The sequence below is a fragment of the Perca fluviatilis genome, chromosome 15 (assembly GCF_010015445.1).
Source record: "Perca fluviatilis chromosome 15, GENO_Pfluv_1.0, whole genome shotgun sequence".
Taxonomy (NCBI): domain Eukaryota; kingdom Metazoa; phylum Chordata; class Actinopteri; order Perciformes; family Percidae; genus Perca; species Perca fluviatilis.
Window position 1 is genome coordinate 16,576,903 of NC_053126.1, and position 131,949 is coordinate 16,708,851.

Here is a 131,949-nt window from a genome sequence, read left to right on the forward strand (position 1 = left end):
CATCTCTGTCCTCTGAGGCATACATTTTAAATGGCTCAGTGTCCCCACTGTAGCTGCCCACACTGGCAGATGTGAGGGGTGCCGAGCTGGCCACGACACGGCCAAGCTGAGTCTGGGGCTCGTCTGATAAGAGTGAGGTGGAGGAGGTCACTGAGCTCACTGTATTGAGACATAACCGCCGGTCAATTCAATTTCCTTAAGGACACAGGAGTCCAAAACGCAATCAGAACATTTCATATCACAGCCGGGCTCCTATTGCCCTTTTCCCAATCTCGTTGGATGAGAAAGGTGGAGGAATGAGTGAGAGACGGAGAGTGTCAGGCGATAGATGTCTGTGGGGGTGGGAACTGTGGAGGTTACTGCAATGGCCCAGAAAATCTTAATTTCCTGACAGTGTTGTGTTTGTAACCAGTGATTAAGCTCCAGCTGATCTCGAGAGGGAACGAGGGGAGGAACATACACAGACAAACAGATTCGGTAAAGCTTTAGCGCTCAGACACACAGGCTACTAACGCTGTCGGGATGTCAGATTCTGTAAAAGAGAAGAATCAGCCTCTCCCCAGCACTTTAATTATTCATATAAGTGTGTGCTTGACTTTCAAAAGAGAGCAGGAGCAGGATGGATCAAACACTATGCCGACTGCAACAGAGAAACCAGCGACTAAGACGCCAAACCACCCTCTGACGCAGAGAAAGAAAGAGTGGAGATGACGTGGAAAAGCTAAGAGATGGATGAGGTATACAAAGTAGAAATCTAAAATTGACTGGAGACTTTAGAATGCCTGTGGACACCCACGGACCTGGAAAAAAAAGATTTAAAGTTTGCATTCTCTGCCTACTTACGACCAAACATAGCCAAGATGTGGCCTTGTTTTGTAACTCCTAATTTTAGACCAACTTGCCTTGAATTCTTAATGCAGGCAAATGGGAACACAGAGTTCAAACCTTTTGAAGCTCGTTGGATCAAACTGATTAAAAACCTGTGTTCAGATCGTGGTTATACACTGAACAAACAATGGAGGGCCATGCCAAATGGGCCCACGGAGAGAATTAAAATGTGGTAAATGGTAATTTACCACATTTAAGAAGGTAGATTTACTGTCAACAAAGAGAGTTCGAGGCCATTCTCTGCCTGATCCCTGACGTTTCACCGAAGGAGTAAAGAAACTGGTCCAGCCTTTAAATGTCTCCTTTGGATGACATTGAAATTATGTGATTGGCACATAGTCATTATTTTGGACTAGGAATATGAGTTTGTGTGCAAATATGAGCATATTTCATGTGCATACGAGAGGCCCACTGTGTATGTGTATGTGTATGTGTGTGTGTGTGTGTGTGTGTGTGTGTGTGTGTGTGTGTGTGTGTGTGTGTGTGTGTGTGTGTGTGTGTGTGTGTGTGTGTGTGTGTGTGTGTGTGTGTGTGTGTGTGTGTGTGTGTGTGTGTGTGTGTTTGCTTGTTTTCTTATTCGTGGTGCTAAATATGTGTGTCTGTGTTTATTTTTGTAATGGGTAGGAGAAGAAGTGTGAGGCACAGATGGATCAAAATTAATCCTTGCAGACTAAATATTAAAATAAAAAAACGTTTTAATATCAATCCACCTGGTAAGTATTCCAATGACAGTTATCAACTTTACTGGTCATAGAACAGACGAATTTCAGTGGAAATACAAATAAACTGAGACCCCTGAATGGATGCTCCCCATCATTTGTCATTTTATAAACCATGCAGTTTAAGGCTCATTTTATGTTTGGCAAATCAATAGTTTGTGGGACTTTATCCGAAAGCACAGACAAGCAGTTCACACAAATGGGTGGCTGAAATGAAAGTTGCGTTAGAGAAACCAGGTGCTGCTCAGAGACTCTAAACAACTCCTTTGTTGCAACCGCAAATTCATCAGCACTGAAAAGGCAGAGCCATTGAGGGGATGAAGAGGTTGTGATAAGCAGCTGAGCAAAGAAGAGCGGCTGATGAAATGATTAGAGTGTTTTACAGTAGAGACAGGCAAGATGTGGGCTCATAATCAAAGGCCATGGAACTAAGTGTAATCATATAGCTGCTTATTTACATTGATTCAAAAACTCACTCTCTAGCGGTGGACATTCATTTGAAGGAGCTGGTTTCTCAAACACACATTTTTATCTGGTTAAATGTTTATGCAAAATCTAACACTGATGTCAGGGAAATAGCGGCTTCTATAGAGATGCTACATAGATAATGTGACAAAGATGACAGGTGCAGACACACCAGGGTCAAAGTTTGACGTATGTTATATTCCCTTTGGCCTACAGATCATCACACTCACTAATAAAACTACTTTGAAGTCTGTAGGACACCAATGGTTATGATTATGCAGTGCAGTGTTTTCCTAGTTCTTGCTAGAGAAAAAAAGAAAACAGAGAGAGAGAGAGGAGGAAGATGCAAGACCAGCCAACAAACAGCATCACTCTGAAGAGAATCTCTGGAGCTTTATTACCAGACTTCAACAGCAACAACTCAACCATGTGAAAGCAAACAAGCTGCACAGGTTTTTCTCATCTGCCTCCCTTTCACCCTCTATCCACATCCTCCCTGCTCCCCTTGTCATCTTCTTCTCTCCCATATGTGTGACTCCCAACACCTTACCTCACCTCTGCTTTGCTGGCCCTCTGACTGCCTTATTTGCTCTCTAATGTTGTCGGGAATGCAGCAAACCTTCTGTGGGTCACTGCTTTGATGCTGAACTTGTATCTCACTGCCTGACAGAAGGAGAAAACAGGGCCAAAATCGGAAGTGGAGAAAGAAATGCGTCTCTTTCATGCCCAACAGGAGAGAAGGAGAGAGACAGATAGGAACGTGGGGGCAGAGGAGGAGAGAAGTCACAGAAGACCTGCCATTCTGAGGTCTTCACAAAAAGAAAAGAAAGACAGCCAGTTGAAGAATACACATACACAACCACAAACTTATAATTAAAATGCTGCTGTCATTAAGTCATTTAAGTTAAGTTTGTCTTGACGTCATTTCAAACTGACACGCCAGTTCATCTGCTTGTTTGTGTGTTTGTGTGTGCGTTTGTGTGTGCGCAAGAAAATGCTGTGAAAACTATCAAACTTTTAAACATGCCCTTTATGTATATAAACGGATTTACCACGTCCACATGGGAGAGGAAATACAAGCATACATCTAAGGGATGGGGAAAGGGAAATGAATGGGGAGCTCTTGTAATGAGTGAGAGATTGAGGTCATCCTGCATCCTGATCTTTGTTACAGATGGAGGAGGTCTTTCCAAAGGCTGCCACTTCATGAAGTGAAGCTAGTGATTTAATCACCAATCTATGTTCCGCACATATTTAAAAAGAGATGACATTATTGGGGCAGACATGATTGAAAACAAAGAGCTTCTTGAATAATCCCATAAAGCACAATGGGGTGAAAAAAAATCTGGTTTCTGTCAATCATCATTCATTAATGGAGAGTTGCTTACTGATTGCATTCTGTTACAATTTAAATTCTATTTCCATAACTCAGACAACTGGACAGCATATGGACCAGAAGGTGGGTGTGGCTGTGAATTATTTCTTCCAAACATTCAGAGTCACAGCTAAGAACACATTTCATGCCACCACTCACGTAACAGAAACCCACCACACCATCCAACCGACACTACACGAGTGCACTTCTGCAAACTCAGATCTGTAAATATAGACGGTGATTTTGATTAACGTGGCCTCTTTAAATAGATTTTGTCCCACTTTCTGTACATATAGTGTTTCTTATAGTATGCAGGAACACACACATTCAGATTATGCAGGGTCCAGAGTAACAGAGAAATAGATAGCAGGTGCTACTGTGGATGTGATCGGTGCATCTGTGCCTCATAGGACTCCTCAGATTTAATTAACCTCCCAGCTGTTCTGTTTCCCTCATCAAGTCAGTTCAAACATTGTGCATTCATGCATGCCAATAAAAACCTTTTTTTAAGAGACATAACATGACATTGGTCTGATAATGTCACTTTTAATGTTCATACAATTTGTTTTTCTGTCATTAATCTTAACTGAATGAATAGAAGAAGAACAGATCAAAAAGAAAAAGGGGAAATTTAATTAAATATAGACATGAATTATAGATTAAGTGCATCTTTGAAATTCTGCTTTTGTGCTATTGAAATAAATACAAAGGGTCTTCTCTTACATGACTGTTCCTCACTTTAGCCATAAAACCAGACCATGCACAGATGAAATGGAAATATGAGCTGCCCTGTCTGTGCAAGTGCAAATTAAGAACCATACAGGATATCCTTGGCAATGAAGCAGAGCAAAGACCACTTGTCCACTTTTCAAGGTATATTGTTAAAAATAAAACCAGACATCTATATATATATATATATAATTGGGGCTCTGTATTCATTTCTCTCTCAGTTCTACAGCAGTAGACTGCCAGAGTCTCACTGAAGCAATTTGTGCCGACATCACCTGTGATGTCAAGAGGGAATAAGGAGATAATAAAGCAGAGATACACCTGAAACAAACACTCAAGGCACCTAATATGGACATGTGATGGTAAACTTTCATTTTATCTCATCTTAACTTTTATATTGTTTTTTCCAAAGGGTCGACAAGATGATTTGGCAGACGCTTACGGTTTGTTGTCGAGCCACTGAGGCTCAGTTGAATTTTAATTTGCCATGGTGGAGGAAGGCAATATGAAGAAAGGAGAGAGGGGGAAATGTAAGGTAGTGAACGGCAAGGCAGCAACAAGTCCAATCACTCATAGATCAGAGTCATTTGTCTTAGTCTGAGAGGCACTCGTTCAATTATTCTTTAACTGTTTGCTTTAAAGCAGAGCAAGTATTGATTCATTTTTCTTTACGCCAAATCAAGAGAACAGTCCCCCCAAAACACTCAAGAAAGCAAGAAAATAATGTCTATACTGTAGCAGTCCTTATAATACAAGATTTATGGTGTAGAATCTCACATACACTCTGTCACAGCTGCTAAATTATATTGCTGAAGGCCTAAGCTAATTTATTCTTTTCTCATATGTTGGGAAAATCCAACTGGTTTAATACAAAAGTAAGCAACCAAGAAAGACACACTGCCAAAGCCCAAATACAGTTTAGATTGTGTCAAGGGAGCCAAAATGGCATCAGTGGCTCTGTCATATTTAAATGGTTAGGGGGTTAGGCTTCTGTCCTTTTAGTTTGTAGTGAGCATGACGTCAGTTTGTAGTGAGCATAACAAATACCAGGTAAACACGGGATGAAAAAGCAACAAAAAGGATTAAAGGCTCCCCAGAGCTGGTAAAGCTCTGCTGCTATAAGGTCCATCCTCGAGGATGACTAGAAAGAGAAAGTTTTTTTTCATTTCTCTACAGAAATGATTCATGCCATTATGGATGCCAGCGACATAAAGAACAATGAAAATATGCAGTTTCTTGTGGGTAAAGCAAGTGTGTGCAAGGTGAGTTTGTATATGTGTGCATGAATTACACGTGTGTCGGTGCGCATTTGTTAGCAAGGTGTGCATTTATGTGCATGAGTGAGAAGGAAGAGAGAGAGAAGAGGGGAAGAAAGTGAGAGCCAGCAGAAAATAATTGCTGTAAATTGTTAACGGTGAGAGACAGCTAAATTGCTGACTCGCAACACAATTACACCCCAGGACTGCCTGGCAACCCCATTGTGATTGAGCTGCTGTTTTAGGCTTTTCACAGCAATTCGTTATTTTGAGGATTTTGAATATTTTCATTCCTAAAGCAGCTATCGCATGTACATAGGGGAAATCAAAATGTTGCCCTGTAAAGTCTGTAAAGGTTGTTCATCGTGACTTGTTATGTTCCTCTGGATGTTTTCTTGAGTTTGTGCCTTTGCCTTTTTTTCCCGAAATGTTTCCACCAGATCCCATCTGTAGAAAATACAGCAAGTCTCTCAAAGACCTCCTTGTCTCTCATAAAAAGCCATTCATTTAGAGACCAGTGCTGAAATGTCACAGAAATATTATTGTTTTTCTTTTTTTGTTTTGCAAGAAAAGAAGGGTTGATATATTCTCTACAGAAAAATCCGAACAGCAGACGAAAACATTATTTGGATCTGGAGGGAATGCATGCAGTTCAGGCTTCCTTCCATAATGGTACTGCAGAGGAAAGAAGACTATGCATGCATGTACAGTAAATAAATATATAAATTGCTGCCATGTTTGAAATAGCACTTAATTAAAAAATCTCAATAAGCAACAGCTCCAAGCAACACATAAATAGCTTTTGGAAGAGAACGTGAAGTAAAAAATAGTGGGATTTGGGAAGTATTATCAAAATATTAGATTGTATTTTGAGGCATAGCAATGCTATTTAAAATTTTAGGGTTGACTGGATAAAAATATAGGTATAATATGGAGCCATTTTGGTCCATGCAATATAACCGCAAGCACAAATTCTGAGTTGGAGTAAATTGTCACCGCAACAACACTGCATTATACATCAGGCTGTAAAATTGTGTGACAGTCTCCACATGTTGTCAGTGCGGCTAGATAACCGAGCTACGTGCAGTCACCTAAGATGGAGAGGAATGTAATCTGTTGAATGAGACAAATCTTTAAAATAAAACTCATTTCTTCCCCCTTGGCATTGTGCTTTGTCTGCAAAAATGAGGATTTGCAGTGACTTCTCAGACACTCAGGGCCACTGGTGAACAAAAAGAGTTATTATTCACATCACAGTAGTCCACACACACACACACACAGGAAAACAGAGACATGTACACACACTGGCTCAGACGTCCCACTTTTTTTATCCATTGCTATTCAGGGTCTCCTCCCGCTTGGTCCTTTATGACTCCCCGAGCAACTCTTGGGCTGTGTGTGCGGTTACAAGAGGTACAAGTCTGCTTAACAGCCCCTGCATATTCAGGCGACCTATAATAAAGGAGGGGCGAGAGCAGTCAGACAAGATCTAAATTAGGTCTTACAGTTGAAAGCCTGTGATCAGAGAGAGAAATAAGAACTGCTGTTCAGAGTACACTGTTATCCCAAAATAGTTGACTATCTCGAGAAAAACTCTCTCTGTATTTCTCAGTATGGCTATGTTCAGAAACTGGTTTCATCCAGCGACTTTCGCACGCAAAAAAAATCAAGTGAAGATAATTACCTCTTCTGAAGAGTCCATCGTGTTATTTTAATCCTCCGTGTCCTCCTTGGCTACTCTCAACTGCGTGGAGGAGGGGTGGGGGTGTTGCACGATCACGGAAGGCTTGTATCATGTGGACGCGCTGACAGTTTTGTTGTCATTCGTTACAATTCCTCATAGGAGAAACAGAAATTATGCACTATAGCTTTAAACATGCAAAAACACATAAACATAGGGCTAGATATCAACACTAAAAATTATTTGATCATATTAATGTTTATTTTCCTTTTGTCTTTCAGAGTAATGTATTCAACACATTCTCTCCATGACAACAGAATGATAACAGTACACATTAAGTGCTGTAATTTCCATCACATCTTGAGACAGATGCTAATTTCAATGTTGTAAGTCTGCAGTATAATCTCACTGCCCAGATGCCATCAGTCCCCACCCGGATCTCGGTCATGGTAAAACAATAAATGCAAATTAAACATGAACACTTTATCAACTATACAAAACTAAAACCCAGTTAACATAAATGCACACCCAAAACATTACCAGAACATTATTAAAATAACCTTTAACTAGGACATAAACAGTTCAGAACATGTATTTTTTCCCATGAGCCTTTGCATCACTTCAGCAGAACAGTTCAATGACAGCGCCCCTCCCATACAGAAACTTAACATCTTTAGTTATCTCTGATTAATATGATCTGTGCATTGCATAGTTAAACTGATTATTACAAACAACTAATGTGATTGAGTAATGAATATGTATTTTAATAAAACTTGAAATAATAAGTACTGACCACTAAAAAGTTGAATTACAACTAACTGGGTTTACAGTGTAGCTATCTGTTAACTGAGTCACTTTATGAAAGATAAAAAGACCCCCAGCATTTATACATGTTTTTGCCTATTTACTACACATATTGTACATTTCTGCTGGCCATTCTTTAAGACACATTTTGTTGGTATTTTTTATCTTCCTTCTAGGCAGCCATTGGTTTTCCTTCATTTAATTGTGTTGTCAATGTGAAGTGATTTGACTGAATTACAATAAGTCAAGAGAATTGTGCACAAAAACTGCTTCCAATAAACTTCCGAAGCAAAATATAACAGAACAAACCAGAATGTTTGCAATAATATTTAAAATGAATGCAGTTCATTTTTACGTTACAATTACAAACAGCGGCAACCATTCGATTTTCAGTAATCAGTAATAATTAGTAATAATAATGAGTTTATGTTCAGAAAATTGTTATAACAACCTTGATTCCTTTAAAAAAAAATTCTTCTATGGTTTTGTATTTGAACTATGAAATTATGCTTTTTCTTGCATGCATATCCCATTTGGCCCACAATTGGCACAACAAAAGTATTAAAAGGGCAAGCATATTCACAAAATTGCTAATAACTTCCTGAAGTTAAAAACAAACAAAATGCTAGGTTATATTTAATCTGTCCTAAGAAAAGGTACGTTCGCTCACACATGTGTAATAGAAGAAAATATGGACTTTGAAAAAGAGAGCAGAAAAAATAGGATTTTTTATCACCAACCGATACGACTTGGCTCATGCATTATGAATGATGTAGAGGAGTGCGATTGGCTCTCTAAACCATCTGCAAAAGCAGTTAAGAAACTGAAGGCATGAAAAGATGAGTTTGCATATGGGTTTATGGATTAATTTATGGGATAATCACGAGTTACTTTCAGCAGAAGGTTGTTTAATTAATGTCAAGAGTTTTTTTAAGATGAGCTACAATAATTCACATACTTTCAGTTGGACCGTTTAGACAGCAGTCCCATTCCCCGGGGCTTCAGGGCCCCCCTTCTAACTAAACTCAACATTAGCTTGTATATTTCTGAGTGACCGTAGACAAGAGCAGCATCACCACGGAAACCACAGTCAGCCAAGTATAACCATGGGAGCTGAAAGCTACATAATCAAGCAAAACAGCCGTCTACTAAATATATAAGAAATTGCAGAAAGTAAAACTTTAATGAGGCGATAGTTTCAGGCGATAGGCATGTTTTTTGAGTATTTGAGTATTATTATTATTATTATTATCCCTTCTCGACATCCATAAGGTACGAGTAATAGTCCAGGGGAAAATGATGTATGTAGTGAGGGAGACAAATAATAACTGCAGCAAGGCAGAAATTGGAATGTGTAAATGTGTGTGTGCATGACTGTGTGTGTTTGTGAGATAAACACAGAGCATGGGAGAGAAAAATGTCCCACACGTTTGTCATAACATGATGGACCTCATTGCAAAAACAAACTGACAGCCGTGTTTAATTTCCTTGCAATAACTGAAAATTGAACATTGTGGATAAACACTGACAAGGCTTTTTATCAACAGTAAGTGCTTATGATGAACCATCAGATACAGTACTGCAAAAACCAGCTATATGCATGCAGGAGAGAAATTGCATTTTCACTTGAAAAATGCCAGCTCTAAACTTCCATAAAGCATAACCTGGGAAATGGCATTGAAGGATGTTAATTTCTAATGTCATAAAGCAAAGACATCTCTATAAAATGACCAAAATCTATAAAACTTGTCATCTATTTTGCATACATCCCTGGATTGTCTTTCAATTAATAGTGGAATGTGTTAAAAGCACTCGATTAATCTTAACGAAGGTAACCCTTCTGCTTACACTGTTAATGCTGCTCACAACCCAGGAGTTATCTATTTTCTGAAACTGCAAATGTAGATAGATGAAAGCGTTTCAGCTGTTGATGCAGAACACTGAGGAAGATGAATATTTATATAGAGGCACACATGGGAGCACTTCACTATGCAGCTGAAAGCCAAAAATGTAACCAACTCATTCTCCTCCCTTCTTCTGTCAGCCCAAACAGCGCCTCAATCAATTCTCTGCTAAAAACCCCAAACACCAGACACCCTCCGCTGTGTCTGTGTATGTTGGGCGTCCTGTTCACACATCAGAAGTAAGGAATCCGCTCATATTCACTCTTTTGAAGAGGCCAAAAAGCTCCATCCACTTGTATGTGTGTGTGTGTGTGTGTGTGTGTGTGTGTGTGTGTGTGTGTGTGTGTGTGTGTGTGTGTGTGTGTGTGTGTGTGTGTGTGTGTGTGTGTGTGTGTGCAACAGAGAGTCCATGTGATGACTGGAAATTCTCTGCTTGCCGTTTATCCTCAGACAAAAGCGCCTGGCAGAATGAAAGGGAAATTGGAGTGCTTACTGAAGCTGCTGAGAGGGCCCCTAGCCGAGCCACAAATTGCTTTCCTATTCTCCACTACACAGCCCTAACATGGCTGAAGCCATACATCAATTACCAGCCACCTCAATGGAACATCTCTGCCACTGCAGTACCTTTTGTGGTTTACTGCCAAATGAGTGCTGCGTATACTTCACATCGTCGAAGTCTAGCAAGCAATACTGAGAAGGCAGGTGTATTATAAATCTGCTGCCCATCCAAAGGAACTAAGTAGCGGTTGACAGGTGCCGTTGGCATCTCAAGTAGTGGGAGAGAGAAAGCTGACAAAAGGTCTGAGAACTAGAGTGTGACACAACTCACTGATTTCACATTCTGCCTTCTAACAGTAATGATTAGGTTTTGAGGCCGTTTCAGCACCCAGCTTGCCAAGCAGTTTGTGTTATATGATTGCTCTCTGTGTTCATTAGAGAGAGAAAAAAATAGCCTCGCTTTGAACCAGCGTTGTGCTCTTGCTCCAATCCCCCCATTCCCAGAAACAACTTAGTTCTGGGCTGTCGTCCATCAGATTACAAGGACGGAGAGAGAGAGAGAGAGGGGGATCAAACCAGCCAATCCCAAGACGTGCTGGTCTGTCCTCTTCAGCGATTTAAAAAGTCTGGTTGCACCCTGTTTTCGATTTTATCGCAACTGCAATCGACAATGTTGTCACTGCCACAATCTTTGATAAAGCTGGGCAAAAAAGAGAGGTTGAAGTTATAAAAGATCTGTAATGTATGAGGCAGTTGGAACCGTGTAGGGAGGTAAATGATTGATGGCTCACCGCTCACACATTTACGCCTAAGTTGGTTTCAATGTTTTTTTCAAACAGAACCGTAATGGCTCTTTGGGCCTCTGGGCAAGCAATCCTCTTGTGCTTTCTGTATGTATCATGCGTCCCTTCATACCCATGCAAGTGCATGATTATGGAACAGCAGCATGTCTGGGGGTCTGACTAGAGCTGGGAGAGCATGGTACATTCTAACAGAGAAGCCAATTAGCAATTTCAGCAGTTGTTTGTTGAACCGGCACAGTGCTGAGGTCTCTGTTAAATTAAAATACAAATGTGAACTTGCCAAAAGGGGGCCAGAGTATTTGTAAATCACATCACAGCCACTTTAAGCAATCAGACAGAAGACAAGGTGCAAAGAAACTTTAAACAAGTTTTATAAAAGGAAAGGGAAGACCAACTCAAGAGACACCTGCAATGCTAGCCTAAGGTTATAAAAACATGGAATGATTTAGGTTCTCACTTCGTGGAGCTTGATCTTATTCCTTCACTAGAGACTTTTGTTTAATTGCCGTTCACATGGGAAATCACGAAGCCCTTTGGCAAACGAGCAGGAACAGTGCTCTCAGAATTCTGCAGACTCACACACACACACACACACACAAATTCTCACCCTCATGCTCTCATACTGGTGCACACTCAACTCTTTGATTTGGTGAAACATAGCCCGAGAGGAAATGAATTCCTGTAATCCAAACAGTGTTTAGTCTAATTGTCCTTTATTTTCTGATTGCCACTACTGCACTGCAGTACCTGCTAGTGTGAGGACATGATTGTGATATTGTGAGACTGGAGAAAGATGGTTATGTTGGTCACCTTGAGAGAAAAACATTCAATCAAAAGCTAAGACCTAAACCACTGAATCTGCAGTTTGAAGTCCAAGAGCAGGACTAGATTAAGTGAAAACAGGGGGCTGACAGCAGTGGCCTTAATTGTATTTATCACACTGTTGTGCTTGAATGCAGACTGTTGTTATACTCTCTGGAGCGTCTCTTTGTGCTGCAACAGGCAAATTCCCAAATGCGATTGTGATAGTAAACGGCAAGTTTAATACCATTTTAAAGATAGTGATGCATCTATTATAAGCATTCCACCAGGCATATCCCATATTGGCATATTTTGCCAATATGGGAACCCACTGAAGCAGCATGAGATGGTGTAAAACCTCAACAAATAGACCTAATGCCTCAAGCCAGTCCCTGCTTGTGTCCATCTATGTACCATCATATCTGACTTGTGGCTCTGTCAATCTGTCTGTTTAACTGAATACCCACACATAAAGATCATGTGCTGAGGATGGACCCTGCACTAATTTGTGTCTGGCCTATTCTCATATGAAGAGATTCACTGTAGCTCCAGTGAGAGTGAATCTGCTCCAGAGTTGACATTTAATCCATGCCAATTTATCACCACTGCAGCCCACCCCAGTGGATACTACTGTGTGGCATGATGCCTCAGAGTGGACCTCTGGCACAGACAAAGAGCAAATGGCAGGTGTTTTTCTTTTTATTTCATTTTGTGTGTGTGCATGGGGGGCTGCATGAGTTGCACAGGGGTGTGAGATGTGCTTATTCATATTTGAATAAAGAAAATAGAGGATAGCTATAGGGAAGCCATTGTTTGCACCTTTTATGGCTGCATGGAAGTTGGCCAACTTTGCTGTTGTGCGGAGATATAGTCATGAATCTCTTTCATAGCCTAGGGAGGAAAAGAACATTACAAAGTTTTTTGAGAAATTCATTACCATATTTGCTGCATTGAAAGAATAGTTGATGATCACTTTTGCTTTAAGTGCATAAGGCCACTGTGGAAGTATTCATTACTTGTTCATAAAATAAGTTTGCATCTAGAAGCCAAGCCTAATAAGAGCTGTCTATGTTCACAGGGCTAAACCTGTCAGACATGATATTTTCCCCAAAATCATCGGCAGCCCTCAGGAGCGTCTCCTGCATCTCCTGTGATAATAAAAACACAGATTATATTATTTTCTGTCAGTTTCTCCACGCTCCCTGTGCATCATCATGATTGGTTTTCAGTTAATTCACTGCAGGAGAATGATCAAATATGTGTCCTAGAAAGGTGGTACACCAACAGATTATAAGAGCATGCATTCTTTTCCCCATACAAAACCTTGTTTAAGGTGATGTTGACATTCAAGCTGTCACCCTCTGAAAAAGCACATTGACTTTATTTTCAATGATGTGATGAGGACACCTGGGGAGAATGCAAAACGATTAGGAGGTTCAAGAGTGGAAGCCAATTTATCTGCCAGCATTTACGCAGCATTCATCTTCAGTTCGCCATGACAACATTCTGACATGTCACTTGATTATCTTTTTTAGTCCACGTGAAAGAGAGCATCTTTCAAGTTATATTGTAACACTTTATTATACATATTTCAAGTAATATTTGTATACTGAGTTGAGCCTCTCATGTGAATGTGTTGCTACTCTATGTGGAGCAAACCATAGATCTGATAAATTCATAGTGATTCTCATACAGCTCATCTTGAGGAGAGGAAAAAAAATGTTTATTGCACTGTCCTCATGGAAAAAAATACAAAAACTGTGTCATACATTTTGTCTTTTCCCGTACTCCCACCTCTGTCTCATCCTCATCCTTGCCCCCCTTGATCTGTCTTCTTACTCCTAGCTCTGGGCTCTCTGAGGCCCATGACCCATCAGTTCTGCAAAGACCTCTAAGGAGCCATCCATCACCAGGGCCATGCTGTAACCTGGGGATAGATTTCTTCTCCCCTAGCCCACTCATCAATCACCGGGGGGCTACTGTGCATACCCAAGCAGGCTGCAAAATGTGGAAAAGGCCAAGCAATGTCACTCACTAGGCCAAGTAGGCACTTGCAGTTTACTTTAAACAAGTCAGTGACATGACAATATAACTTCTGCATTTGTACTTCAGTTGAGAAATATACATGTGGATCTTGGAATGAGTAAAAAAACACAATCACATCCTCTTTGAGGAGAGAGCAGAATCCAGCATCTATAAACACAAAGATTTAAATTAGTGAGACATTCATTGAGATTGTATATTGTGTTTGCATGTAAAGAAAATAATTGTTAATGATGCCATGTTTATGATTAATCTTATCCAATTATACCAGTAATGAGCGGGAGCAGCAAGACAGCAACCCTGACTAACTACACAAGTAGGGTTGTGATTGAAAGTGCATGCTGGCTCAGACAGCGATGCACAGCTGTGTGTTTGCCTGCAAGCCTTGGCTGAAACAAGGCCAGCAATCTCACCAAATCTCAGCAAATGACTCACAGTTCACCAGAAAGTCATTCAGACGTAGAAGCAGTTTGTGAATCGCACATCACAAACTTGATATTATTAAGGGGGAAACAAGAAATCTGTTGACAAATTGTGTGAATGGAGGGACTGTAAGAGGGGCCCACGGTGACGCAAAACAATGCAAGGAACAGTGAAAGAGACTCAAGAGAGGTGAGAATATAGGGAGTGTTAATCACTCACACTACAGAGAGAGGAAGTGGTGATGCAACGGAGTTGAAAGAGCAAAGGGTTGGGGGGAACAGGGAAGAAAAGCTCATGTTTGCGAGACAGAGTGCAGGCACCTACAGCAAACAGTGTTGTGTGTCCCTGACACCTACACAAAGAGGATGCAGTGGTAGTTAAAGCGTTTGTCATGTCAAGACCGCAGAGGCTGAGCACAGTCGCTGATGGCGTTGAGTCAGCCAGTGCCAGGTGTCCTTTTGACATGGGCACCACTCCCCTAAATGACTGGTTAGAGGAGCGAGAGAGAGCGGCTGCCACCAACACCCTTCCAATTAAAACCTCTAATTAATCAGAGCTATTTAAAGAAGCCCATTCATCCCCGACGGCGGGAAGCACGCCAACGAGAAAAAAGATAAACTGCACATCTTTGCCCTGATTTACCTTTTCTCTAAGCTGCCCTCTGGCATTGCTGCTTTCTTCCCACAGCAATGGTAACAGCTGTCACAGTTATGACATACAGAATAAGACTGACCCTAATAACATGCATTTTCTTTTTAATGTAATCATTATGGGCTGGTGTTTTAATGAGACAAATAAATAAATAATAGCTTATCTACCCTTCACATTAACTCTCTGAGCTCACTGGCGTCGACCTCACCTTATGTCATATATATAAAATATACTTTTATATATATATATATATGCATCTTGGCTGCTGACTGTCTTGACTGAAGGCTGTGTCAACCAATTACATGAAGTCATGTCAGGAGACAGGGAGCTTGCTCAGCCAATAGATAACCTTAACCTGATCCAAGCAGGAGGGCCGTGTATGCAGTGTGTGTGTGTGTATGTAGGCAGAGCTGCAGGTCATTTAGGCAGCACTGGATGTGTAAATGAGTGTGATTTGGCCTCCTAATGTCTAATAGCAGACAGAAAATGCATTGGAGATGACACAACTAACTTTTTTTTAAATAGTTTTATATTTGTGTTAGTTACAGTGTTAATTTTTGTTTCCCATGATTGCCAAGACTTGGGATAACTAATTTTCAAAAGCCAAAATCCTCTGTGTGATTTCAATATATACATTCATATGACATACCTGCAGCATACATACATGTCCTGAAAAAAATGATGTCTATAACTTGCTTGTGCATAACAGGGTTGAGGTTATACAAGCAATATTACAAAAGGAAACCAGGCGACCCAAAGATTGGAAAAAATGGCTTGGACCTCAGAGGGATCAAACAATACAACTAAGTAAAGTAAATGGTATGTATTTCACCTGAAGCATAGTACCATATCATACCATATAGTTTACCATTCTGCATTTGACCTTATATTTATTCACAACATTGCGTCGTAGCAGGGTTTAAATAATAGTCTGTGTGTTCACGCCTGTGCAGTATAGTATATACATTCTAGCATAAGAGTCCATGGGGTCCAGCAGTGGGGGGGGGACTCTCTCTATACCAAGGTAAATGGATGGGTCAACAAAAATTCAGTCAAATTCAGTTTTTAGATATGACTTATGGTCTTCCATAACGTTAACTACGTGTTTATTATTGTAACCATGACGACAAAGGTCCCCTAACCTTAATGAAGTTGTCATTTTAACCCAAACTCATAACCTTAACATTATTAACAGTACTTATCTTTCCCTAAATCTAACCAAACCTAAATCATTGTGTTATTACATTATAAAATATATTTGGAGCCCTTGAAATGGCTTCAGATCAGATAACGCTGCTTTGGGCCGCCTGGGTAGCTCACCTGGTAGAGCATGTGCCCATATATAGAGGTTTACTCCTCGATGCAGCGGCCGTGGATTCGACTCTGACCTGCGGACCTTTGCTGCATGTCATTCACCCTCTCTCTCCCATTTTATGTCTCCATCTGCCCTACAAAAATAAATGCCCAAAAATATTTCTGGTGTCCTTCTAGAGGCCAAACAACATATTTTATCCTCTAAATTGGCATGTTCAGCTCGCTGTAAGAAAGAAAGGAAAGGTAAAATATAAATTCCCAAAGTAAAGCAACAAGGAAAATAAGATCACATGAGATGTAGTCTCATATTGCCAGACCTATATCCAGAGTGCTGTGGAGAATGAGATTTGATGATGACCCCATCACGTACAGAACTGACTGTAGTCATCTACTGTTAGATCTTGTATCTCTGTCAGAATTTCCCAGAGCCAACAAAAGCATTTTATCATAGTCCAAACTTTGTGGAATACAGAGCGGAGAACACATTTTGGCAGCCTGTGTTTTCTCCCTGTGAAAAGAGCTCATTAGCTTCGCTTGCCCTCAATTGAGCTTCCCAGACAGAACTTCCTCTCATTCTGAATACAAATCCACCTCCTTTACCCGGATTGGGACACTCAAACACTAACCATAGTCATAACCCTGACCAAACCTAAATCATATATAGCCACTTTATTATTTGAACTTTTAGGGAGCACTGCAGTGCCTGGACGCATGCTACCCAAGGGGAATAATTCAGGACAGAAACATTGTCTCTAATGTTTCCTCCCTTTATCTTGGGCTACAAAGATGATTATTACTAAAATACACTACAATATGTGCATATACAATGTTTGTACAATATCCCAAGGGTCAGAAATGCCTGCTGCTCCAGACTTTGATTTAGTCTGCTTTACAAACTACAGGAGGCAAGCTCAGAGACAGTTATATTTACCATCATACTGAGAGTGTTAATATGTTAGTTGTTGTAAGGATTAAAGTTGCATTGGTCTTGTGATATTTACAGACCAATACTCAGAGAAAACTGATGCCAAAAGTTTTCATGACAAAAATTACAAAACAAGACCAAATTAAAAATTATCATAATTGTTCTTTTAAACTTGTCTGTCCCCTTACTTTTCTATCGTTGGTCCAGTCAGTTTAGAAATAATACACATGTTTTAGTCTTCATTCAAATGTCTTGGCAGCCAAATTGCCTCCCTCAGCTAATTACTCCAATTTGCATGAAAAATCTGATCTCTGTACACTTATCCATTAAGTGCCTGGCAATTTGACTGAGGAGCTATTAAACTGAATTGCCACCATTACACAAATATGTAAAATAAGATGACCATTTCTGTGTGTCCTGCAAGTAAAATCTTAAAATCTTAAAATCTTTACTTTTCTGATGTTGAATATTATGTAGTGCTCCGGAAGAAGATTATGTCTGAATTATGTCTGTTTTGAGTTCTGCTCATTTGGTTAACAAGGCATCTGGTCTTATCAACTATAAATTAAATGTTGTATTCTTCGATGCTTCAATGTGAAAAGTCATATTTTTAACACAGAGTGGCTAATTTCTAACAAGTTACAGAACATCTGAACTTAAAGCAGAACACATTCCTTATATAGATCATCTGTCATCATGAGACCACATTTGTGTACACCTCTATCAACATTTAAGGGGGCTTTATTAATCTACTATAAAAAAAATCTAAAATCAATAACAAATATATTCCAGGTTCCAAATATTAACTCTGAATACAATGATTTGAAAATGAAAACTGGTGCATTTCCATTTGTTTGCAAGTTTGACAAAAGTCATCAGAAGGCATTTATCAAATTTCACATCTGCCTGTTTTTTTCCTGTGAAACCAAATATCAACCAAGCAGGGGCTTGTTGCTGTAAAGGCCTGCATCCCACTGATGAAAATGTAATTGTCAAAATGAGATCAAATCACCTTTGTTGGGAGTTTTATGTAGTTTCAGTTTGAGAATCGGATGACTCAATATTACTTGACTTAATATTGATCATTATAAAGTGGTTTTACAGGATTTACTCTGAGTGATGAAGCTGACAGTGTTGCATTACTCCCGGCTCCATTAGAGATCAACACAGGCTTGATGGTGGTATCAAAACATGTTTGATTGGTGGAGCTTATCACAGACTCTTTGGATTCACATTATGCAGAATGCCACCAATGTGGCAGGAACACGCTAGAGCCGAATGGCTGTGGGAAGACAGAAGTAGTAAACAGACTCAAAATTGGCCTCAAGCTGTGCCACAGGAAAGAACATGAGGCAGTGATTATCTGAGGGACTTTTATTTATAAATTTACAATAAAGTTACATTAAAATTCTTCACAAAGCAGTCGCAAAAGTGGGTTGTTTATTCTTCACTTTCTTTCTACGTATCATAAAGCAGTTGACTAACTCTGAAACTGAAATATTCCACATTAAGTGATTGTCCTATCTTGTAAATTGTCTTTTTGAATAGCTTAATGGTATGGTGAGATTTTATTAGACCACACAGAGCTGCTGAAACCTTTACAGGTTTCGTTCCATCACTGTCTTTTTTCCTGCAGCAACCGCTGGAAGATCAAGCTCTTTAATCTTTAATCGCCTGTGGTGCAGTAGGCAGAGAAATAATCACTTATTTTGTAACAGCAGCACCCACCATAATAAAAGAGGTATAATGCATCACTTACACTCTTATGGAAACTGACACAGAATACAGATTCTGAAGTCTTGCCAGAAGACAATTGTTTACAGTACAGCTTGTATGCCAATATTACCATAATATTCAACTAACCTAAAAGGAATGCTAATGATCATCAGGTTGTTGCTTATTAGTAGATCAGTCATAACAACTTGAAGAGCCTTGAAATTAGGTCAGTGAAGTGGAAGGTGAGCACGGTTAGCTTTATACGATCTTTGGTTCCACAAAAATAAACACAAATACTTAACCACCACATGCACAACAACAACCTCTGACATCCAAAATCAAGGTTTGGTGCTGGAGGCATTTCAAAGGCACAGTTAATACTCCAGCAACCACATAACATTACCACATCCTCTCATGTTAGAGTCAGATATTTCAGCCTCGTATTTCGATAGTGAAATCATGCTCAACCTCTCAGCAGTTGTACGTTATGTAGCATTTTTATACAAGGTTAGAGAAAATGTTTTAATTGTTAATTGTTTTATTTAAAAAAAATAAAAACACGCCATTACTGTTTGAGATGGTTATTCATTTTGACTCTTTTTGATTAAAAAGTAAAGTGGATTATTTCATCCCACTGGCATAATAAATCATATAGAGTATACATGCTAATTCACACAAAGTGCACATGTTAATGTGCAGTCTATCTTTTTCGTACACATTAGAAGAAAGCAAAATGCTTACATTGACTAGTCAAAAAGATTCGTGAAACAAAGATTATATAGAGAGACACTATACACCATAATAAACATCATAATCCCATGTAAGAGGTGGAGAAAAGATATGAGATACAGTAATAGATTTTATGTCATCTTGTACAAATGAAGCTCAGCGTAAGTTCGGGAAGATGCTTTACATTTCTCTCTCTCCCAACCTAATCAGCTGCATTGTCATTAGCTGAATGTGGGCGTTTACTCTTTCAGTTAAACCAACCAGATTTTGCCACAATCTCTGTGAGTGCGTTGTTGCGTTGCTGCATTCAAACTTAAAATCCATTCTACTCTTTGCTGCTGTCAGTTGTCATTTCAGGCAACATCGATGCAACCCTCCTCCATCCCATTCACCTCAAGTTCTCATGATTCCCAGCACCCAGGGTTCCTCCATCAGAAGCCGCTTCACATCACATCCATCCAGATCGTTAGGCTTCCTTTATCCCTTCATCACCTCCACCACTGTTTAGACTCCATCGGGGAGATATTCCTATATATACCCCTTAGAATTTAACATTGCGATGGAGTCTAATTGCCAAAGACTCTAACATATCAACCTATTATGCACCATGTTTATAAAAACTTATTTCACTCTTAAATGAAGTCTCTCCTGATTGAACTACAGTATGGTACCTACATCCTCTTGCCAATGCATCTTCCCAGACCTTTCTGCAAGGTGTATGTCCCAAACCCCAGGAGCAGCTCCAGTCTAATTCCTGCCGTCAGGTGAGAGACAATAGACGTTGCTAACAGGTATGGTAAACTGTGTTGCATCTCTGTTTTCAAAGGGTAAATCTTTAATGACTCACAAAGGGCAGAAAACTGCTGTTGAACAGCATGTTGCTTTTCTGTCCACACCCCAGTCATGATGCCGAAGCGGGTATTGTTGCAGCTGATTGGGGTGTGGCCAATAGTGCAACATGATTAAAGTATACCCAACACAGGCACTACAGCAGCTGTTTTATTCTCTATTATATGCTTTTCAGTGTGGATTTCTCCTTTAATGCACCCTCCCCCAGTCTGAGGTGCCAGGATGCAGTGTTGTCTCCCAGCTGTAGGCAGGCGCAGGATGTTGGCTGGGTCCAGTGGTCTTATAGAAACGCTGACCTTTAACTCATCTTAAGACTAAAGGCTTTGCATACAAATGATGACCAATGCCACAGCATGCCACCGCAGGATGCTCCCTTAGAGCAGAGCTCCATCATTTCTCCCCAGTGACTTTTCATTTCCATTGGAAGTAAGACAGAATAATTCAGTTTAAACCTTGTGTTTGATGACCAAGTTCACTTTCATTGTCTTTCACTTCACTTGTCTGCTGTTGTGAATAAGGTGACTAGGAAAGTGGGGCACATGCCAATTTGGGGTTATTAAATTAATCATTATAAACAGTATGGTTTTTGAAGACAGTGCAATTAAATCAGGTATGCAAATGCATGGCCTATATTGAAAACATAATTATGCAGAGAGGAGAGTGGCTCTATGCCACTTCACTAAGAGTTGATGCAACAGTGCCACCTACTGAGAATGACCTGCATCTACTCTGATCAGTTGATGGTCACAGGCGTAGCAATTATTTTTTTTTATTATTAAATAAAGGTACTGGAATTATGTCTTTAGCTATTGGAGGCAATATAATCACTTCCTTTCTCCCCTGAAACAATGGCAGGCTTAAGAAAAGGAAGCGACGCACTCATTACTGCAATGCCTTTTAAACCTTATGGACAAATACACTGATTGATTAAAAGAGTTATTACGTGTGCAGATTATTTTGAGGGCATTTCAGGCCTTTATTTGTATAGGACAGCTGAGATATTAACGGGGAGAGAGAGGGGAACGATATCTAGCAAAGGGCTACGGCCGCTGCGTCGAGTAGTAAACCGCTATATATGGCCATGCGCTCTACCTGCAGGTGAACTACCCAGGCACCCAGCTTCCTCTTCTTATGGTGCCCAGTAGCACCCAGCTCACTGGTGATATTTCAAAATTCAGCTGCAACATGTGCTGAGCTGTGAGAAAAGTTTGGTATATTGGCTGGTCCTATAAACTGTCAAAATCATCGCCATTCTTGCCATTAAACAGCAAGTGTAAATAAAATGTTACTGTATATTGTAGAAGGATGGGTGGGTGTGGATGGATGGTCTTGTGATAAGAGCTACAACATTGTGCTTTCCTGAGTGTTTACATCTAAAACTGTATCCAAGTCATTGAGGAAAAGCCTTTTAGAATTCAAGCTATTTCTGAGACACAACAGCTCAGTCAGAGTTTGTGAACTTGCACAATTGTGTAACAAAACTAGAAATAACTCCATCATACAACTGATGTCAGAGAGAGATGATTTGGAAAATAAAGATTTGGAATATGAAATTCATGCTTTATCACACTCAAATCTTCCATCCACCCACTTCCTCATTCATTTCATACTATATGGATCCACAAGTTAAAAGCGTTGTATGTTCACAAGTATTGACTAAACTGTCCTGGGGAGCAGAAAATGTATTGATTGAGTTGTTCTCGGGGACAAACTCTAAAAATGGGTGTCAGTACTTTAAAGGTCGAAAAAAATCAATCAAGAAATTGTACACATTTTACAGGACCGATTGGCACCATATTTTTTTCAAAAATTTATTTTCCAAGTCCAGAAATGACATAACCACTTCTAACTTTGAAATGTGCTTTACATTTCTTAAGAAAACAAAATGCCTGATATGCAAAAATGGTATATACACAAGGCTTTTAACCAGAGAGGCACCAAAGACACATGAGCAGTTGCTGCTACTTGCTGGCTTTGTAACAACGTAAAAACAGGACGTGGATCGACTTGAGAAGATGTGAAGTAAATCCAAACAAAACATTATTAGCAACATAATTAGAGACTTTTTAGTTTTGTCTCACAATGTAACAAATCTGTATTTTAATGGTTACAAAATGCTAATAAGACAATAGTGGTGTTGTGATAGCTAAAATATATATTATTTATTACATAAATACAATAGTCTTAATGTGGCACATTTTATGTTTCCATTATTTACTCCCTTTTGTGGCTACAGACTGACCACTATGTGTGCAAGGGGGGAAAGAACAATGTGAGAACATCCTTAATACAAAGTACAGCTTCTTTCAAACTTAAACATTTTATTCATAGAACATACACATTTGTAATAAATTATGTTTAGTAACAAATTGTAGGTTGTAACTGTTAGAATCAGCTATGACCTTGTTAGTTATATATATTGGAAATGGACTTAAATGATGCTATGGCTGTGTGATTGTCTGAACATTAAAGTGTTTGTACTGTTGTGTGCATGTGATTTACCGTGATGGGAGAGCTGTCTACACGTTTTGGTCTCACAAATTGCTGAAAACTGAAAGTGAAGCATTCTCCCCCAAAGCTCACTCATCCTCTGGGGACACTCAAGATGTTAAGTCCAACCGTGAGCAAAGTGACGGTGCCATACATCTTCGCAAGTGCTAGTAAAGCTAGAAAGTGACACGCGTGAGACAAATGAGAACCGAAGGTCATTTTTGAACTGAAAAAGGTAAACTGGTAAAGTAACTTCCTCCTAGGTTTTACTGGTATTAACACTCAGTGTAAAGATGGCAGCAGCACTCATCTTACTCCTTTTTCTCTACTTCTTCCTCTCACATTCAAAAGCTAATGCCTTATTAGGCTGTGGAACGAGGCGAGCGCTCGTACCGCGATTGTGCCTAAGGTCCATGCATTATTTTTTAACCAAAATAATATTGTGACATGATATCAAAACGTGATCACCTTGCGGTTTAGGTGGCCTAGGTAACTGGGATTACAATAATGTAATGTTAGCCGTGAGGAACATACTGTCAACAGCATTCCTCTGCCCATTTGGGGCGCCTCTCTCAAGAAATCAAAGCACCTTATTTGGATCCCCTTCTGCATACACCAGGGGTCCCGCCCATAGTGCTGTGGCTTCTTTATGATTGGTCCCATGGGAAGAACTGCATACAGTGTGGTGAAGTAACCATTTCTTCTTCTCTTGTTCCTCATATGTCTGTCATTTGTTTATGCTGATGGTGACATAAGATGTAGGTATGTAGCCTTCATCCCCATTGTTCCTACGGACACGGGTCCAGCCGTCCCCTTTGTCCTCCTCTACCACAGCCAGCACCTCCCCCTCCTGCATAGAGATGGTCCCTTCACTGGCCCCTGAAAGAGACAAACTAGATGGTAGCAAATATCCCTGAAGCAGTTTATGCATACAAGACTACACAAGACCATAGAAAGAAAAAAAACTTTGACTGATGCTATGGTTGTGACCTCACTCCTTTTGTCGATTCCAGAAATATTTTCCTCCCTGTTTGCTAAATTTTTATAATATTGCCAGAACAACATGTAGTATTTGCTGATCAGAAGGCAACATGCTATAATTTTGCTAAAAATATGTGCATCCACAAATGACAAAAATGTGTACAATAATTTGTAACTGCCATATAATACCCCCCTGATCTGCAAATGTACATGTAGCTCAGTAATAGTCACAGAAATAGTGAACACTTGGATAACAACCATCAATTCACAAATAGTAGTAAATAATACAGCCTGCAACATACCAGGGAAGCTGTACATGGCTGTGCATTTCCCAATAGGAGCAGTTAGTTCCTCGTCCTCAAAGTCATCATCAAACTCAGCGTAGATGGCCTGAGAGGGATCAGGAGTGCTTTCATCGGAGTGAGCGCCATCAGGGCTGTAGAGAAAAACAGGTTTCACTGTGCAGAGCAGACAACACACCATTGTGCCAAACACACTGTCTATTAGCAGAATTTAGTATTACCTGAGTACATCGTGAGCTCCGTTGTTGTTGAATGTGTGACTTTTATAGCGCAGCGTGTCCCCCCGTCCTCCTGCCTCAGCCAGCCAAGTCTAAACAAGAGAGTCAAAGTTATTGTGATGCATTTAAATGGTAAATATATTAAGTCGGGGTTCATTTGTAAAGCCCAATTTCACACAAAATGCCTCAATGGGCTCACCTTATAATAATAAATGATGACCTCATAATATGAATAAACAACAGAGATCCGGATTACCTCATACTTGTTGAGCTCTCCTCTGAGCCGCTCTATACTCTGGGACGTCTGGCTGATTTGGGATGCCAGACTAGCAGGGTCTCCCATTTGAGGATTTTTCTCATAAACATCTTTCATTTTCCCCAAGGCCTCACTGAAGAGAGGAGAGAGAGAGAAACAAAGGAGGAATGGGGGGGGATGACTTTCAGTAGAGACTGGTTCCCTGCAGAGCTCAGGGCTGAGTAAACAATTCAAACTGATGTGCCCTGCATGAATATAATATTCACACTCCCACCTAGAGGAGTTCCAACTGTGATGGTTATTAATACGCAGAAGGATACCCACATACACACACACAAGCGCACACACCTCTGATCTACTTCCTTTTGCAGCTCTTTGCAAATTTCCTCTAGTTTCTGTTGTAACCTCTTCCTGCGCTGCTCTGGAGGAAGATGGGTGAAGTCCTCTGTCACCGTAGGCTGCAAGAATTCACAGGAAGGGGCGTGTTAACACTGAACTTCGGAACTCGGAACTCTAATTTAACATCAACAGTACCCAGTAACCACAAGACAACTCAGGAGGAACTCGAAGCCTGTGGTTTGAGTCCAGCTCAAGGTGCAACGTTTAACTGAAATAACAGTTTAAAATCTCCTAGTTACACATGCGCTTATTAATGTAAAGCCAACTCATGTACAACAGTGAGCTGAACCCAAAACCAACAAATATGATGTAGCACACTACACCTTCATAACTTTATATTGGCAGATGTTTTTAAACTACAAGTTCAAGAAATAAAAACAATCTTGGATGGAAAAGGTGACCCAAGAAAGTGCAGAGACAATTTAGGCTATTTAGAAATTGGTTTCCTCTTGTGCTACCAAGCATCCCTCCCTTACACCACCAGGTGGCCACCTCTTCAACACAATCTCATGAGGACTAGCCTTTTGCCACATAACATGATCACGAGTGCTGCATGTTCAGTCTTTTAAACAAAGAAACGTATTTCTTTATTATAATGAGATGAGCTCTTGTAATGGAAAGGTGGCCATTTGTATGCTTCACACAACCGAGACCCCCACACCAGCTTTGTTGTCTATATTACCGTGATCCTCTCTGGAGTAAACTTCTGAGGGAAAAAGAAACAGTATGTGTATCGACAAATCTTAAAATATCTTTAAAAATGGTTCTTGCTTTCCACACTGAAAATATGTTTTTACATCTTTATAACATGTATAACTATTAAGAAAAGCAAAAGAGCCATTGTGAGATGTAAGATATGTCATATGTTTAAGTCTTGAAAATGTAAATAGTCTTATTCATCTAAGGATTTCAGTCTTTCTTCCAAACGCAGGAACACAGGTTGATGTGCGAGCCCTGATGAGTGGAGGTCTCCTGGCACCCAAACCTTCTCCTCTGGTGACTCACCGATCTCCTGAGTGTCCGGAAGGAAGAGATTCTGGGTTTGACTGTCTTATTGATCTCCTTCAAACAGTACGACAGGGGGTCCCGGCCAAACTTGGGGGAAGGGGGTCCGTTAGCGGGCGAGGGGGCGGGGGGTGTGGAAAAAGGTGGAAGCGTGGAGGGAGAGAGCTGGGGTGAGGCGAGACCAAAGTACCAGTACCCGAGCATGAGGTATGCAGGCAGCATACAGGATGGGGGAGGAGGGGAGGGGGATAGAAAAAGTGGAAAGACAAAAACAACAATGTGACAAGGGAAAGAAAAAGACAACATCAACACCTTAAAGCACACCACAAAGCCAGGGAGACAACACTGGAGCAAACCGAGCACACAAGCCCAGAGAGCATGAGAGCACAAACACACATTTGTCTCTTTGGCTCACATCATCACAAACATAAAACACAAACCAAATCCAAAATTTGGACAGCGAGCGACCAACCACAGCGCCTACACCAGAGCCACAGCAGCCCGACACCTGCAGTCAAACTCAAGCCAGGTTGAAGGGTATGGTGAGCCTCAGTGAAGAACTGGGGCAGGTCAACTAGACTAAACCAAGTTAGAATTGCTAAATGTTATCTTTGACAGCCTGGCTCTTATTTTCATAGTTTTACCCATGATAGGCTATTATAATTTACTCCCCAGCCTCATTGTACAGATAAGGGTACACGGCAAACACACAACTTTACAACTAAGTTAATAAGGCCTCACATCACACCCCAATTATATAAACTAGTGAAAAAGTCAAAATGAAGATGAAAATTTTAAGTATTACCCAAATTGTTTGTGTACATTTTCATTACTGGGATTTTTACTCCCCAAATGGGTAAACTGGGCTTATCTAAATACCGACTGCTTATTATTTCAAGTGTTTGCTATGCTCTAATGTGCTAGTATATAATAAGAATTTGAATTGATTTTCTTTAGAACAGTTTTCAGAGTTTACCAATCTGTTTAGTTTGGTCGCAGCCTTCCTGTGCAGTCAATGGAACATTTTTCATGAATAATCAGGTATAATGACCAAAACTAAGACCCATTTTAAAAGAAAAAACATTCTTTAATTATCAACAATCGGATTCAATGCAAAAGTGCAAGTTCAACCTGTGCTATCCTTTGAGTCTGACCTATGAAATATAGAAAATATCAATTCATATATCAGTGCAGTTGTTAAAAACAGCCTGCTTGATTACCACAGTGTCATTTGTGCATATATATTTTTGGGGGCTTGATGAATGCACTGTATGAACTCTCAGAAAGAGGTTAACTTGAAAACATGCTGGAGTAAACCACAGCAAAACCTCTCAGTGTCAGCTGTTGGTCTCAGCGGAAAGGGGGGGTAGGATCTATTAGCTAAATTACACAGGAGACTGATGTCTTCTAGTCTTCAATAGTGAATGTCTAAAACAGCCCTTCAACAGGTCCCTCGTGTAAATACTGAGAGCTGGAAGTACAGCACTATCATTATGTGAACATCTACTGGGTATGTGCTACTTTTCTTGAAAGTTATGGGAATCTAAGTAGAGGAGAGCAGCTAAGAGTGGTAATGTTTAGGAGCCAAAAGCTCACTCGAGCCAATATAGTCAGCCTCCTATTCATACTGCTCTACAGGCCTAATCGGGAGAGCATGACTGATGACACAGAGCAGTGTGCCACACACATACACAGAACAGGAAGAGTGCACAGCAGAGCACAGCCAGTAAGACATGCAGAGAGGAGTGAGACGCTGAACAAGCAAACACTGCGGGGAAGAAAGAAGGGATCATTTAGTGCTGAGGCAGGAGGAGGGGTGGCCGTGAGCTGGTTAGTGGTCAGCTACTCATATCACCAGTTCAATTTTGGACCTCAGCAAGAGTGCTCCTTTGAGATAAAATCCTTGGTTGGCAATGGTAGTGAGGCCCTCTTGATCCAAATAGATTCTAAAGACCAAATACTAAAACGTCAACGTTGACATCTATCCTAATGTGTGGTTGGACCTGATCTGACCCGGCAAACCTGGTGTCATCCCAATTGTTGGTACACAGATTTTATTGTGATGAGAGACATAATGCTAGGTTCTGGGCAGTATAATAGAAGCAGTGTGTTTGTGGATGCCTGTAGAGGAAAATTCAATGTTGTTTGGGCCCCGTGCTGATGAAAGCACAAGCACAGCAGAATGCTCACTGCCAGTTGTCCTATTGGAAACCACAGTGCAGAAGGAGGGAGGGTGTGTGTGTGTGTGTGTGTGTGTGTGTGTGTGTGTGTGTGTGTGTGTGTGTGTGTGTGTGTGTGTGTGTGTGTGTGTGTGTGTGTGTGTGTGTGTGTGTGTGTGTGTGTGTGTGTGTAGGAGGGGGTTATTCACTCACAGTCAGGGACAGAGTCATGCAAAGGACCTGTTCTAGAAGTGTTGGGGTGTGTAGGAGTTCATGTATAATATAATGAAAGAGGTTCATGCATTATTATACTGAGCTTCAGAGATGAGAAGGTTGTGTAAACGTGTATGTGTGCTTGTAGCCACAACCGCAGGTCCATCATGAGGGCCTTCTGCAGAGGGGATTTCCTGGCTCCTTCCTGCTGGCTCTGTGGCGCTAACACAAGGAGTCGCCCACTAATCTGACTGACTGCCCACCTCTGCTGTCGTTGATCACTGATGAAGGAGGTTGCCAGTGCATTCATTTCACAATTACCACAATGCAAAAAAACACATCTCTTCTAGTGAGAGGCCATGCCATTAGGCTAAATTAGCCTAATGTGGAATGTCCTACCTTACTCTTTTTGCTGAAAAGCCAAAAGTTTTTGCTCCTGTTCTTTCCCAGAAGTTCCATGGGGCCTTTAGGCGTGCCCAGGCTACTGTCAGATGAGGCCCTGTTGATGCCCTGACTGTAGTCCTCAAACTCCACATCTCCAGGACGTTCAAAGCCTGACTTGTTCTGCTCTATTACAACCATGGAGTCCTACATCAGATGCAATTATGGATAAGAGTAAACAAGAGTTATTTTCAAATAGATGCACAGTTAAACACATGGGCTGCATAAAGCTATGCTGCATATTCAAATCCATACAGCATTTTTTGAGACCAACTCACATTCCTCTCATTAACATTAGTGCCGGCTTTAGTCATGCCTTCCAGGCACTTGCCAATGATAGGCATCACATGCTTCTCTGTGTCTGAGAACAAGATGTAGCCTTGCGCCAACTTCCGTACTCTCCTCTCATCCAGATCCTGCACTTTCTAGTGAACACACAAACAACATCTGCTCAGACACTGCCATTATTAGGGTTGAGACAATACATAATACACAACCCATAATATACAACAACACAAAACTTTAGCATGTGAAAAAGTGAAAGAAAATCAACTGTTTAAACTGAGGAGTTCATCTCTAGTTTTGAATCAACATACTGTAAGTGCAACTTTTACTTTTGTTGTTCAGAAATCAAAAAATTGTAATGTCCGCGTAAATTGGCTACAAGCAAATTTGCCATTGTGCATGTTAAATGAAAATAACTAAACAGGATCACAGTTCAGTCTCACAATGTTAGTAACGTGGTTATTTAATGCAATTGCATTATACCATTCAATTCATTTAGCACATAAAAAAATCTTTTTTGGAAAACTAATACCAGTTATTACTGTACCATATGTTAACTCAAACAAACCTTGAGGGCAGTAATTATGTTGCCATATGTAATTCACTTACATTGAAAATGAGTGGCATATCATTAAAATAGAACTGGTTCTGCTCCTTGTTGTACTTCTGAAGCTGAGCAGCGTAGTCGTTCTTACACTCCTCCGCTACGTGTGCTCTCATATGAGCCTGCTGTTTGGCCTGGAACCACACAGACAGCGCAGGTTCAAGTGAATCTGATTCTAATTATGATCATGGTAAATAGTCCTTAAAATGAAGCATTCCCCCCCATTTTTTTACTTTTTCAACATCCGCCTTTGTAGCATTGATGTCTTGATCAGTCTTCTCTGCGTACTGTGCTGCACGCTCTGCTTCTCTCCATTCCCTCTCAAAGCGCTTTTTACTCTGGTGTGCAGAAAGAAAAAGACAGAGAGAGAAAAAAAGAGAAAAACCATGTTCAGTTCAATCAGCTAAGTAAAATCATTGCCTGAAATATTAGGAGGTTTTACTATTTCCAGCAAAGCATTATTCACTGTCTTTCTAAAAAGACAGATAGGGGAGGTAACATCTCCAATCATAACTTAATATGTCTTGGATTGGAGTATAAAATGGGGAACTGATTACCACTCTGTCCATCTGCTTTTACTATAGACAAATACAGCCACCTGACCAGCCACACTAAACGTGCAGCCATTTGCTTACAGATCTTTTTTTCTTATCTTTTATCATGAACAAAGACGAAAGGGACTTTAAAGAATATATCTAACAGCTCTGCTTATCACAATAAAAAAATGTAATCACGAAAGATGAAGAATGATAGACACCTCTTCGGGGAAAATGTATTTTAGAAAATCTTTTTAAGTCTGGACTTACACTGTCGAGCTGCTTGTAGGTGCTCTCCAAACTCTGCTGGGCCTTCTTGGCCTCCATCAGATACTGCAGACATTCATAAAAATAGACCGTGTGAGAGGACGGGAGGCGGGTCAGATAACAGAAAGAGAGACAGCCATGTGCAGGGGCAGATACTGAATAAACAATGACCTCCAAAAAGCAAAACAACATAACAGATAAGAAAAATACCAGTGTGTGTCTTTTTGAGACACCTCTGCAGGGGGAGCCTGTCCACGGCTGCAGTGTTCTGCAATCCAATGGGACAGAGCAAATGCATTCCTCATAGAGAAATGGCACACCACCACTCGGACCCTACCTCCCCGCCGGAGACATTAAGTAAGGCTTCCTTCCTGCCACAACAGTGAGATCTCCACATCTCCTATCCTCCTTTAAATCTCCCTCTATTCTCCTCCCACCCTGTACACTTCTCCTCAGCAGTGTGTGCTGTGGACTCCAATTAAAGAAAAAAAAAAAGACTAATTTGGCATGTTCTCAGGCTGCTGTTGAATATAGTGCTGCAGGCACACATAGTAGTAAATGCACTTTACAGTAGAGCTGCTGAACTATTAGTCAATCGATCGATCGATAGAAACTTCATCCGCAACTATTGTGATAACGGACTAGTCAATTGAGCCTTTTTTAAAGCAAAAATGCAAAACTTTGATTGTTATTGCTATATATATATATATATATATATATATATATATATATATATATATATATATATATATATATATATATATATATATATATAAATATAATAGTTGGTAGTTTAAACAATAACAAAAATAATTGTTATTAGCAACCCTAATAAACTCAATGGGACTCAATCACTGTATCAAAAATGACCCAAAACCCCCACTACAACACAGTTGAAAAGCTACAGAAGTTGTATTAGAGGGTGGACAACAAGGCTGTGGGAAAATGTCAACAGGTTGCCTTAAAAAGGAGCTTGAATGCAGTGTGTTTAAAGCTAAAGGTTTAGTCTTAAACACACATTATTTTACCTGTGATAATATGCCTAACTCGCGGCTGCAAAGATAGACTTCAACCAGCCTAACACAATGCACTCCTGGTCCACTCACCATCTTTCGCTCCTGCTTGAGCTCTTGCAGGTACTTGGTGAGATCGATGCAAATGTTCATCATCATGTTCTCTGCAATTAGCTCTCTCTGCCCCGCATAGTCGTTCATCTCATTCAGGATTTCCAAAAAGGACTGGTAACTGGACAACCTACCATTTAAGAGGATTTTTTTTTTTTTTTTTTTTTTTTTTTTTTTTTTTTTTTTTTTTTTTTTTTTTTTTTTTTTTTTTTTTTTTTTTTAAGTAGAATTTAATTGATAGAAAGGAATTTATTACACCCGAGTTTCTTTGATGAACTTATCTGAATGCAATTTCTGTCTTTTTTTATTATAAAGTCAATCCACATTAATAAAGCCGATTCAGTTTCAGAAACTGTGCCTTTAAACGAGGCATCAGGACTTCCGTATGATGTCACAAATATACATATTTATATAGTTAAAGTGCAGCTACAGTACAATTACAGCCATTCCCCGGCTGCAATGACAGAGACAGCAGAGACTCCAAGAGCGCAGATGCCGTAGACCAGGAAACGCTGACCAATCAGAGGAGACTGGGCTTTTTCGGGAGGGGCTTAAAGAGACCGTCACTAAAACGGAACGTTTCAGGCAGAACCTGAATGCAGGTATATTCAGACAGACATTATGAGAAAATGTGTATTTTGAACAAATTACAAGTATGAACCTGAAAATAAGCATAATATGGGACCTTTAAAGAAAAAGTAAAAACTGAATCTCAAAAATCTTCAATCATCTATAAGTTTTCTTTGAAGATATGCTTTGCAATGGCTCACCTGCACTCCGGTTCATCTTTGCCGATTCGTTTCAGGTTATATTTCTTTGAAAGGTTCCTGTGGACAGTTAAAGGGCATCAAATAAATTGGTAGACAAATACTTAGCACATTATCAATGGGAAAAGATGGATAAGAAGAAAGCTCACTAAATTAAACTATTCTTATAACCACAGGTTTTATACAATAGTATTAAAAACAGCAGTCTTCTATGAACACATTAAAAAAGCTTTTCTTCCTTCTTTCACTCTCTCTTTCTCTCTGACCACATCGGGTCTGTCATGTGCCAGTCTGCTCCCACTTCCTCTCCTCTCCGGCAAAGCTCAGCACTACAACAGATGTGGGCCTGGCAGACTGGGATACAATTGGGAGAGGGAGCACCGTGGATGAAGAGAGAAAGAAGGAGAGAGAGAGCACACACTGCAGCTGGAGAATGAGGCCTGTGTTTTAGAGACAAGTTAGATTCTGTCCCAAAGTAGTCATAAGACCCCACAAACATTTTATAAACAGCCTTTTGACATGCACCCATGCAAACACACGCTAACCCATCTGCTTTGAGCAACACACTCGCGCACAAAAGCATTTCAGGCAGGCAGCACGGGAGAACAACGACAAAAGCAAGGCCTACCTCAGTTGTTTGGCATAGTTTTGCTCAATCTCTGTCCTCTCCTTCACAAATTTCACATACTTCTCCACCAGCTCCAGGCCAGACTGTGTGTGCTTCTCAATGATGTCATATTGGTCCTGGAGAAAGATGCACAAGAGACAAATAAGGAAAAGATATTAAGCAAATACAGGATATGGAACGTGTTAACTTCTGGGTAATAACTGATACGTTCCTCTGGTTGAGTCTGAGGTCATCCAAACAAATCTTGGAGGGTAATAAACTAAACATATTGTTCCTGCATGTTGGATTCCACGAATGCTCTCCATATGTGCTTAAAAAGCTTGGCCATGATCTCTAAACTTCCGCCTAGCTTTAAATCACAGGGCACCCATGTTGTTAAATAAATAGAGGCCAGTCGAAGGACACAGGGTCACAGGCCGGAAAAAGGAGATGCTCTTCTTCTGAGCAATGAGACATACTATGAAATACATCAAATGAGATTTACAGAGTCCTTCTTAATGTAGCTATTTTACATATTGCATGACTACTTTCAAAATCATAACTCCCGTTGGCACAATTGAATTTGCTGACTTTTCCTTTTCATATGAATATGACACTGCGTTTCTTTTCCTCTTTTGTTCCCTTATTTGGAAGAGCACTTTATGACACATTGAAGCTCAGGCAACTCTGTTCAGAAAGAGAGATAATATATAAGATAATGTTCTGTCACGCTACACTCAAAACAATTCCCCCACGCTTTCTGTGCTGCTGACTTTAGTACTGAGGAGGGGGCATGTTAAAAGGGGATTCTTGACAAGCTGGGTCATGTTCTTCTGTACCCTTCCTGTCTTAAAGGTAAAACAAAAGAGACAAACCCCAAATGAATGACACAACGTTTAGCTTAATCACAGAACACAGTTAAAGGTAAGACAGAAGCCTGCAATCCATCATCCCAATAACATCTAACCAATAGGCAGCGTTAGGGGTTTAATTAAGAGTCATTAATTACGGAGCAGAAGTAAGGATGGTCAATACAGCCAATTTACAACTGCAGTTTCCAATTTCCTGAGGTGCTTGTGTTAACAGCAATTTTCTTCTCAGATGTGGAAAATATATTTGACTTATGAGTTAGAAGAAGAATAGTAGCAAAATAACCAAATGTCAGGGTTTTAGGACACTGCTTTGTTCAAATGTAGCCCTCATAAAGTGTGAAAAGTGACTATTTATTTGTTTATGAATGATTTTAAATGAAAGCTCACCACATCAACAGAACAGAAGACTAAGGCTGCAATTATGTCACTGACCATAAAACACACTGAATCTAGGATTAGATTCCTAATTGGTGAAAAGTTAGGGTGCTGCCCCTAACCCCAAAACTATTCAGTTTTACCTAGTAACCTCAAACACATAAAATAACCAAGCAGCAAAAGCAGAAAGGAATCAAAATACAATTGAAATGCATTTTTGGTAAACGATAAGGAGCAAGTAAGAATAACAAACTGTGGAAACAAATGATTTTTTTGAGTTCTTGATTACAGATTGTTAATTGCATGACTAAGACATATTTTCGAAAGGCTATGATAGCGGAAATGGAAAGTTATATACTGCACTCATCTCTTGATACAGGCCTTTTGCATAGATAAATCTATTATTTGCATATTCCGTTTCAGGACTACTGATCAGTCTGTGGCAGTGTGCAAATAAGGTGAACTACTATGGAGATTGATGGAGAGGTCTGAAATTGTTTAGCAAGCTGTTGTAGGTGTAGAGTCTGTGTAGGTTGGACAGCGGGGAGATCCCCAAACCAGTATTCGGTTTCCCACTCTAATATCTGCCAATGCTGAGTTCCATTCCAATATTTGCATTTACATATACAACACAACTGCACAATATGCTAGCAAATATGCTAGACAACTGAACACTTCTAGGATAAAACACCCTGCATCACAGCTGTCCATAAACGGTATTTATGAGGTATACCTGGCATAATGTTGAATCATTGTAGCCGTCATCAATAGATATTTTTGGGAGTGTCAGTCAATGTCCTGATGCCTTTCTCTATAACTATAATAGTCTGTCATGATTACTGTGAGGATGTTGTGTCCCAGTTTGGTGCCAAAAAAACGTTTTTTATCCATTGTTGAGTCTACAGTTATCACACCAGGGCAGAAACAACACATTTTACTGGATTGTTTTCTTATTCTTTTTGTTCCAATGGTAAACTTGCACTTTAAAAACATCTCACAGGATTATCAATGATGGAAGTAGCTGAGTGAATGGAGCCTACCTATTAGCGCAGTCAATAAAAGATTTTGTTTTGTTTGTGTGTGATCAAACTATCAGGGAACATTGATTTTACAAGGATGTTGTCAAGCTACACATTAGTGTATCTGTCACTTATAAATAACCCCTAAAGTGTGGCCAGGTTGTCTCAGTGGGTAAAGCAGGCGCACATATACTGAGAGGTTTATGCCTCGACGCAGAGGTCCAGGGTTTGAGTCCGACATGTGACAATTTCCTGCATGTCTTCCCCCTCTCTCTCCCCTTTCTCACCTAGCTGTCCTATCAAAATAAAGGCGGAAAAAGCCCAAAAAAATAATCTTTAAAAAAAAAAAAACTAAAGTAATAATAAGGGGACACTAATTATCCAATTACTTACACAAACTAATTTCATCTCATATATGAAACTCAAATTGAAAAATATAAATAAATATATCCTGGGTTATATATTTCTTATTGTGACATAATAGTTGTATGCATGTTGACTGTTTCCTCTATGTACGTACATACATATGTACATACGTTTCTCAGGTTGAAAAAATAAGCCTTGGATGAACTCCTAACTATGTTCTCTTTTATAAATGGCAGAAAAAGTAGCATCTGAGAATCTCTGTAAATGAACTGTGACTGCTTGATTCAAAACAAGATAGCTCCAATTAGAGAAAAGCCAACCTCATTAAACTGTCTTAAAAAAAAACACATCGAGATAGCTTTCAAGGACATAATCATTGTCTCGTCAAACACGAGTGGCTGTCACACTCCTGCAATTTATAACCACCCAAAGCCACAGTCAGAATTAGCTTTATAGCTCCCCATAGATTGGGTTTGTACTGAACTGATTTTCATAAATCACAAACATAGTTTGTATGAATCTGCTCCTGACAACTTTCAAATGGTCATGCTTTTGATTAAACGGCAAATGTCATGTTTCTGGTAAACCATCCTGGCTATTCCATTATTACTTCAGCCCTACTTCCATGCCTGTACATGTAATTTAGACATTTTGTGTAGCTTCTACATATTATAATGCATTCCAAAGGAACATTTAGTGGCATCTTTCTCGCCTCCACTCACTTCACCATGTTTGATGGGTAAGCTAAATGTTGTAGTTCTGCCATAGTAATTATAGAAGTTCCAAACCAGGAAAACAATAACCTATTTTGTTGGCACAGATTTAGTAAAATAATGCTACATCATGTTTTAAAATTGAGGTCTAAAAGTTCTTATCTAAACCTAGCAAGCATCCTACGTGTCCTTTACACTCCATCTTCCAATACTTTGAGTAATACCAGAGAAAAACTGGCATCAAGTGAATGCCACATAACTTCAAAAGGAGTCACCCTGAAAGTCACCAACCTAAAAGGCTTGGGTGGATGTTTCAGCCCTGAGTCACCCTGTATTCTACAAACTTAGGGGCCCTGCCTATCCAGACCTGCCACACTGTAGTTCAGATCACTCAGGATTGGCCTGTTAGCACTCACGATCACAGCTAATGCTTGGACACTGATCTGCACTCAGCAAACGTGTCTTAAAATAGCCATTGGATTAACAATGGCAATCAGGGGACAGATGCCATTGAGCTGATTTGGCCCAAGGGACGACTCTTCAACCCAACATTAACAGAATTATGCCTGCAGGGTTTTGTCTAACAGGACAGGAGAGGCTATAGCCAAATAAACCTGCTGTACAAACACTTTGTTTGAAATTGTTTGTATTTCACATTGACTGAAGAAAGAATACTGGCTTTTGTGTGGAGAGTTTCCAATGAAACAACTGCATGCGATGAACAGGAACGATAGAGCGTCTGATTAATACTGGGGTACGGATGTTTCTCTGATTTAATCAAAGTAGGGCAAAACTAATTAGGCTGTTGTACCAGCATGTAGGATGAAAAAGGGACAGGGGAAGAGGCCTAGGGGGAGACTGTAATGAGGTCACAACATCCCTATCCTCATCTTTGCAATGCTCCATTTACAGGTTCCCTGAGAATGTGCCTGTGTGAGTGTTTGGCTTTATCACCATGGTACAGTGCTGCTGGCACACAGTCATCAAGGTAATACGTTATATGGTGAGATTTCTTTCAACAGGGTGTGTTTAGATTCTGGATAGTGTCACTACTGTTCCCAGGAAATGGCTCACAGTCTACTAGACTGCAGCACCCCAATTTGTTTTGACCTACAAAACAGCCCCACATCTTTTAAAATTACCAGCTGAAGCAGTTTTTTTCATTTTAATTGTTATAATCAGTCAGTCCAATAAAAATCATGTCCTAATGAATCTATTTATATAAGCATTCAATCCAACAAATCACACATTATTGTAAAATCAAGATGTCTTGATCAGTTGAATAAATAATCTTGGCACTCAGGTGGACACATGGGGCACTTCATCAGTGGCGAAGCTTGTTGTCAAGGCAAATTATAGCATCCGATTTTATCTCTATGGAAGCAGTGCCAGACTGTAAACACTGAGACTGGGTACAACCCACCTCAGCACACTTAAAACGCTTGTGTTTGTGTAGAATAGTATTCCGACACCATTTTCAGCCTGTTTTCAAATTAATAGGCGTACTTGTTGTCAGTCATGCAGGACATAACGTGGAATTTGTACTTGTTGTCCAAGTTACTTTTGATTTAGTATCTCTAGATATCACTAACAGTAGGTGATTTATGTCTGAAATTAGGCTTACCGGACTATTTTCTTTACAATGCAATAATAAGTTTTGATTTTATGTAACAGCCGTTTGCCTCGTGCAATGCAGACATCCCACTAGAAAAACACTGTGGAGTAACACAGTAAAAAACAAAGATCCACACAAAAGCCAGACATCCGATCGATGTGCAAACGTGGATCCAAGATTAACTGCTCCACTTTCCACAAGAGCAACATGTTGGTAGTGGGCTTCAGCCAACCCACTATATGTTTCATCTCAAAACGCTAAAAAAAAAGAAAGAAAAAAAAAAACTGTCCGAAAATGGAACTGTGTTCATGAATGCGAAGTTGCACAGCTTCTCAGCGCTTCTTCAGACACTTATTTCTCACCAACAGCATGTCTCGCGACTTTCTCAACGATTTCCACTTAAGAAATTGCATTATTTTCATCCTGACAACTATTACTACCAAAGCAAGCCGGATGATGGACTCACCCAAAGCTCTGTGCCCCAGTCCATGTTCAGCCTGTCGGCCAAGCTGTCTGACTATCCCGAATACAAAGAACTTCTCCAAAGTTATCCCAGCAACTCGGAGGACGGCCCTCTGGCAAGTAATCCCGAGGTGATAAATCAGTCGTAACCACTACACACTCCGGTTTTGATTCCTTCAACAAATTATGTTAACCTGCATCATAGGCAGTTAACTAGGGCTGGCAATCGTTTGTCTAGTTTGTCCAAATATTTTTCATAGCGAAGGAAAGAGGGATAAACTAGCTTTCATATCCGCGTCACTCCCAAATCCTAAATCTTAAAGGGCCAGTGTACTGAACCACAAGCGACACTGGCCAGATGACTGCATCCTTTAGCCTGGTTTTAACCTGGTTTTTAAGTGTCATTGAGCAAGGCATTGAGCTCCAGCAGCTTTCTGCTGCCCTGACAGAGCATCCTAAAATTCATCATCAATCATCACATCCTGAAAAAACTGTTGCTCCAAGTCTAACACACTGATGCTGGTGGAGTTATGTAGAATGTCTTAAGATCTGAAGAATTGTTTCTGTAGCCTACTAACAATACATTTGAACTGACTACTTAAATTATTCATCTGAAATTAAGCAACTTGAACAGTACTCGTTCCAAAGTCAGTCACAGCAGTCATCCCTGTCCTTTTTCATGTTTATTATGTAGCTGCAATAAAAGGCCTGTATACTTAGGATTCAACTGTAAACTCTGGCATTGACAATAATCAAAGTTACATTGTGAAAGCATAAAAATGTGAAATCATGATCATTGTGAAGTATATACATAGAGCAATGAAGTTTCCAAATACACACACAACACATAATAGGCTATTGTGTAACTTTATTAAGAATTAAAAAAAAAACATAGGTTAGAATGTAATGCCCCACAAAGACAAATTCATGTTATAATACACCTGCTTTGTCAGTAGCACTTCTTGGAAAACAAGACTTGTCATTATTATTCATTGTAGTAGAATCGTACCATACCAAAGTAAAAATGTAAATACAATATTTACAGGTCATTCTTGTCATGCAAGAAAACAAATGACATATTAATCTTACCCATAGAGCAAGTTATATGTACCCTAAGCTTGCACCCCGTTAGACAGAGGAGTCATTGGGAGTTCTGAACCGTCATTGGCTTTGTCAGGGACAAAACTATATTGTCCATGTTTTTTGCAGCGGTTGTGGACAATGACCAGGATGATGAAGATGAGAGTGCCGATCAATATAATTAGCAACCACCAAATGGCTGTTGACAAGACTGCACTGGTTTTACCTGTAAGTCAAACAAGATATAACAACAATAATTTTAAGTTTACTGGTCACTTCTTCATTCCATAAATGTTTTTTTCTGCAACCTACGTATAGCACAACATCAGCATCAGTTACCACTTCACTGTATACATTTCCATAAATGTTCTGCACATTGTCAATAATGATACCTTTAATCGTCAGCGTGACAGATAGTGTCCCGTTCCCAACTTCATTGATGGCAACACAGCTGTAAACACCAGCATTGGTTGACGTGGCTCCTGTGATGCTGATTCTCTTCTGGCGCCCCCAGGTGGTGTTTTTCACATTCAGTGCAGGGCTGTATTTGAAATGGATCTCAGGGACAGGGTTGCCCTCAGCACTGCAGTCAATAGTTACATTTTCACCCCGGTTCACCTCCATATTGTTAGTTCCCTTCTTGAACACAGGGGCGTCTGTGGAGAGAAGGGTGAGAATTGAGAAGAAGAATATATAATCCCAGATCACTTATTCACTGTCAACAAAACAATATACAAAGACAAATAAGCTACATGTTTGTGATACCAAACAATAACACTTACACAAAACTTCAAGATGTAGAACGTGATTGGCTGTCCCATGTTTGTTGGTTGCAGTAAGTGAATAATTTCCACTATCGTGCTTTGTCCAGCGCTGTGGGGAAACAATCTCTTTTCCATCTTTACTCCAGGTGATGGTAGGCTTAGGTATTCCCTCTGGTACACACGGGAGCTTACCATTCTCATTCTCTTTAACCTTGTAGCGATCTTCACAAGTAAATGAAGCACCATCTGTAAACATTGTATTTAAAATATTTTTCAGAATAGGCCTGTAATGGAAAAAGAAATATTAACTTATCAAGCAGGTCTGATATAGCCTACTCACATTCGATTGTGATAACGACAGGGGTGGTGCTATTGCCAAGGTCATTTCCAATTTCAGCTGTGTACGTCCCTGATTGAGCCCTGGTGAGGTTCTCAGATGCATCGATCAGATTTCCCTCAAACCTCCACTTAAGAATGGAGGGTGGAGGGTTCCCATCAGCTAGACAGGACAACTTGTCCATACTGAACTCATGCTCCAAACCAGCGTAACTGCCTGGACAAGCTTTGAACACTGGTTTATCTACAATTAAACATTAGCATACATTAATCAAAACTTTATATTAGTGGGATGTGTTTAGCTAGTAAAAAAACAAAAATAAATATATAAGTGGACAACTCACAGTGCACAACAGCCACGTAAGGAGATGAGGTTACAGTAGGGTCGGTCTCTGGTCCATTTGGTCCAAGCTGTAGATCAGCCTTGCATATGAAATGTGCTCCGTTGTAATCTCCCACCGGAGTCACTCTTAAGGTAGAGGACACATTTACTGGGACCTTACTGGTCCCGCTAAACACTTCTGTGTGCACAGTTTCATTGTCGCGGTACCACGTCACTTTGAGCTTCTGCACAGGAGCCACATTGATGATGTCACATTTCAAGTGGTACTCTGTGCCCTCCACCATCGGCCCATCACCCAACGCAGAGACTGACACAATGTCTGGAGTCTCTGCAAATAAAGCAGGGGGAAATAATTAGTCGAAAGAAAATAAATGCCAGTATAGCTTTCATAATTACTTAACTTTTGAAGTGGCCCTCTTTAAAGAGTTTCTGTAGGCTACAGACATTCATTAACTTTACATTATTGTGTCAAACATTTTGTAAGACAATCCCATCGAGATGAAGACAGAAGATAACATATACTGTAGTATAGTCTTTAGATTTGTACTCACTATAAAGAGTGATGGTTAGCTTCTTAGAACACTTGTTATTATCTTTCATCTTAATGTAACACAAAGGGGTTATCTGCCAGTCTTCCAGTTTTTCAACTTTCCAGATGACAGCAGGACCTGGAGTTGATGTGGCTCCAACTGGTGTCTCCCAGCCCATTTGTTGAACATCTTCATCTGTGCTGCAGTTAACTGAAGCTGGATCTCCAAATCTCACCACCATTTCAGCAGGCGTCACTACTAAGGGGCAACCTGCCATTCAAAAGTATGCATATTCAATCAGAACTTCATTTTGCGGCACAATAAATACATATTCCATATCTAAGCTAATAATTAAGGACACAAGGATGTATACCTCTAGGTATCACATGAACATGGATTTGCTTATTTATGCTTCCCAGATAGTTGGTAGCTGTGCAGTTGCAGGTTGTGTTTGTGATTACTCTACGGATGTTGAGATTATTTGTGTTCTCCAAGATATTTAACCCATCACATGTCCAATGAAAGTTGGGAGGAGGCTGCCCCTCAGCGTCACAGTTCAGGGTGATATCATTATACCCATACATATAGACATCTTCCGTTTTGTTCTTGAGCTCAGGAGCATCTGAAGAGGCAAAGAAAAGCTTGTTATTTATACGAATATTTACATGGTAGAGAACCATATTGAGGAAATGTATAACATTTCTGCTTATCTGGAAACAACAGCGTTCACTTACAGCGCACAGTAACTGTGTATGTGTCAGAAGTAACAGGTTGTGATCCATGAGGCCCAAAGTCCAGCTGAGCCTCACATCTAAACTCAGCTCCGTTATCTTCTCTGCTGATGTTGATTGCAAGCGTAGAAGACTCACTTACTGGTGTTTTGGTCGTGTTGGTGAAAGAGTCGTTCCTGATGGCTTGATTGTTTTTGTACCACCTCACAGTGAGGTTTTGAATAGGAGCAACATCGACGATATCACACTGCAGTTCGAACGGTGTCCCTTCCCCTTCCACTGTAGGTAGATGCCCTGTAGAAAAAACGCTGACCATTTCTGGATTCTCTATCAAAACAAAATGAATTATAGATTATTGTTCTGGCTGGTTTTTTTCATTACATAATATTCATTTGAAATTACACTTACTGTATACAGTGATTTTAAGGTCTTTGCTGCATTCATGAGTGTCATTAAGCTTTATTTTGCACTCTGCCGTTACAGTCCAGTTTGAGAGTAGCGCTTGGATATAACTATTGTCACGTTCCGTTGTAGAGGCTGTGTTTCCAACAGTCCAGGACATCCCGTCATGATCCTCCTCTGTGCTGGTGCAGTTTACCAACACTGACTCTTTATATTCTTTTATAACCTCAGGGGGATCCAGGGTGAGAGGGTTGAGATCAGTGGGGCATAAACTGTCTGCATCTGTTGATTAACAAAATGGTAATGCTTTTATTGGACTTTAAAAGTGGACTTTGCTGCACTCTGTTGGCTCAGATTGCCAATGCATGCCAATTACACTTAGAACTGTGTGTAAGGCTGAATTCTAGCTCACATTACTCATGTTTCCAGTGATAACAGTCACAGATCTGTCATACAGACTTCACCACTGTTCGATCAGCACTGACACATGTAGGTCCTTATATAACTGAGCGATAAACTGCACCTGGTCTTAATTTTAAAACATTAAAAAAGAATGATCTTCCTATATACAGTAATAGTCATGCTAAACATTATGATACAGGTTTGTAATGTAATGTAGTGGGATAGTCTCTTGAGATAGACATATTGTTTTAGGATTTTAAAAAGTACAACTATCCAGCACCTTTCATATGTTTATTTATTATTATATTATGCTATACCATATAAGAGCCTATTATATAAATACAATACTTGACTATACTGTACCATACTATACCATATTACACTTGATATTCTATGTTATACTGCTGTAATATACTATATTATATTATTACTGTTACTACTATTACATTGGATATTATACTATGTCTTATACTGTATATCATACATTAATATGTCAAATGTCTTTCTTACTACATAATATACTATTTTGGATTTCGATTTTGCAATTTAATAAAGACCACACTAACTACTTTTACTTTTCTATTTATCTGTAGTTATGTCTGTCTTTGTGCTGCTGAAACACCTAAATTTCCCCTCTAGGTATCAATAAAGGCTCATCTTATGTAGAAAATCAGTTCAAGTACTTTACAGACAGTATTCATATACCATATTACAGTAGTATTTATATACAGTATATATATATATATATATATATATATAAGTCTGTGCTAAGACTATAGTTGATTTTGTTACCAATACTTTTTATTTCAAAATGGACTCCATTCACCACACCCACTGTGGTTAATATGGTTTACACAAGTCAACTGTCAGTATAGCGGAAGTTTTTATCCCAAACATTGTACCTTTGCCGTTTAAAATCTCAAAGTTTTAATTATATCTAAAGAAGGCACACTTTTTTTTATCTGTTTCCTTTATTGTTCAAAAAAGTCAGACTACATACATGATATCTTCTTGAGATTATCTTCACTAAAAGGAAATTAAAGTGGTAACACTCAAAATAATAAAGTTAACAAGTTAGATTAAAAATATAATTGAGATTGAGTTAAAAAAAAGTGTATCTAGTAAACCTTTTTTCCTTCTCTTGTCACCATCACTGGTAACACGTGGAGCCATTGAAACTATAAGCAAGCAGGAAACTACCTTAGTATTTTTATGTTTTATCCCTAGCCCCAGTCAGACATAATAACACAATAACATTTAAGACCCACATAGAGCTCCTGTTGAGCATCACTCACCACACAGGGAAAACATGAGCGTGAGGAAGCCCAACATCTTGAGAGGAAGCATGCTGGATGAGCATGCAGGAGGAAGGAGGTGGAAGGAAGAGATGAGGTGTGTTTCAGGATGGACCCGTTGATGCCCAGCTTCAGTACCTGGTTAAGATTAATCCTGGCTCAGAACTGGCCCTGATGGTAATGACCTGTTGCTGATAGTTACATGAGTTTAGGGCGATAAAAAGAAAGTAGCCTAAACCAGGGGAAATTATACGCCCAGAACAGGAAAGGCCTGCTAAACGGAAATGTGACACCAAAACCACAGTTTGCTTTTCGTGGAACAACACTCCTCTTCTTCAATATTCTGTGTATCATTTTTTTATATTTTTTAAAACAGTCATGCAGGAGCCACTTTGGCATCATTTTATTTTTTTATTTTAAACATTTGTACATTGCAAATTGGAAAACATCTCATTTTGACAGGAAATTGCACAACAGAGGAATGACATGTCAACGCAGTACATGTTAGTCATTATCCAATGATTCACAGTCTATACTCACGTTACTGACTGGCCTCTAGTCAACATGTAGAAACCCTTTTTACTGGCTCAACACTGTACAGGGATAACACTGAAACATATTCTTTAAGTCTGCATCAGTTCATCATTACGTTTCTTTCTTACATGTCCATAATGCAACTATGTTATGTGGGTTTGATCATCATGGAAACTCGTTTGAGAGAGTAGGACCCTCCATGGAACTCTGCCCAGTAGACCCCATCCTGGTAGCGGCTGCGATAGTGTCCACCCCGATACCACACACCGTTTAGATTGGAGTGTGCACACATGTGGTACCACCAGCCTCCTTTTTGAAAATGAGCGCAGTTGCCTGGTGACACAACAGAGGAACAGGCTTATTAACAGAAAAAAAGGTCAAAATACCAATAGAGAGCTAACAAACAGATCCAGGGTGAGAGCAGACCTGTATAGCCATCTTTGTCTCGATCCAGAGTGGTGAAGGCCTTGTTGTTGTGCCATGAGAGGGAGTCCCCTGCGTTGCCGTGGTATTGTCCTAACCGCAGTCGGTACCAATCGCTCTCCGGTTCCAGGTGAAAGCTGTCATACTCAGCAAACACCTGCCGGCCCTGCCAGTCCTCCAGAGCCACCCGTAGCTTATATTGGGCCTGTTTAGTCAGCCAGTAGAGGTGTTCCAGGCCAAGCCAGTACTCTCCATCTAGGTTCCCAAAGCCTTGCTGTAACACAGCAACACACCGGTTTAATCTTGTTCTTTTTCCTCTGACTCTAGTGCAGCAGGTCAACGTTTTCACTTTCCCCGCAAAATATTTCAACCTCTACTGGATGGATTGGAACAAAAATTGTAATTTGGTGATCCTCTGACTATATGGCTTTTAGTGAAATTTTTTGATGGATTGCCAAGAAATTTGGTAAACAGATTAACTTCCCCCACAGGATCATTTGTAATAACATTGGTGATCCGCTAGTCTGGCTTTTCATCTAGCACCATCCTCAGGTCAAAATTTCAATATGTCCAAATACTTTGATTTATGACAAATACCTGCAAAACTAATGACATTCCCATCAGCATCTGCTGTGGTTTGCGTTCAGTGCTATTATTAAATGTCAGCATGCTAACACGCTAAACTAAGAATCACCTTATACTGCTCCCAAGTCCTGAAGAAGTTGACCGAGCCATCCTGTCTCCTCTGGATGACCGTCCACCCTCCCTGAGCCTGACTCTGCTCGCACCAGGCCTGCAGGAGGCGGTTGGCACTCTGGGGACGAAGCAGGTAGATCCCGCTGGTGGTCTCACCTGATTCCAGCACATGCTGACAGTCCCGCCAAGGCCCTGAGATGGGAGAAAAGTATATGCAACCAGGTGAGGCTGGAGGAGCCATAATAAGAAAAGCATTATGCAGATACAGTATATGATGTAATATGGCCAATTATTGGCCATATTATTATTATATTATTATTATTATTATATATATTATATATATATATATTATTATTATATATATTATTATTATTATTATTATATATATTATTATTATATTATTATTATATATTATTATTATTATATTATTATATTATTATTATTATTATCATATTATTATTATACTGAGAGCTATTATAGCTCTCAGTTGGAGTTGATTAGTCGGGGGAGCAAGACAGAGTCGAATCAAGACATAATGGATTTTATCAATCTGTAATATTTTTTGTTTTTATAGTGAACCTTTGAGATAACCTCTCAAAGGTTAATAAAGGCTTACTAAGAAAGAAGAAAAAATTAAAGCTAGCAAAATTAAAGATGAAATCAAAGCACGTGGATCACATAATAAACATTTCAAACGTTCTGGAAAGTAAATGCAACTAGCCTAAAGTGTGTGTATTATTTTTAATATTAGTCATAGTTCTCTTCTCTTTACTATTACTATAATTGCCACTGTTTATCGTGTCATTGCATTATACCTACTGCTATAATTATTATTAGTCATACTTCTTCTCTTACCCTGATTAATTCAACTGGGTTTGCTCAAAACCTACAGTTGACAAAACAGGATACAAATGGTGAAACCTTTCCTGTGTCATGGAAACACAGATCAACATGAGATTACTAACAGCAGTGTTAGAGGAGAGCGGTTGTAATGCTGTTTCAATAACTCAATCAACGAGCTGCATTACATAAACTGCTTCAGAATCTAAAGTGCACAATGACATGCACTTCTAAATGACACAAATGTGAACTAGATCACTTCCTTTGTGAGTGAAGTGGCTTCTGGGGATTTATTTTGTGCAAAAGTCTTTGCCTTTTCACAGACTTTAACTCAGCAGTGTCAATTTTGGAAAACACCGAATTGGTTTTAGCATCAGGGTCAGGAAGATCACAGACACATAGCAACTCCAGCTTATCTTTTTAGAGCTGTGGAATTTTTCCCCCCCGACACATGTTCAGTGTCTCGTGTCACAGTGATAAGATGAACATAGGAATCTGCACGGAGAAATTGTATACATGGAGGAAGATCTCCCACACTAAGGGATAATGCCGACATCCCTGATAAGCATTTGTAGTCCATGCTGAGTCACGTTTATACGGATAAGATTTGGCAATGCACAGTCTTTCAGCAGACCTTTTAGCAAGAGTTGAGGCACACACCCATGGTGGAGTCACTTTGGTTCTGCTTACTTGTTGAAAAGGCCGCTCAATTTTCAAACATTCCAGTTGCGCAAGTATACAATAGCCGTGTCATTTAAAACTCCAACAAATGCTGTGGTTCATGAGTGTGTCTTCATTATGAAGTCCTCTCCATTTTGATAAGAGCTGCTGGCTGCTTTTGACATTGTTTAGGCATTCCCAGAGAGATAGGGCTCCCACCAGCAGGTCACTGACTCCTTCAGCTTCTGCTTATCGAAGCAGCTAAATAACTCTGACAGAAGATTCACACAGAGGTTTAAGTCTAATCGAGTACTTCTACTGTAAGACATGCTTTATGTTGATGTACCTGGAGTCTTTGTGACAGGGAAACTACTGAAAGGAGGGTCTGTGGTGTTGGCTGGAGTGGTGGGGAGGGAAGGAATAGTTTTTCCCTGCTGTGGTGGAAGAGCACTTTGGTCTCTTTGAACATCATTGGTCATTTCGGTGGCTTCAGAGCTGTAATTAGGATGCACATTAGGCTGGCTTTTGGGTGGTTCAGTCGTCACCTGTCCAGACCAACACAAAAACAACACACCATTCTCAGTTCCAGTTTAAAAACCTAATATAAATGTGCAACATGCAGACCACAATTTGTTCCTATACCAGAGAGGCCTGTGTGGAGTCCCTGCACTGGCACTGCTTCTCCAGACGAGCAATAAACTGGTTCTGGGAGCTCATCATGGAGGTGAGGGCTCCATATTTCTTCTCCAGCTCCCTGTAGTTACTGGACACCTGCAGCGCCTGACATGTTGCCCCACCCACAGAAGACATAGGGATGAGTTTGATTACAATTAAGATGTAGCTTTGATGTGACAGTTCTCTGCTCACCTGTGTTGTAGCGTTTAGCAGGAGGTTCTCCACCCTTTGCTGCTCCAAAGCCTGGTCTTTCTTGTGTATGACTTCATGTAGCAGCTGGGCATAGAGCTGGGCAATGCGAGAATTCATGCTGCTACTCTCTTTGCGCAGGGCTCTTACCTCGGTGGCAAGTGACCCCTCCCGCTCCAGTAGGCCCCGGAGCTTCTCCAGCTGCTCCTGCTGCCGTCTGAGCTCCGCCCGCAGCGCCGCCACCTCCGACTGGTTGGTAGAAGCAGACTGCGTGTTCAAACACAGCGCACCTGTCAGTTTTTGCTGTGGAACAATGAAAGTGTAGGAGCAACGGCCTCCTTTTGTATCTGAAGATCGTGATGAACGTTTCTGAGTGTTCTCGCCATGAGCCCCCTCCTTCCGTCCTACAGCTCCTGGTACGTCCACACAGAGTGTTAAGAAAAGAGTCAGACCTATTGTCAGTGTCTTCTCCATGAATGTGTTAAACTTCTGATGACACCCTGGTAGCAGAGAAGGAGAGGACATGATTAGAATGACCACAGCAATACCAACACATAATAACAACTGATGCAAAGACATGAACTTTGTATTCAAGGAAACAGCGTGTTGTGGGTCTTGACAACATCTGGTCAACAGTCAATCCTCTTGACTGTTGACCAGATGTTTCCTTGCAAAGTGAGAGTACACACATTTACACCCCTGGCTGGAATTTATTATTAGCAGGTCAACACTGAAGGGACAACAGTACACATCAACCAGCCAGAATAAACACACCTCCATCTCACGGTCAACAGAAGAGTTATTTACACTTCAAACAAATAATTTTTTTCTGCATTAAACAACAATTTTCTGGTACGATTAAACAAGCGATCAAGTGCAACTTGATGTCATAACCAGTACATTTCAGTCTACATTAAAGTGGATTATACTGACTTGCCGTAGCAGCTGAAAAGTGTTCAGGACGTCTTTGTTCTCCTCCAGTGTGTATAACTGCAGCTCCCAGGGTGCACACATGTAAAATAGACTTTTCAAAATTCACATGTTCAAGGATCAGGAAGAGTCACATAAACAAGCCGCTTCTTCCCAAATCAAAGTTGTCTGTGGCCCTCTGTAAAATGTTGAAGTGAAGATGAAGGCAGAGAAATATGGGTCACGAATGAATCTTAAGAAGAAAAAAAACGTATGACACCCAAGTTTTGTCAGCAGCTAGACTACCTCTTCTTGTCCGGAGGTTCTGTCTCAGGATCTCTGAAGAGGGAGCTAATTACAAACTATCTGATGGCGCTGCCTCCCAGTACCTGCTCTTTAGCTGGATGTCTCCTCCCTCTTCCATCAACCATGCCACACACCACACACTCTGTCCCATTAGGAGCTGGGACAGTGTGATATTCAAATGCAGGGGTTTACACTTGGGCTGCACCAATGATTCTTTTTATTGGTTGTGTTAATACTTGTGTCTATAAAATGTCAGAAAATAATGACAAAAAGCATATTTAAATGTCTTTTGTTTTCGTCATTTTGTCAACAGTCCATAAATCAACATAGCCTACATGACAAAGAAAAGCATACAATTCTCACATTTGAAGAGCTAGAAACAATAAATGCTTGTTGTATTTGCAAAACAAAAAACAAAAAAACAATCAAAATAGTATCTTCAAATTATCGTTTCAGCTAGTTTATACTTTCACCCGCTAACAGAAACATGCATGTTCTTCGTCTTCTGACGTGCAGCATCAGCTTTAGATTTATAGGGACTAATATCTTGGCAACACAACACATTAACATGGCTTCATCTTTCATCTGACTAAAGTTTGCTGTAGGCAGTAGTAGGAAAAGTACTCTTTACTTGAGTAAAAGTGGCAAAAACGTCCTGCATTCAAAGGTTTACAGACGTTAAAATATAAAAATATACTTAAAGCATCTCTTTGGGCCCCTTTCAGAGTTTTGTGTTATAAAAAATGTCAGAATATCGAAATATTATTACTCATATTACATAAGCAGCATTTTAATGCCACAGCTGGTTGAGGTGATGCTGACTTTAGTTATTTTCTATGCTGCTGGTTTTTACAACTTTAATCCATAACAATGCTTGGTTTTTACAACTTTAATACATAACAATGCTTGGTTTTTACAACTTTAATACATAACAATGCTTGGTTTTTACAACTTTAATCCATAACAATGCTTCATATTTTTTTGAACTGATCATATTTTTCACATGAAAAATCTTAATTTGCAAAGTAACTGTTGCTTTCAAATACTTGCAATCCATCAAATCCTTTTTGATGCATTACATGTTGTGAGTTGGGATATTCTATTTTGTTGCACTGATGGCCACACCCAATTTATGGAAGGGTTAGTAACTGTGTAGGGTGGGGACAGATCATGCAATAAGTTATCAAACAAAACCTTCAGCTTTTTGACCTTTAAAATGCTATCCCAGCTGTTTGGTGTTTGCATGTAAAGCTGGTGTTACACCATATTCTTTGACCATCAATGTTGTCAGTAAACACTTTGAAATAACATCTTTGATATTGCAGAAGTTGCCATCCTGTAATATCTGCTACTGACTGAGCTACAGACCTGTCAAAGAGCCTAAAATGATGGGGTGTTTAGTGTGACACGTATACTTATATTATTGTTTGGTGGTGTTGCCTACCTGCAGTTCCTGGAACTAATTGCATATTGTGCTTTCAATTCCTCATCTTCTCTTGAATAAAACAGTTTCAGTTGTTTTTGTTTTGTTACAGGTCTCTCCCTGCTCTCTGTTGCCACTCTTGAATAAAGTTTCTACTGACAACTCTTTTCCCTCTCATTAACTGGATCTTTGTATGTATTAGCTAAAGTGACTTTGCTAAATTTAACACATTGATCCTATTTATGTGAGCCAATGAAAGGTAATAATACATACAGTATATATATATTTTTATATATACAAATATAGAAAAAGTCAGAATAAATAAATGCCTTTATATTATGCCAAAAAGTATACCTACTATGACCGAACAAATAAATACACAATATTAGGTTTTTGTGTATTTTTGGTTTTCTTTCTCTGCTCATTTCTTTCTATATTCATCTCCTTATTTATTTAGTTGTCTATTTCTGTTCTTTTTTATTATTATATTACGGTAATCCTTATGCATTCAATACAGACATGTTCAGTTAAAGTTTAGAAGTGTAAAAGCAGGGAAACAGGTAGCTCCCTAGCAATTATCTTACACACTGTAACTACAGGTAGCTCCCTAGCAATTAGTTTACACTGTAACTAAGTGGGCTATTTATTGACCAACAACGGGTGGGAAGTGTGACTGTATGCAGCATTACTTAAGTCTTTCCCCCATTGTGATGTTACAATATTCACTGTTATTGGGAATACTATTAGTAAGTTTAAATTTGTTTAACTATCAGTAAGTTTTACCCATAGACTGTTTTGGTTTTACCTGAAGTGTCAGTATTGTGTTTTGTCTTCCTCGATGCTCTCCTGTGATGAACCATTATGAACATAGGGTACTAGCTGAAGTTAGTGCCCTATATTTATAATAATTTATATATCTAAATAAAGGGTACTAGCTGAAGTTAGTGCCCTATATTTATAATAATGTATATATCTAAATAAAGGGTACTAGCTGAAGTTAGTGCCCTATATTTAAAATCATTTATATATCTAAATAAAGGGTACTAGCTGAAGTTAGTGCCCTTGCTGAAGTAGTACCAGGGCCCCCCGCCCCCTAGTGGTCACATTAAGGAACTGCAACAATAAAATCGTGCAGACATTAATCATGGATGTATTAAGAGAACATTAATGCATAATCATTTCCGTAACATTTTTTTTTATATATATATATATATATAAGTAGCCACGCTGAAGTAATCACAATTTAACATAAATAGATATTTAATGAAAATAGTCGTTGTTCTGTGGTGGTGGTAAAATATGGTGGTATAGATAACACTCATTATCAATGGTCTTCATTTGTTTTTCATTATATTATGTAATACTATTTTGTATTATTATGCAATACTGTACTTCATTATTGTCAGGCCAATAAATCAAAATTCAATGTTGAATTTCAATGTAATAAGATATGTGTAGAGTGCATAGGTTAGAATAATCTACTATACATTACGCCGATGAGTGAGTAGTGCAGTAACTATGCACCGCTATCGACTATGGAACGCTATGCAAGCGGATCACTTTTGCTAGGAACTATTTCGAGACATTTGAGCAACCCGGAGATGTTAGTATGTGACACACAGTCGCCGCGCCATGTGGAAGATGTCGCGTTGAGTTCGTGGTTGAAACTTCTTCATAATCGCGGTCATAATGAACGTATTTTTTCGTTTTAGCATTAGTATAGTGTAGCAACACTTCATGTTACGCTGTTGACTAAATTCACCTGCTCTACATCTCGCTGAATAATGGGGAAATCAAAGGTAAGGAACGGCCTAGGCTAAGTTAGCAGGTTAGCCTTAACTGAAGAGAGTGTGAACTGAAGTTTTATTTAAAAGGCCATCTAATCATTGTTATTTTGTGAAAATGTAGCATTAATGAGAAACCTAGTTGAACTGTTGTGTGATAAGGTTTGTAGAGCTGGTTGATCGTGTACGTTAGATTGCATTTTAGTTTACTTTGAGTTGGAATTTAAAAGTTGAATTTTAAAGCAAATTCACGCAGGAGGCTGTCGAAGGTCATTTAATTATTATTTTTTTAATGATAATTAATAACGTTACGTGGATATTGTGCTATCAGACCAAGAACCAGAAGAAATCCCGAGCAACAGCCAACCATGTGGCCGAGGAGACTTTCGGAGCTATCCCCCACTCCTTCGTGTTTCATCGGGGTCAGATTGGGAAAAACGTGGGTCAGCTCATCCTTGACGTGCGGAGAGTCATGGAGCCATACACTGCAGAGTCTCTGAAGGTCTGTCTGGAAAACTACAAGTTGGGCAGCTGTCTTCAGAAAAAATGTCACACTGACCACTGGATGAGGCCATGTTGCTTCATTTAAAGTGCTTTGTGAACTCCTTTTAGTTGCGTTGTATGGCATCAAACGTGTAGATGTGTGGTCAATATGGGCTTTATTTGATTTTTCTTTTTTGGAGTAAAATATCAAGTTTGCCAGAGACTTTTTAATATAAAAGCATCTTAGCCATATCATGCCGTTTCACATGGACTTTCCCTGACCTGTTTGTGCTTTTGTTTTGTACCAGGTCAGGAAAAAGAATGTGCTGAAAGACTTTGTGGCTATTGCAGGACCACTGGGAGTGACCCACTTCATGATCTTCAGAAAAACTGCTGGCTTTATCAACATGGTAATTTCACAGCCTTTCAGGTCTTGGCTACTGTAAGACTTTCCAGTTTTGCCGTGTTACTACCATCCTCCTTTCTTGTGCTTTCAGAGACTTGCACGACTACCCAAAGGTCCCATGCTTCATTTCAGAGTGCTCAAGGTAAATGTTTAAACTCACGATTAAAACTCAAGTGCAATAGATAGCTGGGCTCAGATGATGAAATTGCAATATTTGACTGTTAGTGATGTTTTCAAAGTAAACGCACTGATGTGCCCACACTGCCAAAGTCATTTTTTAACTCTTAGTTCATTTCCCACTCGATAAGGACTCTTTTTGAACTTTTATTTTTCTCTCCAGTACTCTCTTGTCAAAGATGTGGTTTCATCTCTGAAGAAGCACAGGATGCACGAGGAGCAGTTCACACATCATCCACTACTCATCTTAAATAACTTTGGATCTGATGGCATGCATGTTAAACTCATGGCCACAATGTTTCAGAACATGTTTCCTTCCATTAATGTGCACAAGGTATGTGGTTTTTTTTTTATAGCAAAAATAATGCGTTGCCTTCACTTTGGTTGACTCGAGATTTAAAGCCTTGTTGGCATGATGAACGTATAGTCTTCTGAGATTTCCATTGAAGATTTATTAAAAGTAAACGCTTTCTGATTTCTGGATCTTTGAGTCATTCGGCATTGTAAACATTTAACCCAGAATTCTTGCAAAAAAATTAAGGTATTGTTGTTTTCCAGGTAAGCCTCAACAATATAAAGAGATGTGTGCTGCTGAATTACAACCCAGAGACCCAGGAAATTGAATTTCGTCATTAGTAAGTAATATTTTGCATGAACCTTAACATAGTCAGTTTTCTCAGTATTGTAGTTGGTTAGCAGAGAGCTTGACCGCTGCATACCTGCACTCTTTGATGACAAAGTACAGAGATGTTGGGCTCAGATGATGACAGCTTTTGACTTGACTGTTCAGTGATGTATGTTCAAAGTAAACGCACTGATGGGCCTCCACACTAGACCCAGATTTCTTGTATTTATTAAGCAAATGTCACACTGACCCACGTGATCATGTTCCCAACCTGCAGCAGCCTGAAGGTGGTCCCTGTCGGCATGAGCCGCGGAGTCAAGAAGCTGATGCAGGAGAAGTTTCCCAACATGAGCAAGTTTGAGGATATCAGCGAGCTGATGATGAAGTAAGGTTCTAGTGAAGGTACAATCATTTTAGTCGTGGGGTCAAAGAAAACTTAGTTTGATGACAATATGTAGCCGTTGTTCTAACATCTGCAGAATTGATGATATTTGTGCTCTCAAAAAACTCTCAGGGGGGCTAACCTTTCAGAAAGTGAAGCCGAGCAAGATGGGGAGCACAACATAACTGAGCTACCCCAGGTCTACTCTGGCCGAGGCAACATGGCGTCCCAGCAGAGTGCTGTCCGTTTGACCGAGGTGAGGATGCTGAGGGAGTAGAACGGTTGAAAACATGACGATGATGCTTGGATGGCACCTGAATTGTTGCACTGTGTTGTCCTCAGATTGGTCCGCGCATGACTCTGCAGCTGATTAAGATACAAGAAGGCATGGGAGAGGGGGATGTCCTTTATCACACCATGAGTGAGTGCACTCCTGTCCTTATTCTTTTGTCTTTCTGCTTGATATTTTCTGATGTACATGATGAAAAAATCATTATGAATTCCATGATTTCTCTCTAAAAGTAAACGCTTACTGATGCATCGGAAGATTACATAGTTTCATGGATACCTGGTATAAATAGTCTTCTAACGGGAAGTTATGTACTGTGTTTGCAAGTTTCCAAGACAGAGGAGGAAATACAGGAGATCCTGATCAGGAAGGAGGCCCAGCTGAAAGAGAAGGAGGGTCGCCGTAAAAAGCAGGAGCAGGATGTTGCTCAGAAGAAAGAGAAACGAGAAGAGAACAAGTAATACGGCCTTGCAAATAATTGGATCCATCTGCCGTATCCCTTTTTTTTTTTTTTTTAGATTTGGTCAAAGTGTAAAAACTGGTTTGTTTCTCTACTAACAGAAAAAAGAGCCTGGAAGGCATTAAGAGGAAACACGCTGAAGCTGAGGCAGAAGAGGACAGTGAGGTGGAGGATCCCGGGATGCAGGATGGCCAGACAGCTGCAGTTGAATCTGATGATGAGGTGGAGTACTACAGACAGGCTGTCGGCCAGGAGCCCGACGAAGGTGAATATAACTTGTGTGCTATAAACCAGCCCTTAGGTCTTGTTTTGAATTTGTTTATTGACAAAGACTTATTTTCTGTTCAGACATGTTCCCCACTACCAAGAAGAGGCATGGCTCAGAGAGGACTCATGGACCTGCCAAGAAGAGGAAGTTCACCATCGCTAAATTTAGAAGGAACAGAGAATATCCACCGGAAGAAAGGTCGAGGAGAAAGACATTACGAACAAAAAAAAAAAAAAAAAAAGGGGGGGGGGGGGGGGGGGTTTTGGAGAAAAAGCTGGAAAAAGGATTTGGAGCAAAGAAACCTGGCGCTAGCAAGAGTAGAAGAAAAAAAAAAAGTTTTGGTGGGAAGAAATTTGAAGGGAACAAAACATTCGGTGGACAGAAAAATAAGGACAAATCTTTCCAGTCTAAAGGTCCAAAAGGCAAGCCGTCCTTCAAGAAAGGTGCAGGAGCAAAGCAAGGCTTTAAACATAGGAAGGGAAAAGGCTGAACCTCTTCCTCTTCTCTCTGGACTTGGACGTTGAATGTGTTATTATGCTCGACCACCAGATGGCAGCAAGCATCCATTTGCCATCAATGCCTCCAGCCCTAAGTGATGGCTGTTTGTAAGACTTTTAATTCTTAAAATCAGCAGGAGAGAAGAGAACAAAAGTGCTATATTTTCCACACTGTTTTGAAATTGTACATGTTCAATATATTGTTAAAACATATCTTGCCAACTTGGTGAATGGTTTTATTGTCACGGAGTTGGTGCAGTCATTTTCTTGAGATTCTTATAATATAATTTTAGGGTGTCTTTTATCCTTATCTTTTTCTAAGACATCTATTTGTAATTTAATGACAAGCACCACAAATGGGCCTGAACTCGAGTTCATTGTAGAAACACATTGTGACCTTTCTTTGGAATTTTAGGAACGTGCCCGACAGGTATGACTAATCACTTTAATTGCACTTCCGGGTCAATTGATTTTAGTTGGGACCTTTCTCTTAATACATCCATGGCTGGGACCCTCTAAACTCTGAAAGACCGCACCCAAAGGATTTAACTTTAACTTGCCGATGATGATCCTACGCTGTTCTTTATGTCTTCATGGAAGGATTGAGTTGTAAATTGCGATAAATAATTTTCTCAGATTAGTGAGTAGGTTACAGAATATACAAACACCGGCTGTCTTTTTTTATATATTAAACAAACGCTCCGGTACAATGCGTTTCTACCGACATGATTTGTCAAAATAAAATGAGAGTTGAGGAAGTGGTCATCAAATTCTATAAAAGAAACCTGGAATGTAACGTTTCGGTTTTGGAGAACTATTAAATGTACGTTAGTATACTTCTTTTATTTGTTCTCACCCTAACAATATGTTTACTGATGCATCATGAATGCCAGAGACCTACCGTATACACTAGAAAGAAATACGGTTTGAGGGGAAATAGCCCGAAGCCGGAACTTCACAGGATGTGTCTGAGGAGCAAAAATAAAAACTTGTCTTTTTATTTTTTCAAACAACTTAAAATGTAACTTAAAATGTAAGTGTACCTTTTACATAAATACAACAACAAAACAACTTCGTTGAAACAAGACAATGCCTAGCCTGCAATATGCTACATTCCTACAAGTGAATGCAAGTTTGTAATTTTAGGCTTGTCATCATACTCATAAGATTATGTGTAATCTGGAGTAGAATCTCAGGCAATCAGGGTGTTACTGACACTTTTCCCCAACGAGATAAAGATGCTTGCACTGGTGCTCTGCTTGCTTTAAAGTGTCTAATACTTGCGGATAGTACTTTCTGATCGATCTGTAAGATATGAACACGCATGATAAAGAAGCACTTAGTCAGTTCTGACACTAAAACTGTTTATTGGCATTTTCTTTTGCAAATGCATGGCATTAGTGTCATCATTGTGTTGCTTCTTCAAATTGCGCAAATCCACAGAGCGAGAGAGAGGGGAAGTTCTAGTGACTTTGAGGTTTATAAAAGCCCTCCTCTCTCACATTTCCAGCCAAAAATAGAAATGATGGTAGAGGAGCTTGGCACACTTGCTTTACAGATAGCTTACCACACAGAAAATGTACTTTTAGGTTATAAGACACTCCACAGCACGGTGCACTGCAAATCTGCCTTTCGGTAAGTGGAAGTTAACATTTAAGTTGCTGAGTATCTGTAAATCTAGTAAAAAATGCAAGATTTTCCAACATTTGATATATAGTAGGCCTATACTGTATTGATAATTTCAAATTAATGTCTGATTACCTAACTTCCCATACTTAACTACAGAAATCAAACATGAACTGTAGGCTACTCAAACGTGAACAAAATGAATATAATTATCATTCAAATGTAATGATTTAACTTCAATTTACAGATATTGGACAGTACAAACTGTGTGAAAGCAGCTTGACAACAAAATAACCTTCAGCTGAAAGCAAAATGACGCAGAATTTCTCTCGCTGTGAGAGTTTTCAATTGGCCCTGCTGCCCTCAATGTATGGGGTTGAGTTCATCGTGGCCCTGGCAGGAAACCTGTTTGCCCTGTGGCTGCTGGTGGTCAGAGAGAAAAGGAACTGGCACACGGGGGTTGTCCTGTCTTGCAACCTGGCGATCAGTGACCTGCTGTACGTTCTGACCCTGCCTTTGCTGATTGTCTACTACTCACTGGATAAACACTGGATGTTTGGTGATGCTGTGTGTAAAATCGAGAGGTTTCTTTTCACCTGCAACCTGTATGTGAGCATCTTCTTCATCATGGCGATAAGTGTGAACCGATGTGTGGCCCTTGCGTGTCCCTTCTTCACCAGATCCTACGTAGAGCCTGCCCACGCGAAGGCCATCAGTGTCATCATCTGGATCGTTGTAGGAATCATTTCCTGCCCTGTGTTGAAATTTGCCTCAGTCTGTGAGCACAATAACAACACTCAGTGTGTGGCCTTCTGTAAAGGTTTTGGGAATGAAACCCCTCACTTCACTTACAAAATGTTTCTTGCTGTGTTTGGGTGTTTTGTTCCCTTTCTTGTTACTTTCAGTTCTTACTGTGTGGTGATTTCGGTGGTGTGGAAAAATGTCAGTATAACCACACTGGAGAAACGCAAGGTAGCTCTGTTGGTCGCCTTAGTTATCGTGCTGTATGCCATTTCCTTTGTGCCTTACCACGTCTTCCAGATCTATCACTTGTATCAAAAAATCTATAATATTAACGACTGTTTGGTCTACGACATGTACCAGGTGTCCAAGGGACTGGCAACTCTGAACATGTGTATCCATCCAATCCTTTACATGGCTTTGTTTGACAGTATAAGATTAGCTTGTTGCGGGAAGGGCCCCGAGGACAACAATGGGGTGGTGATGAAGTATAGCAGAGCTGCTGCTTGACAGCTTTTCTGTGAAATTCATCTTTATTAGCGGGTATAAGTTAGCAGCAGGTTTGATTCGCAGGATATTCGTTTTCGACCTACCCCCATTCAGTTTCTTCAGTAAAATGCCACTACATTACGAGTGTAGTATGTTGAGGACAGTTTAGGACACTGTATAAAAAAAATCACAATGGTATTTGTTGTCGCTACCGATTTACGAGCGAAAACAGCACTTCAATCTACGTTCCGGCTGTTGGCTGAGTTAGGGACCGTCTACAAATTACATTACTCAGGCTGGTGACATAGGCTACTGGGATTCTTTCAGGAAACAAATCACCAAAAATCTATAAAAAGACATTTTCTCATTCTGATTGCTGTAGTACTTGCCAATGGCAGGCTATTACTTACTACAGGTCATATTTTTGTCATATGTCACATTATAGTGAAACAGTATGCAATTAAAAGATTAAAAGGATCACCAAAAATCAACCAAAAGACATTTTCTCATTCTGATTGCTGTAGTAGCTGCCAATGGTAAGCCTTTACTTACTACAGGTCATATTTTTGTCATATGTCACATTATAGTGAAACAGGATGGAATTAAAAGTTTAAAATATTTACCAAAACTCTACAAAAAGACATTTTCTCATTCTGATTGCTGTAGTACTTGCCAATGGTGGACTGCTAGTTAGGCCTACTACAGGTCATATTTGTGTCATATGTCACATTATAGTGAAACAGTATGCAATTAACTTTAAAATATTCACCAAAAATCAACAGAAATACATTTTCTCATTCTGATTGCTGTAGTAGTTGCCAATGGTGGACTGCTAGTTACTACAGGTCATATTTGTGTCATATGTCACATTATAGTGAAACAGTATGCAATTAACTTTAAAATATTCACCAAAAATCAACAGAAATACATTTTCTCATTCTGATTGCTGTAGTAGCTGCCAATGGTGGACTGCTAGTTACTACAGGTCATATTTGTGTCATATGTCACATTATAGTGAAACAGGATGGAATTAAAAGTTTAAAATCTTCACCAAAAATCAACAAAAATACATTTTCTCATTCTGATTCCTGTAGTAGCTGCCAATGATAAGCCTTTACTTACTACAGGTCATATTTTTCTCATGTCACATGATAGTGAAACAGTATGCAATTAAAAGTTTAAAATATTTTTGAGAGAAAATTGAGTCCTGATATATAAGTTGTTGTTTCAGGAAACCATGGCCTGTAGTAAGTAGCAGTGAGAGTTTGGTAAGGACTACAGCAATCTGAATGAGAAAAAATTATTTCATTGAATTTTGGTGAATATTTTTTAGAAAAAATTGAGTCCTGCTTCCATATAACTTGTTGTTTTAGGAAACCATGGTCTGTAATAAGTAGCAGGAAGTGACTGGGAAATATTAGGGCAATCAGAATGAGAAAAACTAATTAGGGCCCGAGCACCGACTGCGGCGAAGGCCCTTTTGAAACTGAAGGAATTATTCTTTTTCCTTCGTCCGGCTAATTAATCGCCTTTTTGAGGGGCAATCAGAATGAGAAAATGTATTTTTGTTGAGTTTTGGTGAATATTTTAAACTTTTAATTGCATACTGTTTCACTATAATGTGACATATGACAAAAATATGACCTGTAGTAAGTAGTAGCCTGCCATTGGCAAGTACTACAGCAATCAGAATGAGAAAATGTCTTTTGGTTGATTTTTGGTGATCCTTTTAATTGCATACTGTTTCACTAGAATGTGAAATATGACAAAAATATGACCTGTAGTAAGTAGTAGCCTGCCATTGGCAAGTACTACAGCAATCAGAATGAGAGTGATTTCTTTCCTGAAAGAATCCCAGTAGTCTATGTCACCAGCCTGAGTAATGTAATTTGTAGACGGTCCCTAACTCAGTCAACAGCCGGAACGTAGGTTGAAGTGCTGTTTTCGCTCGTAAATCGGTAGCGACAACAAATACCATTGTGATTTTTTTTTATACAGTGTCCTAAACTGTCCTCAACATACTACACTCGTAATGTAGTGGCATTTTATTGAAGAAACTGAATGGGGGTAGGTCAAAAACGAATATTCTGCGAATATCAAACCTGCTGCTAACTTATACCCGCTATCATTATTTAATGCTGTAAAACTTGCTCTAATTTCCTGACTTGTTGATGTTATTGATGAAAGTAACTGTTCTACTAACTTTAAAACATAATCATCTGTAATAAAGATTTATTTGTTTCTGTAATCTGCCTAATTTTTGATTAACTTCCTGTCTGACCCAGTCTGAACCATACCAAAAGAAAAGTTAGACTGGATAATTGTTGTTCTATAATATCCACTGACCGAGTTTTGATTATGATCCGAAATCCACGCCAGCAGTTGGTGTCCTATTTCATGCCCATTGCAGAGGTATAGACAAAATCTTCACAGTTATGACTTCTCTGAGGAAGTGGTTTTCAACATTTTAACGAAACAATGTTGACTTGTATGTTTCTTTAGTTTTATTTGAAAATATGAATGGTGAAAGTAGGTTATTCAGCAGACAACAACAAAAGCATAAATTACAGAAAGGTATATAAAAAAAAAGTTTTTCTTTATCTTCCTGAAAAGTTAAGCCTTGCCTGAAACCTACAAACTTTTTCTCAGTTTGTTTTTCTCAGAAATTGAAAAGAAGAACTGTACGTGCTTTGTCTGATGTATGGACACTACAATGGCAACTTTGTCACACTCTGTCATCAAACATCGAAGCTCTACAATGGCGACATTTTCATCATAATATAAGGCGAACACACCTCCTAGGATTACATATTATTTTCACCCTCTCACCATTCAAATTTAATTTCAAACAATTAAAAAAGAAGAAAGGAGGACTCTTATTGCGAAGCGAAATTAAATTACCGGAAGTGTGTGTATTGGCGGCTCGACTCGGCTCGCACTGCTCCGCTCTTTACGGTCCTGACGCTAAGCTAGCTGAGAGGATGCCGTCGACTGAATACGACGAGTGAGTGTTGTTAAACACATGTAATAATTTCTGCTTGTATTAGAGGTCTTATATCGATCTAATATTGCTTATCAATCTTCCCCTCCAGCTCCAAGCCCAGCTGGGCAGACCAAGTCGAAGAGGAAGTAGATGAAGGTAAAGAGCCAACGTTAGTTAGCTAGCTAATGCTAGCACATCTCTTGTAGTCTGGTGTCCGGAGGAGGAGGCCGACTAGGCGGCTTCCACTTCCACGTGGTTGTCGGGCGTAATAATCGACATAAAATATATACTAACCTGTGATGTTTTGGATATATATTGTTTAAAATGCTTCATTAATAAGTTTGAGTGACTGACTTCAATTAACGATTCATTGATGAAATATGTAATCGACATATGCTGTGGCCTGAGGACAGTTAACGTTACGTAGGCAGTGTCATTCACTGGTAAGAAAGCTAGAAGTTAGCAAGCTAGCTAGCTATGTTAATGGCTTTAGTTAAGGCGAACTGTGCAATCAACCATTGTGTCAACAATTGAAATGTGTTTCTGTCCAAACAAATGTAAAGTGAGTCCTGGATTAATTCAGAACTGGGGATGCGATCAAGAGATGCGAAGTTCTGGGGCTGCATTGACATTGTTGACAGCATAGAATAGTACAGCGTTGATGGCCAAATGAAGTTGTCTGTTCATTTAATGTTAAAGTAGAGTCGACCAACACAATCAAAAGCCTCTAACAAGAGGGCAGGAAAAACAGTTTGTCTTTTTTCCTCTTTAAGTCTTGACTGAATATTCTTTTGACAGGCACACTACCACCCCCCAAGGAAACCATCAAAGGAAATATAAAAACTATCACGGAATATAAAATAGATGATGATGGGAAGAAGTTCAAGGTAAGTTTGAGTTTTACTAAGGTATGTATTCCATTTGTAAAAATTGTTTACAATGTTGGTCTGTATATGGCTGCATTTCATGGGAGCAGCTCTTTCACACATGTTGAGAAATTATCTTGCATTTTAGTGTACTTTTACCTGTACCATGAGACCAACATTATGGCACTAGCACTCACAAGTGCTTATAATAGACGGTATGCTTCAGGGCATGTTTAAATGCTACAGGAGTAAAACATTTTGCTTCAGTGAAATAAAAATTCTTTCTTTTTTGTCCTCTAGATTGTGCGGACCTTCAAGATTGAGACAAGAAAAGCCTCAAAAGCTGTTGCCAGGAGAAAGGTCTGCTTTCACATTGAAGTTGCATTCACTTTGAAATGAACAAGACTTTGGGTAAAGTCAGGTGTCATGTTTTATTTTGTTCTCATTTTAGAACTGGAAGAAATTTGGAAACTCAGAGTTTGATGCACCAGGTCCTAATGTTGCCACCACCACAGTCAGTGACGATGTCTACATGACTTTCATCTCCAGTAAAGAGGTGAGGATCCATTGGGACCTTTTCAAGATTTTGTGCTGCTGCTCACTGATGTGTAGCAGTCAACGTAATACACGCAAAAAACTGTGGTATTGATCTGTAATTTCCTCGTTTAGCTTGTGACCGAGTACTTACTCTTACCTCTTGCAGGACTTGAACGCCCAAGACCAGGATGAGGATCCCATGAACAAACTGAAAGGACAGAAGATTGTGTCTTGCCGTATTTGTAAAGGCGACCATTGGACCACCCGCTGTCCATACAAGGACACCCTGGGCCCCATGCAGAAGGAGCTGGCCGAACAGCTTGGCCTTTCCACCGGAGACAAGGACAAGCCTGCTGGCTCTGGTACTATCAGCACACCATTCACATAATCAGATTCTGATTTGTTTTTGTGATCCACTGTTGGACTTGGTGGTTGGCCATGACTAACGTTATGACTGAGGCCTGCTTTTCTTCTCTTTTCACCAGCGGAGCCAGAGCCTGCGCAGCCTGCGCAGAGCAAGACTGGGAAGTATGTGCCCCCAAGCCTGAGGGATGGGGGAACGCGAAGAGGGGAGTCCATGCAGCCCAACCGGAGAGGTGGGTGTAAGTGAATTTCATTTTCTTTTTCTTTACACCCAATCTTCACTTGACTCATTGTACAGCAGCAAGAGCAATGCTCAGTGCTAACCGTGTATGTTTGCGCCCCACAGCTGATGACAATGCCACTATCCGTGTGACCAATCTGTCTGAGGACACCCGTGAGACAGACTTGCAGGAGCTCTTCAGACCATTTGGGTCCATCTCGAGGATCTATCTGGCCAAGGACAAGAATACTGGGCAGTCAAAGGTCAGTACTCACCTTAAGAATACAAAGACCTGCACATTTAATGTTTAAGGCATTAATAAAAAAAACTTAAGCCAAGAAGAGAGGAAATATTTTAGCAGGTGTTTGACTGTAGACATCGCGCAACAAGGTGTAGATAATGTTGACACATTTTTATATCTATTAAACAAAGTATGTACTTTTGAGTTAATGCCTAGTTGGCCCTACCAACCATTGTGGTATAATTGATAATGACTAGAAACACAGCATGGCCCAGTTGTCTCACCTATCAACTACTTTGTTTCCTGCAGGGATTTGCCTTCATCAGTTTCCACCGTCGGGAGGACGCAGCCAGAGCCATCGCAGGAGTGTCAGGATTTGGATACGATCATCTTATTCTCAATGTTGAATGGGCCAAGTAAGTAATTGTCAGTTTGGGCAATTAAGTGTTAAGTATATTTATTCTTGCTGCCAACCTTATTTAATTCTCTCTGCAGACCGTCGAACAACTGAGGAATCCATCAGAATATACGTGAGGATGACGCCAGATTTTATTGTTGTGGTAAAACATGGCCGTTGCCTAAATAAAGAGAATCTGTTATCACAATTTCCTTTTGTTTTTATTTGCATGGCTTTTACATTTCCAGTCAGTTTTTATTCTGACTGAACCTTCCCTTAAAATTGCATTGAGGCTGTACAGCCATTGGCTTGAAACTAGACCTTTTAAGCAGGGGCGGTTCTACATTGAATTACACCCAGGGTGAGACCCCTTTCGGTTCTCCTGTGCCGAAAACAGAAGAACAGATTCAAAGTAGAGTGCTTCATATTCAGATAATTTGATGTAAATGCAGGAAGGGCACATTGAATTCTGATCACTCAAGCCATACTTCTGAAAGTCATGGATGTGCTATAGTCCAGAGGTCACCAACACAGTGCCCGCAGGCACCAGGTAGCCCAAGGACCACATGAGTAGCCCTCAGGCCAGTTTTAAAAATGAAATTTGAATATTGATGTTTCCCACCTTGTTATGTCAGTTGATAATTGTGAAATCATTAATCATAAAGGCAAACTGAGCAAATTTATTTCAGAAGTGTATCAAACTGGTAGCCCTTCGTATGACTAGATACCCATGAAGTAGCGCTGTTTCAGAAACGTTTGACCCCTGTGCTATACTTTTAGAACATTCTTAGTTTACTGCATTGAAGGACCACCTAGACACCATGTACTAAACCTCAAACTTTGTGTGAGCCATTAAGAACAAAATCCATATTAGTGCATTTATGAACACAATTTAGAAACTGGATTAAAAACATGTTTAGCTCAAAGTGATACCTGACAAATCATGGATACAATAAACAGATTTGCAACGTAATACAGTCTAAAGCAGCACCGGTATGTTGGAGACTGCAAGTTACATCCCCAGTTTAATTTTCTCCACCCGCTCCAGATGCAATTTGTCATAACTGATTTAAGCAAGCTGGAAGGTGTGAACAAGCTGCAATAAACACATTTTTTTAAACTACCATGGTGTAGTTCAGTTCCTCATGACATTTGCTGAATTTGACAGTGTTGAGTAGAACACCGACTCCACCTTTATTATAATACCTGTTATTAACATATCTTCCTTAACTGCTCAGTGTTAATTTCAATACATGAAATTCACAAGTTATCAATTTCATAAGTTTTATTTGAAATATTACACATATAAAAACTACATACAATTTATCCCACATGAGGTGAACATTTCAACAACATGATTAAAAAGCACATTGAAACAAAAACATTGAATGGCACTGCACACAATGTCCATGGTGGCCACTTCGTGACCGTTAAAAGCAAGCGTATTTAAAAGAAATGATAGCGACATGTAGGCATCAGGAACTGTGGAACTGATTCTTGCTGGGAAGGGTCTAATCAGAGACCTCCATCTCTTGTTTGACAGTCTCTGGAGGGGAAAAACATTTTTTTTTAAAATAAGAATTCTACATATTCAAGTGATTGTCACAATCAAAAGTAGAATGATGAGTCACCTGATGCCTGTTCTTCCTTCATTCTCTCTATGACACACTTCTTAAGCTCCAGGCCTATGGCCCTGGAGAGTGGAGGGGGCACTGCATTTCCAACCTGGCAGAAATAGGAAGAATCACCTTCAAATTTCATAAAGAATCCCTGTTGAAAATTGCTTATATTTTCAGATACATAAAAGACACTTTACAAAAGTTAATAGTAATAAAACCACATTCACACATTAAAAGAAGTTCTAAAAAAGGTGCATTTTGATTCAACATGGACCGATTGGTGCAGCAGTCTCAGCATTTGGAGAGCTTCAGAGGGACACCTATAATCCTATATAATCTGCAATATATAAAACATTTTTGGCCACTTGATGACAGCAGAAACAATACAGACATAATCACCCTTAAATTGATTTTGCATGATATGATGCAAGTTTACTTAGCCTGATGTCATACTCCGATTCTAAATAAGAATATGAGTTAGATAGGGTTGGGCAATACATCAATATTATGATAGTGATACAAGACTAGATACAGTCTTAGATTTTGGATATCATTATATCGTAAATGGCTTAAGTGTTTACTTTTCCTGGTTTTAAAGGCTGCATTACAGTAAAGTGATGTCATTTTCTGTTACCAGACTGTTCTAGCTTTATTATTTTTACCTTTCCCCACTTAGTCATTATATCTACATTACTGAAGATTATTTCTTAAAATCTCATTGTGAAGATATTGTTAAAGCACCAATTGTCAACCCTGTAATAGTTTCTCCCAGTGACCACTTTCACATTACTTTGTCATTTGATCAATAATTGCTAAGACTATCAATGATAGCCACTTTCATAAAAGCAGGACAGATCCAAAATATTTTGTGATCCTTTAACCAGCCAACCAACAGCAGTGCATCCCGTAATCAGCTGCCAGTGTCACCCAGTGCAATTTGGAGCCAAATGATAAGGACGCTCCCCACTGCTCGCTTTTCAAGTAAGCTTTGAAGGGTGTATGGATTTTACCTGTCTGTGTTTGTCCAGGACGTTTCCAAAGAAGCGGTAGGTGTCGGGGAATCCCTGAGAGCGTGCACACTCCCTCACACTGACCACTCTGTGCTGCTCAGGATGCAGAACACGGCCCTGAAATCAATATGATCAGGTTAAGGTTCAAAGCTGGAAATCCGTTACAGGCCTTGTAAAGCATCAATTCAATCCATTTTACTATACATTTTTGTAACTAAACATCAATTGACGTTTAGTTACTGTAGAGGAGGGTCTGGCTAGTCCACACAGCCTTCCGGGATGAGAGAAAGACGTGCTCTGGTTTATTGGCATTTCTTTAAACCAATCACAATTGTCATTGGCGGCACTAAACCTCTGCAAAATAGCCTCGTCAGGAACTTGTTTTGGTGGAACATGTGTGTTAAAAAGAAGTTTGTCGTTTGTGAGAAAACTCAAGATTGGACAGATAGTCTAGCTAGCTGGCTCAATTTACCATGCAGAGATCTGAGGAGCAGTTAACCATAGTCCTCATAAATCCATAGATTAAAATAAAAAAAAAATAAATAAAAAAAAAGTAGGAAACCTATCTGCGAAAATGCATGCATCTGGCGGAATTTCCTGCAGCACCGGAGCAATCCCAGAAGTGGAACATCGGGGATATAGACTAATTCTAACTCAATTTGAAAAGTTGATGTACCTGCTTGCCCATGGGTTCAGGGTTGGTGACAGTTGTGCTGAAGAAGCCGTCCCATTCCAATCTGCCGTAGAGTCCAGCCCAGTGATTATGGCGGTTCCCAGTGTGGGGCAGACACCAGGGGATCAGGGTGTTAAACTGCCTGTCTGCAGGGTCGCATGGATTCCCTAAAATGAAAAACAAAATCAGAGATGCCCCGAGTAGAAATATAAACCCTTATTATGAAAGTAGAAACCTAGCCCTACATACCTCCTGCACAAGTGCAAACACCTCTGAGTGCACCGGTGCCACTGCGACCACTCTTTTTATCAGGGTGTGAGTAACGCAGCTTCTTTGTCATGGTGCCATCTTTCAGCCGAACTTCAATGTTGGGCAGATCCCTCCAGTCGGAGCCTGGAGCCAAGGGGATGTGACGCATCCGACCTTCAACCAGAGCACTCATGTCCTGAGGACACGATATTTCTTAAACTTTGCTTTAACCCTCAATTACAGGAGAAGTGATCTTAGCAATCCTACATTAACACAGTACATCATGTTAATATTACTTCCGAGAGGAAAAAAGTGAGCCTGCTCACCTTGCATATATGATCTCTGAGGATTGGCTGATACTGTGTGCCTCTGATCTGCCTCTGGAACCAAGACTGAGGCTCCCCGTTGTAGGAAATCTCCAACGCAGCTGCACCATTGCGAATCTCTGGCAGGTCAGACATTGTGTCCCTGACAGTGATGGTTCTGTAGATTCCTCCATTACCTCTGTTGAAGACAGAAAATTGAGTCAAGTGTGAAGTCACAGATATCGTTATGATCCATTTGAGGGGCTGTACAAGTTGTAGAATTACAGATCATAGAAACAGTAGGGGGCGTTTCATTACCGTGTGACATTACTGACGTATTTCTTTTCGTCAACCACCACGTTCAGAGAACAAGCTCTGGGAGCAAACACATGCAGAGGCTCCGGGTAGCGAGGCAGCTTCTCTCCAGGAGCAGCAGCCAGGATGATTGCCCTGCGGCGGGTCTGGGCAACACCATACTGACCAGCCTGATGAGGGCAGCATTGAGCAGGTTAGTGATCTAGTAACGCCAACTTCAATCATAAAAACATTGGCCTGTATGACGTTTTACCGTTTTTCGTAAACTGGGTAGGCAATAAGAGTCACTGGTTTAACATAAGAAGGGGGTTATGGGGTTTAAGGGGTTATGGGGGACATTCATTTGTTGTAGGGCCTCAAATCTGAATATTTTCAGCTGGCATCCTCATATTTTTAAAAAAAGGGAGAAGTGTCATTTAATAACTTGTGCAACAATAAAAAAAAAAAAAGTTTTGCAGTTTTTTGTATCCCCCTCAAAAATTTGCAATAGCCATGAGTCTCCTCCAATACAGAGTTCCCAGACACTTTGCTCATAAGCTTTACAAAGAGAGTCCAAGCCAGAAGCACAACTTGGATCATCACTATAATATGACCCACCTGAAGGACACCAAAGGTACACTGGTAGCCCATGCGCACAAGACAGCGTAGAGTCAGCTTCAGAACCATGGAGCTTTTGAATGAAACAAAGTTCCTCACATTCTCAAGCAGGAAAAACTTGGGTCTGTAGTAGTCACAGTAACTGCAAGAGAGGAAAGCATATTTTAAATGTGCACTGACAGACTGGGTGGTCTATCCTGCAACATCATTTTTACAATAAATCTCCTCTGACCGACACTGACCTGAGATAGGAGACCACGAGTGAGTTCTTGAATTTGGAATAAGTGCGAGAGTTGAAGCGGTTCATCCCACTGAACCCTTGGCAAGGAGGTCCTCCACACAGCATCTCTACATCACCCTTCTGAGGAAGCCTCTGGCCCAGAGAATTTGTCTTCTCTCCAGACATGACCAACTTCAGCAAGACGTTGCAGTCCTCCGTGAACACTGTGGTGCCAGGGTTGTTGAGCCTAAAGGCCTGTGCTGCAGGCTCCCACATCTCTATGGCCCACAGAGTCTCAGATATACCTAAAGGAAACCAGCAGTCATGTTTTCAGTATAAAACTGCATTTGCAGTACTCCTTTGTATGTTGACATTTGAGGATCTGAAAACATTTTATGAGTGGCATGGAACAAGCATTTACCAGCCTGGTGGAAGCCTTCAGAAAGCCCACCGCAGCCAGAGAACACATCCAGTGTGCGATATTTGGGCACTTTAAGTGTCTGTGGTTCATTCTGAGAGTCCTGTGGTTCCTGTGCAGCCTTCCCTTTGCCTTTACCTTGTAGAAGATAATTGAATTAGCATTTCAGTGAGCCTAAAACCAATTTTAGATTAAGAAAATATATGTCTGCATTTTCACCTTTCCCTTTGCCCTTTCCTTTGCCTTTATGAACAGCAGAGCGAGCATGATTAGGAGGGTCTTCAAAGCTTTTGGATTTTGCATTATAGGCCTGTAAGAGAGGATAATGTGTAAGAATAAACATGCACACTGAAGACATGTTTAAGTATGGGCTTGGTTTTCTAATTTAGCTCAACCTTTGATCTTTTGATACTCCCGTTTTCATAATAGATAATTAGCATGAGACATGTCAATTTTGTCTAGCATACACAGTGAATGCACTTGTGCTTTGTGGCGATATTTTACTCCCTATGCAGTGATAACACAATACCAACATGCTAGCAGTGGGGTAGCTAATTAAACGTGCCATTTTGCTGATCAACTGCACAGCCATTTCCATCAGGATAAGTTGCATCTAATAATAACCGAAATAACTGCAGATAAAGTATTTACAAGTGTACCTCCAGGAAATAGAAGCGGTCAGGTCCACCACTGGAATAGTCCTGGACTGATTCATTTAGGTCTTCTGCATATTCTACTTGACAGCGGCCAAGCACCTCAGTCATGCTGACAGTCACTTCTTCATCACTCCAGTATAGCTGATTGATGTCTGTGTGGTAACTGGCTTTGACACCTTTGTGAGTGTTCTCAGGCCTGGGAGATGAGACAACCAGTTAATTCTGAACAATTATTTGCTGGACTAAAACCTCAATAACCAATTGAATTGTAATGGGTTTTACCTGTAGAACTTGCAGAGTCGCAGTTTGACCTCTGACACGTCGGGTTTTCCGTTGCTACGTCTGTGACAGAAGATCTCCTTGATGCGCCCGATGCGGAAGGGTTCTGGAGCATGCAGGTTAGACCCCTTGATATAGTCTGAAGACTTCCTGTAATATTCTGGATACAAGTCTTCATCCACATCCTCTTTCCGATGAGAGCGCTTCACTGGACTAGCTGGCTTCACACTGAGAGCCAAGAATAGAGACAATGAGTCCCAAACATTTTCCACATTGTACAAGTTTGAGTAAATCAAACTTTTTGAATCACTTTACTCACCTGAAATTAAAAGTGTCAGGATGCAGGTAGACACTGTCTCCCACCTTGAACTGCTCCCCCTTAAAACGGGCCAGCGCATACAGAACCTTGGAGTCATGGTCTTTGTCCAATAGAGGTTCAAATGCACGAGGCATTTCCTGTTCCTCTCTCGCTTTGGTCCTAGCACAGCTGCAACAGAACCTGAAAGCAAAGGGGAGCATATCCACCACAAGGTAAAAAAACAAAATCACAAGACAAAGAAAAGGTCACATGTGCAGAACAAATGCATGTGTGGATGGTGCTTACTTAAACTTGCTCTCTTCTAATGGAGTGGTCTTGGGAGGTGTCTCAAAGCGGGCATATTCTGTGTCGTACCAGAACTGATAGAAAAAACTCTTCCCGTCATCCTCAATCACCTTGATTTCTGAATCCATGCCCCCCTAAAATACAAAAGTAACCATGAGATTACGAAAAATGTATACCATTAAAATGAGCCAGCTGTCAACTTAACTTACCTCCATAAACCAGTTGTCAGATGGGGCCTTATACATGACGTCAACTTTGCCTTGCACATAATTGAGCTGCATGTCTTCACACTCATCCACAAGGACGAGCTCCAGCGGATCAGAAGACTCGCCCAGCACTGTGTAAGCACCACGAAGGAACCAGTGGGCATGGAACATCTTTCCATTGTTGTCTTCCCACAGTGATGTGATCCTGAGAATGAATAAGTCATTAGATTTATACAAGCCACAGTGACAAAATGCCATCAGAATGTAATAAGGTCCTACCTCGCCAGAAACAGAGGCATGGTTGGATCCTCTGAGGAAACCGATACACAGTCGCCCACCTCTAGCACTTCATCATTCACACGGACCTTGCCGTAGTACTGCTTCTTCCCCTCAGTCTGAAGGGAGTAAGACACATACATATCAAAATATACACATCCATCCCATCTATCCATATATATAGTAACAACCAAAGAGGAGGGAAACAAACACCTGAACAGGCTCTCCGATCCATGTCAGTTTGCACTGTGCCTGCTTCTTCCTCTTAGCATGAGAAAGCTTTTTGGGCTTCTCCACTGGAACATCTTCCTCTTCAACAATCTCATCATCTTCAGCCTCCTTTACAGCAAGGTTTGGGCATCTAAACAAACAGATGTGTGTTGACATAGAGGACTATAGACAAACATTTGTCTACATCTTTGTTTCAACATTGAAGGCATTAGGTTTGCAAGGTTCACTTGTTAAGACATCAAGCGACTATATGACCAAAAAAAAAAAAAAAAAAAAAAAGCATACATTCAAAAAGGTTGCTGATTAAACCATCCAAGTCTAAACTGCTCAGAAGACAACTTACCTTCTCTGCTTGCAAGCCTGCTTGCTTTTGCCACTTCCCCCAAATTTGATCATGTCCTTGCAAGCTGCACACTTGCCACAATCAGGTGATTGGCAAACCTGAAAACAAAAAAGAAACATCACCTGTAGTATTTCAGAGGACACACACCAAAAGCATGTCACTGTTGAATTAGTGACTCACCTCACAGACACCACAGCGCTGCCTTTTGGCCGCACCACTCTCTTTATCATTCTGCTCTATCTGATCAGAGAAAAAGGTATCAAAGATCTGGTAGACCAGTGTGGTAGTGGTCGCTTTAGTTGGTCCCTTGTCCTTCTCAATCTTTGTTGGGTGACGAATGGCCTGTCTTCTGGCAGCTCTCCTGTCAATACAATTAAGTTTGTGTTTAGAGGAGGTCCATTTGACTTGACACAAATGCCCGATATGTGGAGCGATGGCATTATGAAGCCCCTGGCTGTCGACACACCCCAGCATCAGGCCATGCAACATTAGAAACAAGCAAACGAAACCAAACAGACATTAAAAAAAAAAGTGTACAGTACAGAGTTCCCGTTAGATACAACTGGCCAATAAAGTTCTAAAAAAAACACCATGGCTTGCACAGAAAACGTACACGCTGCGTAACAACTAAAGAGTGTGCTTTGATCTCATCTGGAAACCAACATGTTGTTTGTTTTTTTAGACACATGTTTTAAGCTTTGCTATAAAGACTTAGCTTAAGATGATTTCCCCCAGTTATTTACAACGAAAGTCTAAACTTTTTGGTCTAAATAGTTTGTCTCACTGACACAGAGGAGAACCCAAATCTACAAAAAGCCCATGAGCAACCTTTGTTTTATATTTTGTATTACTGCACTAATCCAGGGCATAATCAGGCCAAAGGTTAACACCAGTGACAAAATTGTCAGCCCAGGGTTCATTGTAGCATGGATTAAGTGCAGTGAGAAACTCCTTTAAGACATGGTTAAAGTTCAAGGCTTTAATTTTCCTATACCATTTACCTTTTGGGGTAACTACAGCCAATTGGACAATGCAAACTAATGTATACATAAAATAGGGACTTAAATAATTTGTAATTACAAAATAATATAATTGTAAAATTCTACCAGATATTTTTATAATCAATTACAGTTGTGATTGAGTCAAGATAACTCCTGGACCACACACAGTTATTAGTGTTATGTGGTCGGAATTCCAATATGCCAGATACACTAAAACGAACCACAATGTACAGCCAAAAAATAAAATTCTACCGTGAACTCTGGTATAATAACGGTTTTTGTCCATGTAGCTTCTAAATGCGTCACACTAACACACAACCATACAAGCTAAGGATGCATTCAGAAGGCCTACCTACCAGTACAGCAGCATGCTGCATGTCAAAGGAATGTTAGACATTAGGGATAACAAGGAGCGAGGAGCAGAAACGCAAGAAAATAAGCAAAAAGATAGTGGATAACTTCTAAATCCTGAAGCATTTGTGTTGCAAGGAGCTCCTGCTAGAAACTAAGGGAAGCTTAGAATGGTAGGTTTAAGTTACATATGTACACTGCTCATGCTGGTTTTCACTTTGACCTAAAGTAGCTATGGAAGCTTACTTGTGGGTCTAGTACAATAAACAAGGTAAGGAATCAAACCATAATTATCTTTGAGCCGTACCTTTTCCCTAGTGTGACGCCTGCAAGCTTGATCAGGTCTCTCATGCAGGGAGTAACAATGATGGGCTGCTCATCTGAGTCACCGGCCTCATCGTAGCTCTCCACCTGCTCCACCACAAACTGGGCATGGCGCAGCAGTGTGTCCTCGGTGAAGCAGTTGAAGTTTAGCCCTGCAGGAGGCACGGTTGTCTGAGGGCATGAGGAACAGAAGAAATGTCACTCAAAAAACACTTTGCCCTGATAAGGTAAAGTGTTTCTGAATATTTGATTAATCCCTCATTTAGTCAGTATATTGTAAAAGATACCTCACAATAGCAAAGCCTCTGCAAATTTTGTCTAAATTGTTCACTCACATGCCAGAGGTTCTAACCAGCAAATGTTAGACATTTAAAAAATTGGTTAAAATGGTAGACTCCGTCACTAATTGACATGCGTGATAACTTGTCTCGTCTACACTGACAAGACTGATGGCAGAAATGACAAACTAAATATATACTGCAACAAAGAAAAAAAAAAGCACACTATTTTTGCAATGAAGGCACTGTAGCAGGGATCACAGATGGCCACTAGAAAAAAATTGAACCAAGTCAAATATGGCAGATTTTTCAATCCCCAAATACCCAACTTGACAGGAAACCATTATAAAGCAGACATGTCTTCACCTCAATCTTGTTGAGAAGGTCCTCATAACTAGAATCAGGATTCTTCTGGAGATACTCCACCACAATCTTGCTCATATAGATCTTCTCCTGCATTACTGCAAAAATGGGTGCATATTCCTCGCTGGACTGCATCAGGATGTAATCGGCAAAAGCTGAATAATGAAGATAGATAACCATTGGTATGTCATACGGGGTAAGATAAATTAAAATTTGGGAGCAGGAAACTTTGCTACCTGTAGTGAAACCAATTAAAGCCTTTTCTCCACCATCAAAACCAGTGATCCACCAGGCATTAATGGGCCCAAGCTTCTTGGCAGGAACACCACCTGAAAAGAAAAACAGGTCAAAATCTGTTTGGTTGTAATTGGCTAAGAGAAAGACATTTTCAGGATAAAGCTTCCATTCTTGAAATGTAGGATTTCATACCATCCAAGCAAGGGTTGTCATCATAGATTGGTTTCACAACACAGCTGAAATAGAGCTCCACGTTCTTCTCAATCAGTCCAGAGTCAAATGGACAAAGGTGGCCACGCTTGTCATACACGCTGCAAGACATAAGAGGTAATGCTATAACCGACTCAAGTGCTGCAATACCACAAGCTTGTTGACACTATGAAATAAGTAGGGACATGTTTGTTCCTCTGAACAAGGCCAACGAGCTAAGTATCACCTAAATAGTAACACTAACCTGAAGTTTGTAATCTTGTGCTGAGGCAGATCCTCATAGCTCTCAAATCCATCCTCATTCGAGTCAAACAGGGAGAGACGCTCATCGGTTAACATTTCTGGTTCATCCAGCTGAAGGTGAAAAGAGCAGAATTGTTTCAGGCTTCACATTCGTGTCAGTTAAAGAGAATACCTTTTTATTGTCATTATATGTTTTTTTTTTTTTTTTACAGATAATAGTAATTACTTGCATGATAAATCCGCATTATCAGGATCCCCTTGAAAGAATTTGAGATCAGAGTCATCCAAGTATTGTCTGCAGTCTGTACATTTGAGGGGTGGTGTCTGACAAAGAAATAAAGATTACACAGCTGTAAAGACTTTTGTAGTGACAACCTATGACAATGAGCCAAAAAAAACAATTCATTACCTTTACAGCAGAAACCGGTTTAGTGATCTCACTCGATTTCTCTGGAGTTGTACTGTATGAAGAAACGTACAAGTATGCTCATGCCATCACCATGATTACTGTCCAGAGTGCAAAAAATAAAATAAACAAACTTACCTTTCATCTGATTCCACTTTAAGACGCTTTTCCTCCCGAGACTACAACAGATTGGAGTAAGGGCAGCGTTATATAACATTTAGAATGCTGACATTTAGAACTGCAAAATCTTTCAAACATCACTGGTACATAAAATGTTTCACCTCCTCAACATCATCTTCCTTCACTTCATTTTGTCCATTAGTAGCTTCTCCATTCAAGTCTTCAGACTTGCGCTTTTGACTGCAAGACATGTTTACTTTTAAAAGCAGAATACAGACCTGTACATGAAGAACTAATTTTTATTTTTTCCTTCCTGAAAAATATGACCAAAGTATAATGCACAACATAAAATCCATATACGCACACTTTAGAGAACATTGACATGATGGTTGGCTGTTTTCCAGCATTTCTTGTAACCCTGGTACTGGCTGGAGACTCTAAAGAAGAAAAACAAGATTGTTTATTTCTATAGTATCGTTTTAAATCATTTAATTTGAGAGTCATTTCCATCTTGGAATGAAACGTTTACACGGAAAATATTAATAAGAATCCTCAAACTTACTTTTAGGGTCAGAATTTGCCTTGCTCTTGCGTCCACCCTTCCCTTTGGAAGCAGTTGGTGACTTGACAGCCTCCTCTTCCTCCTGTACATCCATGGTTACATCTTCACTGTTCTTATCTTTGTGGGAACCATTTATGAAGCCAGTCTTTCCATTCTGCTCCACACCATCAACATGTGAACCATTTTCAAGATGAAGCTCTTTTCCAAGCAAAGTCTTTACTTTAGAGATGTAGACCTCCTGAGGAAAGTACATGGCATACATCACATATCAAAGAAATAAGCAGTGAAATTCCAGGATAAGTAATGATTTGGATATCTTTTTTTTGAAGGGGGGGGGGCATTTCTGCCTTTATTGGATAGGAAAACTGAGATATGAAAGGGGAGAGAGGGGGAATACATGCAGGAAAACAGTCACAGGTCAGATTCAAACCCTGGACCTTCTGCATCAAGGAATAAACCTCTGCATATGTGCGCCCGTTCTACCAACTGAGCTAATCAGCCACAATGATTCAGTTATCTTTAAGAGTCACTAACCATTGAGATCTCTGAATTTTTCTTCTTTTCTTCCAGGCTGGACAGCTGGTCCTGAGCATCTACATGCAGAAAGTCCTGCACCAACTTCAGCTTCTCTTTCACATTATCCTGGAATGGCATTTAAGAAAAAAAGATCTAGTCAGAAAAGCTAAACTTTATAAAAAAAAAAAATTAAAAAAAAAAATACATTGTCAACTTTAAAAGACGGTTTAACTTAGGCAGACGAGAAATAAAACAAAGTACAGTACATTCATGATGCTACCATACAATACATAGCTTAATTTGTGTTGGACACAACTGCTCAGAGAATCAGAGAGGCTACTTGCAGCTGGAAAATAGTATTAACAAAATAAATAAGTTACTTTTGTTAGTTCACCTAATAAATCCATGAGAACGCAGCTCTAAAGTCTCAGCACATGCTTTGCATAAAAACTCATCAACTTGAAGAGGACACATCTTTGCCATTAAGTGCATGAAAAGCCCAATTCAAATTTATACATCACTGAATGAGAGAATACTGCAGATTTTAGAAAGAGGGTATACATTCCATTTAAAAAAGGTGACAGGATATTGTGAACCTACAATAATTTTGAATGGTCTTTGGAGCCCCAGACTGAACAGTCATTAGCAAAAACAATTACTGGCAGCTAGAGAAACCCTTAAAGAGGCTACTTGCAGGCTTTCAAGAGCAGTAACGTGAAGTAGACAGAACTCACCTCGTCTGAAATCCCATCCTCATCCAGCACCTGCAGCCTGTAACAAACGACCATGTCAAAACAGCGCTACGGTAAGTTCGTCTAGTAGTACATTCTCTGACAAGGTTGTAGCAATGAAATCAGTGTGATCAGTCTATTTTATACAGCGTAAGGTGACAAATTTTGAGTGGCGCCAAATCTCACACGCTGCTCCGTCCATCATTGTCAGGCTAAGATGCTAACTGGCTAACGTTAACTATGTATGCGGCATCAGCCCTGGCTGTCAAGTGACAACAAGCTAACGCTAGCTGCAGCTGCTAGCAAAAGGTAAACGGACAGCCCCGCTGCCGACAGCCAGGGCAAGTCCAGAGCAGCTAGCTAGTTACACGGGTTCCATTGTTCTTGTGTGGCTTTTGAACCAAGACAACTAACTGCACATAATCTAACATTAGCTAGCTAACGTTACATCATCAGGACATTATTAGCATTCAGGTAACAAACGTTAACGTGCCTTTTCCTGACATCCTCTGGCAGAGACATGGAAGTCCTGGATGGCATGGTAAACAGCTAGCTAAAAGCGTGAGATAAAATAGATAAAACTGCTTTAAAATCTGTTAAAACAATGTTTAAACCGTCCGCTGGTAACTACAACGCTGCTCCACTGTGAGTGCCTGTTGCGTGCTGTTCCTTGCAATGGATGCTATAAGCAATTCGGGCGCGCGGGCCGTCTTTTCGCGCGGAAACCCGGGTGTTGTGGACTGTACCACTACATCGATCTCTGGGTAAAACACTTTCAATGTGCGACGTAATATTTCCCTGCTGAATGTATCGTTTGAACGGTAAACACATGTCGTATAACATATAACTTAAAAACACAATTATGACTGTGACGTTGTTGTATTTATGAAAAATATAAGTTTCTTGAAATTAACAACTAACTCGTTTGCCCCCTACTGTTTGCCAGATGTTGTGGACAGTTGACCAGGCGGAAGCAATCTGAACGTTGTTTGCTTTCTAATTAGTTAAATTAGCAATACATGTCTGCACTTGAGATGAGTATGTATCAACACAGTAGTAATTATGACAAGGCTGAGACTAGGACACTGACAGGCAAGTATGATGATGGACTCTGTAGAAACTGCAAACACTACAGCAACAAACTGTTAAACATGTAACGTTACTTATGGAATATCACCAATACAAAAAGCAAAGAGAACCGCGTTATCGTACACTATAACGTTACCACAGAACATGACATGACACAACAAGACCTAGTATTTCCCCCAGAGGTAGTGGAAGCAGTCATGGACTTTGTATCTACAACAGGATTAATCTACCCCTCTGAGAATGGCGATACCCAAGACTGACCTGTAAGAGGCAGCAATGTGCCCCAAGGAATCAAATCTGCTCGACAGCCGCTTGCAGTGAATAAGACATGAGTTGTGTTGCTAAGTCAAAGACAGTTTAAAATTTAGTAATAGAGACTATTTGTGTAAGTGTAGGGTAACAGCTGTAGATGGCTCACTTTCCTGAGGCAATTTATGTTTAGGATTCCGATCCAGACTAGAGCTTTCTTCGTCTCTCTTTTTCATGTGTAGATATACACATATACATTAAAGCGACTTATAATATTTTATTAAGTAGACTAGTAGTTAAAAAATGAATGGAGAAAACATCCTTCGAATATGGCTAGATATATGCCCATTTTACCACTAGGTGGCACTATGTCATCGATAGTCTGAAAATAGGAGTCTGGCTTTTTCAGGTTGTCAAATCATGGTTGTGTATCCTCTCCCTGTTATAAAGTAGCCTACATGCAAATCCAATCTGGCCACATTAACTGCCAGTTTTCTCACATAAATTCAATCTATAGACCTATCTTAATTGAACAGTAATCAATTTTAGTTTATAGGCAGTTGTGTGTGCAGATGATAAAAACGTGTTGTTTTTTTGTTTAGTTTTGAAAGTATTTAAATCCGCCCTGTTTTGCAGGGACAAATCATGGATGTATTATAAGACAACCCCACATCTGTCTTATGTGCTTAAATGTTTTGTGTATACAACTTCACCTACAGGTTTTTGAGCCTGATGTCATATCCTGCAGGGCACTGGAAAGACTTGGCAGACTTCCCAGCAGCGCAGCCTCCTGGGGCTGATTCAGCCAATGTTCCCACCCAGGAATCCTGGACGTCTGACAGGAAACAAGCCCAACTCTCCCAAGGCCACGGTAAGTCAGCCTCTCCCCTCACCCAGAGTCTCCTCCTTACCCCAAAAACCTCTCCCGGGGCCTTTCTGTATGCTTCTCTCAGACAAACTATCTTACAAATAGACATTCTACTTTACCACACCCCATGTTCACCCTCCCTGCCCTCTGCCCAGCTTCCCATCATAGCCCTGTCTTGCTTTAGCCTTTAAGCAATTGAACAATTTTATTAGGTAAGAGAGCCATGATTAATGGCCAAGCAGCATTTGCATGTACAATTTTGGGCTTTCATGTTGTAGCTAGTGTTTTTCTGACCTTGTCAGAGCATGTTTGGATTAAATGCTGCATTTTGAATACTTCTCAGATGTATGACTATAGGGAGGCGTATCAGGACCTGCAGATAAGCTACAGCCGCAATTAACTTGTTTACAGATCAGAATTAAACTCAAACACACAAAACAGATTCTTTCAGTATTTTATTTATTTCATAAAAAAGGGAATGCAATTAACAAAAAGTTTATGTACCTACATTAGTGTTTCAGATTGTACCGATTTACACAGGCAGCGTGCTACTGGACACAAAAGGCTATTGCACACGAGACATTTCATACAACACGAATCATACAAACTGTACAAAAATACATAGATACTTACATACAAACATACATAGTTATTCATGTATTTATTATAAAACATAGAGTCAAGCAACACAATGAAGTGACAGGTACACAGAAGCACCTGGAAAAACACCTCTCCATCTGAAAAAAACTGGGGGAAAGCAAACATCACTGAAGCTGCCAAAGTGCTTTTCACCATTTCTACTTGGTAGTCAATATAAAATACACTGAGGGAGAGAAGAGTTTTAAATGTGTGTCTACAGGAAGGTTATTGTAACCCTGAACAAACGGAACCAAAAAAAGAAAAACAGGACTTCCTGTGGCAGAAGGAAGTTACATGTTGTAGCTGTCAGAGAATGAGGATGAAGGTGACCTCCCAGGAGGGCAGATCCCCTTGTGTGAATTTGAACCCGGATCTTCTCCTATTTTGTAAGGGAGGCGAGGGGTCTTTGGAAAGATGAGACTTGTTTACAGCTTTAGCTGCACAAGGCATATGGCTAGCAAATTAAACCAGGATGTTCACAACAAATCTTTGTCCATGGTGCTATTTATGACTTCACAGTGAGAGTCACCTACCCTGTTCATCCCACTCTCTGCTCGTCAATTGGTAATTCAAAATGATGATCAATAATACTGTCAACAATGGAGCGCCTGCCCCAAACACTTCATACATACATTCAGCCTAATTCCCAAAGAGGAAGGCACAAACAGATACAGCACATTTGTGCTACATTGCTTCAACACTATCAAGATATTGGCCCTGTTTGTCAAAACAGCTGGACAGCTGTCATTGCGTGAAACTCGTCAGTGCCAACTCACTTCAGGAAATGTGCTTTCTGATTAGGCCTTCCTCGTCAGAAACTGTTCAGATACAAAAGACAACAGTAAACGCAGTAGGGACAGATTATGAGGACAAATGCGGGAAGGGGTGTTAGTGATGGAAGCTGGAGCTGGAATATATCATACATACATAAGCACTTACAAATAAGTTAGAATTGCATGCATTAAATGTAGGCAGATTATGTAAGTTTGTTGTAGTTAATCAAATGGTTTAAGCAAGGTTATATAGGGAATATATAGCCCTGGTTTGTTAAGGGAGCACTCATGCTAATTTGGCTTCTGTGGAGTGCAGTGCTGAGTGAAGTTGATCACTGTCTCCAGCTCTGTAGAATAATGAAGAATGAGTGATGGATCTGTGGGCCCCATGTATACATATATCAGTAAAGGAGAGTAATGTGGTTAAACCTTACTAAGGACGACAGTCTCTGAAGTAATCTACAAAGTGCAACTTGGCAAGTTTTGCAGTTTGCATTGATTCAGTTCTTGAAAGGACCAAAACAACTCACCATAACTATGATATAAAGCATGTTATGTTTCTATTTTTGGCTTTCAATTGGGGTTTAGGAAAAACAATAACACCATGACAGGCATATACATGAAAATTGATTGCAATCGATATTAATTAATGAGAGTACCTATGAAAAAGCTATTTTCACATTTCTGAAAGTTCTCCCTTATTATTGGTTCCCTCTTTGAACATTGGGTTTCTACACCTGCTGCAATGAAGTGAATGCTGATTGTGAATTCACACAATTGTGATTGTAATAAGAAAAAGTCTGCATTGTTGCCTTGCCAGGCATCTCAGTCCACGGTGTGCTTATTTTTCTGTCCAGCACATCACAGCCTCTCTTCTTGATCTCATGTACACACACATGGTTTCCCTCATGCACACGCATGCACGCACGCATGCACACACACACACACACACACACACACACACACACACACACACACACACACACACACACACACACACACACACACACACACACACACACAACATACTCAAGTACTCTGATGTCTTTGCACCATATCAGACACAGGTGGTGCAATCTTGCATGATTGGTGTGGTCTGGTGTTCGTGTTTGTGGCTGCAGTGTTCCAGAGAGCTGGAGCTCTTTAGAGGGACCAGACAACGGTCAGCTGGCCGCCCGCTTTGCAGCACCCCCCAGCAGCACAACACACGCAGAAACTCCTTTCTCATGTCCTTGCTGCGCAGTGTGTAGATCAATGGGTTAAGTGCCGAGTTCAGAGTGGCAAAGCCAAAAAAGATCTCTGCTTTCGAGAGGATAGGGCAAAATTGTATCCTGCAGGATGAATCTAGAAGGAGGATGGTAAAAGCAGGCAGCCAGCACATGATGAAGACACCCAGCACTATAGTGACAGTTTTCAAAAGGGCATAGGCCGGTGAGTTTGTCGCTTCCTGGTGGCTGGAGCGAACAATCAAATAGATCCTCACATAGAGGATGACAATGGAGAGTAGTATGAGGCTGAAAATGGTGACCACAAAGAGGATGTATTTCTTAGAGTAGAGTGGCAATACCGTTGAGCATTCAGGGAGGTCATTGATGCAGTTCCAGCCGATAATGGGAAGTCCTCCAAGCAGGATGGAGGTGACCCAACAAGCTCCTATCAGGAGGAACATGCGGCACGTTTTGGTGGAGCCGTACACCTTAACCTTGGTGATAGCAATATAGCGCTCTGTAGCTATCGCCAGCAAGCTGAAGACTGAAGCTGCCAGAGCAATAAACGCTGTTCCCTCCCGGATGAACCACTGCACAGGCATCAGGTCAAAGGTCCTTGGTCCTGATAGGAAAATATTGGCTATGTAGGCCGAGCCTGCCAGCAGGTCAGAGAATGCCAGGTTGCCAATGAAGAAAAACATGGCAGTGTGGAACTTCTTGTTGCGGCAGACTGCAATGAGGACAAGCAGATTCTCCAGGATGATGGTGGTGCAGAGGACCACAATGACAATGTTGAGTGTGGTGAGCTGCTTTTTATTCTCATTACGTTTTTCTAGCTCCTGTAAGGTCATGTTCTTTACAAAGGCATAGTAGGAGGGGATCAGACTCTGATCATAGTATTGGGAATACTTGCTCTTCATGGTGACAGGGTGGCAGAGCACAGCGGCTTTACGGCAAAGATTCATTCACACAGTGGAGTTGTGCAGAAGGTCTAAGCCAATAATCATTGCCTTTAAGGAAAGGACAGGAAGAGGGTTCAGGCTGGGAGGGAGTCTGCCTGTCCCACGGTCACGTCTAAGGAGCTCTATGTGGGTCACCTGCAGACACACAGAAAGGAAGAGAAGGCTTGGGTTACTGACACGGGAAATTCAGTTGCACTAATAAAATAAACTTTGACAAAGCAAACATTCATTTTAAACATAGCAATGCACTCGCCAAAGTCAAAGTCTTCTAGCAAAACAAAGTAGCCAGGCAACAACCTGTTCCCGAGTCTGTACAGTGGAAACTAAACATTCAAGTGGATATCCAGCAATGAACACCCCTTATTATCAGGGGTGTTCATTGCGGAGGTGACCTAACAGATGAACAGATTCAAAATGAAGAGCTGGCATTTACATTTAAAGTAGCAGACCAACAACCACATGACATAAATGAATGGCCACACACTGAACACACTGCTCTTACTGAGTCCATTTGTTACATCCCAAACTAAACACCCACGCATGCAACAGTTGCAGATTATTGCATTCTAAAAGGAATGGAAAGTAATAATGGCTCACAAAGGAGTTGCATGTTATTATTAAAAATGACTCTGTGGGGAAACCAAGGATTATTGACATGCAAAGATCTTTCCTTTTTTTGTTGGCTGGTGAACCTGTGCAGGCAAAGATCATCTTCAGGTGGAAGATTAAATACTCTGTGAGTGCTGGTGCTTAGACAAAGGGCTTGCAGTCTGAAGGGGACATTCCACTAACCCTGTCCGAGCACTCGGCTGTCAACACATGGCATTGTTGTGGGGAGCAAACCATTCCACTCCAGTGAGCTACCTCTTGAAACTTCAGCATAGCTTGTGGATCAGCCAGACCCAGGGGCGTCGGACTGGGGGGGTGGGGGAGAAGGGGACTGAGTACCCAGGGCCCTCATGTGAGGAGGGCCCAAAAAGATGCTAGAATGAATAGCTGTGGATGCGGGGAGGGGCCCATAGAAAATGCCTTTCTACAGGGCCCAGAATTTTGTGCTATGCCCCTGGCCAGACCTCTTCATCCCAACCTGCCCCTACTAACCAGTTCACACAAGCTAACAGCAAATCAGATAGATACCTGAGAGGAAAAGATGGGAGTTTCCCTGACTCTGAGTTTTGTAAGACTTGATTTGGCACATCCAAAAATAAATCATCGACATTTTAATTGGCATGCCACTATTCAAAAGTATTCAATACACTAAATATTTTCCACATTGTTTCCACACCACGCCTGCCACCTTATCTATGTCGTCAAAAAAATAAATGGAAAAAATAAGTGAATGATCTAAATCTAATAAACGCTTAACCCTTGTGTTGACTTCGAGTCAAATTGACCCATTTTCAATTTTTGTTTTAAATCAGAAAATATGGGACGTAGAAATAAGTGCTGAAAATGTGTAGAAGAAAAATGTAACAATTTAAAACGTTGGAAAAAGCAAAAAAATAAACTGAAAAAAGGCGTCAAAAAAAGTTTTTTTCAAGGTTGACGGGAAGACAACATAAGGGTTAATGTCAGATAACGTCCATAATAATTGGACTTTGGGTTAGATTTTTTGACAGTTTTCAGTGGTTATGAGGAGCAATATGAGAGAGAAATTTGGTGATCATTTTTTAGGTACATTAAACCACGTTAAGCTTTTTCACGTTAGGACTTATAAAGCACATGAGAACCGTGGAGAGTCAACCCACAGCCACTCCGCTGCCCTGCTGAAAATGTGAAGCAGAAACGCTTAATGTCAGATAGCGCCCATAATAATTGGACTTTGGGTTCAATTTTTTTGACAGTTTTCAGTGGTTATGAGGAGCAATATGTCTTTTATTCACATTTAAAGGGATAAATCGCCATTTCACCATCACGTGCGTCGTTGTTTGTGGGAGTTTGCCAACAAATGTGCAGGCAGCTGGGGCATGCCCGGGCAGAGACGGGGTGAGTGGACTTACAGGAGCGTTGGCATATGGCAGGCTGAGAGCATTTATATATGTATCTCTGTCCTGTTCTTCACATCAGTGAGGCTTTCTTTTCTTGTTTCAACGAAGTGAATGGAACTATCCATCACCTCTCACGCGTGGATTCTCAACGTCCCGGCTGTTGCCCGGTCTTGGAGACACAGCCGTTGTCTGTTTTTTTTTTATCATTACACGCTATTACGGTTAGTTAGCGTAGTTAAACACTACACGCAGTGAAATTACGTGTCCTGTTTTTATTTCACGCATACTATCTGCTTTGAGTGAGTGAAGCTATGGGCTTCACCCCCCCAGTCAGATGGCAACCCCCCCACCACCACCTTAACTAACAAATTTTCTGCAGGAAACCCTGCACACAATGACATTATGTCTTAAGGTGCTTTATGGGCATATGGTGTTATAGTCTACATACATAAATACGCTTACTACTGTGAAACCAATGTGGAAAATCTTTGACCTAAGTTTTATAACGCACCTTAACAAACTTAACAAAAGCCTTGTGAACCCAGATTGTGGCTTCAAATTATTGAGATGGCTCTTTTTCGAAGAGAAACCAAAACAAAATAAAGTGGGCTGCAGCTCCAAGGCTGAAAACAAAGGACAGTTGGAGGCTCTGGAAATCTAATGGTGTAGACCCATATAGCCAACGGGCGACCGTTGACAGAAAACCCCGTCGATATGAGGTACCCCGTCCCCGAGGTCCAAAAAACTGCCACAGAACAGACCAAAAAGACGAGAGGAGACGAGACGTAATACATCTCCATAACAGCAGGCGCGCTAATCTGTAATGTTGCCCAATAAATGAAAACCGGCAGCTGATTGGACGAACGCGTCACATGGGTTTGTTTTCTCCGGAAATTCAGAGCCAGACTGTCATGGCGGCCGTTCAGAATACGATCTCATGTTGTACTAAAATACTTCACTGAAACATGTTTCTGAAAACATTTTAAGCGAGAAATAGGCCATGCAGTAGCTGAATCTGTCTTCATTTCAGCTCAACAAAGGTCAGTTTAAAAGATTTTCGTCAGATTTTGAGAGACTGTAGTCACCTCATTCCGCTCGTCATTTCCGGGTGAGTCCCGACTTCCCTGCCGCCGACCGAACATGTCAGGTCGGCCAAAATGAACGCCGACAGCCCCCCAGACGGACGACAGCACGGAACACACCGAACAGATTTGAGTCACTGACCTCGCCAGACTGTACCACGGCCGATAATCGGCCTGATGTGTCTCGGCCTTAATTAGAGGTGGAGCTGGTATCTTAAACCTGTCAGTAAGCAACAGGATCCATCTGCAGGCCAGCTCCAGAGGTAATTCAACACTGATGCTTCCACTGCTTGTCTTCTTCAGTTAGCTCTTAATTGGAAACCTTTAGTGGAAACTGGGGCTGAACCATGTCTGCTTCTGCTGGGCTTTGGCTCAAAATCTGAGAGACTGAAAGATGGAGAGGGAAACGAGACAAAGCCAGACAGAGAGCATGCATGTGGAACGGCATCTGGACACAAAGGCTGGAATCTGAGACATCACTGTGACGTCCACACATACAAACTCATCCATGTGACGCGTTATACCGCGCAGAACTTTACTCTGCATGCACACAGAACTTTACTCTGCATGCACACAGAACTTTACTCTGCATGCGCACAGAAATCTTTGCTCACACACACACAGCTAATTGGCAGCAAATCATTCCCCTGCATACAGGCAGGTTCGACACATAGCTGCTATTGGTTGCCAGTAATAACCAGCACACTATTTCCTGAAGCAGGAACAAAGAACAATAGTCTCCTTCAGCGTGGATAGCATTGCCCTTCAGCCTTAATAATGGGACAGCACACTTCCATTTGGCTGCTGCAACTGTATCATAGAAGACATTTATTTACAGTTGAGCACTCCCTTATCAGAATTGCTGTATCAGGGCAGCCTGTCTCCCCCTCCCCATCCTTTTCAGCTCCATTAATAGACACAAATAAGAGGCTTGAGGCTGAACACGTGTGCCAGCTGCACCAGCGTAATTACATTAGGTTACATTATTGCAGCCTATAATGATTTTATCGATGGAAAAGTCAGGCGATAAACCCCAGCTCTGTATCTCCACAGTCTCCAGTCCGCTAGGAAAAAAACCAATAGCTTTTTGCTTCATCTTTGTTTTTCTCTCAGCTCGGCCCGGTTTGCTTTGGACAGGTCTCACATGTGTTGTGTGGACAGCTCAAGGTCGTCTGGTCACCTCCAGTCCTTGGCATCTGTCATCACAAGGATTTTACTGTGTGTTTGTGAAACCTGACGGACTGGTTTGCCTACAGCACCGTCTCGTCGCCACCGTGCCCCGCCCCTCTACCTGCCGAGTGCCATTCAGACAGTTTCCACGGTGATTGGTCGACAGGAGTGCAGACGTCCTGCTATATAAACCCTCCTTCCTGACCGACTTGTCGTCAAAGTTGTGCCCTGTGTACGACCCAGACATCACTGTCACACTTCCGCAATAGACATAACACATTGTCAAAAATGTTGTCACGCCATGTCGACCAATGACTCCTTTCTAAATTAACACAATGGGATAGCAACAGCAGCACAACCCCCAAAAACTATACTTCAGTAATTAGTCAAGGAATGGAAAAAATATATAAAATCATGTTAATATTACTAGTAAGGTGTTTATGTATACCTATTATTCTATGAGCTGATTAATATTTTACTACAATTTTAAAAGAATATACAATATTAGAATTTAAATTCTACAACCAGATGCGGGAAAATTCTGTTACACCACTTCTTTAAAGTATATTCAAATATATTTCTTGTGCATCAGATGTTGTGTAGTATTGCCTGTATACACTTCCAATCAATTCAACTAACACTTTTTTATTAAAGATATATTTCACTGTAACTTAAATATAATAGATCTACATTTAAGTAGACCTAAGTATAGTACTACTGTAGTATTTAAAAGTGTTACTTTTGGGACAGCATATCCAAGTACTTAAGTGCAACTTTAATTGTGGAACTTGAAACTCGTTCTCAAATTCTTCCATTATGGCTTAAACATAATCTTACATTGTTCCCAAAGTAATGCATATACATTAGTTAGTAGATACTGGAAATACTTTTTAATAGTAGATTCTTTCATGAGAAAATATATGATGGCACATTTTGAGTTGTTTTTGGTTTAATAAGCAACTGTCAAAGTCCTGTTATGTAGGTGAAGGTGTAGAGAAGCTAGAGAAAGACAGATAATATCCTGTCTGGATTTCACAGTGAAGCTCAGACACGGTTAGAAAAAGGTGATGAAAGAAACAACTGTGGACAGGAGGGTAAAAACAAAAGCCTAAGAGACAAAGGAAGTCAAACAAGAGACAGACACCTGTGACAGGATATCCTATCAGAAAGCTTACGTGAGCCTTATCAAAACCAAGAATGTAATTTCTCATCATTTGAGAAATAATGCAGAGATGCTCTTGTGGTGCACGTTCACATGAACACATGCTGCGAACGTGTTGTTAGGGTATTCACAGCTATGCCTACTCTTCACAACCACATTTACAGATAACATGTTTTAATCGACCAATGAACCACAGTTGCAAACAGCTGCATATCATTTCTAACTCCCCAAAGATGATTCAAAAGGGTGCTGCTGAAAGCTGACTCTTGTTTTCTCCTAAGAGACAGAGTTCCCCTCTCCATCTTGAGACTGACAGCTGCACAAAAGCCTCAGGTGTTTTTCCCAGAAACACCTGATAAGCCCCAATTAGCAGAGCGTCTGCTCACCAAAAACCAAGGCAACCAGCCCAAGTACACCACCTGCTACCTGTCACATTCTACTTAAACCTGGCTCTACTTTCTCGGGGTGAAAGGTACAAGCTCTCACAAACATTTTGTTCTAGATAAGAGCGGTGACTAACCTTGTGTTTGGGCAGTTTACATTTGCAGCTTATGTTGTTTGCATTGAAAGGTGTTTACTGTTTGTTTACCTAGAAGAATCCCTTGGTGTGTTTCGCTGTTGAGCGGTTTGTGGTCTGAAACATCCTGTAACGCATCTTTCTCCATCTGTCCTTCACACTCCCTGCTCACAAGCCGCTGTAGTGGCAACATGGTACAAATCCAGCCTGATCTTTATTTTTCACAGCACAAAATCTGCTCATAAAAAGCCAGTAGCATGAAACAATTATACAAAGATCTTTTTTGTTTGGACTATAATATGAAAAAGTGAATCATGTACATTTTCCATTTTAAGGAGATTTAATGACTTCCTGCGCCCTCTACGAGACACAAGGCCTTTCTTCAGAAATAGACTTAATCTGAGCCACAAGGTAATCCATCATGGAAACACAGAAAGCATCTGCTGCTGTGATTTGTTCTTTCCTTTTCAGTTTCACAGCCGTTAATGGTGGTATCAGTGTATACTTTCTAAACGTGCTTTGCTATAAATGTAAATGGAATCAGTCTACACCTATTTTCTCTCCTCTGCTCCTTGTGTCCAGCATCTTCTAACTGACCATACCAAAGGACAGTCTGTGGGGGCTTACCACCATAACAACCGACCAGCACTCATATGAGGAAGAAATATAGGTATTTCAGGGCGATAGCCGCTGTGTGTGAGGCACAGGAGTGATGGAGATTGGGAGCTGAACCGAAAAAAAATCATGTTTCAAGGGAAAACCTCTGAGTCAAATAATCTGAAGGTGTCTTTTTTTGCAACAGATTTAAACCAAAAGGTGTGAATGTGACTTCACACAGCAGAAGAGCAAGTGGCATTTTGGAGGGAAAATTTCAAATGCAAAGTACAGCAATGTCATCAGAGCATTTTGATAGTCAAGTGTTGACATGCCAGACATACGGGAGATAACACAACTATTAGCACCACAAAGTTTCACCACTGCTACCACGGGAGCTTCAATTCTTAGGAAATGACTAAACTGAAACATGCACACCTACAGTTGTTTCCTATACCTTTCCGTTTCTATATGCACGACGAAATTGTCTCTACACAGCCAGCTCAGTGCTTCTCTAAGCCGTCGCAAGCCACTGCACACATGGGCCCGTTATGGCAGGCCTTTTTCTTTTCTTTTTTTGCATCTAGCAGCTCCATGCAGTCACGCTTTGCGACTACAGAAAACACGGGCTGGACTGTGTCTAATGGCAGGTGGCTGCAGCGTCTCTCTGCTGCTCTATCCATCACTGTGCCCCGCGGCTGTGTGTGTGAAACCTTTTCACATCAACACAGCAACACTATTGATTGTCCGCAGTCAATTTCCAGGAAAAAGCATTTCCAGTATTACTGTAACTGGGATGTAGAGGACTGATGTTGCTGCTGGGACATGACTGGTCCTTTAAACAACCTTGATCACAGCACAGACTAAATAGTCTCACAGGGCTACTCTTTTAAGTGGTAAGCAGTGTCTCTTCCTTGAGCTCAAAATAAACCCAGAGCAGTTCCTACATCCTTGGTCATGACTGCGTGATCTTATCTTAAGCTGTCGCTGTTTTCTCTGTTTCGTGCCACACAAGCTCCCTGATAAAACTGACGCCCAAAACAGTGAAGTGAATAGTTTGAGGTCAAACAAAGCACCAAAGCACCAGCAACCTCAACTGCCTACTACTAAATTCCACTACAAGGGATTTTCTTTAGGAATCAGCAGTCAATATTGAAGCTCAGAGTGCTAAGCATGCACTCACTTTTGTTCTTTCTTACCCATTTGAATAGAAATTTACAGATACTTTCCTAAATGCAGGAAATCAAGGTAGTCAAATTTCAGAGAGACAGAGAGTCTGACACATTCTGGTAGTGATTTCACACACTGTAGCCTCCTACTCAAGGGACAAAAGCGTGGGCTGAGGATGGAGGAGTGAAATATAGGCAAAAAGTTGGCAGGATCGGTTGTTTTGAAACACCACCCACACATGAAAATCCCCAGACAAATGAAAACTGGTTGTTTTAAAGGGAAGTACAAACAAGAGAGAAGAGAGCCTGTTTCATTGTCGCGGTGTAACTTGCACAGTCTAGATGAAGAACAGACTGAGAGATATGAGATGGGGGCCTGCAATATCTCACAGTTTCTAGCTTGGAGAGGAACTCAACCGGGGGAACAACAAATTTAACAGAGAAAAAAAAAATTGTCAAAGAAATGGCTGTAACTTGCGAAACCATATCTCAGACAAAAAAAAATAGAGAAGTTTGCACCAGTGTCAGGATACATTAATCATTCAGTGAGATGAGAGGCAAATAACAAAACAGTTCCTTTTTAATGACAGGTGAAGCTGTTCCTTCTTGTTTTTTTCACTCTGTGTTCAAGGTTTAATTTTAGCTCCAAAAGCAGACCATCCTCTCTCTTTGTCCGTTATTATGCTAACATAATTCATAAAAACTGCATATAAGCGGCTGAATATTAGGGAAGTGGGTGTCCCCAATACATGGTGTTTCATCGTTTAATTAGGGATTACCCTTTCGCTCGTCAAACAGTTTGACAGTTTGGGTACAGGCCCTTCTGAGGGGTCCAGTCTGTCAACACAGTTCAACCAGGAACAAAAAGGTTTTTTTTCTGTTTCAAAGTATCTTGTTTTCTGTTCCTCTCCTCAGTCAGTTCATCTCTTGCAACTTTGCGATGCTTTATTTATAGCAGTTGTACGTGTGCTGTGGCTCTTAGAGTGGCAGTGAGAGTAGCTGGAGACAAAGAGCTGCATAAAAAAAAGGGCATCATACAGCCTAAGGAGCCATAGTCCGCATGACCGGCAGACACCCCCACCCCCAGTCTGCCCCATTTGGGGTTGGGAGAGAGCAGGGGGGGTTGGGAGAGAGCGGGGGGGTGGGGGGGGGGACTCCAAGGGTGGCGCCTGAGAGGCAATTACTGTAATACCTTCACTCTCGGACTATTCCTGTCAATTTAAGTAACTGTCTTCCAAATTATTCACGTTTTTAATATTGCTCTATTTTGCATATTTCCCTTTCATGCTTGTCCCTCATTTGCAGAGCCACATCGTCCTCACTCCAACACCCCCTCCTCCTCTCGTATATTTTAAACTTCCACCACAGAGATCAAAAGACAAGGCCACAAAGAGGTGATTAAATGCACATCAAGAAGGATTTATTTAGCACACATCTGGGGCAGACATGTTCTTATAGTCTCCTATTAAAGACTTTATTACAGCACACACTCTACATAATCAGCTCTCGATTCAGGAAACTCTGTAGCTCTGCACCAAGAAACTACTTTCTCAGAACTGAAATGTTGTTTCATGTAGCTTTACTGATAATAATTTCAAATACATTATCGTCCTTAGCATTAATCCCTGAAGACAAATGTATGCATTTCTGCAGCATGCATGTGCAATCTGTACTGAAATTTGCTCAGCATGAAAAAGTAATAGACTTTTCTCAGAATTCAAGCTTTACATGGAACAGCGGTAAACCACGCATGAAAATCCTTGACTGTGAATTTTTTTCGGATTAGTACGTGTATAGGTAGTCTAGTGTTAACCACATGGTGTCCTCAACACAGACGGAGGACTGGTGCACTAGTACACTCTGGCTGATGTACCGCAGTAAGAAGTGAGATCAAGTCTGGCTGGCCTGCATCAGAAACCTGAATGCTGAGGCATGCTCGATTCAAGTTTCAGCCACTCTCACACCTTCCCATGTCCTTGTCTTTACAATGAAGTCTCCCCTAATGAATGGCTTTGAACCCTTGTTTAGGTCTCTTTTGTCCTGGCTCCCTGCTCCTATTCTACTCTCTTGCTAGACCTTGAATTCCACCCCTTCTCATGTTCTGTTTCTTCATTCGGAAACTGCAAGGTTGCCGTGAGAGACCTTGTGATTATTTGTTGCATGGCGTGCCAAGGAACACTAGACAACATATACTCATGCAATTGTGTATGTTGGTAGCGTGGATGGCTGCTGTGACATCCATGTTTGTTCCGCTGATGTTGCAGCGAGACAGACTGTCACAGGACCGCATGCCACAGGGAAGAAGAGAAGGGAAGGTGCTGGTGACAAAGCAAAGCCCTGCACAATGGTAAATGATACCATCTACATAGGATGACACACAGGGGCACAAAGCCGCCCTGATTGGTTCTGGCTCTTAAGATGATAAATTGATGGAGGCCCACCATCTCTCCTCATAGCCCAGCATAGGAAAACAGCTCCATACTCCTCTGGCAAACACACATCCATTAAACACTGCTTTGTCGTTAGAAAAAACACGGTTGCCTGGAGAGGGAACATTGTTGTATACACAGTTGTTCCTCTGTATTTTATACTGTGTGTGTGTGTGTGTGTGCCAATTCAACCTGCATTTTAAGACCAGTAAATGTGTGCATGCAAAAAGACCTGAGGGTATTTTTGGGAGGAATACTATGTCAGTTTTACATCCTGGCAACATTAAATGAGTAAAACAATTACAAAGAAAAGGACCACTGTAAATAACTTGTTTTTTTATTCAGCTTTACAAGCCTTGTGCAAGGTTTGGGCAGAGTGGCTTGCCAAGGAATATTTTGCAAAAATGACAAACAGGTCAGAAAGTGAGTATTGCTGTGGTGTAGCTTTTCAGAGGGTACAAGACAACAGCTACTTGACTTTGACCGAGACAAGGCTCATCTGAAATGGACATGTTTGAGCAGTTGTCACAAGTTTAAGTAAACAGATTCCACTTCTACTCAATTTGTCAGTTTCAATGGAGCAGTCTGGCCTTTGTCATGACCCGGCTTGTGTTTGGCTGGAGGTTAATTCCATCGTGTCTTTCAGCCTAGATAGACTGAAGCCGAGGTCTTCACCGGATAAACAATCTTAATAGCTCTTTCTGACAAAACAGGCCATCACAGTTGACTATTTGGTTTACGTGTTTGTAACTTTGTCATTTGAGAATCTGAAAGAGCTCATTGGGCGACGATCAAGTTAACAGTTCAGTTCTGAAAATTAATGGCTTCAACAGGCTCTCACTGGCTGCATGGGGCAATTCAAAATCCAAGAAAACTGTCTCCAGCTTACTTCTGGATCTGGGGAGGTGGGGTGTTGAAGTAATCCCGCTGAGTTTTCCAGCTGCACAAACAAAGCTGACTGGATACCAAAGGCTTTCAAGAGAGAAGAAGAAAGAAAGAAGAGGAGGAGGAGGTCTCCAAAACCACAGCATCTTCATGTGTACCTGCTCCAAGATTGCTTTAGCGTGAGCACTGAGAATGGCCAGAAATCAGGAAAACACAACATAACCACACTGATTAAGCCTGCTGCTAGAACAGACTGTAAGAGGTTGTTCCCATCCAGTTCATAAATCACACTGCATAACCTAAGGAGAGGTTGCAAGGTGCTGCTGACCCCCTCAAAAGTGAGATGCTACATCTCAAGGGGCTATCCTTTCAATAAATTCAAACTTCAAAATGTATCCAAAGCCACAGCAATAACCAAAAATCTGGTCTTCAATTTACATTTCTCTGAAAGATATATAATGTTCATGTCTATGGAGCAATGTTGCACAATAAAAAATGCCTGTCAAGGCTCTAAAAAAAAACATTATTGTCAACTGACAGCCATTTGACGCAAGGGGCTGGTCCCAGCTTGAAATCTGACAGAAGATGAACAGCCTTATCTGCACCGCAGAAGAAATGATGGCATGCTGCTACAAGCATTAATGCCTGGTCATGGGGGGGGGGGTCTCATAGTTCGTCCAAGTCCTTCAAGTGGAAAAGGAATGTAACAGGATACTTTAAAGCTGATAGATTCTGTCATTGGGTAAAACACCTTCCTTGAATAGTCTCCACCAATCAGCTTATGTAAATGTTTATATGATACTCAGAATGGCACTGACAGCAACTGAGAAGGTTGTTTTGAAAAGGAGAAACAGATAGTGTGCATGTGTAAGTGTGCATGTGTATTTCTCTAAATGCCAACAGAGGTCAAAGCAGTCTTTAGTGACCTTTAGTGACATCGTATTCGCAATTGTGTTAGCAAAATGGGTAAAAAGCAGAGGTTGCCATATTTATTTCTCTGATCGGAGACACTCCCAGCTCTTGGCTGTGAAAGCTTCATGCTGTCAGCTGTGTGTTGTGACTTGCACTTCGGGAGCCTGTGAACAGAAGGCGTTTATTTTGTTCCAGCTGCCACACCCAAGGAAAGTGTTTTTCAGCTAAAGGGGGAGTACAGCTAAAACTCTGAGCCTGTAGAACCCAATTGCTCTCTGCAGAACACTATTACCATCACAGAGAAAAATCAATGTACAAACGCATGCATTGTCTCCTGTGATCTGCCAAGGTTCCTATTCTCTTTTGAAAGTTATGACCTCTGACTGGTTTCATTTAACCAGGTAAAAGCCAGCGTGCCTTTGGCATGTCGCTCCTGTGATCTGACAATGTTGTCACCCCTCCGATCTGGCTTAATAAAGTGGGGAGTGTAGACAACAAAAGAGAAGTCGGTCTCCCTAAGGAAAACCCTTCTCGTGGCTTCCTAGTCCGCTCTCAGGCCTGAGCTGAAACCCGAGCATCCTTCAGGGATCGACACCGCCCACCCATCCCCGCCTTCAACCCCCTAGTGACCTGTTCCATTTTTTAAAAAAAAGTCCCGCAAATCCAGTTCCCACCACTGAATTACAATACATTTATTTATCCATCCATGCACTTATACATCTATTTATTTACTAAACTCATCTATTTGTCTATATTTCTCACGCTATCCCTGGCAGTCCCCATTGGGAGGGTCCAATTACAGCAGTCATCTTGTAGAGGAAAGCAGGGCCACTGAGCACAGCGAGCTGGGTCAGCAACATACAGATCCTCAACTCATGATGTCATGGGCTGCTGGACTGAGCCAGTTTGCCTGTGCTCTAACATAAACGATTTTAAAGTCCCTCTGTATAGACTGGGTTAAGACTAATACCATTTGTGCTCCTGCCTGGAGCTGTGGAGTGTCTGGCCAATAAGTTGACGCTGTTCACAGCACCCTGGGGTTTGCTCTTGCCAAGGCCAAGGATGGTGAAGTGTGTGAAGAAGCCTGGCAGCGGTCAGGCCTAGTGGGGTGGCGGGTTTTGTTCTGGTGCAATCAGGCATGTGGTCACATTGGCCAAACGCAGACGGCAGGCCGGCTGTATCATGCCCTGTCTCCAGCCAGTCCAAGGCATGCTGGGAGAAGCACCTGAGTCCATGAGTGGCCGTTCACCCCCCGAACAAACCAAGCTGCTCTTGCACAACGCCAGCATCAATGAACCTGCTGACAGGGCCTTCAACACTTGATAGTCCTCTCCTAATGCTACTGAGCGTGCTTCATCTTCACAACCTACTCCTGATGTTATCACAGTAAGATGTTTGGCTAACAGGCTTTGCAGCATTTGTGTGCATTTCAGACTTTGGTTCCTCACCCTGTGGCTGGGGCTCGAGATAATGCAGCCACAAGCCCTTTCCAGTTTCAACAGCCTGCTAATGAGAACAACACTGTGTAGAGTGAAGCAGACTGTCCACAGGATAGAGGATGATGGATGTGGGCTTTTATCTGGGCAATAAACATTAGTTCCTCAACCTTATCTCCTTATCTCACTGTGATTTGAGGATTCTCCCACAACAGGATGCCCCATGGCTGGACTGCTGACACCTATGTATCCCTCTCTGCAGGTTTACTCCTTCGGACACAAGGAAACAACACGCTGTTTGGTCATTCGGGCCTTACAGTGGTGATAAGGTAATGTAATCACAGGGCCTACAAAAGATGGCATAGACGGAAGTCCTGCAAATGTTCCAATATACAATGACACTGGTCGATAGATAGATAGATAGATAGATAGATAGATAGATTTTTATTGATCCCAAAAATGGAAAGAATTACACTATTACAGCAGCAAAATATCTTTATCATGTTATTGTGACAGTGTATTCAAATTGATATTTAAGATTTGCTCATTTTAATCTCTGACAACAACGTACTGCAGTCTGTTAAGACATTGCTTGTTAAATCTATGTGCTGCCTTCCTCTGGGGAGCACATCTCCTGCCCCATGAGATTAACTCTGGTACATGGGGATAATGGGGGCTTTTGTCTTATTAATACATCCTTTCAGCACAATGCCTTCTTTAGAGTGACGGATGAACAAGCCTCAACAACATCGGAGGGGGCGCAACGGCTTCAAGGAAATGTGCGTGTCAATGAGTGTGTGGAGGCCCCTGCGAGGTCGCGGCTGGGGTGCAAGCAGCTCATCTCAGCCTCCAACAACAGCTATACAGACAACATGATGCAGCAAACTGCACCCCTCTCCTCGTATGATCGACAGCCGTAGCCCTGCGTGTTAATAAGTAACACCACACAGTGTTATTCATTAAAACACAAACTAACGTGGCTAACACAGAATCCAAATATTAACAGTGGCTGGTGTTTCGGCTTGTGGCGAGTAACTGAAGTTAATTTATGGTCGCCGTGGTGTTCCGTGCAAAAGTGGCGTGTTGCTTATTGTGGACCATTCTGATGTAATGTCTAATGAGTCAACGACATATTTCGATACTTTTGTGCGTCAATGTAGAGTTTCAGTTCATTATTAACGTGCATGAGTGATCGTTGATGTATTTAAAGAAAATCTCGAGTGAAGGGTTGAAATGAGCCCATTTCATGTAAAACTGCATTGCATCTTACAATAGTACGAGAGAGACATCAGTTCCTTTTGTTAGGCTGCTGCAGCACATGCAGACTGTCACACTAAACATATTTGACTTACCCCATGAGAGATATAGTAGCCTAGAGAGCAGCGAAAAGACGCTCCGACAAAAATATGTCTCCAAATGTCCTCACATGTGGTCACCACTTTCCAGAAATGCTGCTTCAAAGTTCGGCGCTTTCCTCTGCTCCGGGGTCGAGAGGCAGCGATGACAATCAAAACTTTGGTGGAGGACTAGGCGGTGTGTCTCGTCTAGTCTTTGGTAAATCCATACCGGGTCTGTGCGCCACCACGGAAACCGTACCAGAAAAAAACACCCGAAAGCGTGACTATTTAAAAAAAAGAAAGAAAGAAAGAAAGAAAAAAGATGAGCGATGAAAGTCAAATAATACTTTTTTTAAACAGCACTTTCTCTTTTGTTGCTCTAATCCAACAGTCCGTCTGATTGCCCTCCTCCTCTCTGGGAACAACAGCTCCACGGGGCTGTGGAGCGTCAGAGAGGCACACACACACACACACACACACACACACGAGAGAGAGACAGAGTGTTTGGAAAACGTAATATGCCCATAAAGAGTCGCGAGTCTCAGGTTAGAAATATAACGATGAAGCGGGTTTGTGGACCGCAATTAATATGGCAAATATTTATTAAGCCTATTTCTGGACCTTTTCTCCAGTCTGGAGCACACAAATGAAGTCCAGATGTTCCACCTCCTCACTTCCTCTCTCCTAGCAGATCCCAGCGTGAACCAGAGCCCACACGTTTCAACTCATTCTGGCTCAGTTTCCCCTGAGAGCAGTGGCCAGCTGCAAATGCATATCTAAAACTCTATGACAACTTAATGCTATTAATATGTTATCCAGTGTTAAAGGAGCATGATAGATAAATAAATAAGCATTTGACGTGTTTCTGCTTCAGTGACACTATTTTATTTGTTGTTACTGATGAGTAATTGCTGTGATTTTCACATGTATCCCTCAGGTCTGAGTATATGTGTAATAAAGAGGGTGAGGTGAAGGTAAGTCAAGGTTTGTTAGTCATCAGGGCTGCACCTAGACATACAGCGGGACAGGTGCTGTCTTGAGTGAAAGAGCCTCTATCCAACCCCGGGGGAGGTAATAATGTCTTTACAGTCATTATGCTGAAAGCCAAAGTCATCCCAAGTGGCTATGATGTCATGTGTCTGTGATAAGAAAAGGGAGCTGCGTAATGTTGTTATTGTATATATTAGTTATCTTACAAAACATCTTGGAGCTCCCCAGCTTCTGTGCTGAAGACATTTGGGTTTGCTTCAGGAATTGTGCAAATGGAAAATGAAAGACATTGCTTGAGACAAAACACAACTGTTGAGTGTAATGATTCAGAGTTGAACTTTACAGTGTAAGACCACAGATCAGGAGGCAGGTGGTACTTCTTCAGACTCAAGCATGACAGTCCTACCTTGCTGAATGGCATCGGGGCAAATTGCACAGGGAAAGCACCTCATTGCTCATCATACAGTCTGAATGAAACATGCCCAACGGAAATACGCCAGCAAATGAGTCTTGGTCTGGTCTCCACCAAACAGTTTCAACAACTTGGTTTACTGGGGGAGAAAAGATTTTAGATTGTGCAATCCGCTCTCACCACACTCATCCCTGCCACCCCCGCAGCAGCTGGTATGTGGAACGTACTCACGCTAAAGACAAAAAGAAGAACTTGAGAAAATCATCAACTTTGCAATAATTCTGTTGGAGATGGACACAACTCTAACGGTTTAACAGTGTACCTTTAAAGATTGGTTGCACATTTTCTGTATTCTCAGTTGAAGTGCTGGCAGGTTGAATGAGCAGTGTGTAATAATGTATGTGAAGTAGAAAGGCTTTATGGACTCTCACTGTCAGTGAGTTTGTGATGGGACACTTTTAAAAGCTGCCCCACTGCTGTGTCTCTCACTAAGCTTTTAGGGGAGGGGTCAAGAGCCCTGACCTCACTTCCTGTTGGGGCTCCTCATAAGCATTCCATTGTCTGTGAGAATATGCATGCATGGGCTCGGGGGACTCTGCACATCTGGCAGCTGTTATTAGCAACCTCCTGTACCCGCTCCATCCCCCAACCCCCGAGAAAGATTACTTCATGTGCTGGTGGATGTGCGCCCCAAAATGCACCTCAAAATAAACTCTTCTGGGACAGTATTGTTTCATGAGCCACTGCTATGTTTGTCACAGGAATTATTTAGGTAGAAAGTTGGGCCTTATTATGTATTTAAAGATTTGCATTTTATCTCCCTTCCAGTCCTTAAATTGCATTTTTAGAAGTTTGTCTCCACAATAATAAGAAGCAATGTTAAAGGAATAACTACACTACTGGTCAAAAGTTTTAGAACACCCCAATTCTTCCAGGTTTTTATTGAAATTCATGCAGTTCAATGTCTTATCGTACTCTGAAATGAAAAAAATAGAAGACATGAACAATTTAAGTTAAAAAAGAAATCATGGAATCAATTTATAAACCAAAATGTATTCTACATTTTTGACTCATCAAAGTAGATCCCTTTGGCAGATATAACAGCTGAAGACACTCGTGGCATTCTTTCTACAATGGGGGAACTTCCCAACTCTGTTGCAGAAGTTCCCATAAATGTTAGGCACTTGTAGGTTGCTTTGCTTTCACTTTTCTGTCCAGTTCATCCCAAACCAGCTCAATGGGGTTTAAGTCTGGTGACTGTGCTGGCCACTCCATGTTTTTAAGCTTACCATCTTGTCCTTTTTTGTTAAGGTAGTTCTGGCATAGCTTGCACTTATGTTTTGGGTCATTATATTGCTGTAGGATGAACCCCTGACCAACTAGGCGCATACCAGAGGGTACTGCATGGCGCTGCAAAATGCTGTGGTAGCCGTTTTGGTTCAGAGTGCCTTTCACTCTGTACAAATCACAGACCCTGGATCCAGCAAAACAGCCACACACTGAGGAACCATCCTTACTCGACGGCGTACAAAAATCCTGCGTGATGAACCAAAGATTTCCAGTCTTCATTAGTCCATTGGCAGTGTTTCTTGGCCCAGGCAAGCCTCTTTTTCTTATTCTGACATCTTAACAATGGCTTTCTTGCTGCAGCTCGACCTATCAAACCTGCAGCTTGAAGTCTTCTCTTTACAGTTGAAACTGAGACTTGCTTATTACGACCACTATTAAGCTGTGCTTGAAGCTGTTGTCCTGTGAGCCGCCTATCAAGCAAGCATTTGACTCTCAGAAACTTGTCTTCTGGTTCTGTTGTGGCTTTGGGTCTGCCAGACCTCTTCCTGTCAGAGTTTCCCCCAGTTTCTGAGTGCCTTTTGATGGTGAAGAATACTGTACTCACTGACACCTTGACTTTCTTCGCAATTTCTCTGTAGTAAAGACCAACATTCTTAAGTGTTATGATGGTCTGTCTCTCTTCCATTGTTAATTGCCTTTTTCCCGCCATTTTTATAGCAACACACTACTTTCTGCAGTACAATACTGTTTAAATAATGCTCACCAGGGTACGGTACCACAGTGTGTTCCAACAATACTTTTAGACAAACAGAGGGGGTTGTAAGTAATCCAGACAAGTTGGAACACCTGTGGGAATTGGTAGCACCAACTTTCAAAGCTTGATCAACCTCCATTGCTGCAGAACAGCTTTACATTGTTTACCCATTTCTTGTTCCCTGAAAAAGGCCTTTTTCTAAAATACTGAAATGTACATTATTTTTCAGTTTTGGGTAACCTTACTTTTTTTTTTTAACCTCCGGCAGTTCACCACTTACCTTTGTACCATTTCAATCTATTCATTGGACTTGAACTGCTAAAATTTCAATAAAAAACTAGAAAAATTGGGGTGTTCTAAAACTTTTGACCAGTAGTGTATACATTTTGGATGGGTTTTTTTTCTTGCAGAGAGTTAGATGAAATGAGAGATACCACTCTTTAACACTAGTGTCAAAAATAATTTTGCAAGGAGTTATGTGACTAACTATTTCTCTATTCCTCGAGTCTCCACTTGCCTGGCAACTTCTCCCAACAAAGACATAGTCCCTGTGTGAAATGGTGAATTATTGTTTTACCCTAGTTTTTTTTCTTTTTTCGATTAGATAACTAAGGGATAATTTAGAGCGAGTGGGTCATTATTGCGAATTAAACCCTGACAGGGTGATACAGGACCCTTACTACTTACTTTAAAAAAATCAATAATATAACACAAAATATTGATTTAAAAATGGTCCTTCAGAGAGTAACAGAGTAACCGTAACAATGCAGTAATTGAACAATCAGAATCGATTATTCAATAAAGATGTGCAATAAACTAAATATAACATATTAGTTAACAAGCTTTAGAGGTTCTGGTAGGCAGATGTTACCGTTGGAGTTTCCCTCTGTTCCCAGTTTTTGTACTAAGCTAACCGGCTGCTACATTTATACAAACATGACAGCATTATCTTCTCATCTACTAAAAAAAGAGAAGGAGCAAATTTTCCACTTTTTTCCTTTAGAGATGTTATCATCAACTTTACAATACACAGACTGCAAATCTGCCTCATTTACTAGAAGCATTCAGACATGTTGCGGTCACCTGACCTATTGAACTTACCAGAAGTGGGTAAGCAGGTTTTGGTTCAGAAATTGAGATGAGGGCAGAAACAGAAAGTAGATCAGACCTACAAGAGAAGAACTCGTATTGCTTGTCTTACTCATCTCTGTAGACCTTTTTTCAAAGAACTCAAGACCCAATAAGGCAAAATTGTCTTAGAAGAGCTGCTGAATATTCTATGTTCCTACTTTTAGACACAGGATTACACTAGGGATGTCATTAACAGTAAACTCAAACTGTTCTCAGGCTTGGTGGTGTATGGGATGAGGGACTTTCCTTCCCCTGTTTATCCAAATTCTATAGTGGAAAAAGCTGAATGACAGATGCAGCTATGTATATAATAAGGGCAACCACTATGTGCCCCAACAAACCACTGTGTGCACCTCTTTTCTTTCATGTAATAAGTGTGTTGATGAATTACACTAACTAATCCAGAAAAAACATGTCAGATAATATGTTATATGATAATAATGTTTTGATTTTGAAACAGAAACTACACATACAAAGTGAGTCGTGGCGGATCGCTTCCTCTTCCAAAGAAGAAAGTCTCCCAGACATCAAGTCTCAAGGAAACCTTCCTCTTTTTCCGCCCAGATGCTTAGACAAAAGTTAGAAATGTATTTTTAGGGCTGCGAGCATTCTTCAGGTCATGCGCATCAAAGTTGTCCAAGTTAGTCAGGAGTGATGCGAGCTCACGTCAAAGGACAGGAAACGTACACAGCTTGCATCCATGAAGCTGTTCTCACCCCTAATCTGTGCAACATGACTAAATGCATTCTGGTGACAGATTTTTTTAGACTTAAATAGATTCACACCAAACACTATTTTTGCACTAGGTGTTAAGGGTTTCTTGCTCTACTGCATCCTCAATGTTAGAATAATTAATCTAGGTCACTGTGCATACACTTAATTGATACAGACAGCAGCGCTTGTGGCAGTGGAGGTTTGGTTTCCCTTCTCAACAGCATACAGCAAGTGCTGCCTGGAGTCAGGGTGGCTTATCTCTGCCTGCACTCCAAACAGTGGGCTTAAGTGCTGGCTGTGCCACATGTCTCTGCTGTTCACAGGTTTAGAAGAAATCCGTCCACCCTGCATTCCCTCCCCTGAGACCTGCAGTGTTATCTTACCGCTTATCTCTAGAGCATCTCACAGCTTTTTTTTCTCCTGCACAAAAGAACTCAAATTCTTTTTTTTACATTTGATCTGCTCACTGTTCAGGAATACAGTCTGAATCACATTCATACTTTATCTACTCACACACAGAGGAAGTATAGGCCTTGTGTGTCATGACAGCCAATATATTTGTGATATGTTAAATCTTTTGTGATTTAACTGTCATTATTTGTGTCTTTCTTTGTTGCATTTTATCCTGGGTGTCTGCAAAAAATCTTTTAAAAAATGTTCTCACCAAATTTCTTGGAATGTCTCTCTGGTGCTTCTACAAATTTGATTGCTCCACCCCTCCACTGAGGCGTCTCACAGGAGTATAGAGTTGCCTTTTTACAGTCAGGCCTGAAAAGACTGTTCCCATGGTCAACTTCTGTACCAGTCTGTGTACTGGTTACCATGCTTGAGTATTAGTATTGGATGTCTGTCTGTTCACTGTCCTCTGGTCCAGTGAGGAGAAGAGTGTGAATGGATAGTAAAGTGAGGAGGCCCATGGTTGGGGGGGGGGTCATGACTTTTGTGGCTTCCTGCAGATTAGCGCAGTGTTTATAGAGCCTTGCTGAAGTACTCTTAGCAAAACATTCATTATTAGAGTCTTTTCCATTATAACTGTGTGTGTGTGTGTGTGTGTGTGTGTGTGTGTGTGTGTGTGTGTGTGTGTGTGTGTGTGTGTGTGTGTGTGTGTGTGTGTGTGTGTGTGTGTGTGTGTGTGTGTGTGTGTGTGTGTGTGTGTGTGTGTATCAGAAGCAGTTACGGGTGAAGTTATGCAACTCCTGTCAGCTCTGTGGTCAAACAGTCATTTGGTGGTTGGAGAGGTGTCTTTTTTGAGGCCCAGATACATGAAGGCCTCAGTTCAGCATTTAGCAGAACCACAGAGAGGATCCCTGTCATTAAAGCTGGCATCACAAAAGGCACTACTACAAATCTGTTGTTTTGACCTGAAACCATATGGCAGCCATCAGAGGCTCCTCGCGCATTGGCAAAAGAAACCTAACCCTGACATTTCTTGCTAATTCATTGACCAGAAAGTAAGTTCAAAAGGTTAGTCATAGGTTTGTGTGTGTGTGTGTGTGTGTGTGTGTGTGTGTGTGTGTGTGTGTGTGTGTGTGTGTGTGTGTGTGTGTGTGTGTGTGTGTGTGTGTGTGTGTGTGTGTGTGTGTGTGTGTGTGTTAGTGGTAGTGGTAGTACCGGACAAGATCAGGAACCAAGTAATTAGCAAGAATCAGTCACGTTTGCTCAGTTTACATTCCCACAGAGATGGTCATGAGATGCTGTTTGCTATTATATCATATCTGTAATAGCTATATAACATCTGCTCTCATTCTTTGACCTCAATGCTGTTGAGTTTCAGAGAGGGCTACATGCCTGTCGAGGTGAGGGAGAGAATTAGTGCACAGATGTTGCACAGCAATAACTCAACACACACACAACAGAAGAAAAAAAAAAAACAGTCCGAAGAAGGAGCCAACGGAGCGGTGTAGTAAAGGAGTTTAAAAAGGAAATAGAAAAGGGATGGATGTGTGTAAGTAGAGGGGGGAAGGAAGTGAAGTGAAGTTGGTCAATAGAGGGTAAAATAAGCTTTCAGTAACCAGGTCAAGCATGCACCTATTGGAATCTTTCCTGGAGAAACTTGCTTGGTGTACGGCTGAGACAGGGAGGCCTGGCTTAATGGGTTGATCTCTGTGTATTTTAGCTTGAGGCAGAACCTACTTGTTTGTAAAAATGTGTCTACAAAAGAATGTTTGTGCTAACACAAGCGTCAAAAGGTGCACATTTCTTTCCTCGACGAGAACTTATCTTGTGTTTCCCAAAGGGAAGCTGGCACTTGACTGCCGGGGTCAATGCTTGGGGTCATCAGATAAAAAGGATCAGGGCTGAGCAAGCCATTACTTTTAAACCAAGTTATCTTGTCAAAGTGGTAAAATGTATAGAAAAAAAAAGACAAAGAGTGTGAGGAGAGATGGCAGGAGGGCAGCAGGGGTCTAAATCTCACACTAATCTGATATAGCCTGAAGCACTTCTGTCTGTCAAAGCTGATAAAACACACAAACACACACTGAGCATGACCCAGACCCGGCCTGGATGTGGCCCAGACAGTCCCATGGACATGGAATCAGAGACCAAAGTTTCTGCAGGGAACATGTCTATTTCAATTTGCAAATATGTAATTTTATTTGTTAAGAGAATGACAATTCACCCTTTCCCACTTACTGATACAGTAATGCTTTATGAGACTATTTTTCAATGTAAATCATTAATAAGAATGTACAGTATTATTGTTTTATAGTGTATTCTTTTATTGTGTCACTCTAAGTCACCTTTGAACTGGAGAAAAACCTGCGCAGGTTTATTGACAGCACACTGTTGCCTCCCCTGTGGTCAAGCTCCACACGCCACCCGGGAAGTGCCGCTTTGATCAGCACACTGCACACATTCTTCCCGTCATCATCTCACTTCCCTCCCCAGTGTTTATTACTGGCTGCAGCTGGAAAACCTTCATTTGCTCAGACCTCACTCCACCAAGGTCGTGCTGACAAAATCCTACTCCACAAAGCAGGAACAGCCCACCTTTGTTTGACTTTAACTCAAGTTAGCATATGCAATTGTAGCAGCATGACGAAAAGTTTCTATTCAGGTTCAGATCATATGTGTAATAAATGATAATTGTCAATGCATTGTATGTCATGGAAGATGATTTCTTCCCCTTTCTTCTCTGGTAAATAACATTTTATCAAGTACAGCCACTCTGTTCTGCTTTACATTACCTCTGACCCCTCTGTGTGTGGAAGATGACAGTGATAAGGCTCCAGTGTGAACCCTCTCTCTCTATTAATGTATTAAATGGTTGGATTTTTTAACTAGTGCAAAAGAAAGAAAGAAAGTAAGAAGAGCTTTACACAATCATTGAACCACTCGGTATTACAGGCTCTTTGTGGAAACAATAGTACAGTAGTAAAAAAACAAACAGGTATACACTCATCTAATGCATGTGTTTGTTGACAGAGTGCTTCTGTCACTTTATTTGAGTCATCTCACATCTCTTCTATGTCTTTTTTTTAGCTATTGGCAATCCTGTTACAGAACTGCACCATCAAATTAAAAGTCCTGCATATAGTGAAGGTTTGAACATTACCATAAAGCTCCAAATATAAATTTAAATCACAAACTGGACAATACAATTCAGTCCAGATGAATTTAGGACATTTATTGGAATCACTTTCCTGTTGATAGGTCACATTGTATTTGGTTGGCACTTGTTTGCACTTAAAAGTGCTTTTCAGGGCAAGTAACAAAGTGCAACATTCCCAATGCTTTCTATAAGGGGGATCAGGGTAGAAGGTGGAGAAGGAAAATGACATCCTAGAGAGATCGGTAATATTGATACAGCTGTACTCTAATTACACAATGACCTCACTGGCCACACCCAATCAAGTCGAAAATTACTTATCACCCAGTGCCAAATCTGTAATACCCTCGACAATTAAACGAAAGTTACTAGATACAATAAACAAGGAGCCAAATTGCAAGTTAATCCTTTCATACACATTAAAAGCACACAATATAAACAATACTTTAAAAGATAATTAACTGCAGCTCCAGAATCCACAGACTTGCTCAAGAGCTGGCAACCCATACCACACACAATATCCCATCACTAAATAATTACTATGCTTGCTAATGACACCCAGTCGTCACTTTTTCCCTGCTGAAGTCAATGATGAGCCATGATGACGCGCGCCACCCTCTATTAGATTTCTCACTGAATACATTTGGAGGAGCCCCAATGTCAGTGGATCCGTCGGCCCTGGATACACACATCTGTGAGTGAGGTTTTCATACAATGATGACTGTTAGCTCATGCTTTATGCTTGCCAGCTGGGCTGGTTGTGCTTGTAGATTTGTGAGTCATGGCATTACAGCTCCAAGTCTGCATTGCAGTCTGCAGGTTTGATAGGGATAGCATCCGCTGTAAAGAACATATAAAGAATCATTCCTTTAGGCAGTTGGGGGTGGGTGAACAAAGTCAGGGATGTGCATGTGTACGAGAGTGTCAAGTGTTCAATCCTAAAATGCAGAATTTGGCAACTTTGCAGCTCCCACAGAGAATGCTCCATAAAACTGAAGAATATCGCTGCTGGATAACAAAAAATAAATGTGGCTTTAATTAACAGCTCACACGAATTCTACTATGACTGGCAGTATTCTCACTAACCTAAAACAGATTGATTTAGACATTCTTTCTTATGGTAAAGCTGCAACAGAACCACAGCTTTTACTAAATTTGAATGGTGTTACTAATCCAAACCCAAGATTGTTCTCTGATGTATACACACACACAAACACACACACACACACACGACACACACAAAATCAGTGTCATATATTTGAACATTTGATTTTGAAGTAACTGGCAACTGAGATTGCTGAACTGCTAACTGTACTATTTAACAAATCATTAGAGGATTTAGTTCTACCAAATGACTGGAAAGAGGCTCAAATTAGTGCAATTTAAAAAAAAAAAGGAAATAAATCTCTAGCTGGAAACCAGCTAGTTTGACGTCAGTTGTTAGCAAGACAATAGAAAAATTGATAAGGACATATATAGTCAACCATATGAAAAGTAAAACATTATTTAGAAGTAAAAACTACTAAATAATATGTAAACAATATGGCTTCATATCCAGGCGGTCAACTTCTCTTCAGTTACTCACAGTTCTTGACTGAAAAAATGTAAAGGGTCCAGAGAAGAGCTACTAAATTAATTCCAGGAATGAAAAATATGTCTTATGAAGATAGATTGAGGAAATTAAGTTTACCGACTCTCATATTTAGGAGATACAGAGGAGATATGATTCAGGTGTATAAGCTTGTACAGGGTATATACAATGTAACAGTTGAGCCTATCTTTCAGTTTGGGAAAAAAAGGTACGAGACACAAGGGAATTCTTTAAAACTTTACCCTAGAACATGCCTGTCTGAAAAGAGAAAGAACTTTTTCACACTCCGTGTGGTAAAATCATGGAATGAGCTTCCAGAAGAAGTTGTGCATTCCCCTTCTATTAATTCCTTTAAGAATAGGTTGGATGCATTTTGCCTGTCAAAAGGTGTAATGTATAACTATAAAGCTTGTCAGTTGTTATGTGCTTAATTTATGTAATTTATTTATGAATTGTTAGAAAACTTAAATTAAATAATAAAGAAAATAATAAGAAAATATATATATATTGTTTTGTTTTGTTTTTTTCGTTTTTTTGTGCTTTTTAGAGTCTGGAATAGAGGATTGTATATCCTGTACCAGAAATCTTTTCAATAATATAATAATATTATTAATAATAATATTCACACTGCTCTCAGTGGAAAAGAGTAAGAAGGCCCTCGCACTGACTGGAACTTTCATTACTGTTTTAGAAAACTCCTTCAGGTCTTCTTCAAATTTGTACTTGGGGTTAATGTCACCTAATGATTTGCGCCGCTGACCTCAACCAGTTCCAATAACACGGCTTCATTTTAGCTTTCAAAATTAGAGAAACAGCCCTTTGACCTCTAGGGACCTGGAGAGGCTTTACGTCAAAGCAACTTGTAAAAGGAAAAGACAGAATGTTCATTATGACTCTAGCTTGGCTCCTTCTGGAGGTGAATTGATTTAACGGCCTCAGTGAAATATTGCTCTTATCCTGGCCTCAGACCTCTCTTGCTCTTGCCCCCTAACCCCTTCCTCAGCCGGCCGACCCCCCTGTCCCCTCAGAAGAGCCCCGAATTCCGCGAAAAGATGTAGTGAAGTTTTGGCTTCCATAAATCACAGTTCCACTCCCCAGCCGCTCCCTGCAAGGCACCGAGGGAGAAACATCATCCCCTTCCCTTTCCCCGACCCCATTTAGCTCCAACCCCCCTTCTCTGACTGTTTTTATACTGCATAGAGTAGCAGATGAGAACTTCCTCACCATTTTACCACAACCTCAACAGGTCTCTGTTTCACTTTGAATCACTCACTTTGTGCTCAGATCTTTATGATCTCGTCTGTCACACCACAGTGGCGTCAAAGTCATGCTGCTTCAATCAGTCTCCCTGCTTTATTTACCTGTTAGTGTTTCTGCATTTGGTCATGCTGTCGTTAGGCCTTTATTGCCCGCAATCCACAGCGGTGCCAGAAAAGTCTGACTGACTTCTATCTCTTAACTGTGTTTTTATAGTGAGCACAGCGGCAAACGACAAAAAAAAAAAAAGGAAAGGGAAGCTCATGTTGCAAAATTCATATAAATAGGGACAGAGCTGCAAAATGTATCTTAGGAAAATGTTCCATGACACAACACACTAATGGAAAAATAAAAACGTGTTACAAATGGATTGTTTACCAATGGAAAAGCTTTTTATTGATTGTGCTGTGTTTATGCCTAAAAGGAGCATGTGACTGTAGCCCAACCCATGTGAGTGATAGACCTGTCTCTGCATGCCCATTAGACACATGCAGGCTGATTAATACACAGGGTTAGGTTCACATATGAATGACATATCCATCACATGGCTCGGCTTTTGGGACAGTAGGGCCAAGGGCTCTGACAGGAACTCTCGGCACAGCTCTCATGAATAGCACGTAAACATAGAACATCCGTAAACAGTTTAGAAGACCCGTTTGGACTTTGTTCCAGAAGGGTGGGTGGGTGGGAAGGAGGGATGCAGAGAGAGGATGGGGACAGGAGGGGCAAAAGATTGAAGCACTGCAGCTGATACTCCCTCTATGGCGGTCCGGTTGGGAGGAGCAATATCAGGCTGTTCTCCTTTGGGACGTTCTGCCTGTACAAACAAACCAACCCCGGGCCTCTGATCTAATGGGAACCAGACCTGCTCAAGGACCAAATCCCCTTCCCTTCTCTTCTTGTGCACCCCTCCCGTATGACCAGTGCTCCACCGTCACACACTCCAGCTGAACGACGCACTTCAATTATCCCAAACAGACCTGAAAATATTCCCCAGTTTTCCCACAGAGCAACAGTTCATGACGTTCTACGTTCCTACATCAGTGCTGACCTCCTTGACCCTCGAGCAGCCAGACTCCAGTGACCCACACTTATCTACCCAGCCACACTTTCTCTCACTTTCACATGCTATCACTCCGCCTCGCTCTCTTTCCCTCTATGTATTTATCACACATGTACAACACACAAAGCTTCCATTGACTCATATCAGTACTGACGACCATTTCTTTTTCAGTCCAATCCATATGCCTCTGACTGAAAGTATTTGTTGACTCAGTTTCATACGACAGTAAGGTACATTTTCCGAACAGCATAATTAGATCTAATCTGTGCTTCAGGACTGAAGGCACCATGGTGAGCAGCTTATCCCTGGCTACAAAGTCTGAATGTTCTCATTGTCAGGGTTCAGAGTTTATCAGTGAATGTCCTCCCAGTCTCACTGCTGTCTCTATCTGAATGTTCTGTTTCACTAAAGTATGAATATTGGCACAGAGTCAGACAGAGGGGAGAAAAGGCTCTTAACACACATAGAGCCTCCACATTGACTACACATCTGATGCAGAGAGGGCTGATTGTGATACGGCCTGGTGACAGTGGGCCTCACGGACATGTGGGGCTGTTTAAATTGCATCACTTTTTATCACTGCATTCTTTTTCCTGAATGATAAGTCAGAGTTGAAAATACATGTCAATGCTTCCTTCTGTTACTCTTTTTTTTACCATACAAACCTGGAGTGTGTTCAAGGCCAGAAAATATCATTATTTGTGCATGCTGGAATCTGTGATTGGGTCACTGACGCCAAGTGCCTGGAAGTACGGCAGATTTATTGAGGAGAAAAGACTGTGTCTGAAGAGTTGGAACATAAACTCACAAACACTAGATATTACTGTTCAGCTCTGTCTCCCTCCCACACATCTGGGCACAGACCCCTCAATGTTCCCGTAGGCAAAGATCTGTGATGAGCTAAACTGCTGCCTAGCTCACAGTCATTTTACATTACCACCCCCATCCTGCACGCATGCACGCACTCACACACACACACACACACACACACACACACACACACACACACACACACACACACACACACACACACACATAAACACCCTACATTATATTTTGTGTGCTCCTCTGGGGTTGTCAGTCGGTTGTCTTTCCTTTGCTATGGGCTTTCTGGCAGTGCTTGTGTCTTTGTGCCGTGCATGCCGGGAATGGCCAAGCCCAGACGCAACCCTCTGGAACTTAAGTGTTCTTCTGCAGAGTCAGCACAAATTGAGACCTGCCGGTAACAAACGTGTTGCAACTCACTCACTTCTGGCTCCCTGAAAGAGGTTAGGAGTGGGAGGTGTGTTTGGCATGTGAAAGAAATGAGTCTCAAAATGTGTTTACAACTTTGAGTGCTTGGTCATATTAGATTATCCGGACTAATGTATAACCTGCTTTTGCTTTTGGGAGCGTGTATTTCTGAGCCTTTGTGTTTGCACAAAATAGCTCCAGGTTACATTTAATTGGTGCTCCATTGATCCACTTTAAACATGTGCTCACACGCCACAGTTCTGATGGATGAAATGGATAAATAATGTAGCCAAAAAAACTCTCTGAACAAAACATCCAGCAGAAAGATGACATGACCGAGAACAGCTGCTTTGGGTTTCTATTAGTTATGCATGTAATAAAATATGGCTTTGCCAGTTTTTACAACTTTAAAACATACTTTAATCTTGCAACATAGCCACAAAGATATAACATCTACTAGCCTTGATAAGACCAGGTGACGGTTTCCAGTCAGGAGTTGAATCAGCGTTGATTTATATTCCCACTGATTTGTTAAGGCAACAGAACTTTGGCAGGAAGGGACTGACAAACAGTCAAGGCCATTGACCCACTAAAGGGAAAAACCACCCATCAGTTTGTGTGTCCCTGAAGTTTCAAATGAATGATTATTCCCTGATGTATGGGGGGAAAGAGCAGTCTTTGTCTATTAATGGTCATATACACAAATACAAAAGATCTTTTGTCATTTTGTTAAAAGCTTCTTCCTCTTCTTTCCTTTCTTTTCTAATCTTAACTCTTCCTCCACATTGTTCCACTGCCACGTTGCAACCATAGAGGTTGCAAGGAAGTAGAGACACCTGGAATATCTAGCTAGTTTTCCACTGAGATTGTTCTCCTGCCAGAGTAGCTTGAGCCAAAGTCTATGGTAATGTGATGACCATGATGATGTGGCATGGTCTGATAGTGGGAAACTAGTAAGCGTGGGGACTCCACCCCCACCCCGTGCTCCCCTCTCCTGAATCAAGTACGCAGAGATGTGTGGGATTACTCTCACAGGAGGAACTTGAACCCTCTGACTTCCTGCTCAGTGATGAGGTCACTGGTCACAGTGGGAGTGTTTGTGAAATGCCTGCTCAATAACAGCCGACTGACGGCAGGGCACGGCGGGAGAGGGAGGAGGGACAAAAAGGAGGAATGAGACATGTAGCGGGATTGAGGGGCAGATGACAGGTTGATGTGGGGGTGGCAGAGGAGGAGTAAGGGGAAAAGGACCGTCCAGTGCCTGTCTCTAGTGAGCCTGAGGCACTTGGCGGAGCACAGCATGTGTTCATGTTATGGAGAGGACTCAGCTCTCTCTTTAAAAAAATTAGACTAAGGGGGTGGGGGTGTTGAAAGATACACAGCCAGGAAAATCTCACAAAATTGGCTAAGAATGTTCCTGTCTGACAAAACCCCTCTGTTTTTCATTAATCCCAGTTAGTAGAGGCAGTGCATGGACCTAAAATCTGACTTTAGTTATTAATCCGTGGGTTCAGATAGAGATCAGGAATCCATATGCCAGAGTATCCTGCTTCACTATGAGGCTGGCCTCTTTTATGACCAACAAAATGATGCCTTCGACAAGCCAGATGATTGTCTGTTGAGCGTTTACAACCGTCATGCTGTCACAACAAAGTACTTACAATATGGTAAAAGGAACATCTAACTTGTGGTATCGCATGCTGCTCCCTGTCAGCTGGCCTGCCTCTCGCTGGCTCCCGGCTGATGTCAGAGCACTCTTGATTAAAGAGCGGGCTGCCTTTGGTGCCAGTGAAGGTCAGGTTACTATATGAGGTAACTTCTGCTCTCTATAAGCAGCAGGACCTGAGCTGCTGTGAAGCCAACGACGGGGAGCACCTGGTGTGCGGTACCTGAGGCTGTGGCCCTATAGGTAGGGGTTAGGGGAAGGAAGGGAGGAGCAGGATGGGGATCGCACATACAAAGCCATCTTGTTTTAGGCCAGGCTCAGATGGAGCTGCACTGTTGCCAAGGGTCCAGAGCTCTACATCCTGCCGCCGAGTGAAAGACCCAGTCTTCAAACAAGTTGCATGAACAAAGAGCCATACAGGCTGCGTGCATTAGCACCCATACACCACCCCTCCAACACACACACAAAAAAAAAGAGTACACTGTATTTCACTATCTGCCGTCATCTCTGTTTTGACTTCCTGATGTCACCCTCATTCAACTCCTAGTATTTCTCAAGAGGTCACGGTTCCATTCCCTAACTCTCACAAAACAATGCAATTAAGTCATTCTCTGTAAAACACACACAGCTTGGTCAAAACATACACACACACACTCACTCCCCCGTCACCGTCTCCCTGTGTTTCACCCTTTGGCAGTATAATGCCTTCCAGATGTTGAGATGCTGTACTCTCCAGCCCCACCAAACCTTGGAAGTCAGTGCCCCTCTCTCATGGTGTTAATGGTGCCCAAGAGGCCTCTGAAGGGGGGCGGGGGTTCTCAAGACCTCTCAGGCTCATACCGAGCCTATTTCTATATTCCTCGGCATCCTTTCCCTTTCACAGGGTAACTGTTTTCTGTCTTCTCTTTGCGCTGATCAGCAGGGTCTCAAATGACTAGCTGCATGAGGAACATGGGTGTGGTATAAAAATACATCCTGGTAACATTTGAGAAAAGAAGGTGCGCTCACAAACAGCATAACAAAGTCCTCTGCAGCTGTTCTCGATCCAGATGGGTAGTGGTGGTAAATGCTATTAGGTTTCATTTGTCTGCATCCATGGGTTGGGCATGTGGGTATCATGTGACAGCTGCTCCTCATCAACTTCTAACAATCATACCAGTGTTTCTCTTCTTTCTTTTTCTCAGTCTAGTCCTATTAGCTTCTAGCGTAAAAATAAAAATCAATGACTACTCTCAAGAGCTAGCTTGTGTTACCATCTTCCCTCTTCGTGACCCTAACTAAATGATCTTGTGTCACAGTCTCAGATTTATGTTCCATACCATGTTGCAGGCTGAGCTATAATCGGCCAATCATAGGGCCCTATCTGTTTCTCAGTCTGGACACTAAAATGCCCTGGGACATGGTAGATGGCTACAGTTCCTCGGGCCATGTTTTTAAAAATGCTAATCTCCTCTTTAAAGCCAGCGATGGAGCTAATCTGTTTTGTGGTGGCTGGATGATAAAATGCAACAGTGACAGGATTGCTTCCAAAGATGGTTTTTGGGATGTTTTTGTTTTTTTGGCAACTTGCAGCACAACGAAGGCAGACTACTCGACACATACTAGCATGGCTGGGGCAAAGGGAGAAAAAGCTAAATGACATAATAACATTTTGACTGGCTCAATGGATCAACTAAGGCCATGGGTGAGCCCCAGACTCAAAACCCAAGAAGAGTGAGTGAGCTGGAGAGAGTAGGAAAAAGCTCCAGGCCGAGGAGCTCTGTGAGAAATTGTCCATCTGCAGCACATGTTGGAGACAGCCCAAAACAAACAAGTTAAAATTAAACCACAGAAAGACAGCCAATCTCCGTGTTTAAAGTTCTTACAAACAGAGGATTACCGTGTTACCATTTCAAAGGTCTGAGAAATTGTCGTTTTGTGGTTTATCCCACCACAATACAACCAATAATCTCTGTAACGGCTACACCACCGGCTGAGGCACAGCTGGTCGCCACAGAATGAAGGAAAATTATACAAAAAGAAATTGAAATAAAATGTTTTGAAATCCTCGCAGGTGTCATGAAGAGAGTTGCGTAAGTCATGTGTAGGATGTTACAGAACTTTTATCTTTCACATTCTTCTTCCTTAAAGCTAACAGTATTCACTCCCACACTTAAGTAAATGCAATGATATGCATACGATTTTCAGGGATATTATAAAACCACTTTGTTGCTAAATAGGATGTCCATTTTAAATCTGACATTCACCTTCCACTGTATTTTTTACAAGGTGATGTGTGACACACAGCAACACAGTGCATGATGTACTAAAGGGAATCAAATATATGTCCGTTGTTGAAGAAAAAACAAGACATGAAGTCAAACCGACGTTTGCAGAACCTTTCATCTTTGACCTAAGTTCACAGAGCGACGTGACATGTCATAAAAATAGCCGTTGAATCACTTTTTCTGCCGAATGTGTGGTTAAGGGCTGACTTGTAACATTAGCAGTTTTGATGACAACAAGAAAAATGTATCTTCTCCTTACGGTTAAGATAAAAAGAACATGGAGGCCTCTGAGCACTCTCCTACTCGTAACAAATAATGATGAATTCAAATGAAATCTGACAAACAGGAGTCCCACTTTTTAACTTAGTTGGCTTTGACCTTGCTAATTAGGTTGTCCCAGCAGCTTTGTTATGGCCTCAGAGTGAGTGTATGTGGTCGCTGTGGTTGTCACTACTGAGGTTTCCCAAATCGTTATGATATCCAACTGTTAGCAGCAGCCCCTCCTCCACCTTTACCAAAAGCCTTGTCTGCCCCACAAATCTCTGCACCAGAGATCAAATTTCTATGAAGGTTAAAGAGAGTGTGGTGAAGTTTTGATGTTTGATTTGACACTGTGCTGCCATCTAGCGGTGACTAACAGTAATCGGGTGCAAGGGTCAGTGTTAATTTTGAAAACAAAAACTGTAAAACAAGGGGAAGGTATTGCCAGTTGAAAACTTTATTTTGTTTTGCATGCATCAAAAAAATCTCAAGTGTTTATCTCGATGTGAAGACATTTGTACACTGTGATTTACTTTAGGATCACTTTGTTGAACACGTGGGGGAGCCAGAGATCAGTGACGTCCATGCAGTGGCTTCAGCGGTGTAATGTAACCCCCCTGGACAGAACGCAGAGCTATCAGAGAAAACATTCTCTCTCGTCCCTGTGGAAGCATTTAACGTCATGAACAGATGTCGTTGGTAGGTTTGGAGGATATCATGCAAAGGCTTTGGAGGACTTCTACTCGGAGCAATCTCACCCAGATGATGTAGGAGGGTCTTTGCCGTTCAACTGGAAACATTTACAGTTTATGGCTCCCAAAATGCATGACATCATCATTCATCAATCATCAATCACTTTACACAGCACATGCCCCTCCTAAACCCAGTTTGTATACCTTCTACAGATAAAGCTAATCAAATTGAGGCTTTTGCAAATCCACTTATTGACTATGTTTCTGTTTTAGTTTTCTTTGAAAATAAAAAGAAATGTCTAGTTAGAAGAAACCAATGAGGTTCTGTCTGAGCTCTTTGTCTGTTCCTATCATGCAGCCCCTAATGGCTATGATGTCAAGCCTTATGTTGCTGAGCAAAGATCCCCTCTTGGGACCATCAGGCTCAGATATGGTAGTTAGACCCTCCCTCAACCAGAGGACCTGAAAACCTACTGTCAGCATGCATCTGTCTTGCTCAAGTGTTTTTAAGCGGAGCCAATTTTGTCTAGCTTCTCTGGAATTACTGTAAAGGAGCAGGAGAGGAAAACGATACTGATTTCCTACAAAATGAGTCAAGTGATTCCTAGTTTTCTCTGGAATTTGTGCAGCATCATGCAAATCTAAAAAATGTCTTGTCTTATCTTCTCTTTTCTTCTACGGTTATAATCAGGGGCCTATTTGGCAGCTCCTCCAAATCATCCTCCCCCGCCAACCAAGAGTTTCTGGATGAATCTGATTGTTGTCGGTACAAAGTTGAACAAAGGGGGGCCTGGAAGGGGCTGATTGTTCTTGGAGAGGCCTTCTCCTATGACTCAGCTGGACATGAGTGAGCCTCTCTTTACGAAACAATATAACAAAACAATGTAATTACTGTGAAAGGAGGTGAAACTGAAGAGAACTGTTGCATTCAAAAGGAGACAGGAGAAAGGAGCAGACTGAAAGTAAAACAGGAGTGCAAGAGGGCTGGGTACATTGCAGAAAACTCAAGACAAGAGATTGGATTTATGCCAGGATCTGTATGCTTACTTCACAATGGTAGGCAGGGATCCAAATCCACTCAATTCACGCTCAAACCACATGATGTATTTGTCAATAAGCAAAGGTGAATGTGAGGGTGAAATAGTGGAACAGGCTGACAGTTTGTCTATATCAAGTAAATTCATACAGGGCAATCAGGAATTGAGGACAGAGGAGAGATAGATTTTAAAGAGGAAGTGCATCCACCACACGTGTGCAGTAAGCAGAACAGGAGGTCCTGATAAGAAATGAGATCTGGAAGAGTCTTTTATCCTGTCACAATCTTTGGCATGGATCCAACTGTCACACATATTTTAAACACTTCCTGTCTTTTGTGGACTCTTTAGAATTGTCTAAGGGAAATTGGATACTTCCTGTTTGTTATCTGGTTCCTGCATACATTACACTTACCCTTTTCATTTCCACAACTATGTAATCATGTGTTGTGCTTTTTCAAGTTAATTGACTGACCAAGTTTGTTTTGGCACAGAGAACTTTGTGATGACATGTCTAAATATCCACAAGAGAAGGCCAGCAAATTATAGTCAGTAATTTGTGCTGATAATAGGAGCCCTGCAAAACTTGGCACAGAATTCTGTTCAGACATTCATGGTCCCCTGAGGATGAATCCTACTGATTTTGTCTGTAGCACCACCAGCAGATCAAAGTTGTCACTTAGTTGTCACCTATGAAATATCTCAACATCTACTTCAAGGTACAATATGTCATTTTCTGCTGCTAGATGTCTTTTTTTATTATTGTTTGGGCATTTTTTTTTACATGAGAGCTGAAGAAATGAAAGGGGAGATAGAGGGGGAATGACATGCAGCAAAGGGCTGCAGGTCAGAGTCGAACCCGGGCCGCTGCATCAAGGAGCGAACCACTCTATATGGGCGCCCGCTCTACCAACTGTGCTATCTAGGCACCCTGCTAGATGTCTTTTAATCAAAACAATAACATTGCAATCAGTTTCTCCTGGTTAGGATTCCTTCAATGCTCAGCTAAATTATTCAAAGAGGTCTCCTCCTCTCCAAAACAAACCTACTGGAGATTTAAACCAGTAAAAACAAAAAAATCATAGAGGCTGGAGCCTAGCCGCTGCTAACGTTTGCTCAGCTTGTTTCTTATAGAGTCAGACGTCCGATGACTAAAATCCTTCATCCGGTTAAAATATAATTAAAAACAACCAATATCTAAAAAGTGTATTGTAAAAATGTGGCTGATAAAAAGTACATTTATGACAGCTTCTGGCAGACAACCACAACGCTGATGCATGCACAAAAAGGATATGATGTCATTGATACAGACCCTGGCATTTGGTTAAAATGGCAGACTTCTCTGGGTTTGAACCAGCCCCCCAGTGGCCACGAAAAATCCTCCTGCAGCCCAAAAAGCATTTTCCCCGTTGGAAACTCTTCAGCACTGAGCAGGCAAACCAGAGACCTCCGCTGGCCGAGCCAGCTGCTTCCGGTTTACCGCTTCGTTAATGAGTAGGCTATTTAATAATTTAATCATGCTGCTCCTCTAGACTTTCCAAAAGCATGCCTATGGTCCCCCAGTGGCTAGAAATGGTGATAGGTGTAAACCGAGCCCTGGGTATCCTGCTCTGCCTTTGAGAAAATGAAAGCTCAGATGGGCCGATCTGGAATCTTGCTCCTTATGAGGTCATAAGGACCAAGGTTACCTCTATGGAGTTATATTCCTATCTTTAATCAAGAGCGCATTCTTTCAATTTGAGAGCATTTCTCACTGATATTACGTTCAGATTTTGTAATAATTTCCCTCAAAACCTTGCTCTCACACTCAAATAGTCACTGCTCGCGCTTGGATTTGCTCTGCTTGTGCTCAAAGTTTGTGCTCGCGCTTGGATTTGCTCTGCTTGCACTCAAACTTTCTGCTTGGACTCAGATATGTTGTTGTTTGGACAGATTTCCTGCTCTCAGCTTTGAACCTTCTCCTCGCACTCAGGCTGATTCTGCTCACTTGCAAAGTTTCTGCTCTCGGATTTCTCCTGCGCGCTTGGATTTTTTGTGTGTTATAACCCTATCAAAAGTCAACAACCAATAGAATGCCAGCTGTAGTGTTGACCAATGAAATGATCCCAACCCCGTTGAGGGTGCGTTCACTTTACTTTAGAACGTCTGTTGAGGCGCGCTGCACTGTAACCTGACTGTAACCAAGTTTATATCCCCGCGCCGCCGTTTATAGCTTTATTATAAGTATATGTCAACAATGTGCACAGAATGGTCGACGCACTTTCACCTGCACCCGTCAGGAAACGGGAGAAAGCTTTGAAGTGGGACGTATGAAGTTATGTCCACAACTACGAGGGTGAGTAACATAACTTAAGCACCTAGCTAGCTAGCTAGCATATGGCCTAGCTTGATGTCCAGAAACAAATATATGTTCTTTATTGTATAGGTAGCTAGATTGAACGACATATGACGGACAGTGTGTGTATATGTGATGACCCTACTTTGTATTTTTTCCTCGTTTGGTTAACCATGTTCCTGGGATTTGGCTAATTTCATGTTAGAGCCAGTAGTAAAACATAAACTGTAATATAACTGAAAGAACACAAGAAACTGGATTGTTTGTGTCAGTTTTTGCATCACTGTTGTTTGTTGTTCATCAGAATTTAGTCTTCATTCCTTCATATAACATTAGTTTGAAAATAGATTCATAGCAATCTGTATAAAACGTAATGTTAAGTTCAATTTTATCACTATAATAAAAACAGATCTAGAAATGATATGGTTTCTTATTTGCTCCTTAAATAGCAGTTATTTGTTTAATTGATACAAAGCAAACTGAACTGAAAAAACAAGTATTTTGTTTTACTTTCTTTTCATCCAGGTGGGGCTGAGGGGTTTGACCCCTGTTGATCTGTGTGTCATATCACCAACCCATGATAGCTAGAATTCACCCTGCTGCTCCAGATCTACCTGCTGTATGGCTGGCTACAGACTACAACCATCTGCTCCAGATCTACCTACTGTACGGCTTGCTACAGACTACAACCATCTGCTCCAGATCTACCTACTGCAACTTGCTACAGACTACAACCATCTGCTCCAGATCTACCTACTGTATGACTGGCTACAGACTACAACCATCTGCAAGTTTTGTTTGTAGTGAACATCATCAACAGCTGCACTTAAAGTCTCTTGGGTTCATATGGGACTTGGTTGTTCTCCATACTGCATCAAACACTGTATTATTTTTTTGTGTTATATTAGTACAGACAACAGTAAGTATCATTACTTAATCACAGTATATATTATTCTGGTGTAAACTGTTGACTTGACTCCATGCTATTGACTATAATTTGCTTGCCACCTCAAAACTTTACCTTAATTGCTCTTGTATAGTTAATTTATCTTCTACTAGTTGTACATACCTCCTATTTAATTGAATTATTCTTAATTTGTGTTGCCATACCTGAATCATCCCTCTTGTGAACACTAGGCCTATCTTATCTTTATTCATAACCCTGCTCACAAACTCACCTGAACCTGGGTCATCTGTTTGCCAATATCAATGTTTCTGCTACAGTAAATCCTATAGGCACATTGTACTGCTTCACCGTAGTATGAACCATACACTTTTAAGGTTTTGTGTCAAATATTGTGCAATTTGTTATGAATTACTCATTGTTTTGACAAGGTAAATTAAAGCTATTTACCAAGTGTCAGCTCTGGTAAATTTAATTGTACTGTTTTTTTTTTAAAAATGTTATGGAACATGAAAAACAATTTGCCTTGATAAGGGTTTTAATTTGTTGCAAATGTGAACATGGTTTTAATAATCTGTATCTTATTGCTGCTGAAAACTACAATGATTTAAGAAATAGCAGTGATACTTATCAACATTTATTGAATTGATTGAATATATGGACAGACATTACAGGCACCTATTCATGTCAACAGAGAAAACAATAATTTGTTCTCTCTTTTATCACTTTGATTATACGGCTGATGGGCAGAAAAGGGTGAAGTCCTTGTAGATCTCTGGCACTTTGAGGACAGACCGATCCAGGAACTCTCCACTGTTGTCTTTGTATAGTATGCTCCTATTAAAGACAGATTCATAGACATCAACACGTATTATATTAGGTGTACATAGCTTGCTTTAACATCATTACTATCTTACCTTACCTTCTCTGATTTGGTTTTGTGGACATCAGTAATTTTCTCTCCCAGGCCTGGTTGTGCACCCTGTGAATTTAAGCAAGAAACATAAGTGTATGTAACATGATTTTACTATTATATTATTATTATTTTTACAATTGCATTATTATCAGACTTGCCAACCTTCTTGGTTTGTGCTACTGCTGCCTGTCCTCTGCACACAGGTGAGTGATGTTCTGACTGGCACAGGTCCATGCACATAGTGCAGCTGTGATGCAGCTCAACGGGTACTTAAGTCACACCTGGAAGAAGAGAAACAAACCAACAAAATACTTGTTCTTTCTGCTCAGTTTGCTTTGTATTAATTAAAAAAATTACATTTAAGTTGCAAATAAAGCATATCATCTCTAGATCTGTTTTATTAGTGGTGAAATTGTACTTAACAGACTGGGTCCGTGTACTTTTTCGTTCATTTGATTTTCATTTCATAAACAGGTATTAAAAAACAAATGGTTATTTGATATTCGTTTTAAATCATGGGGATCAGACCTCCGGTGCTGGGTCTAATATTAGCTGCTGCAGCTAGCTAGCAGCTAGCTACCAGCCCTGTGAGCTTGGTCCCCGCGGTTCGCTCCCCGGTGCTGACTGACTCTGGTCCGTCTGCAGAGCTGCGTTACCCGCTCTAGCTGACCTGGGAATCTACGGCTTCGTGATTTATTCATATTTTATTTACTTTGCAGTGATATGCTATGCACTGATGTCAGGCAGGCTTGCTGCTGCTTTTAGTCTGAGCCTGTGAGATAACTAAACTTCCTTTGAATATAACGTGCATATAAATAGACGGAATAAATAAAAGTCCCCGGAAATAAATATAAGTAAAACATATGTATATAGGCTATTGAACTATAATGACTAATGCCTATATATGTATTGCCTCATTTATGTATTTCATGTTCCATTTCATAGCCATATTTATTATGTAAAGGGGGCAAAAATGGACGATCAGTCGCTCAGGAAGTTATAGACTACAGTTTCCACAACAGCAGCCGGGACATTCTAACGCTTAACGGAAAAAGCTTAACGTGGTAACTTAATGTACCTAAACAATGATCAATCAGATATCAATCAGTTATCAGTCACATAACGTCCATAATAATTGGACTTTGGGTTAGATTTTTGACAGTTTTCAGTGGTTATGAGGAGCAATATGAGAGAGAAATTTGGTAATCATTGATCATTGTTTAGGTACATTAAACCACCTCTATTTGTTTCTGGACATCAAGCTAGGCCATATGCTAGCTGCTAGCTAGCTAGGTGCTTAAGTTATGTTACTCACCCTCGTAGTTGTGGACATAACTTCATACGCCCACTTCAAAGCTTTCTCCCGTTTCCTGACGGGTGCAGGTGCAAGTCGTCGACCATTCTGTGCACATTGTTGACATATACTTATAATAAAGCTATAAACGGCGCGGGGATATATAAACTTGGTTACAGTCAGGTTACAGTGCAGGCGGCCTCAACAGACGTTCTAAAGTAAAGTGAACGCACCCTTCAACGGGGTGTGGATCATTTCATTGGTCAACACTACAGCTGGCATTCTATTGGTTGTTGACTTTTGATAGGGTTATAACACACAAAAAATCCAAGCGCCGCAGGAGAAATCGCGAGCAGAAACTTTGCAAGTGAGCAGAATCAGCCTGAGTGCGAGGAGAAGGTTCAAAGCTGAGAGCAGGAAATCTGTCCAAACAACAACATATCTGAGTCCAAGCAGAAAGTTTGAGTGCAAGCAGAGCAAATCCAAGCGACCACAAACTTTGAGCACAAGCAGAGAAAATCCAAGCGGAAAGCACAAACTTTGAGCACAAGCAGAGCAAATCCAAGCGCGAGCAGTGACTATTTGAGTGTGAGAGCAAGGTTTTGAGGGAAATTATTACAAAATCTGAACGTAATATCAGTGAGAAATGCTCTCAAATTGAAAGAATGCGCTCTTGATTAAAGATAGGAATATATCTCCATACACCTCCCCTTTCTCTGCTTTGCCCGCCCAGAGAATTTGGCCCACCCATGAGAGAGAGAGAGACATCATGGCTTTCAAACGAGCAAAGTGGCAATTGGTCAAGGCCACACCCCCCCCCCTCCATCTTGCCCCCACCCCCCTTCTCCTCAATAGCTACACATCCTAAGGAAAGCTCATTGAGGGACTGGCTCTAGTGGCTGTAATTCTGCACCATGGCTGAATTTCAGGAAAGAGACTTCAGATACAGTAATAGGGGACCACTAAGGTCTATATAAAAGCATCAAAAGAGCACCATGTCATGGGACCTTTAAAAAAAATGTATCCACTGATTTACAGACATCTTGTTCACCATGAAAATGGGGAAAACTCTTTTTGGGCTAGAGGGCATCACGTGATGGGCCGAGAGTTGTAATTCCCCTGTTTGGCCACTATATTCAATTTGCTTCAAAGCCCAATGTACTTCCTGGGGGCCTGGTTTGAATATTGTTGGAAACATTTGGGATGATGTAAGTACACAACTCAACAAAATATATAACATGGGTCTAGCCGTTTTAGATATGTTAACATAAAAGTTACATACATCTTTAATGGATTGGCACAAGATTTTGGACAAACATTAAATTCTAGCATTACTATCGGTGTTTGTTCTCTAGCTAAAAGGGTTATACAATTGTATAAATGATGTATATTGCTACCAGCATGAAGTCAATTTGGTAAAAATGAAGGTTAATACGCGTGTTGTAATAATGCAGAATAAAGGTTTTGAATGCAGATATGAAGTGATGAAGTGTAGGCTTGCATCTGGAATATTGCAAACTCTGTGAAGCTTTCCAAGAGAGTTTGCATGAGATCAGATATAGTGTACATATTTACAGTATCCTTCCAAAAAGCACACATGCATTCCAGAAATCCCTTGTGGACCTTTGCATCAGTTTAATGATCAAGGGAAGAATGCAACCCTTGGAAGGGGAATTCATCTTACTCAGTGTTGTGGTATGCAGTTTCTTAACTCTCAGTGCAGTGTGAGGTCTGCATAGAAATAAAAGAAAGAAAAGTGTGTTGAAACTAAATTCAAACTAAGTTTGAATATGAAGACAGATGACTTTAATTGTGTAACAGCGTACTGGATCTGGAATACAAGTTTTAGTTTTACTCTGAAATTCCTTTGGGCTTCTGACAAAGTTGGGAGGTGTATTATCTTTATTGAATGAGTAAGATATCATCTTTGGAAAGTACAAATCATGTGCTGTTTTTATAATGCCGTTTTCCCAGCAGGAAAGGTAAAATTACGCGGTTTGAAGGACAGCAATATGTAGGATTTCCTAAGTGTTAAAACATGTGTAGGAAATCCTGTCTCCAGAGTCTGTTCAACCACCCTGACGCTGACATCCATTCTCTTGCACAAGATAAATAAAATGGCTGCAAAATGCCAGCAGAGACACAAAGAATCTGCAGAGACAGAGGGACCTCTGTTAGACTCAAGCATTTTCCATGATCACATTACAGTAAGCTTTGCTTCAGTGAGTAAATGGACAACACTTATATTGTTGCATAGTGAATGTCTCTCGTGCTGTTCTCTTTTTTTCACAAATCTACTGGTTGAACATTACAAAACAGATATAGAGATGGTGAGAATAAAAACATCTGGTCACTGAAGCTGTACAAGGTCGCCTTATCAGCGTCCCGACAAGTAATCTGGGTAACAAGTAACTCTGGGTGGTACTGGATCTGCACTTTCACATGTAGTTAGGGGTTTTTACTTGTCCTTTTCATTGTCATATTTTCATAGTGATTTCCTCTTTGTCACAGGAAAACGTTTAAATCCTGATGGCTCATCCAACCCCCGACACACACACACACACACACACACACACACTCTCTCACTGTTCTTGTGCCCTGGCATGTCAACAAAGAACATGCAGATGAGTAATCAGCACCACGTTTACCAAGAATCAGTTAAGTTACGGTAAGTGTGGGGGGGGGGGGACTTCCTAACCCTTTATTCAATCACAGTAGGGCAGACCTGACCCTAACCCTAGCCCTAACCTTAACCCAAAACCCATAAAGGATAATTATCTTATGTACTAGCTCAATCTAATTTAGAAACAGTATCTAGAGGATGGAAACATTTATATAAAAGGTGAATCGACCAATGTGTTTACAGTCCATTGTCTTTCAGATTTCTTTATCTTGGTAGGCCTATGGCCTTTGTAAAAAACACTCAAACCTAAAATGACCTACTATGCTGCTGAAAATGGATCAACATTGTCACACCATTACCAAGTAAAAGAAACCCTTTATCGTGAGAAAACAGAACCCTGTACTAGAGCTGCCATTTTTCACACCACTAACTCTTCTGTGGCTCACTTGTGAAAATATCTGAGCACAGTCCAAATCCAAATGAGCTGGAAGCACTTTAGAGGCGGCCGACGAGGCTCTTTGAGATCAGCTATCTGGATACAGGAAAATAAAGCTGATAGTGATCCCTTGATAACATTAGTACAGTTAAACACACATTTGAACTTTTCAGTTCTGTTTGACAGCACTCTTTGGCTGGCTTTGTTGCTGGGAAACAACAACCCCTTGTCAAAGATTAAAGCTTACTATTGGCATGTGTCCATTCCCTGCCTGTGTTTAGTTTTTGTGGATACGGAGTGCTTCAGCAGCATGACCGGAATCTCAATGCTTGTTTTCTTAACTGGAGCCCTCTGTTTTCTTTTCATTGCCTCCCCTGTTGAATATCTTTTTCTATCCTCCCCTTCTTCTCCCATCTGATGAACCGCTCAAACAACCTTTGACCCCAACTGGATAAAAGATGTCTTACTGTGGGCAGCTGTTTATTATCAGCATTTTCTCTTTCCCTATTCCAGCTACAAACACATTATACTGGTTCCTGTTCATCATTTCTGCGGGTCACAAGGGCTCAGGGAGGTTGAAAATACACAACATGCTTTTTAGCTTCCTTCTTAAATCTGTCTCAGTCATCCAGATTTGTTATTAATTGCTGGATTAATTAATTGTTGTCTCCCTCAACATTAGCATTCCTACATCCAATCCATCAGCCCATTAGGGGAGCATTTGCTCATTTCATATCCTGCTTATCCTGGAAATGCGGTAGCCTACTTCTGAAATCTGAAACAACTGAATACAGGATGTGACTGCATGCTGTAGTGTGGAAAATCCACAAATGACATTTGCATCTTTGGGAAAGATGTCATAATGACAAGAAAATTGTTCTTGGGAAAATCAAACATTTTTATTTTATTACAAAGCCTTATTATTGATACTGATAATGGAACTGAGTAAGACACATACACATATAGGCCTACTGTATATACACACATATATAAATCATTATTACATCAAAAATGACCCAGAATTGATAAAAAAAAGGTCTGATTTTGGTCTAAGAACATTCTAAAATGGTCTAAAATATGAAAACAATGGTGCTGGTAGAGCTGCAAACACTCAGTCCGTCTCTAAATGTGGGTGTGAATCTCTGCGCTGGTGACCTTAAGACGTGTAGGCATAATGAAGCCTTCCAGCATGCGTACAAAACATTTTTGACGGTTTTAGATTGAGAAAAGGAGCATGATACTATCACTTCCATCAAATTTCTTCCTTACTAGTATGGCTTTTTTATTTTGTAGTTGTAAAGCAGTGCTCAAATATCTGTTTCAATTGCTTGGTAGACTACAAATGTCTAAATTTTAACTACAAGTATATGCAGTAAATTGGAGTACTCATAGTGAAGCACAGTGTTGTGTCCTCTACTGCTGACTATAGTTTAAACTGTAGCAGTGCATCAAACTTTATAAACTCATGTAACTTAAAGTAAGTATAGTTTTATGGAGCAGCGTACATTAAGTACTTTCTTTTATTTATCTTGTTTCATTTGTTCTGTTTCCATATATTTACATATATGTTATATATAGCCTATATATATTTCAGAACCTTTCCATACAGTGAGATATGTTTGAGATTGGTCCAATTTTCTATATGCTTTTTGCATTATTATTTGTTTATATTTGTGATATCTGTAAACACAGCAGTAGTAAACAAAGTGGACTGTTCAGTTAGAATCAGTTGAAAACCATTAAAAAATACTTCAGTATGCGAATTTAGCTCAAAGTTATATGATCATTAAACACAACTGTTTTTTTAAAACCTATTTGTAGACTGATTTGCAGAGCTATTATTGAGTAGGCCTACAGAGAGAGTGTAAAGTATAGCTCAACATGAACTATCTTCTGTGGCCTATTATGTTTCATGCACTTTGAATTGCTTTGTTATTGAAAGGTGTTACACACATAAAGCGTCTTACCATGTATTTTGTTTAATGTGTAGACACGATTCTATGTAAATGAGCTAAAAAAAAACATAACCCAGCAGAACTACCAGGCTATGTAACATCGCCTGACTCATGAATAACAGAAAAAAATCCCACACACAAATCACCAGCGACTGTACAGAGAGAGAGAGAGAGAGAGAGAGAGAGAGAGAGAGAGAGCGAGAGCGAGAGAGAGAGAGAGCGAGAGCGAGAGCGAGAGAGAGCATACCTACAGTAGCCTACCAGTGTGTTGGCTGCATTTCTTTCTCTCCTTCTCCTCTGAATGCACTTCATTGGTTTACTAGGGATCCGAACAGTGCAGCCCCAGAAGAGAAGCCGAGCAGAGCTGGAATAAACGACAGACGGGTCATTGTTCAAATCCAATGAGTAAACAAATCCAATGAGTGAAAGTACATCATTTGTTCGACTCTTCGTGGGGATCCTACTCAGTGCGACAGGTAGGCGCTCAAATCAAATGATGCTCTCCTGGCTTTATGTAACATAGGCTAGAATCTATATTTGTGTATTGTCATTTTTACAGGGATCTATTTTAATGATAAACCACGAACTCCATATGAATTACACGGACGTGAAAACTCTATGAGCTTCTGCTTAATCAACCATCATTAACAATACAATAGCGGCAGGTACAGTAGGCCTACATTGTGACATTTCCTTATGTGCAGAACTTTGTTTTAACCAGAAGGGAGCGGTATAGAGCAAACGTAAGGAAATAATGTGTTTAAATCTAAGACTCTCTCAATAAATATAAAGAGAACATTAACCACAAAGTGAATACTTTTTGTGACTAATTGGGACAGTAGCCATTGCAGGACATCCTTAAGTCCTGCTTATGTTTGCTGGGGTTTTCCCACACACGTTGCTCAAAATAAGTGAAAGTCATTTTTCATACTGCACTAGACTACTAGATGTTTCCTGTGAATAGGAAATATTGCATGGAATGTGATGATAAACAAATGTTTTAAAGGCCCTCTTCAACATCACATCAGCAAAATAACAGTAGCCTATTAAAGAAATGAAGGGTAAATCCAGTTAACTTTTTTTTAAAGATCATTTTTGGGGCTTTTCCGCCTTTAGTGATAGGACAGCTAGGTGAGAAAGAGGAAAGAGAGGGGGAAGACATGCAGGAAATCATCTCAGGTCAGATTTGAACCCTGGACCTCTGTGTCGAGGAATAAGCCTCAAAGTAAATATGCGCCTGCGCTACCCACTGACCCAACACGGCCACAACTCCAGTTAACTTTTGACTAAGTCTTAATTTGTCAACCTTTTTCATATCATAACTACAGAGATTACTCAAAAATTGTACTTTCAGGTCAGTGAGTCTTTATTTTGGTGAATGAAAAACACTGCGTGGCTCTCTCCCCTTGTCTTACAATGAATGGATTTATTTACAGTACAGTACTAGGAAACCTGGGCCCCAACATAACAGTGGCATGGAGTTTACTTAAAGAAACAATCTTTCCAACTTCAATTATATCAAAGAATCAAGGTCACAGATGGAGGTGTTGTGCCTCTTCTTAGTTATCTAGTCTAAACAACACAATGCCTGTCTCCAGCCTGCGTCAAGAAACTGAAATACAACGTCTTGTAATCTGTCTGATTAGATAGGTCGGGACATCTTTAATTTGATGACAAAGTAAAGGAGAAGACAGGGTCAGTTAGTCCCGACACTCCAGAAACTATTTTTAATCTATTTTTATACCTAAAAGTATTTTTTTTCCATCACATACAGCTTCCATGAGTCTTTGTATAGAGTGGGAAGCATATGTTAAATATATTTTAATATTCCTTACTGATGATACATAAAAGGCAAAAGTTGCAATGAAATGTTTCTCATGTGGCAATTATGCAAATGTAGCATTCCATATACTCCCATGCTGTAGGTGTACATGCCTCCTGTCCCATTGAGTTGAGTCCCCCCAGTGTTGTGGTGAGATATGGAGACTCAGTCTCAATCAACTGCAGCACATCGGAGAGCCTGTTTGAAGGAATGGGCTGGGAGGCTACACAAGGAGGCACAGGTCTAACGACTGCCACCCATCTGGTCTGGACTGTGGAGAACCTAACAGAATGGACCATCTCTCCCTTATGCTTCATCAACCCATTAGGGAATAGTCAATTCCTACAGTGCTCTAAGAACCCAAAAGTTGTCCTTTACAGTAAGTATCGCTTATTTTGCACAGAATCAGAATGACTCTATGACTGTGTCTGATAACCTTTACCTTTGCTCCAGCATTCCCAGATAGCATCAATATCCGCCCCAGCAGTGCCCAAGATCATGTGATGAATGAAGGGAAGAAATATAACTTCACATGTGACATCCACAATATAGCACCTGTTCAAAATCTCACTGTAATGTGGTACAAAGGAGGTGAGATGGTCTATGCAGACACTTTTGACAATCCCCGTAAGGAACCAGTGGATCAGTCATCTGTCTTCAGCTTTACACCGTCCAGACAAGACAACGGAGTCACTTTCCGATGCGAGGCACATTTGGACCTGTGGCCAAAAGGTCCACAACTTAATGCATCTTCACAAGAGTATAACATTACAGTTTACTGTAAGTATATCATGTGTACTCACCAATCTGAAATGTACATCCAAACGTCACAATTGTAATGTCTGTTATGTTGGAGTTTGGATTTCAATTTCTCTATACTACTTTCACTGGAGCTGCAACGCTTTTTCAATTAAGCGTTTAGTCAA

The 131,949-nt window shown here is 40.8% G+C and overlaps 7 protein-coding genes across 10 annotated transcripts; 2 read left to right on the plus strand and 5 right to left on the minus strand.

Annotated features, from left to right (window-relative positions):
• Positions 1 to 22,355: 22,355 nt before the first annotated feature.
• On the minus strand, positions 22,356 to 38,954 carry trip10a (thyroid hormone receptor interactor 10a). The gene is made up of 16 exons (XM_039825271.1): positions 38,654 to 38,954; positions 33,249 to 33,364; positions 32,624 to 32,680; positions 31,836 to 31,983; positions 30,733 to 30,795; positions 30,160 to 30,264; positions 29,932 to 30,060; positions 29,316 to 29,462; positions 28,996 to 29,184; positions 26,225 to 26,389; positions 25,902 to 25,925; positions 25,169 to 25,278; positions 24,821 to 24,953; positions 24,568 to 24,656; positions 24,347 to 24,480; positions 22,356 to 23,942 (listed from the first exon to the last, which is right to left on the minus strand). The coding sequence occupies exons 1-16, from the start codon at positions 38,675 to 38,677 to the stop codon at positions 23,791 to 23,793; spliced, it is 1,785 nt and encodes a 594-aa protein (XP_039681205.1). The 5' UTR covers positions 38,678 to 38,954; the 3' UTR covers positions 22,356 to 23,790.
• A 546-nt stretch (positions 38,955 to 39,500) lies between these two features.
• On the minus strand, positions 39,501 to 44,800 carry icam5 (intercellular adhesion molecule 5). The gene is made up of 10 exons (XM_039826220.1): positions 44,533 to 44,800; positions 42,842 to 43,117; positions 42,437 to 42,760; positions 42,076 to 42,324; positions 41,724 to 41,972; positions 41,174 to 41,500; positions 40,834 to 41,073; positions 40,512 to 40,739; positions 40,122 to 40,385; positions 39,501 to 39,955 (listed from the first exon to the last, which is right to left on the minus strand). The coding sequence occupies exons 1-10, from the start codon at positions 44,582 to 44,584 to the stop codon at positions 39,762 to 39,764; spliced, it is 2,403 nt and encodes an 800-aa protein (XP_039682154.1). The 5' UTR covers positions 44,585 to 44,800; the 3' UTR covers positions 39,501 to 39,761.
• Positions 44,801 to 44,923: 123 nt separating this feature from the next.
• Positions 44,924 to 49,831, minus strand: angptl6 (angiopoietin-like 6). Of its 2 annotated transcripts, none has more exons than XM_039826221.1 (7): positions 49,487 to 49,831; positions 48,553 to 49,049; positions 48,328 to 48,465; positions 48,032 to 48,230; positions 46,184 to 46,377; positions 45,493 to 45,763; positions 44,924 to 45,399 (listed from the first exon to the last, which is right to left on the minus strand). In XM_039826221.1, the coding sequence occupies exons 2-7, from the start codon at positions 49,021 to 49,023 to the stop codon at positions 45,215 to 45,217; spliced, it is 1,458 nt and encodes a 485-aa protein (XP_039682155.1). In that variant the 5' UTR covers positions 49,024 to 49,049; positions 49,487 to 49,831; the 3' UTR covers positions 44,924 to 45,214. The 2 variants fall into 2 exon arrangements, with proteins under 2 accessions (XP_039682155.1, XP_039682156.1); XM_039826222.1 differs by having other exon boundaries at positions 49,483 to 49,831.
• Positions 49,832 to 52,739: 2,908 nt separating this feature from the next.
• Positions 52,740 to 59,484, plus strand: LOC120574433 (suppressor of SWI4 1 homolog). Its single transcript, XM_039824692.1, has 14 exons — positions 52,740 to 52,986; positions 53,303 to 53,473; positions 53,763 to 53,864; positions 53,952 to 54,002; positions 54,201 to 54,371; positions 54,596 to 54,672; positions 54,940 to 55,047; positions 55,177 to 55,300; positions 55,387 to 55,465; positions 55,661 to 55,790; positions 55,895 to 56,058; positions 56,142 to 56,259; positions 57,747 to 57,808; positions 58,486 to 59,484. The coding sequence occupies exons 1-14, from the start codon at positions 52,972 to 52,974 to the stop codon at positions 59,433 to 59,435; spliced, it is 2,322 nt and encodes a 773-aa protein (XP_039680626.1). The 5' UTR covers positions 52,740 to 52,971; the 3' UTR covers positions 59,436 to 59,484.
• Positions 59,485 to 62,267: 2,783 nt separating this feature from the next.
• Positions 62,268 to 65,229, plus strand: eif3g (eukaryotic translation initiation factor 3, subunit G). Of its 2 annotated transcripts, none has more exons than XM_039826309.1 (10): positions 62,268 to 62,418; positions 62,507 to 62,553; positions 63,196 to 63,284; positions 63,564 to 63,623; positions 63,715 to 63,819; positions 63,967 to 64,162; positions 64,286 to 64,402; positions 64,510 to 64,646; positions 64,934 to 65,040; positions 65,120 to 65,229. In XM_039826309.1, the coding sequence occupies exons 1-10, from the start codon at positions 62,396 to 62,398 to the stop codon at positions 65,133 to 65,135; spliced, it is 897 nt and encodes a 298-aa protein (XP_039682243.1). In that variant the 5' UTR covers positions 62,268 to 62,395; the 3' UTR covers positions 65,136 to 65,229. The 2 variants fall into 2 exon arrangements, with proteins under 2 accessions (XP_039682243.1, XP_039682244.1); XM_039826310.1 differs by having other exon boundaries at positions 64,286 to 64,396.
• A 1,059-nt stretch (positions 65,230 to 66,288) lies between these two features.
• Positions 66,289 to 79,057, minus strand: dnmt1 (DNA (cytosine-5-)-methyltransferase 1). 2 transcript variants are annotated; one of them, XM_039825884.1, is made up of 35 exons: positions 78,858 to 79,057; positions 78,368 to 78,404; positions 77,652 to 77,759; positions 77,118 to 77,355; positions 76,920 to 76,992; positions 76,717 to 76,795; positions 76,574 to 76,614; positions 76,439 to 76,490; positions 76,270 to 76,353; positions 76,031 to 76,140; positions 75,769 to 75,887; positions 75,576 to 75,668; positions 75,343 to 75,494; positions 74,682 to 74,869; positions 74,380 to 74,394; positions 73,203 to 73,383; positions 73,023 to 73,120; positions 72,662 to 72,809; positions 72,452 to 72,567; positions 72,176 to 72,377; positions 71,967 to 72,100; positions 71,682 to 71,861; positions 71,366 to 71,590; positions 71,087 to 71,279; positions 70,647 to 70,737; positions 70,431 to 70,565; positions 70,032 to 70,314; positions 69,790 to 69,931; positions 69,196 to 69,362; positions 68,899 to 69,076; positions 68,573 to 68,768; positions 68,327 to 68,490; positions 67,651 to 67,767; positions 66,653 to 66,746; positions 66,289 to 66,567 (listed from the first exon to the last, which is right to left on the minus strand). In XM_039825884.1, exons 1-35 carry the CDS (start codon positions 78,902 to 78,904, stop codon positions 66,533 to 66,535), a joined length of 4,515 nt encoding a protein of 1,504 aa, XP_039681818.1. In that variant the 5' UTR covers positions 78,905 to 79,057; the 3' UTR covers positions 66,289 to 66,532. The 2 variants fall into 2 exon arrangements, with proteins under 2 accessions (XP_039681818.1, XP_039681819.1); XM_039825885.1 differs by lacking the exon at positions 74,380 to 74,394.
• Positions 79,058 to 81,012: 1,955 nt separating this feature from the next.
• s1pr2 (sphingosine-1-phosphate receptor 2) lies at positions 81,013 to 99,537 on the minus strand. The gene is made up of 2 exons (XM_039825886.1): positions 98,849 to 99,537; positions 81,013 to 84,287 (listed from the first exon to the last, which is right to left on the minus strand). Exon 2 carries the CDS (start codon positions 84,153 to 84,155, stop codon positions 83,040 to 83,042), a length of 1,116 nt encoding a protein of 371 aa, XP_039681820.1. The 5' UTR covers positions 84,156 to 84,287; positions 98,849 to 99,537; the 3' UTR covers positions 81,013 to 83,039.
• Between the last annotated feature and the right edge of the window lie 32,412 nt (positions 99,538 to 131,949).

Coding starts and splice junctions, on each gene's coding strand:
- trip10a (XM_039825271.1), bottom strand. CDS start 38,677: ATGGACTGGGGCACAGAGCTTTGG. Junction 32,681..33,248: donor AACTATGCCAAACAACTGAG/GTAGGCCTTGCT, acceptor AACTGTCCACAG/GAACCTTTCAAAGAAATATA. Junction 25,926..26,224: donor TCCGGACACTCAGGAGATCG/GTGAGTCACCAG, acceptor TTTTTCCCTCAG/AAGTTTACTCCAGAGAGGAT.
- icam5 (XM_039826220.1), bottom strand. CDS start 44,584: ATGCTTCCTCTCAAGATGTTGGGCTTCCTCACGCTCATGTTTTCCCTG. Junction 42,761..42,841: donor CCTTAAAATCACTGTATACA/GTAAGTGTAATT, acceptor TTGTTTTGATAG/AGAATCCAGAAATGGTCAGC. Junction 39,956..40,121: donor TGTCACGCTGACGATTAAAG/GTATCATTATTG, acceptor TTTGACTTACAG/GTAAAACCAGTGCAGTCTTG.
- angptl6 (XM_039826221.1), bottom strand. CDS start 49,023: ATGGAGAAGACACTGACAATAGGTCTGACTCTTTTCTTAACACTCTGT. Junction 48,231..48,327: donor ACTCCACACAGGCCTCTCTG/GTATAGGAACAA, acceptor TGGTCTGGACAG/GTGACGACTGAACCACCCAA. Junction 45,764..46,183: donor GGACTTGGGAGCAGTATAAG/GTGATTCTTAGT, acceptor GCTGTGTTACAG/CAAGGCTTTGGGAACCTAGA.
- LOC120574433 (XM_039824692.1), top strand. Junction 54,003..54,200: donor TTCATTTCAGAGTGCTCAAG/GTAAATGTTTAA, acceptor TTTTCTCTCCAG/TACTCTCTTGTCAAAGATGT. Junction 56,059..56,141: donor CGGCCAGGAGCCCGACGAAG/GTGAATATAACT, acceptor TTTTCTGTTCAG/ACATGTTCCCCACTACCAAG.
- eif3g (XM_039826309.1), top strand. CDS start 62,396: ATGCCGTCGACTGAATACGACGA. Junction 62,419..62,506: donor CCGTCGACTGAATACGACGA/GTGAGTGTTGTT, acceptor CTTCCCCTCCAG/CTCCAAGCCCAGCTGGGCAG. Junction 64,403..64,509: donor GCCCAACCGGAGAGGTGGGT/GTAAGTGAATTT, acceptor TGCGCCCCACAG/CTGATGACAATGCCACTATC.
- dnmt1 (XM_039825884.1), bottom strand. CDS start 78,904: ATGCCATCCAGGACTTCCATGTCTCTGCCAGAGGATGTCAGGAAAAG. Junction 78,405..78,857: donor CCAGAGGATGTCAGGAAAAG/GCACGTTAACGT, acceptor CGTTTGTTACAG/GCTGCAGGTGCTGGATGAGG. Junction 69,077..69,195: donor TACGTCAGTAATGTCACACG/GTAATGAAACGC, acceptor TGTCTTCAACAG/AGGTAATGGAGGAATCTACA.
- s1pr2 (XM_039825886.1), bottom strand. CDS start 84,155: ATGAATCTTTGCCGTAAAGCCGCTGTGCTCTGCCACCCTGTCACCATG.